The sequence below is a fragment of the Cupressus sempervirens genome, chromosome 7 (genome assembly GCF_028749045.1).
Source record: "Cupressus sempervirens isolate cs-2001-9-10 chromosome 7, ASM2874904v1, whole genome shotgun sequence".
NCBI classification, from domain to species: domain Eukaryota; kingdom Viridiplantae; phylum Streptophyta; class Pinopsida; order Cupressales; family Cupressaceae; genus Cupressus; species Cupressus sempervirens.
Genome location: NC_143124.1, coordinates 200,208,578 through 200,352,756, shown reverse-complemented (window position 1 = coordinate 200,352,756; position 144,179 = coordinate 200,208,578). Strand labels below are relative to the sequence as shown.

At 34.3% G+C, this 144,179-nt stretch overlaps 1 protein-coding gene across 1 annotated transcript; it reads left to right on the top strand.

The window, feature by feature from the left end:
- Window positions 1–40,532: 40,532 nt before the first annotated feature.
- Window positions 40,533–90,074, top strand: LOC149546182 (putative UPF0481 protein At3g02645). The gene is made up of 3 exons (XM_089791045.1): window positions 40,533–40,852; window positions 40,935–41,028; window positions 88,392–90,074. The coding sequence occupies exons 1-3, from the start codon at window positions 40,700–40,702 to the stop codon at window positions 89,903–89,905; spliced, it is 1,761 nt and encodes a 586-aa protein (XP_089647171.1). The 5' UTR covers window positions 40,533–40,699; the 3' UTR covers window positions 89,906–90,074.
- Window positions 90,075–144,179: the final 54,105 nt, after the last annotated feature.

The window sequence follows — 144,179 nt, the reverse complement described above, 5'->3', positions numbered from 1 at the left end:
CATAAAATAACCTAATTTCTACATTGGCACGTATCCAAGGTGTTGAAAAACTCTAACCCAGAAAACCAATAGTGGAACTTTGAGAGTTGGAATCTCTATTTGACCTAAATGGGTATCTAGAAATAAAAACACATTAAATAGAAACTAAAACTAAGCATATTTTTGGGTGATGCAAGATTTCCTTTACACCATTGGATGCTCCTACATCAGACACCTAGGGTAGATTGAAAAGTGACCCTGCCACTTTATAGCTAGTAGAGGAAAACTCGAATGGGAAACCTCTGTTGTGGATATCCAAGTTGAATCTTCCAATAGTCCTCCTTTCCACTTCACCAGGTATTCTTTATACTGCTTGTTCTGGTACTCTAACCCACATGACTATCCAAAATTTCATCAATCTCTTCCTTCTCAGAAGTAGGAATTGGACATGGCTCCAACATCAACTCTTCCTCTGCACCATCATCATGCTATTTTGTTAAGTCTGCAATTTTGAAAATGGAAGAAATGTGAACCCCATCTGGAAACTCCACCTCATATGTATTTCCTGAATCATGTTTCTTCAAAATTTTGTAGGGACCAAATTTCTTCATCTTCATCTTGTTGTAGGTGCTCACTGGAAATCATTCCTTCCTCAAGTATACCATAACTAGATCCCCAACTTGGAACTCCTTATATCTCCCCTTTTGATCTACTCTAGCCTTATACTATAGGTTCATCTTAGTAATATGTACTTGCAACTCCTCATGTAGGTTCCTGACATGTTCAACAAAGTCTTCTGCCTTAGCACTTGTCCTCTCCCCTTGCTTCATCTTCCTCACCTCAAGTGCAGTCCTGGGACTACTCCCATACACAATTTGGAATGGAGATCTACTAGTACTCCTATTCACAAAATTGTTGTAAGAAAATTTTGTTTGTGGTAGAATCAAATTCAAACCCTTAGGCTTATCTCCTACTAAACACCTCAACAAATTGCCCGAACTTCTATTCATTACTTCTGTTTCTCCATTAGTCTGCGGATGATGTGCAGAACTAAATTTCAATTATGTCTTCAACTTCTTCTATAAAGTTCTCCAAAAATACCCAACAAATTTAGTATCTCTCATAGAAACAATACTTTTTGGGAGACCATGTAGCCTCACCACTTCTCTAAAAATGAAATCTGCAATATTCACTGCATCATGAGTCTTGTGGCATGGAATGAAATGTGCAATCTTAGAGAACCTATCAACCACCACAAATACTAAGTCATTATCCCTTTGTGTCATCAGTAATCCAAGAACAAAATCCATACTTATGTCCTCCCAAGGCTTCGATGGAATAGGAAATGACTGATAGAGTCCAATATTTTGATTAAATCCTTTGGATGTTTGACATAATTGACAATTCTACATAAACTTCTTCACATCTTATTACAATTGAGGCCAAAAATAATGTTCATTAATAATGACAATGGTCTTATCTCGACCAAAGTTTCCTACCATCCCTCCACTATGTTTCTCCTTGATCAAGTTCTCCCTCATGGCACTCCTTGGAATATACAATTGATTGCCCTTAAAAAACATACCATCCTCAATCATGTAATCTATCCACCTGTTCCTGTCTAGAGTAACAAGTTTTTTACAAGCCTTCCAAGCTTCTACAAAGTCAATATCCTTAGGGTACAGATTCTTGAGTTCATCAAACCCAACCACTTCAACCTACATTACTATCAGAGACAACTGTCTCCTACTTAATGCATTTGTAACCCTATTAGAGATTTTGCTTCTATGCTTCAATAAAAATGTATAGCTTTGCATGAACTCTACCCATTTCAAATGTCTCTAATTCAATTTTCCTTGGCTATTTAGGTACTGCAATGCCTAATGATCAGTTTACAAAATAAATTCTTTTGGCAACAAATAATGCCTCCATTTCTTTAAGGCCTAAACTATTCCATAGAACTCCTTATCATAAACATAATACTTCTTATTTGCATCATTCAATTTTTCATTAAAATAGGCAATAGGTTTACCTTCTTGGCTCAATACAACCCCAATAGCACTACCACTAGCATCACAATCCACCTGGAACACTTTGTTGAAATTAGGAAGTGCCAACATATGTTGCTCTGTCACCCTCTTCTTCAGCAATTCAAAACTTTTTGCAGTTCATGTAGTCCACTTGAACTCTTTTATGTCCCCCCTCATTGTTTCAGTTAGGGGTGCACATATATTATTGAAATTCCTAATGAACTTTTTATAAAAACTAGCTAGACCATGGAATGACCTCACCTCAGTGGAAGACCTTGGATTAGGCCATTCCAAGATGACCTTCACCTTCTCTAGGTCCATTTTGAGACCTTCAACTGATACAACAAACCCCAAATAGACTAACTACCTTTTGAGAAAGCTACACTTCTTCAAATTAATCAATAATTTCTCTTCCCTCAACCTTTCAAGGATACTATGAATGTGCAATAAATGTTCATCCAAAGACTTGTTGAAAATCAAAATATCATCCAGATAGACAATTACAAATTTTCCCAAAATTTTCTTTAGTACCTCATTCATAAGCTACATCAAGGTGCTTGGCGCATTGGTCAGTCCAAAGGGTATGACTAACCACTCATATAGACTCTCCTTGGTCTTGAATGTAGTCTTCCACTCATCTCCCTCTTGTATCTATATTTGGTGATAGCCACTCTTAAGATTTATCTTTGTGAAGTACTAAGCTCCACTCAAGTAGTCCATAAGATCATCCATCCTTAGCAAAGGGAATTGGTACTTGATGGTTATTTTATTTATAGCTTGAGAGTTTGTACACATTCTCCACTCTCCATCCTTCTTTGGTGCCAACATTGTAGGTACTACACATGGACTCAAGCTCTCTTGAATTAAACCTTTCCTCAATAGCTCTTGAACTTGTAAATTTAGCTCTTTAGCCTCAGTAGGAGTCATCCTATGAGAAGCCTTGTTAGGCAAACTAGCTCTAGGGACCAAATCTATTTGATGATTAATTTTCCTTATTTGTGGCAACCCTTGTGGAACATTATCAGAAATGACATCTCCATACTCACTTAATATATCCGAAACTTGAAGTGGAACTTCACTACTACCTTCCTTATCCTTTCTAGGAATTAAAGCATAACACATATGTTGACATTTCATGCCATCCAGAAATTATCTTCGATTGACAAGACATACCCTAGCACTACTGCATATCTTTTCACCCTTCTTTATTAAGGGCTTCAATTTGTGGTAAACTCCATCCTTTGTTAGAGAGTATGTATTTGCATGACCATCATGTATAGAATGCTTATCAAACTGTCATGGCCTTCCCAACAATAAATGACAGACATCCATTGGGATGATGTCACAAAGAGCCTTATCATGGTAACTCCCAATCTTGAACTTTATCAAACATTGCTCACTAACCAGGACCTTATGGTCATCCTACACCCAAGCAAATCTGATAGGGATGGGGGTGTTTTTCCCTCTTGAGCTTTACCATTGAGACCATCTCCTCTAACACCAAGTTGTTAGTGCTCCCACAATCAACAATCACATCATAACATTTACCCTCACACTTGCACCTAGTATGAAACAAACTCCTCCTTTGTCCAGGTTCAGTCTCACTGCTTAGTAAGACCCTTTCATTAACCAAAACCTCTCCTCTTTCTGCATCCTTTGAATGTGGTGATTGTGCATCATCATCCACATGAGAAATCCTTGCTTGATCATCAGCTCTCCTATCTGTCCTTCCTTGGCATTGAGGGCATTCGTAGGCATGATGACCTTCTTCATTGCAATGAAAATAAGTACCACAAAAGCCTCCTCTTCATGAACCTTGTCCACACCCTCTACCTCTTCCTCTCTGATCTCCAAAGTTTTGATCATGGGAGTGGTTGAAACCCTCGTTCCCCTAGTTTTGGCTAGTACCCACATCTTCATTTTTCTTCTGGTTCTCATTTCAACCTCCAAATGACTTGCCACTGCTCCTTCCTCCTTGACTACGCCCTCTTTTCCTTACATAAAAGTTTTTGTTTAACTTCTCCTCAACTCACAAGGAAAACTAGTATGCCTCTTCAATGCTAGTCATTATAACCAGACTTAACTCCTCCTAAATGCTAGGTCTTAACCCATTAAGGTAACATGCAACCTTCTCCTTGTTTTCTTCCACATTCCCCTCCTTAATAAGGACTCGGTAAAACTCCTCTATGTATTCCTAGACAATTTTTCCCACTTGATTTAACCCTTGCATCTTCTTGAACAAATCAAGCTCATAATCAATAGGAATACACTTCTTCTTTAGTTTGTCCACCATGTGATCCCATCTTGTGATTTTCTCCTTTCCTCTTCTATTTCTTTCCAACTGAATCTCTTGCCACCATATTTTGGCAGCTCTTTTCATTTTGGCCTTCACAAACTTAACCCTATCAAGGTCCCCAATATCCTCATACTCATAATATTCCTCTAGCTCATTGATCCAGTCGATCAACTCATCTGGGTTTAGATTTCTCAAAAACATGCTGACATCAATTTTGGGTGTTTTTTCCAGCTTGGCAATGGCCCTAAAAATATTCTCCTCTACTTGGTTTAGGACTTCTATGTATCCTTCCCCTTCCTACACAATATTTCCTTCCTCTTCATTTTCCTCCTCACTTTTGTCACCTATGGCAATATTCATCCCTCTATAGATCTCCTCTTGCAATGCCTGAATTTGTCTTTGGAGGACTCTAACCTCAGGAGGAACAACTTTGGGCCTTCCACCATGCTCCCTTGTGGAGGCATCTTCTCACTATATCAAAACCCACAACCACACAGTCCTAGTGCAAACTGCCTCATAGTCAGCGCTTTGTCTACAAACTTAGGAAAACCCGCTCTGATACCACTTGATGGGGGCACAACCCAAGACAAAATGAACACAACAAGAAAAGGGGAATAGTATTATTAGAAGTGATATGCTATTACATTATGTACAATTAAAATAGACTCAATGACATTCCCTATGGGCTTACAATGTTGTCTAATTCTAGAGAAAAACCCTCCTCATAGTACCTTCTCCCAAACTCCACCAAAAGTTGCATTCACAATGCCAAAAATGACCTTAAGTAACCAAAATTAGGTTTAGGGTTAGGAATAAATTCTAGAATATGTCATTGGCATCCACTAACAAAATAGAAGGTTCTAAAAAATAAGTCAGAAGTCGGTATAAAATGAGAAGAATCCAGAAATGGTAGTCCAACTTTTGGGAGGCATAACTTCTAATCTAGGACTCCGATTGACAAACTGTTTACATTTTTTAAAAGCTCTCCAAGAACTCTATAGCCCTATGGACCAGCCCATCTTATTGGTATATCATTTTCATTGGGAGATAGAGGCAGGTGGGAGAGAAACACTATACCTAAGCCTACCTATCTAGATATTGATCAATGTAAAAACTATGTGCTTGTAGCGGGCTGTTGCCTGCAGGAGCTCACAGGAACAAGCATTGAGGAGCTCAAATTATATCAAATAAGAGAGGGATAATTGAAAGTCTCTACTCATTATGGCAACAAGAACATACATATCGGTAAGTTAGGATAGACTTTTGAGAAGCGATCGCACCTAACCCTATAGCCACCTACCCCTACATAGCCTACCTTAGGTCTTTCCAACTTAGGCCATCCTTCATTCCAAAATTGGATAATGTGCCATGTCATTAACAACACTTGGAAACCCTACCAGTCACCCATTTTTCAAGTTCGTACAAGACCGTTTAGTGCCTCAAATCTGACTTTTAAGCACTCTTAGGGAGGGGGGTCTCCAGGCAACTTAAAACTATAATAACTTACAAACCGTAAAGCCTTTTGATGTGATTCTTTTTCTAGAGTGCTTTAAATTACAATTATAATCATCCCTCCAACTTACACCCTCTAACTCATCATTATTATGACTCAATCACAAAATAACCTATTTTCTACATTGGCATGTATCCCAAGGTGTTGAAAAACTCTAACCCAGAAAGCCAATAGTGGAACTTTAAGAGTTGGAATCTCTATTTGACCCAAATGGGTATCTAGAAATAAAGACACATTAAATAAAAACTAACACTAACCATATTTTTGGGTGATATAGGATTGCCCTTATACCATTGGATGCTCCTGCATTAGTGGTGGCTGAGCATCAGAGCCTTTGGATGTTGAGTGAAAAGTTTGTCACATAGTTGTTTGTAATGGCACAAACTACCATGTATAACATTTTTGGGTAGACATATAAATTGTTTTACGATTATAAAAGATAAGGATCAAGTAATATTGATAATCCCTATGTAGTACATGTAGCCAATCATATTAAGGGATGTTTTAGGTGGCAACATGGATCAACTACAATCATTGATTCTAACCTAATCCTAGTCCATCTATGTTTACATAAGGAGGAAAACTCTAAAGAGTTTGTATGATGTGTGGGAGATGAATGCTAAGTGCAAAGAGAACATTCATGGTGGCTATGGAGGTTATGACAGTGTCATGAATTGCAAAATCAATTAGAGAGAACAAAACATAGTAGAGAAAGGATAGAGGAGACATATTTGATAAGAAGGATCAAGGATTCATCAGGAAAGAGAAGATCTGACATCTAGTAGTGAGGTGCTAACCGAAGGATCATGGTGTTGAATCATTTTAATAGGTGATACAAAGAAAATCTCCTAACAGAGTAGCCTTAACAGGTTTTGTAGTCTTAACAGGCTCTTGTAAATCTCTTAACTGAGTGCTTACTTAATTGTGATTGCAAATCCTTTAACAAGGTGAGACCTAATAGTCTTTTTAGCCTTTGACAAGACAGATCCCTCATAGGCTAGATCATAGTTTATGATCAAACTCATTGTAACCATAATTGGCTACACTTTACAACTATAGTAATGAAGATTTGTAGGTGTCATCCCCACTCCATGTTTTACCTTCTCCTTGGAGGATTTATGGGTAACTAAATTTATCGTGTCATGTGTTAAAAAAATTTTATGCTATAGATGCAATGTGTAGTTAGCTATTTTAGTTTACATGCTAATTATGAGATATATGTGTGGTGAATGTTTTATGGTTAAAGTTTTGAAGTATTGATTCACCCTTCTGCTCTTAGAGTTTACTTTCCCATTGTTATTCCAATAGTATGTGTGTATGCTTGTGTGTATATGTATGCATGTATGTATGTATATCTTGCAAAGCCTAAAAATAGATAAAAGAGATTTTTAAAAGAAAAAGATTCAATGAAAAAATATTTTACATGACTCTAACCCAAGAAAGGAAGAAGACAAATAAGGGAGAGTATCAAAATGGATCTAAATCATAAATATAATGAAATAGATAAAATAAAGAGTATTGCATTAGGAAATGAAAAGAGAAGGTTTAATAAGTGTTTGTGAGAGCACCAATATTTTTACTCTATATTCTCGCATGAATTATGTGTATGGGGACCACCTTTTTCCCCTAACCATGGATTATATTAGCAAGAGCAATGTATTTTCTATCAATCTATTATGATAGTTGATGATGAACCCAACCCTTAAACCTTGCATTTTTGTAAAACCAAGGTCATCATTTACCTCCTTCCAAGGACATTTTTGGCATTATTTTCTCCCATCGGGTCTTTCTTTGGCTTTAAATTTGTGCATAAAATGAATACAACATTCCTTTTTATGAAATTAGCATGCCTTATCCATTTCACACTCAACTCCTGGTTCAAATATTTTCCTTTCAAACTTTTATCATCATATTAACTTGGAAAGACTTACAAATATTTGATTTGTTTTGTGAATTACAAGTCTATTAGAGCACTAGATTGTTAGAATAAGGAATGGGTTGATAATATATTCCATAACTTTCTACCCAATAATCAACATTAGAAATAAATATTATACTTGCATAAATTGATGTGCTCAATGGTAACAACAAGAAAACCACAAAGAAACTTATAACATCATATTTTGTTAACTAGGGAAACCCTGGCCAACAAAAAACTCCAGTAGGGATGGTACCCATAGGATGATTCACTAAACAAATGTACCTCGTAAAAGGTATTGACCCTGTTACGAGTTGATTACATACATATAGTGTATCAATCCTTGTGAAAGGACTTGACCTTATTAGAGGTCTCAACCTTGTTAGTACTTGTGTTACAAATGATGATCTCACCACTCTTAAAACAATGTGCAGCTTCTACAAGTAGTATAGAGATATACCAAAACTTGGTGATGATGATATCTTCAGTATCTGATTATTCCTTTTCTTTTCCTTGCATTTGACCATGCATATATATCTTTTCTCTGCTCTAACCATCAAAATACCATCTAAGTATCATTAACAAAGTGTGCATATCATTGCATTATCATTTTCATCTTTGCTTAACCAATTGTCCTTCATTTATACCATTTTCTTTGTTCTATCAACCTTCCACTTTATCACACATTACCTAAAACATTATTTTATCTTTCGCTACTTGAGGGTTAACATATAGAATGTCATCCCCACCTTATCAAGTTCTTGAATTGATAAATCAACTCAACACCTTAACCCAAATTATCATACTTCACCATATGCTTTCTCTTCTGCGATATTGAATTGTTGATGGATTACCTTCCCAAAATATATGTTGAACATAAAATTACCTCAACGGTCTTCAACATAGAAATTATACTGTCCATGCTAACTTCTCTCAAATTTACATCCTTGTACCTACTTCTAGTGAAGTTTTCCAAAACAATCAATTTGTGTGTGCATTATTTTCCTAAATTATAATTATATAATTTCCTTTAAGTTCACATACCAAACCCACTGTATACGTTGAGTGATCTTAACTAAGCATAATGTTTCCATTAATGACAATGTCTACTAACTTACCTCATCTTACTTATTAACATAAATCATTAAGGAATCAATATAGGGAATGGATTCAACTATATTTTTTGACAAATTTGAATGTTTCATTTGCTGCTACATTGTAAAGTTAAAAATATTCTATGCAAAAAAAAAATTGATCATATTGGAATTTTTGCAGACATCTTGATTGAAATTTTAGAGTACCAATAAAGAGAAAAAAAAATATTAAGAGTGTAGTAGGAACTTGTGACACCTTAGAACCTTGCTAATGCACAAAGTTTGACATAGTTTAATATGTGTTTTCTAATGTAATTTTTTAATTGATTAAAATTGATACAAGTTTCTTTATTGTTTTCAATTCCTTGAAACTAATGTGGTACTAGGTATTGATGGTTGTAGTTTTTGTTGTAACAATTAGTTGTTGCTCCATCTTTTAGTGCAATTTTGGATAAGTTATACATCAAATAGCTCATTGAAAAACTTGATCTTTTTATTATTTGTGAAATGTGCATTAAATCAAGAGCTCTTAGTGACTTGGAGTCCATGCCTTTCAATTTCAAATGTGAAAATGTTTTATTTTTTTGAAAGGTAGTTTCTTATTGTGCTATTAACTGTAAGCTAGTGAGTATTCAATTAAGTTGCAAATCCAAAAAGACAATCATAATCAACAAATGTTTTTATTTACAATAAATCTAAACATGTATAGTAGTGAATCATAATGATTAGTAACAAAATTAGACAACGAGCTACTTTGAGAATGGATCCACATTGATGTAGTGAATCCACAAGCATGTTTTAAATACTAAACTTAATATCTAAACTGATATAAAGCTTAATGAAACTTGGAAACAAAGGGGGAGTTGAAACATGAGATATAGTGAATAGTGGTTCTATTTAGTGAAATTAGGAAAATAATGTTGAAGGAATGTTATGATTAAGAAATATAAGGTTTCCATTCATAACTAGAAAATTATGTATTTAAAAGGCAATATTGAAATGTATATAATTGTGTGGGATGAATTTATTGATTCTATGTCTTTGACATCATCATCTAACAACATTACTTTTCATTTCACCATTAATATTAATTTCTCAATTTTGTGGATTTACACTTGGAACTTAATTAAGCTCCTATTTTATTATGTAGAGTAATATTAAATAGGTTAATTTCTTTTGAGAATTTTTTAAATAGGGGAAATAACTTAAAATAAGGGGCACAATATATTATGATATCAACAAACCTAGATTCTCTTTTGCATAATGGTGATCAGACTTCAACAGAAAGAACTTTAAAATTAAATCAACTTCAAACTTACAACTCCCTTAGCATGGTCTAGCTTTCACTAGTGGAACATGATAAATTTGCATGCATATTGAAATTCTATTTTTAACCTTCATATGTTGTGTGGGTGACTTATTTATTTCTACATTTTGTTTGTGCGTGCAACTTAGAGAACTCTTTTGTATCTTTAGCTTCTGTAATCTTCTCCAGAAGTTGAGTCGCAATGTTGCCATAGCTAATTACATGAGATATGATGTTTATGATTTGGAGCTCAAATAAGTGAATGGAAATAATACAAAATAGAGCTTTTTGTACTTCTCACACAAATGAAAGAGATATCTGAAAGAAACTCTAGAGTGTTGAATAATATATTTTTCTTATCCACTAAGAAATAATCATGATCACAACCTTGTTATAATAATAAATTATTTTAAAATAGAAAGAAGGGGGTAACCTGTGTTAGGATAAAACCATGGACAGAAATAAAAACTACATGCAAATATAACCAATAATAGAAAAAATAATAGATCACACAAAAATGAACACAAGGCACCAAGATTTAACATGGTTCACCCAATCCATGGGCTACGTCCACCAAACAGCAAGTCCGATCTTATTACAATCCAGTGATTACAACTTGATTACAATTTGTAATCCCTTACAGCTCAATATCGATGCAAGAAGCAATTTTGCATCACAACATAATGAAAAATACCTAACCCTAAACCCTTTTATACATGTATTTTATGCCATTTTAGGGTTACAACATGTCGACCATATGTTGACTACAACATCGGCCACCATAATCTAACAATCTCCCACTTAAGGACTGATTAGGCTCCACACTAAACAACAATCTCCCACTTTGAGACTGATCCTGTAGCAATACTACTACCACATGGGGCTCCCACTGGATCAAACCACCTTGGACTTTGTTGTTATTTTATTCATGTTCAGTCTAGAAGACCAACCAAAACCAAAGAGGAGTTCAGCTTCTCCCTTGTTACAACCTTTATCAACATATCAGCTAGATTGTCATTTGTATGTATCTTCTCCAGCTTTAACTGGCCATCCTCCAAAACTGACCGAATGAAATGGTACCGTAACTGTATGTGTTTAGTTTTACAATGTAGAGCTGAATTCTTGGAAAGATGAATGTCACTCTTACTATCTGTGAAAAAATAATTATCCTTTTGAGCATGTCCCAATTCTTCCAAGAAGAACTAAAGCCATATCATCTCCTTGGCTGCCTCTATAGCAGCAACATACTCTACCTCTGTAGTGGATAGAGCATTAATCTTCTGTAACCTAGAAACCTAGCTCACGGTTGCCCCACCAATAGTAAAGACATAACTTGTAGTACTCCACCTGGTATCAATATCCCCTACCAAATCTAAGTCAACATAGCCCTATAAATTAGTAGTAGAGCCCCCAAAGTGTAAACACTTATTGGATGTGCCTCTCAAATATCTGAGAATCCATTCGACTGCATTCCAATGCTCAATTCTTGGATGACTCATATACCTACTAACGACTCCACTGCATGTGCAATATCTGGCCTAGTGCATACCATAGCATACATCAAGCTTCCTATAGCTAAAGCATAGGGTACCTTGGACATCTTATCCTCCTCTTCTTGTGTCTTGGGACACATCTCCTTAGTCAACTTCAAATGACCAGGTAAAGGTATGCTGACAGCTTTAGCATTCTCCGTAGAGAAACATTGCAACACCTTCTCAACATAATCAGCTTAAGATAGCATCAATGTTCTATTCTTCCTAGCTCTACAAATCTTCATACCAAGGATTTTTTTTGCTGCCCCCAAATCCTTCATTGAAAATGCACATGCCAACTAGCGTTTTAGCCCCTTAATATGATCCATGTTAGACCCAGCTACAAGCATATCATCAACATATAAACATAAAATAATGTAGCTATCATCATCCAACCTCTTAAAATAAACAAAATAATATGAATGACACCTATTAAAGCCATGCTCATGCATAAACCTATCAAATTTCAAATACCATTGCCGAGGTGCTTGCTTCAAGCCATATAAACTTTTCTTCAATTTGCACACTAAGTTCTCCTTACCTTTGACCTCAAAACCCCGTGGCTGAGCCATACATATTTCTTCATCCAAATCACCATGAAGAAAGGTTGTTTTAACATCCAACTGCTCTAAATGCAAATCTTCAATAGCCACAAGACTTAAAATAGTACAACTAGAAGTCATTTTAACAACAGGAGAAAATATCTCATCAAAGTCAATTCCCTTTTTCTGTACAAATCATTTTACAACTAACTTGGTCTTAAATCTTTTCTGACCTCCTTCCTCTTCTTTCAACCTATAAACCCACTTATTCTGTAAAGCCTTTTTACCTGCAGGCAACTTGCACAAATCCCATGTCTTATTCTTGAGCAAAGAGTCCATTCCATCTTTCATTGCAGACTCCCACAGAATCTTAGTATCCACCTACACAGCTTCATCATAACTTTCAGGTTCACCAACATCAGTAAGTAAAATATAATACAAAGAGGGAGAAAATCTTTGTGGAGGTCTAATTTGCCTCATGGATCATCTAACATTCACTGGTGTGTGTGGTATTTGTTGTTGCAGTTGTTGTACATCATTAGGAATGGTTGGAACATCAACTTTTGGAGTATCATCCAACACTACATAATCATCTTCTTTCTTCTTATGTTGCTGCAACAGATCTTTGTACAACACTTTCTCATTGAATATGACATCCCAACTTCTAACAATTTTATGATTTTCAAAATCCCAAAGCCTATAACCAAATTCATTGATGCCATATCCAACAAAGACACATTTCTTTGATTTAGCTTCTAGCTTGGTTCTATTTTCAGAGTCTATATGAACAAAAGCTTCACAATCGAAGGTCTTGAGAAAAGAATAACTCACCTTCTTACTAGTCCATGCCTCCTCTAGAATACCATAGCCCAAAGGAGTAGAGGGACCTCTATTAATCAAATATACTACAGTATTGACAGCCTCCACCCACATGTGTAAGGGCAACCCAACATGCAACCTCATGCTCCTTGTGTGCTCCATTATACTCTTGTTCATGCGTTCAACCACTCCATTTTCCTATGGAGTCCTTGGAAAAGTTTTTTTTCTATGAATACCATTAGTGGAGCAATAATCTTCAAATTCATGACTGCAATACTCACCACCATTATCAGATCTGAGATATTTTAATTTCTTAGTAGTCTCATTTTCAACCAAGCATTTCCATTTCTTAAAAGTTTGAAATACATCATATTTTTGTCGAAGGAAATAAACCCATACTTTTCTAGTTGTGTCATCAATAAATGTAACATAATAACGAGAGCCACCAAGGGAAGATACCTGAGCTGGTCCCCATACATCTGTATGCACAAGCTCTAATTTCTTCTTTTTGTTTTCCTTCCCAGTCTTTACAAAACTCACTCTCTTTTGTTTTCCATACACACAACTTTCACAGAAATCCATATTAACACATTTTAGACCTGGTAAAACTTTCTTTGAATGAAGTACTTTCATACCTTTCTCACTCATGTGCCCAAGTCTGTTGTGCCACAGCGCTATATCAGAATCTAGAGTAGCTATTTGTTCTCCCTACTCAACTGCAGCAATTGTTCCTGAACATTTATTTTTCTCTGAAACAATCAAATTAGAAGGAACAATATGACCTGTACAAAGATATAAGGTGCCTAATTTCACACCTTTTGCTACTATAAGGGAACCTTTTGAAACCTTCCAATTTTTATCATTAAAAGTAACTACACAACCCTCATCACCAAGTTGCCCTACTGAAATTAAATTCCTACTCAACCTTAGAACATGTCTTACCTCATGTAGTAGCCAATGATTCCCATTTTGCAACTAAATCTTAATTTTTCCCTTTCCAACAATCTGACAGGGTTCATTATCCCCCAAATAAACAAGCCCAAAATCCTCTTGGACATAATCAATGAAATAACCTCTATGAGGTGTAGCATGAAATGAAGCACCAGAATCTAAAACCCATGAATCATCAACACTTTCTAAAGATAGAAGCAAAGCATCCTCTTTAGATTTGTTACTTACCACATTTGCCTCCTTGTCTCCATCTAATTTATCTCCTTCATTTTTCTTTCGATTCCAGCAATCTTTCTTTTTATGACCTGGTTTCCCATAGTACCAACAGTCATTTGGTCCTCTTGATTGAGACCTCTTCCCCTTTGACTTTCCCCTTGATTTCCCACGATTTCCAAAGTTATTTCCTCTCTCAGTTGTTCTGCCCCTACTTTGTCCATTCAAAGCACTTCCTAATGTAGATCCACCTAAGGATTTCCTACGAGTTTCCTCACTCAAAACAACACCGATCACATCATCATATTTTAGGGTACTAGATCCAAGAATAGAATTACTCACTGCCATTACCAAGCCATTCCAACTTTCAGGCAAAGAACACAAAATCAAGAGAGCCCTAATTTCTTCATCAAAATTGATACCCACAGAAGATAACTGACTAGTAATAGTATTAAACTCATTTAAATGATCTACAATAGATCCACCTTCTACCATTTTCATATTAAATAAATGCTTCATGAGAAATACCTTGTTTGAAGTGGAGGGCTTTTCATACAGTGTTGTTAGGGTTTTCATCAACTCTTCTGTTCTCTTTGCTTTTGTAATATTAAATTCCACTGATGTTGCCAGGCATAACTAAATGCTTCCAAGTTCCTTTCTATCCAAAAGATCCCATTCAGCATCTGACATAGATCCCTGAATCTTGGCTTTGCCTTCCAACGACTTCCATAAATCCTTTTAATAAAGATAATCTTCCATTTGCATCTTCCATAACTGGAAGCTCTGCCCATTAAACCTATAAACCCTCAGCTTACCCTCATCTACCATCGCTCCCACTCAACCGTGAGACTCTCACTTAACTGTGAGACTTTCCTACAAAGGATAATTGAAAGACAACCTTGCTATGATACCACTTGTTAGGATAAAACCATGGATAGAAATAAAAACTACATGCAAATATAACCAATAATAGAAAAAATAATAGATCACATAGAAATGAACACAAGGCACCAAGATTTAACGTGGTTCACCCAATCCCTGGGCTACGTCCACCAAATAGCAAGTCCAATCTTATTACAATCCAGTGATTACAACCTGATTACAATCTGTAATCCCTTACAGCTCAATACTGCCGCAAGAAGCAATTTCGCATCACAACATAATGAAAAATACCTAACCCTAAACCCTTTTATACTTGTATTTTATGCCATTTTAGGGTTACAACATGTCGGCCATATGTCGGCTATATGTCAGGTACAATGTCGGCCACGGCCCAAAAAAAATTTCCCCACTAATTATGGAGTAGGTACAGTACTTTCCTGATCAGTCACCATAATCTAACAACCTGGATCCCATCAAAGTACAAAAAAGGTGCTTATTGAATGACATGCTCTAGATAGGAATACGACATGACAATTCAATTATGAATTTTCATATTTTCATATGAAAACCTAATATAAGAGCAATCCAATAATGTCGATCTATCATGCCAGCCTTTGACAGAAGACTTCCTATGCTAGTTCAATTGTTGATAGAGTGTAAAAGGTGTTGATGTGGAAGTACATGATGATCAAAGTCTTCTCACCAAGGGTTTCAAGGAGAACGAAGAGCCGAAGCCAAGCACCAGTGGACTTATTGACCAGAATGTCTCTCGTGTAAATGTCATTGAAGAGATTTATATTTTCTAACACATTGTGCTCCAGCCATTAAGCACTGACATATGTATAGTACTTGAACATAACATCTATTTCAATGAGGAAGATGTCTATATGCTCCCCCAACAATTTTGTGTTGAAATCTACAAACAAATTTCCTCTATTTCTTCATAGCAAATCCAAATTACCTTTTCCAATCTATATCCAACTTTATATAAGGAATAGCCAAATTTAAGGTTCATTGGATTGAGTTCACACTACTGTAAAGGTAGAAGATTGCACCAACAATAAGAGATTAAAAAAATCTTGTCCATTGCTCCACAAAAATAGGAAGGAAAAAATATCTAAAATAACATATAGGCATTAAATTCAATGAATCTAGAAGAGGATGTTGAAAAGTTTAGGAAGGGTGAGATGTTGAGAGGGCGAGGTGAATCGGTATCTCTTAAAACTTTTATCCCTTAATACCCTTTTGATTACTAAACTCGTTTTGCATGCATATTTATGATAACATCTGTTGAATAACATTAAAAAAATATAAGAACTATAACAATAAACACATAACAAGTATTAATGAACACATTTAACATATTTGACATACTAATTTGGTCACGCAAAAACCCTTGGTTAGAGGGAAATCTATAGTGGGGATGACACCCACAAATCCTTCACTACTACAGTAAAATGGTTGCCTATTAGAGCATGCAAAAATGTCACTTCTAGTGACTTACCCTATTATAATTAATTCAATGAGACTTGTCAAAGTCTGCCTTGTTAGAGGATTTATCAACACTCTTCAAGTGTGCACTTGGTTAAGATATTTTACAATAAGACTGTTAAGTCCACTCTATTAGGAGATTTTCTACTATAATGGTAAGAAAGTAACTGTAAAGTGATCTAACAATATGCAACTTAATTTTCTTGATTAATATCTAATATGCCTTGTATTGATATCACCTTCTTATGATAAATTTAAACCAATCTATTCTTGTTCACTACTCGGTATCTCTATTCACCATTAACTTAGCTTGATCTTCAAACTATCATTCCTTCCTCTAAATCTGATCTCAATCCTTCCTTATGTAGTAATATCATGGCTTCCATTATATGTGACCTAATTAGGGTTTGAAAACATATGGAATTCTCGATCAATTAGATCAATGATCCTCATTCATTTATTGTTACCAACATTCCTTGCTTTATTTTTATTGGTCATTACTTACTTCTAGGGATCCATAAAATCAAACATAGATCCCAATAAATCTTACCTATTATTCATCTTGATCTATGTAAACCATTTCCTAGCTGGGTAGGAATCAAACACATAAAATTATGTGCAATTACAAACATTCATGATTATCTTATGTTGCTCCGTAAGCACTGACTAATTTGCACTATGAACTTTATGTCCTTCAGTTATAAACATGAGTCATAACTTCACTCAATATCCATATACTGCTCGATTATTATTGTGCTTGCTGCTCATTATGTTCACTGACTTAAACTTCACTCACTATCTACCTTTGTTCAGTGTCAAGGTTCATCGACCTCTCTAGTTTACAATAACTAACCTTCTCTTCATCATAATTTTGCACTACTAACAACAATCAAATGCATATAGGAGTAATATTCCCCCTTTGGCATTAGTGGCAAAAACTTGTTCATGTGCTCAAAACTGAACTTAGTAAAGATTTGGAGTGCTCCCCCTAAACTTGTGCTTCTCAATTTACTTGAGTTTTTCAAAATCTTTTTCAAAATTTATATCTCTATTCCCTTATAACTCCATATCAAAAAAAAAAAATTGTACTATCCCATTCTTCATACTATACTATCATCATTTTATTCACCATACTACATACTATCCCCCTTTTTGACAATAATGCCAAAAAAGTCATGCAAAAAATGAAAGTATGTACAAGGGGTACTTAAAATTTATCAAACAGATTTGTATGTGCACTTTTTGCACTATCCATGGTGGAGTTTCATGATTGCTTTAAAGCTTTCAATGATAGTTGTTGTGCATGTAGATGTGATGATAGCTCAAGCATGTGATCTATCACTAACATTTCTTGTGTTGTGATTAGATCTTTGGACTTCTTGATACTCATTTGCATTACTTCTAGCAATAAGATGACGAGTGTTAGTAGTTGTAAAATTCTAGCTCTTATTTTATCCTCCTTTCACCTAAGCTCTAACTATAAGCCCATAAAGTGCTTAACCTTTTGGTAATGAACTTGGAATGACCAAGGTTTCTCAGTTAGTTTGTTAGAACTTCCCTTCAATTCCTCATCAAGTTTCGTCAACTTATCTAAAAAAAATTGTGTGAATTGAGGTACATTACATATCTTTTAGTATAGTTGGATAAGATCTTTCAATATGGTTTCCAACTTGGTGATTAATGTATCAAGTTCAACTTGCTAAACTATAATGAATCACTCACCTTCTCCATTATTTTGTGCTCCATTTCCTTCTTAGATCTTTCCATCAGTTTATTTTGAGTATCTACATTAGGTGCATTGATTTTCTCAACAAGTGATGCAAGTTAATCAATGATCTATGCCTTCTCATCCTGTGTTGTGTCCAAAACAATATGCAGTGTTCTATCCTTGACATCTAACAACACAAGTTTGTTCTTTACTTCCAACTTTAGCTTTTCCTAAGAAACCTTCCTCTTAACATAGTTTACCATATATAATTACTTTATCAGGCTCAATCTTGGCTAGGTCACATTGAGGTATCTCAATGAATTCATCAAGTGTGACTCAAGTGATCTTTCTTGTTATTGTTCTCATTCTTCTTATCCTTTTCCTAAGATGTAATTGAGCTTATACTCAGGGATGTTATGTTAGGTGTTATTGGAGCATGTTGCTCGTCATTTTACTTTTGTTTCTCTGTGTTAAAGGTTCATCTTCCTTCCTCTTGCTCTCCTTTTCCTTTGTAGGGTCCTATGTTCTAGTAACTTTCTCGATACTACTTGCATACTAGACTGAGTCTCAATGGGTCATCCCACATTGTCTCTCTATTTTTTCTTCTCCTTCTCTATCTCTTTTCCTTCCTCTTTATTTTTCTCAAGGTCCTCTGTGACTAACCCTATACCATTAGTAGATGTGCTAACTTCACTCATGATAGCATCATCTTTTCTCGGCTTGGTCACAACATCACCCTCAGTTTGCTCAGTAGACTTAAGCTCTTCATCTTTATTTGTAGTACTTGATTGTTCGATGGCCTTTCTTATATTATATGTATCTAATAGAACATTAGTAACCAAATAACTAATAGGATCAAATGAAATATTTATAGTTTAGTATAACTAGGAGGGGTTGTATATGTTTGGACTTGTTCGAAAATTGGTGCTCTAGTGGTCAATTGTATAGTAGCTGACTTGATAACTGGAGTCTCTTCAACTAATTGTTCATTTCCCTCCATAACATCCCGATCTTTATTCGCTGACTCATCTAGATCATTTTCTATTATGTCAATAAGTTCTATCTAATCTTCGTTTGTGCCCTTCACCATTTGTGGAATGTTATCTATTATTTCATTTATTGTATTAGTGAGATCCACATTTGGATTGTCCAATTAGATATTTTCCTAGGGCTCAGTGACTGGAGCACTATCCCAATCTTTAACAAGTTCATATATTATTCTCTAAAGGTTCAAGCTTTTTTCCTTCACTTTTGGTGTTCTCCCGATCATTATCTTTAGTGCATGACCCCTCACTTTGAATTGTGGGGTGTATAGTTTTATAGTTTCATCAATTTCTTCCATAGCAAGGTTCAGTAATGTAACAACAAGTGTCCTCTATCTTATTTTCTTCTTGATTTCAGTTGGAACAAACTTATGTGTATAAATAGAATATATAGTGACTTCTTCAATTTTCATTTTTTCTTCATCATTCAGTGTGTGATATTTCAGAAGTCTTATGGAGCCTATTCCTCTAATTTATGTGATTGCTTCTACATATTCAACTATAGTCTTAGGAACTATATTACTCACCCCTTTGAATTGAATGATGTCATCTGATCCTATATTTTCTCTATCATCATCTTTGTTAACTTTCTTCTATTTCTTCAGTGGCTTTGTCACTAAATCTTGGACATTCTTTCTTTTTTGTTATGTTTTGTTCTTCTTCTTCTTGATTTGACTATCTTTTGTCTTTCCTCTCTTAGTTGGGGGTGTGGATGTAGTAACATTTCTAGTCCTAGCTCAGGTAGTCTATGGATTTTTTTGTTTGAACTTTCTTTCCCTTCTTTTCTCTAGGCTCCTCTAGCTCAATTTCCTCCTCCTTGGTTTCTTCTTCACCAACTTCTTCTTCATTTCCTTTAGTTATCATTTCAATAGACTCATCTCTTCCTTCATCTTCACCTTCACCAAATTTTCCTTCTAAGGTGTCAATCATTTTCTTCAACTTCTTTCTATCTTTGGCATCCATCTATCCATTTTATCCTTTTGTTAGCTTGTTTATATGTGACATATAGATTGGCCTTTCTATCAACAAGTTCATTCAATAAGGCTTCTATGGATTAGATTACTTGGTCAATGTTTAGCTCATACTCCATAGTTCAACCCACATTGTTCTCAGGTCTACTACCTTGATAAAAGTTGTATGTCTATCTACCAGGAAGTAGATTGTGTCTTTATATTTTTCTACTAACTAAGAAGATATCTTGAATCTCTTATGCATCCTATCCTTGAATTTTGTAAAGTATTCATCCATAACTCATTCAAAGTTATCATTGAGACTCTTAATGTAATTGTTATTTTGATAGAGAACTAGCCTATTTACATCCCAATCCACATTTCCAATCGTAGGGAAATACTTTTATAGATATAAAAATATACATACCAACATTGAGCCATATTTATACGTGTTGGTCTTTGCGACTTGCATTGTCTTCATATTCTCCTCAAATTGTTTTAACAACAACTTGACCAGGTCAAGCTTAAGACCCTTCTTCACAATCTTGTACACTAGGTATATTGCACCACAAGGGATGCTATTCAACCTACTTGATTGATATATATTGTAGGCAAAAACATATGTGCCAAACCTTATTTTAGGATCACTAGTAGTTGCCACTTTGAGACCTTTTCCATCCCAAACTACTTTGATATTTTCTTCAATGTCTTTCCTTAGTGATGCACAAATTGCTTTGGCCTTTTGTGGCTTTAAATTTGTGCATAAAATGAATACAACAATCCATTTTCTAAAAAAATTATGCCTTATCTATTTCACAATCAACTCATGGTTCAAATATTATCTTTTCACACTTTTAGCATCATATGAACTTGAAAAGACTTACAACATTTGACTTCTTTCGTGAATTAGAAATGTATAAGACCGCAAGATTATTAGAAATTGGGAATACTTGGGGGGGAAGGGGTGAAACAATATTCAACTACTTTTTTCCCAATAATGGATATCATAAATAAATATTATATTTGCATAAATTAATGTGCTAAATAGTAACAAAAAACAAACCATAAAGAAATTCATAATACCATATTTTGTTAGAAACTAGGGAAACCCTGACCAAGGGAGAACTAAGGTGGGGATGATGCCCACAATATGATCCAATAAAAAAGTGTACATCGTAAAAGGTATTGACCTTGTTAGGAGTCTATTACATACATATAGTCTATCAATCCTTGTTAGAGGACTTGACCTTGTTGGAGGTCTCAACCCTGTTAAGAGTTATGTTAGAAAAGGTGAGCTCACCGCTCTTACAACAATATACAACTTTTACTAGTAGTATAGGGATATACCAAAACTTGAATATGTTGATATCTTCAATATCTAATTAGTCCTTTATTGTTCCTTGCATCTGACCATCCATGTAAATATTTTCTCTGCTTTGACCATCAAAATACCATCTAAGTGTGCACATATCAAAATAATATCATTACATTAGCATTTTTATCTTCACTTAACGAAAAGTCCTTCATTTATATTATTTTATTTATTCTATTAGCCTTGCACTTTATCACATGTTACCCAAAGCATTATTTTATCTTTTGCTAACTGAGGATTAACATCTAGGATGTCATCCCTATCTTTTCAAGTTCTTGGATTGATAAATCAATTCAATTCCTTTACCAAAATGATCATACTTCACTATATGCCCTATCTTCTATGATGGTAAACATTTGATTGATTACCTTCCATAACATATAATGAACATAAAATTACCTTAACCGAACTTGGACATAGCAAGTAGACTGTCCATACTAACTTCCCTCAAAGCTATAGCCCATACCTACTTCTAGTAAAGTTCACCGAAACAATCAATCTACATGTGCACAATTTTCCTGAATAATACATAGGCAATTTTCTTCATGTTCACATACCAAACTCACTGTACACCTTGAGTGATCTTAACTGAGCATAATGTTGCCATTAATGACAAACCAACTTGTGAACAAAGATCACATAGGAATCAATATAGGGAAGGGATTCAACTGTGTTTATAAACAAATTTGAATGTTTCATTTGCCGTTGCATTGTAAATATGAAAATCTTCAATGCATGAAATATTCATCATATTAGAATTTTCATAGACATCTTGATTGAATTTTTAGAGTACCAATAAAGATAAAGCTCTTTAAATATATTGAGAGTGTAGTATGAACTTGTAACACCTTAGAACCTTGCCAATGTAGGAATTTGAACATAGTTTAATATGTATTTTCTAATGTATTTTTTTTTAATTGATTCAAATTGATGCAAGTTTCTTTTTCGTTTTTAATTCCTCGAAACCAATGTGGTGCTAGGTACTGATAGTTGTAGTTTTTGTCCTAATATTTAGCCGTCCTTCCTTCTTTTAGTACAATTTTAAACAAATTATACATCTAACAACTCATTGAAAAAATTATTATTTTTTGTTTTATTTTATTTGTGCCTACTCATCCACTGTATTTTTGGTAGCATTAAACTCTTCTTTATTTTTTAACAACACATTATTAAAAACAATCTTTAGACCATCGACCCTTTCTCATTTGTAAGGTTCTTTTAAGATGACACTAAAAGACAAATTAGTAAAACACAAATTGCAAAACCCAACTCTCCTTTTAATCGTGCTTTCAACGGATTCACGTGGAGTCTCTTTTTTAGCCAATAGGCTATTGTGGGAACTTTGTTCCATAAAATTGAAATTTTGATGGAAAAGTTGTCAGTTGGCCAAAAAAGTTGTGATTGGCTAGGAACTTTTTCAGTTTGACCGAAAAATTGTAAATCCTTCCCATTAAATATTTATCGATCAATTTTATCTCAAGCCACTTTTAACTCTTGTTTTGATATTTATTAGTTGTTATCTCCACTTTTAACTATTGCTTTTCCTTTTCTATTTATTTTTTTTTTTTTTAAAAAATTTACTTGTGATCTCCACAATGTTGTGATCTCTATTTATTTAACTTTTGATTTTTAAAATTGATTTGGATTTTAGTTTTTAAATTTTAATTTTTTTATAATAATATTAGTTTAATTTTCTCTTTAAACATTATTTTCTAGTTTCTATAATTTATTTAGTCAATAGAATATTTGTTAGAGACGTTAATATTTTTTCATATTATTAATTTTTATTTCAGTTATTAATTTTTTATAATAGATTTTTTGATGGAGTTTTTTAAGTCATTTTTTTCATATTTGATAAATTGAATTTAAATAAATAATATTTATTAGTCTATTTAAAAGATTTTAGTAAATATTATGTTATTTAAATTAAAAATTATTAATAATCTAATTTGTTCACATAAGATTATATTTTAAATTTCCACTTTTAAATATTATTTTTCTTTTCCTATTTATTTTTAAAAAATTACTTGTGATCTCCACATTAGTTCATGTTGTGATCTCTATTTATTTAACTTTTGACATTGTTTAGTTTTTCTTTAAATATTATTTTTTATTTTTTTATAATTTATTTAGTCAAGAAAATATTGGTAAGAGATGTGGTTAATTTGTCATATTATTTTTTTGTATTTCTCTTATTAATTTTTCATAACAATTTTTTTTTAAAAAAATTAAATAATTGATAAATTGAGTATAAATAAATAATATTTATTAATCTATTTAAAAGATTTTTATAAATATTATATTAATAAAATTAAAATTATTAATAATCTAATTTGTTCACATAAGATTATATATATATATATATATATATATATATATTTTTATAAATTATTATCACAACCTATCTGCTTATCCTTGGAGGAGTTGGCTATGTAGTTGACCAATCTCCATGCCCTTACAACCATACATAGCCCATGCCATCCATTTGAACTCAAGTCCTCTCTGACATACTTTCAATCCACTATGAGAAATTATGGGCAGTTTCAAATGACATGTAGTTCATTTTATTTTTTATTTGATTTTATTTTTTTTAACTAGTTTTAAGTTATTAAATATTTATTATTTATTGACATTTATTTATTAAATTATTATTATCAAGCTCTCGTGTCAAAAAATAGAAAAGTAATATATTTTAAGAAAATAAATAAAATTTAACATAGAATAGGTTTATCAAATTAGTTTTAAGTTAATGATTTTTAGGGTTAAATTTGATTTATTAAGTTATTATCATCAAAAAAATTATTTAAAATTTAAATTGTTTGATATGTTTTGAGATTAAAATAGGTAAAATCTTTTATTCTTACACAATAATATTTTATTAACATAAAAACTAAAATTATTTTATAAATTATTTATTAATTAACAATTTACTAGTTACTTTATATATTATTTAATAGTTGTTCAAGTTCAAAATTATTTATAACGATATTATTATTTTTAATATCATTCATTATTTTAACACGTTAAATATTAAAAAATGAAGAATATTTTAAAAAAACCTATGTTAAATCATCTCAATATATCAAATAACAATTTAATTAGATATTTATTATATTTTAAAATTCTAATAAAATAATTAAAGATAATTTGATTCAAAATAATTGTATACCTATAAATATAACTCAAAAAATTATGACTAAATTGTTGACTAAAATAGAGTGGAATCTACATATATAAAAATATAAAAATAGTTAAAACCTATTAATTATATATTATTTGTATTTCATACAACTATACTTTCATTTAGTTATAAAGTTTCATAGATAAAAATGCTTAAATACAATTTGGTGATTTACATAAATATTGAATTACTTGCTAACATGTTGACATCCTCCTAGAGTAAAATTTTGACACTTTGAATAATTAGAAAAATCAATGAAATGTGAAGTAAATTATTAAAGATTTACTTTCTGTTGCCCAGATATCAAAATTACCCCAATCCTCACCTTTTTAAGTTATGGTTATTTTCAGAATATGCCTCATTTAAAGCATTAAAATGGTCTTTTCCCTCAAAGCTTTTAAGAAATTTCGCCCTTCAAATATCTTTGGCTTGTTGCCAGCTCCGTTCTACCTTTTGAATTTTTGAATTCTGATTCCCAAGTCTCAAATTATCAACAATTAATGAAAGACACCAAAATATGTATTTTTAACCAAATCATTAACCATTAACCTTTAAAAAGGTTAAACTTCGGGATCCAAAACACGTGCTTTAGTTTGAAATCTTGATCTCTCCATCTAAAAAGAGTTAAGAGTTAAGATAAATTTCCAAAACACGTACTTTGAATCATTAACCTTAACCTCTCATTCAAAAAAGTTAAGGTTAGAGATTCAAAACACGTATTTTGAATACGGTTATTAACCTTCTCCTCTGACCGATAAAAATGAGAATTGAAAACTAGATCATCTCAAAGGTAAGTGCCAAGATAGGGAAAGGATGGTTGTCTTAGTCAACTGTGGGAAAGTGAATGACATACTTAAATGTTTGGATCAAACACTCAAATATTCTAGATTATGAGATCATCATAAAACATCTTGCAAAGTGCCTCACAGAAAACGGGAACCTCAAATCTAATGAAATCCGCAGGTCAAAGCATGTCTCCTAATGGACTACAAGTATTGTTGGATAAGCATAAGATGATAGGTTCAACGTGATATCTATCAATGTGTAATGGATAGAAGAATGGATACAATTTACAAGTTAAAAAAATGCCCAACATAGTTTTAGGATTGAGGTCATCAAAGTGTCTGATGAAATGTATTGTGTGGATAACAATACTATAATCCGCCACCACAGGGATTGTACAGAGAAATTTTGGAGCTATAGTCACAGCTAGATCTAGACAGAGAATTAATTCTAGTGAATACAGGAATGTGATGGTATCAACTTGAGAAAATAATTACATGTCGTACAAATTGTTTGAACAAATGCCTATATTGAGCTCTTCCTCTCTCACGACATCCATGGAATATATATTTCATATCACCATTGCACTTTTGGTTTGAAGATTTGGTAATATGATTGGGTGAGTATTGGTGATATATATGCTTATTGTGGTAGCTCAGAATAGCTGGAGATGTTCCTGTAGGATCTGAAGAGCACGAATGGAGATGTAAGCTGTAGAGAGAAAAAGCTGCAAATAGAGGTGATTTTGTGTTTCTGAAGGTCAGCAAGATGTGTTGATGTTGATTGTATGCATGACATAGATGAAGAATGAGGAATGTGGACCCCATTCTGTGATGTCATTACTATCACATGGCTTTAAGACCATCAACCTACTAGCAGTGAATTATCAATCCTAATCTTTGAAGGTAGCTTCAAATAGTTGACAGAGTAGATATAATAATGCATGAAGACTTGCAAACTATTTAACACAATGCGTTAATCTCCAATCTGTAATATGAAGGAGATTTTGTGTATGGTTTGCGATAGAATACTCAAATGCAGCCTACGATATGATAATCTCCAATGATACATGCTATCATTCGTAATGGAAAGCATGACACTATGATTCAAACTTCACTCCAGATCTTAGGGAACTTATTATGGTGCTTGGCTCTTAATTTATATTTGATGGAATGCCCTCGGATATGTCATTTCATTGGAACCAATGGGCATGGTCATGAAATTAGGATGGACACACCAAGTCAAGTGATAATCTCCCCTTCTCATACAAATTGAGATGCATGCGCAAGATATTCCAAAAGAAGTGACAACATTGAAAAAGATGTAATTTTTTTATGACAAATTCAAATTCATCAACCTTTCCTGAGCCTATGCCCAAGCCTTGCACATCAAAGGAATGCGGTATCTATCATAACAACTCTATTTGAGTGAGCTTTGGTCACTTGACTATGGATGGGTAGAGTGGAATGAACAAAGGTTAGTTCGATGGAATATTTGGAGTGGAAAGAAGATATGATAAAACCATCCAACTATTTGACAAATTGTTTTGTGAAATTGCGTGGACATGCATAGAAAAATGTAAAATAATGTCTTGTGGTAGTTTTGTTCATATCAATGGAAATAGTGTCTACTTTCCCTATTCATGAAAATATGACTCGGAAGTTATTAGTGGGAATTGTGGGAATTATAATATCTATTGGAATGTGTGGGGTGCTGTACTTGTCACTATGAAATTGGTGATTACGAAAAAAGTTCGTTGGAATTGGTTCAATTAGGAATATATGCTACCAAGTTGCCTCAAGAGACAAAGAAATTATGGAAGCGATGGAGAGTGCATATTCATTTTCACAACTCTATAAATTAAAGACAAACATCATGGAAAAGTAACAAAGATGGAATTCTTTTCAATAAGATGGTGTCATAATCAAAATGGAGATGTCACAAAGAGCTTTAATTCAATAAATTTGAGATACTAGTCAAGTTCTTTCTTCAAAGATGTCAAGGATAACATTATCATTCTTTTTGTTGTACTTGGATAAGAATTTGTTAGTAGTGATTCTGTCACTTTTGGTCAAAGGTTAAGAGTTTTGTAATTTTGGGTTAATTTTGTAGAGGTTAATTAACCTCTCCCAAATCACGTATTTGGGAAGTAGTTATTAACCACGAAAGAGTAGTTATTAACCTTGATGCCTATGAAAGGGATCATTTTGGCTTTGTAAAAGAGGGACATTTTGGACTTTTGAATAGGAGAAGACTTAGGTTAGAATTTGGGTGATAAGATAATATTTGGAAAGTGTGTACAAATTTTATCTTTGTAATCGAAAATTCCTCTTAGGTTCTTCATGCAAGAAAATAAAGGAAAATGTTATGTTCTCTTCTTTCAAAATCTAAAATGTTAAGAATGTTGATTCTCTTTGCAGTGAGCATTATCATGGTATTGTGTAGATGTTTATGAATCTGTGGATCAACATTGTGCTAGTGGTAATTCTCAAGCGTAGATCTTGATTGTTGTTATTAGCGGTTTAAGTTAGTCTATGAAAGCTTTGAAGTTGTGTGGTACATTCATCGTCAATGACTTTCTATTGATCTTTTAAAAAGTATGATTTCATCTTTATTTGAAAAGCTTCAAGATTATATCATACGAGGGAGTTGCCCTGCTAAACGCAGAGGAAGATCGCATATCAAGGGCCTATCCAACTATTGTGAACAATTTGCCACATACACTCTGTTGAGCCATTTTCAAGTGACAAATCTGTTTACAACCACTTTGGTAAGTTAAATTAATGTCATCTTTTCATATGTAATAAAGTTAAAAATTATTAAAATGTGAATTACAACATAATCATATCTATTAAAAATTAAAAAATATAAATTATCATAAAATATTTATAATTTAATTTTATTATTATTCAAGAAAATAACATTTATATATTTTCTAGGCAAGAGCCTACTATTGGCTCTCGATTTAACAGAATTTAAATAACCAAGTCTGCAAGGCAAAATTGCATATATGGGCAGCTATCTCCAATAATGGACACAATTCACCAAGAACCTGGGCCAACTATAAGGCTACACTCCTACACTTCATGCTCTACAAAACCTAGGCGGGTGAACCTCTTAGGATCCAATTATGTGACCAGTGCAATGAGCATAATCAGAATCCAGAATAACAGATGAAACCCCTAAATCTTCTATACTTAACCAAGAAATCACAAGCATGAAATAGCTAAGAGCATAATTAATGAAAATGGTAAGCTAAGTGCGGGTTAAACTTTGAATTACTTTCAACATAAAAGGGAAAAGATGATTTAATATGTTGATAATAGCAAGACCCATATATGAGCAACCAAACTTAATGATCCTATCTCTGATCAGTGCCTTATTTATTGGGCAATTAAATGAATTACAACCATACATCTTCTGGAAATCTCAGACATATTGCTACATCAAGATCCCTGATCTATCTTTCACCTTGTGAATAGACAACTATATCAAAATGAATCCCATACTTAGACTATCCTTTCATGGAATCTGAAAAGCCTGTGATAAACATCAAACAATTACATGGTTCTTTATTCCATCAACAAGATAATTCAATCACATACACTTCTAAATGAAATGCAATCTAGTTTGTGCTCTTTCTTCACAAACTAGAAGAAATTACAAATCCACAAACAAGAGACGTGATTCAAACTGAATTTAAATCCTTTTGCTATTCTTTATTTGTTTTCCTTGAAACCAAATACATGAAAGATGTACATAAATGATTGAGAAATCACCTAACAAACATGAACTATCTGCATAAAACATAAATTGTTGTTCAATACAAGAGAAATGCTAGGTGTGTAGTTTTCACAGCCTGAGCAAAGCTCCTAGAACTGAAAATTGAAAATCAACCAACAACCTTTTTTAGAGGAAAAGAAAGAATATATATGAAGAGGGCAATTCCTGGATTGAATTTGCAATTGACATCTGTCCACATGAAATTCCCTCTCTTTCCCATGAAAAGACTCTCTCTAATCTCTTTCCTCAACTGCCAGAATCAAATCCTCATCATTTGATTTCAAAAAGAAGGAAATATCTAAGACATCTGATTCAACATCATAACTGATTTTGACACCAAATCTTAATCAAATTGAAGCCAAAACATCACAGAATCGAAACATACTGCATATAAGACCTTCTTAGTATGTTTTAAATGTTTTGTCATTGAATTCTACAACTAGATAATTAAAACACCCCTCAGAACACACAAATCAATCTAAAAGACAAAACCTCTTGTAGCATGTACCCGTGGCATTTTGTGCAAAAACAAACTTCATATTCAGATAGTGCATCTCTTCACGATTTCGGTGGTATATTGGAGTGCATATTTCGCCTACTAGAAACCTCCAGAAAGCCATTTCAAAAATCACCCCCTGGTATAGCTTCTCTGCAACCTTTTAAATTTAAAATTTTCAAAAAATTAAAATCATCTAAAGTTTTACTTTAGATAATACCCTTTCTGAATTTAAAAGATTGAACGTGCAATTCATTTTGAAAAAATAATTAAAAATTATTTTTTATATTCTTCAAATTTTTTCCTTCTTCCTCATCGGGCCCACTAGGCACCACCTGGGCTGCCATGTGGTGGCCCCTGATTTGTTGACCTATGCCACATACTCACCCCCGCAAGGTGCTACATCATCACCCCTGGCCCCAACTTTTTTGCCACCTCAGAATGCATCCCTAGCCCACTGCCACATGGCGCCCGAGCGCATTCTTGCATTGCTTATCCTTCGTGCAACTTATTAATGTTGGGAAGCACCAGCCACAAGATGTGCCATGTGGCACAATCCTGTGCCTCCGCCTCCACATCAGCACAACGTCACTTTGGTTCAAAATTTCTACAAGTCACCTCCAACTGTCTTCACGAGCCCTACGCACATGACCCTTGCCTTTTAAAAGTCAGTGCCTTAAGACAACCATTCAATTGTGTGGTGGAGTATTTAAAATATAAAAAATTCCCCATGAAAGCAATGTGGGATATTGCTTTTCAATATTTTCCTTCAGTCTGCATTCTTTGATCATGCGTGTGGAGTTTTTTTTTTAAACATGCCAGCTTTTGCTCCTGTTACTTACTTTCACCTGTGGCTTGCTCTTTGTGCAGATGCTTTGCCGCTTCATTGTGGGAAGCCTCAACTCTATGCATGTTGTCCTTCATTTAAAGGTGTGAGCTACTCTTGTTTGGCACAAGCTTCCTCATTTAAAATTTCTCGTGCGTGTTTCACTTTATGCTCAGTGCGCGACGTTGGAGCTCCCTTTGACTGATCTTGCCCTTGCGTTTTATATGGGTGGATTCCTTTATGAACTCTAACATTTTCTACATTTCTCCTTGACTTCTATCCTCTATTATTCATTCCACATTACATGGGCTTCCTCTTTTAACGATGACTATTCTTTGTTGTGGTGTACTATTTTCAGTAAATGTGAATTTTAATGCTCTACACCATACTCCATAAGCTAACTTGTTCATCAAACATGTTTAATGTAATAAACAAACTTCATCCATTAATCATTTCATAGCCTTTATAGTCAATGTTAACCTGATGGAATCAGCCAGGCCCCAAACTAGGTCTGGCTAAAAATAAATTCGTTTCCAAAAAATTGACACGGAAAACTAATCTATCAACCATCGAGCACTGATTTGAATCAAGTTTAATCACTGAACCATAAAAATAAAGCTCACTTTACCATTAATTTGCAAAATGTCAATTTAATGCTAGAGGGTCCTTTGCAACTAACCAGGGTCTGAAATCAGACACATTGATTCTCTATTCCACACACTTTCACCCTGTCAAATCTCGTCTCATGATGAATTCGAGGTCAAAAGATATTCACTATCAAAGTTGACCTTTTAGAACTTCCTACAAGAAAACATGTCAAAAAACACTAAATTAGGTTTAGAATCGGCTTCAAAAATTGGGTAAACTAACACTTGGGAAGACAAAAACTGGGATATTGGTTCACTGTCATGAGGTGAATATAAATTTGCGATTTGGGCTCATGATGAATAACAGGACACAAATGGTGATCAGTCAAAGTAGGCTTCTTAGATTTCACAAACTGGAAACAATGATAAAAAACATTTTTTGCGAATGGAATTGACCTGGAAAAGTGTGTAGACAGATTCGTCAAGACTTGAAAACTGGCACACTCAAAGTATTTTCAGAGGATAATGTAGTGGTAAATCCATTCAATCTCATCTATCATGGATTTCAAGATATGACATCACGAACAGGGGTTCCAAACAATCTGCGCTTTATGACACTAGTAAAAAGATAGAAATTCCATTTGGAGTCGCATTTGAAAACATATCAAATGGATTCTTCATGAGCTGAAACTTGAAACATAACAAGTCTCTGACATCTATAATGCAACGCAAAAGGAATTTTAGCATTTCGGTCAACTAGGTCAAAATTATAGCTCATCAAATAGGGCCTTCTAGAATTTTGAACATTTCATATCAGCATGACAGTGGTAACTAACCAACTTTGAGGGATTCAAAACCTAGGCAAATAGACTCGAAACAACTCGAAATCTAAAACATAGGCTCTCAAGTATAGACACTAAATACTCCCAAAGTAGAAAGTCATGAAATATTTTTGGTGCAAGATATTCAAATGCAAACACAGCCTCCTGTCGTTGTTTGACACTTAGGTGAAAATGCAGAAATGACACTAGCTCAAAACAAGACTTCACGAAATGGCTCAAAATGTCAATTGAACTTCATGGAACAGGTAGACGCACTAAATGAAAGGTGTTAGAAACATTAAACACCTTATGGGGCTCAAAGGTACAGTAGGGTACAAACTCATCAAAAAGCATTTAGAGGGCTCAAAGTGATTCAAAATTTGAAATAGATGCTCAAAATGGGAATGGAATTTTGAGCGGCAACAGTGGCTCTATCTGGGGATGCATGTCCCTTGCGGGCATGGAAAGATTTCAAATCTCTAGAAGAAGCAGACCACACACCTGACAACAAAAACTTCTCTTGAACAACTTTATTGAAAGCAGGAAACAACTACCAATACTATTATGTACAAACGATGACCCCGAGCCACCGAACTTCAACAAAATTGTTTACCTCTGTCATAAACCTGATTCTCATCTAAACTTTCATGAGGTAAACTAGAAAAATTACTCCTATCAATTTCACCAATCGGATCAACATTCTGAATCAACTCACTTGGCAAAATTGAATGCACGACTTCACTTTCATAATGAATATAACAACTTGCTTCATTCTCAACCACTTGCTCATTATGAAAGTATTGATCAGCATGCCCAAAAATATCAGATTGAAATTGAAGACCTTCTTCATTTAATGACTCATGCATGCTATCATTCTTGAATATGAAATCTTCATATTCAACATGGGGAAAGGGATCACACATACCTTGAAATTGTGTATCCTTATTCATAACTAGATGATACTCAAATGAGCAATCAGATTTGTACTCACAAATGTCATCAATATCAAAATCTGAAACTAATCCAAGATCTTCAAATGATTCTCTGAAATCAACAAGTGGATTAGTCATCACATTAGAATATTCATCATAAAATTCATGACAAGGTGCATGTTGATTTTCAATAACACCTTCATCAAATACCCTGTCATCCATTTCATAAGATGCAACATCATAATCATTTTCACTGTCATACTCAGAAGAAGAAAAATTTGACCTCTTACAGCAGTAAGGCAAAGTATCATCATTAAACTCATTCTCAACTAAATCTGAAACTTCCATGTGCTCTTCAAACAATGGATTGATAACTCCATGTAGTCATCCCTTTTGAACATTTTGACAAAAAATGGGCTAATCATCATCACAATCTTCATCATATAAAGCATTAGTGTATATTTTAAAACCATTACCCATTTCATCTTCATGGAGACTTTTAGCATGTGAAGAAAAATCAGAATCATCACCTGAAGACAAACCATTGACTCCATCAACAAAGCATGTAAAATATGAATCAATATTACTTGCATTATCTCCATTAAGGTGATTCAAATGTCTTGCAAACAAATCATCATTTATCTTACCAATAGGTGTAGATGCATTAGCCTTAGAATCATCTATCTGCTGATTATCACTGCATGTATCCTCAAGACATTTGTCTACACAACTAATCAATTCTTCTTTATATATAATCTTTTTATCCTCATATTGTGTAGACAACTCTTCTTCATAACTTTCAACCTCAAACTGATTTGCACAATTCTGAACTGGAAATTCACTTTCAACTTTAAGAAAAGAACTCATACCTCTATTAGCATAAGAGTTACAACTTTCGTCATTGCTTTCTTCTTCCCAATTTGCATCTGATTCACATGAAGACGAATATGCACTAACATTGTTCTCTTCTTGACTCAAGCAACAACCCTCGCTATTGTCTTCACATGATGCTTCTTCACAATATATTGGATCAACAAATTTACTATTGTCACTTGACACATCAGTTCTAGCCTCTTCATCCTCATACCGAGATGAATACCTTTCCTCTTCCTAATTCGTTATGTTTTCAACATAAAGCAAATCACCAATGGGACAATGAATGACTGAATTTAAATCTGGCATATATAACTTATCAAGTGAACTAACTTTGTCTTCTACTGCTATAATATTACAAACATATGCACTATTTTCAACAATAAAAGGATCAGATTCTCTTTGCAATAGAGAGTCTTCATCTACACATGTTTTTACTTTTGAACTTTCAACAAGATTACTTACAACAATAGGGGTACTTATTTGCTGATCTGAAATCAAACACTCCTTATGACATTGACTTGTGCTTTGTACCTCATCTTGTCAGCAAACATTCCTAGAGAAGTGACTCCTGGTTAAGCCATATTTTATGTTATTCTCAATCTCTATCACTGTCATGAATGCCTGATGCAAAGTCTTAGGTTCTTTATCCCTTAATAGGTAACTCATTTTCTTATTAAATGCGTCAAGATAAACCACTAAACACATTTGATCATGCGGCTTATAAATTTCAAGAATTTCATTTAAAACCTTTGCAAATCTTATATTAAATTTAGGAACTAACTCACCATTCCCAATCTGGATTTTCAAGAACTTATCAAAATAATCAGAAATGCTTACTCTTTCCCCGAATTGCTTCATGAAGGCTGAAAGTAATTCATCCCAAGATGAAATTGAGCATGCCGGAAGAAAAGAAAACCAATCCCTAGCATCCCCTTCCAAATTCTGAATAAACAACTTCATATGAATGTCTTCATGAGCAATTTCAAAATCACCAACCAAGTCACTAAACAACTGAACATGATGACTGGTTGAATTTTCATGGTTCCCACTAAACTTAGGTTAATACTTTCTGAGATCATAGGGCATAGTATTTGGGAAACCATGAATGCCATTGAAATTTAACAGTATATATCTCTTAGCAGAAATAGATCTATAATTCTTATCCATGGACTGCATACTCGATGAAGAAACATTTGACATTCTTCAAACTTAACACTCATTGATCACAAATGCTCTTAGAATTTATTAATTGCAGCAGATCTGGAGTTCTTTCTACCAATTCAAAATTTCAAACATACTTAAAAATGTAAACACACTTTTGCTGAATCTACTTTCCATGAAGTATGTTGAGATGTGTTAAACCATTCTCCTATATAGTGCTAAAATCACCACTTGATGGAGAAAATTTTGTGAAGCTTACTCTCATGGAAACAAAATCACATGAAAGTGTAAAATACCTCTAGTGTTGTTGAACGAAACTTTTGATCTGCTGATTGGTATAGGTGCTAGTCTCAATTCTTCACACCACTGATTGAATCCTTATAGAGTCGCCATCTCCTTGAGGAGAACTAAATGAAAATCACTATTGTGATTCATTTTACCTTTCAATTTTTTTATGATAGCAGATCACATACAACACTTCAAAACTTTTCAGTCAAGAATTTATAAATTCTCTCTTCTTGCTTACAACTTATCAAAACTTCCAGATCTGCACAACTCAGTTGAAAACTCTTGAAAACATTTATATAGAACCAATTTGCACTGGCACAAAGATCTTTGAGAGAGTTGCCACTCACAATTGTGAGAAAGATTTAAAACATGATTCATAAAATGACAGATTTGAACTAGATTTTCAATTTGTAGAACTTGCAAATCGTCAAACACTTAGAAGAGAGAAACCATTGTTAAACAATTCTGACTCTAAAATTACAATAGTACTTTGGAAATAACAACCGGCTGAATTGACTAAAGATGAACACCTTTTAGCAATACAATTTACATTCAATCTCAAAGTTATTGCTGCAAATGGATAAAACTTAACTGAGGAACATGAAACCTTACATACAAAACTTGAATAGGCATAATATATATCAGAGATTTCCAGCTCCTTATCAATGAATTCCTTCACAGATTCCCTAGCAGAGTCGCCATTTTGTTGGTGACTCAGATGGGCAAAAATCCAACTGAAAAAAGGACTAAAATATTTAATGAACACCAGAGATTCTTGTCCTTTTAACAATGAATTACTTCACAACTTCCCTAGCAGAGTCGCCATTTTGTTGGCTCCCGATTTAACAGAATTTGAATAGCCAAGTATGCAGGGCAAAATTGCATTTATGGGCAGCTATCTCTAATAATGAACATAATTCACCAAGAACTTGGGCCAACTATAAGGCTACACTCCTTCTACACTTTAGGCTTTGCAAAACCTAGGTGGGTGAACCTCTTAGGATCCAATTATGTGACCAGTGTAATGAGCATAATTAGAATCCAGAATAACAGATGAAACCCCTGAATCTTCTATACTTAACCAAGAAATCACAAGCATGAAATAACTAAGAACATAACTCATGAAAATGGTAAGCTAAGTGCGGGTTAAACTTTGAATTACTTTCAACATAAAAGGGAAAAGATGATTTAATATGTTGATAACAACAAGACCTAGATACGAGAAACCAAACTTAATGATCCTATCTTTGATCAATGCCTTATTTATTGGGCAATTAAATGAATTACAACCATACATCTTCTGGAAATCTCAGACATATTGCTACATCAAGATCCCTGATCTATCTTTCACCTTGTGAATAAACATCTGTATCAAAATGAATCCCATACTTAGACTATCCTTTCATGGGATTTGAAAAGCCTGTGATAAACATCAAGCAATTACATGGTTCCTTGTTCCATCAGCAAGATACTTCAATCACATACACTTCTAAACAAAATGCAACTAGTTTGTGCTCTTTGTTCACAAACTAGAAGAAATTACAGATCCACAAATAGGAGACATGATTCAAATTGAATTTAAATCCCTTTGTTGTTCTTTATTTGTTTTCCTTGAAACCAAATACATGAAAGATGTACATAAATGACTTAGAAATCACCTGACAGACAAGAACTATTTGCATAAAACATAAATTGTTGTTCAATACAAGAGAAATGCTAGGTGTGTAGTTTTCACAGCATGAGCAGAGCTCCTAGAACTGAAAATTGAAAACCAACCAACAATCTTTTTTAGAGGAAAAGAAAGAATATATATGAAGAGGGAAATTCCTGAATTGAATTTGCAATTGACATTTGTCCACATGAAATTCCCTCTCTTTGCCATGAAAAGACTCTCTCTAATCTCTTTCCTCAATTGCCAGAATCAAATCCTCATCATTTTATTTTAAAAAGAAAGAAATATCCGAGACATCTGATTCAACATCATAATTGATTATGATGCCAAATTTTAATCAAATTGAAGCCAAAACATCACAGAATCGAAACATACTACATATAAGACCTTCTGAGTATGTTTTAAATGTTTTGTCATTGAATTTTGCAACTGGATAATCAAAACACCCCTCAGAACACACAAATCAATCTGAAAGACAAAACCTCTTGTAGCATGTACCTGTGGCATTCTATGCAAAAATGAACTTCATATTTAGATAGTTCATCTCTTCTCGGTTTCGATGGTATATTGAAGTGCATATTTTGCCTACCAAAAACCTCCAGAAAGCCATTTCAAAAATCACCCCCTGGTATAGCTTCTCTGCAACCTTTTAAATTTTAAATTTTTCAAAAATTTAAAATCATTTAAAGTTTTACTTTAGATAATACCCTTTCTGAATTTAAAAGATTGAATGTGCAATTCATTTTGAAAAAATAATTAAAAATTATTTTTTATATTCTTCAAAATTTTTCCTTCTTCCTCACCAGGCCCATTAGGCGCCACCCATGCTACCATGTGGTGGCCCCTAATTTGTCGGCCTATGCCACATACTCACCCCTGTAAGGCGCTACATCATCACCCTTGGCCCCAACTTTTTTGCTACCTCAAAATGCGTCCCGGGCCCACTGCCACATGGCACTCGGGTGCATTCCCGCATTACTTATCCTTCGCACAACTTATTAATGTGGGGAAGCACCAACCACAAGATGCACCACGTGGCGCAATCTTGTGCCTCTGCCTCCACATCACCACGATGTCACTTTGTTTCAAAATTTCTACAAGTCGCCTCCAGCTGTCTTCACGGGCCCTACGCACATGACCCTTGCCTTTTAAAAGGCAGTGCCTTAAGACAACCATTCGATTGTGTGGTGGAGTATTTAAAATATAAAAACTTCCCCACGGAAGTAATGTGAGATATTGCTTTTCAATATTTTCCTATAGTTTGCATTCTTTGCTCATGCGTGTCGAGTTTCTTTTTAAAACATGCCAGCTTTTGCTCCTGTTAATTACTTTGACCTGCGGCTTGTTCTTTGTGCAAATGCTTTGCTGCTTCATTGTGGAAAGCCTCTACTCTATGCATGCCATCCTTCTTTTAAAGGTGTGAGCTAGTCTTGTTTGGCACAGGCTTCCTCATTTAAAATTTCTCGTGTGTTTCACTTTATGCTCAGTGCGCGGCTTTGGAGCTCCCTTTGACTGATCTTGCCCCTACGTTTTATATGGGTGGATTCCTTTATGAACTCTGACATCTGCTACATTTCTCCCTGACTTCTATCCTCTATTTTTTCTTTAACGCTTCTTCATGTTCATTCCACATTGCATGGGCTTCCTCTTTTAACGATGACTCTTCTTTGCTGTTGTGTACTATTTTCAGTAAATGTGAATTTTAATGCTCTACACCATACTCCATAAGCTAACTTGTTCATCAAACATGTTTAATGTAATAAAAAAACTTCATCCATTAATCATTTCATAGCCTTTATAGTCAATGTTAACCTGATGGAATCAGCCGGGCCCCAAATTGGGTCCGGCTAATTTTTTTTTGTTTCTGAACAACTGACATGGAAAACTAATCCATCAACCACCGGGAACTGATTTGAATCAAGTTCAATCACTGAACCATAAAAATAAAGCTCACTTTACCATTAATCTGCAAAATGTCAATTTAATGCCAGAGGGTCCTTTGATTGGCTTTAAAAACTGACCTAAACAATTGACCAGGGTCTGAAATAAGACACATTGATTCTCTATTCCACACACTTTCACCCTGTCGAATCTCGTCTCTTGACGAATTCGAGGTTAAAAGATATTCACTATCAAAGTTGACCTTTCAGAACTTCCTGCAAGAAAACATGTCAGACAACACTAAATTGGGTTCAGAATAAGCTTTAGAAATTGGTAAACTCACACTTGGGAAGACGAAAACTGGGGTATTGGTTCACTATCATGAGGTGAATATAAATCTACGATTTGGGCTCATGATGGATAATTGGATGCAAATGGCGATCAATCAAAGTAGGCTACTTGGATTTCGCAGACTGGAAATAATGGCAAAACATTTTTTGCGATATGGAATTGACTTGGAAAAGTGTGTAGACAGATTCATCAAGATTTGATAACTGGTAAACTCGAAGTATTTTTAGAGGACAATGCAGTGGTACAATCCATTCAATCTCATGTATCATGGATTTCAAGATAAGACATCACGAATAGGGGTTCCAAGCAATCTACGCTTTATGACACTAGTAAAAAGATAGAAATTCCATTTGGAACCGCGTTTGAAAACATATCAAATGGATTTGTCATGAGCTGAAACTTGAACCATAACAAGTCTTCGACGTCTATAATGCAACGCAAAATGAATTTTAGCATTTTGGTGAACTGGGTCAAAATTATAGCTCGTCAAATAGGGCCTTCCAGAATTCTGAACATTTCATATCAGCATGACACTGATAATTGACCAACTTTGAGGGATTGAAAACCTAGGCAAACAGACTCGAAACGATTCAAAATCTGAAACATAGGCTCTCAGGTATAGACACTAAATACTCCCAAAGTGGCAAGTCATGAAACATTTTTGGGTGCAAGATATTCAAATGCAAACATAGCCTCCTGTCGTTGTTTGACACTTAGGTGAAAATGCAGAAATGACACCAGCTCAAAACAAGACTTCACGAAATGGCTCTAAATGTCAATTGAACTTCATGGAACAGGTAGATGCACTAAATGAAAGGTGTTAGAAACATTAAACACCTTATGGGGCTCAAAGGTACAATCAGGTACAAACTCATCAAAAAGCATTTATAGGGCTTAAAGTGATTCAAAATTTGAAATAGATGCTAAAAATGGGAACGCAATTTTGAGCGCCAACACCTACAATGCATCAGTAAATTGCGAGCCTCTCATCGAAAAGGTCTTGGGTTCTAATCTACTCACAATTAACACATAATAATAATTAATCTTAATAATAATAAATAACATAGACTTTGACCGTTTACCTATAAAAAAAAAAAAATATTTATATATTTTCTTAAAATATATTTAATTTTTTATTTTTTTTAAACAAGAGAGCTTGATAATAACAATTTAATAAATAAATTTCAATCAGTTAATAAATATTTATTAACTTCAAACTGATTTATAAAAAAAATAAAAATCACAAAGGCTATTGTATCGACTAGAAGCGCGACTGCCAGTTTTTGCCCTTTCCTTTCCTTTTAATCGCGCTCTCAACGAATTCGCGCGGCGACTTCTTTTCAAGTTTTCCGTATGCTTTTTAAGGGTTTCGGAGGTGGATTCATCTGCGCAGTCTCCTGCTGCTGAATCATTAGTCTGAACATGTCTTCTACTGCTTCCCCATCTGCGTCTGCACTCACTCCTACCTGTCTCATTGATGAAATTTTAATGACAAAGGCAGATAAGCCAGGCTTTGATCTTAGCCGATTACTCACCCAAATAGATGCTTTTCTCGCTCTTTACCATACTCGCCTGGTACAGACCGTTCTCTGTGTTGATTTTACCTGACTTCTCCATATTTCTTACTAAACGACACCATTCGTATACTTATTTGCAGATACACAAGAGTGCCGTCGGCGAAAAGTTTGATGACGTCCACCCGGCTCTCACTTTAGAAGGCGTCTACAATTGTGGAACTAATTTCCAAAGAGGTACATACAGTGTCTTCCTTATCTATTGTTCTTGTCAGAATTTTTGACTAAAAGCTATAATATAATTTTTTAGTTATAATTTATTTATATTAGTTTATACCAATCGCACTATTCAGCGGGACCGTTTATTGATTTTATTTGTGCCATTTGAGATCTTTTTGTTTGTTCTTTGGCGACTCTGTTGCTGTTAATTTATTTTAGTCTTTTAGGTTTTAGATTAAAATTAATATGAAAAACTACTAAAGTGTACGGTCACTCGTGGATATAATTCTATTAATATTTTTATTTTTGTCCCCAAATCTGCAGCCTTCCAAACCCTTCAACGTCTTGAATTTGATTTCAGAGGCCCTGGTTCCCCTGTTGGTTTGATGCCAAGGTCTTTGAAGGTTAAGAGCAAGGCCTTCCACCCCGATTCCCGGAGCCCCATATAGCCTGCTTGAGAGAATCCCTCTATCATCTTGTCCACCCAAAATCTTGAATGGCTTGTTTGAAACGATTAAGTCCACAAGAACAAGTATGAAAGTTTTGTTCGAGCCTGTTTTTCTGACATAAATTAACTAGCTTATATATATTTTTATATATATAAAAAAGCTGAGAGTTATGAGTTATCCTTCTCTGGGTGCTTATTTTGATAATCTAACTCAGTAAAATAGGCGCCTTGAGAAAGATAACTCTCGGCTTTTTTATATATATAAAAATATATATAAGTTAGTAGCAGACGCAGCGCACAATTAATAATGTTATTTGTTTATTTTATTATTTTTAAAAACTATTATTTTTTATTTGTTAAGTTTAATTAATTATTAGAATAAATAATTTTAATTACCAATAAATATTAAAATAAAATTTGGCATAATGCATTTGAATAATTAATTTTGAACGATTTAATAAAAAAGTAAAATTTTTATAGGGTCAGTATCAATTTTATATTTATTGGTATTAAATTTGATGATTATGCATACAAATAGCTCAATTTTATGCATTTTATTATTAGTTTTGATGATTGTGCATAGATAATATAGCATCTAACATATCAATGAGAGCATAAATTTTATACATAATATACATATCAATGTTAGTATCAATTTTATAAATATTATTATGAGTGTTGATGATTATGCATAGAAATTGTAACATCAAATATCGTAAGTGTACCTTTAAACATCATTTCAAGAGTGGAATTTATTTATTTATTTTATTGTTCATAAAACTCACATAGATGAAATAAAAAATGTGTCCATGACTTGAATAGTGAAAATAACTTATTCATGTTGTTCATAAAAGTTACATAGATGAAATAGGAAATATAAGCCCAAGTAGAAGTATTTAGATGAAGTATAGGAAATATGAGAAGAAACTAAAAAAAGAACATTTCTCTATAATGATGTAGCTGCATCGCATATTCCTCAATGATAAGGATGGTGTTGCGATCCTTATTAGAGTAATGATCGCAGTAGACTTCTTTCATCATTTTTGGAAATGCATTTGTTTTTGCAGATGTATCTATTCGAGCTTGTTTTTCTGACATAAATTTTTTTTTTTTTTCTTCATTTAAATCAATTGGATTAACAACAAGATTAGGAAAATCTTGTAGTTTAATAATCCCAATGCCAAATGTTGGAGCTGTAAGTGGAAATGTAATGTCGTTCACAAGCACAGCTAGGAACCTCCCATGAGGAAGATATTGAAACAATTGAGCCATTGCAAAATTTGTAATTCTTTGTATGTTTTACTCGTGTGGCAAATTATATTCTAATTTTCATTGTTAACCATATTAAATTAGCCATACTTCAATTACAAGTTAATAGTGAGATTTTATGCATGGTTAGCATGATTATTATTATTAGTTCCTACCATAAACGCAAAGAACAACTTTTAATTAATAATTAAATTGTTTAATTTAAGTCAACTAATTTTTTTTTATAATATCAAATCATAATATTATATGAAGTAAAATGAATTATGTTTAGCTTATCTAATCGACAAAATAATTTTTCAGAGTGAAGTTAAAAGTGGGATAAGATGGTGACTTGGAAGGCGATGGAAATCGAAGAAGGCACCATTGCTATGCTAGGGTTTCATGCGAACTTTCAGTTTTCTTGCGTATGGCTCTCTGTCTGAGCTTTCCTATTGTTGTTTCCACTTGTCACATCGCATTTATTGCGGGAGCTTTTAGGCTAGGTTATAATGGCCCCGACCAGTGGTGACCCAGTTGTTACTGGTGTTCACGTTGCTGCCTTGGATAGCCATGGCACCTCATCAGAACAAACGCCCACACAAATTTGTTCCAAAGGTTTTTCACGAGGTAATCCTGATATTATCCTTCCTTTACAAGAATTTGATGTTGCTTGTGATTGGTTAGAACGACATACCTTAATAGGGTATTTTGTGAGTAGGACTCCTCTTGAAGCTATGCTCCGAGAATGGGTAAACAAGAGCTGGACTCCTCATGGAGTCTGCCTTGATGTTGTGCAAAACCTTACCAAAGGCTTTTTTTTTTTATTTCGCTTCGCCAAGCTGTCGCAAGCCAACATGGTTTTTAATAATGGCCCTTGGTCTGCGTGTTCTTCCTTGCTTGTTTTTAAAAAATGGTCGTAAGACTTCACTATCTTTGACGACAAAAAGCTTAGGGTTCCTGTGTGGGTCAAGTTCCCAGGTTTACCCTTGCCATGTTGGCCTTTTATTGAGTCCATTGCCAATACCCTTGGCAAAGTTATCACAAAGGAACATGAGAATTTTTTTAACGCTCGCCCTCATAGATGCGTTTGTGTCGAGGTTGATCTTTCCAAGGATCTTAAGGAAATCTGTGGAAATCCAGATTGGGGCTCAAACCTTCTCTCAGAAGGTGCTTTATTTGAATCTCCCCAACACCTGCTATAGGTGCCAGTTAGTGGAACACAAGATTAGTGATTGCCCTTTGGCTGTGCATAGGGTTAAACCCTCGCCTAAAGAAGCTCCTACCAAGCCAGCCGAAGGGAAAAAAGAAGAATGGATTACTGTTGGGCACAAGGGCAAGGTTCCCTTGACTCCCTTGGATCCTAAACAGTCATATGCGGCGGTCATTGTGGTTCCTCCTACTTCAATAGGAGTGCAAACCCCAACTAGCTTAGGGATGCAAGCGGTTTCTTTTGAACCCAATCTGGGTGTTTCACAGGTTTCAAACCCTGCTGGCTCTTAGGGGATTAAGGCGGCCGCTAGGGCCCACGCCTCGGTTGTGGTTCGAACACCTCTTGCTGCTTCTTCCATAGCACCACAAGCTGCGCGGCGTTCTCGCAATCCTCTCGGACGTGCTAAGAAACCAGAGGTGAAACATCAGGCCATTAGTCCAGAAGATTTTCCTTTTGACTTTAATAAGGTTTCTACCTTTTTGTAGAATAGCTACTCCTCTCTTGAGGACGAGGAAGATATGAAAGAATTTACATGAATTTTCTTTCATGGAATGTACGAGGTCTATCAGACCTCTCCAGAAAGTACTATGTCCGAGACACCTGTCATAAACTTGGTAATTTAGATTTTCTCTGCATGCAAGAAGTTAAGATTTCTGGTTTCATGCTTTCATCTGCATGTCGCATCATTTGGCTGGATGACATTATGTTTTCCTCTCAACACGAAGTTGGCAGAGGTGGTGTAGTTACTCTCCTATCACCTTGTCTTCATTCTGCTATTATTTTGCACGGTTCTGACCCCATGCATAGAATTATTTGGCTGTTGCTTTCTATTAACAATAATTCCTTTGGAGTTAATGTTTATGCTTCCAATGATGCGGTGGAAAGGTCTCAGATGTAGGGTTGGCTGGTTGACAACTTGCCTCCAGCTACTTGGGTTATGTGTGGTGACTTCAATATGGTTGAAGTGGCCTTTGACAGAGACGACATTTTGCCCTTTCGCTGGACAACAGGGGAAAGGGAAGCTTGGTACTACATGTGCAATAAATTGGGCCTTTTTGATCCCAATAATCACCGCCGCCAGCATAGTGGGGTTTGGCACACTTGGTCCAACTTTCGAGCTAGCTCTGAACACATTTTAAAGCATCTTGATCGTGCCATACAATCTTTTTTCCCCTTTTTTGAGGATCGTGATTTACCTGTCATTCCCCTGCCAGATGTGACGTTATTAGACCACTATCCCATTTATTTTGTCATTTCATGGCAAACAACTTTCTAGAAAGTTGTCAAGTCGCAATTCTTCCTCAACACGTTTGTGTTGATGCATGCTTCCACCATTGCTCGTATCCTGCATGTCTGGAATCTGGAGCCACGCCCACATTCTCAGACAGGGTGGATCCAATGGTGGAATGATGCCATTACCAGAACTGCTTGCTTTTTGCGCATCTATGGGCGGCAGTTGGCAGTTTTCAGAAAGCGGTCTTATGACTCCACTTCTTCTACACTAAAAAAAGCCTCTGAGGCTCTCACCCTTAATCCTTTGATGTGGATTTGCAAGTTCAGCTTGCCAAACTTCGTCATGATAAATAGGTTGCTAATAACTATGCCGCTCGAGGAGCCCAAAGCAAAGCTCGTCTCCACTAGTTGGAGGTTGGCAATAAGGCTTTTAAGGAGTTCTTCTAGGCTCTTTGAGCCCGTCATACCAATCATGGGATTAAAACAATCAAACAAGGCACTTCTGTTCTCTCCAGTCCCCTTAACATCCTGCAAGCATTTGTTCATCACTATGAGAACGTTTTTGCCTCGTAGGAAAATTCGGTTGCTCAGGAGGAAGCTCTCAGAAAGTGTATCTCTGTTACTTCTAACCACCTAGCAGTTGAGCAACGTGCTTTTTATGAGCAACTTCTTACCCTCCGAGACCTTAAGGAGGCAGTCTACTCCATGGCTGATGATAAATCCCCCAAGTGTGATGGGTTTCCTTATGAATTTTATAAGCACCTATGGGAGCATATTGGTTCTGATCTGCACAATGTTTATCTTGAAGCCTATCATGCTAAAAGCTTAGGAGCCATTATCAATAAAGGAAATATTAAATTCATACCTAAAGCTGGAGATCCTGAGGATATTTACAATTGGTGGCCCATTACCGTTCTGAACGTTTCTTATAAGATTATTGCCAAGGCAATTTCTCTTAAAATTTGCCACCTTCTGCGTTTAATTGTGCGGCTTGAGCAAACTGGCTTTATCAAGTCCAGATATATTCTTGACAACATTATTGCTGTCTGGGAAGAAATGGAGTGGGCCCGCAAGGCCAAACAACCGGCTATTTTTTTGAAGATTGATTTTGCTAAAGCTTATGATCGCATTGAATGGCCTTTTATCTTGGCTATGCTTCAAGCTCTTGGTTTTGGGTCCAATTTCTTGCAACCTGTGGAAATGCTCTTTGGTGATGGTAATGCTTGCATTACCATCAATAATTCCCAATCTGATGCCTTTGGGCTTTTTCGTTCCATCAGGCAAGGTTGCCCTCTGGCTTCGGCGCTTTATGTTCTTGTTGTTGAAGGGTTTGGCTATTTGCTAGCCCACTATGTGTCTTCAGGATTAGTTTGTGGCATTTGTTTGCCATAATCATCTTCCTAGTTGGTCAATGGTCATTTTGTTGATGATTCCTTTCTCACTCTTTTGGAGGATGAAGAAAACATAAAAAATGCCTTAATTTGCCTTGACACTTTTTGTCAAGCCTTTGGATCTGCTATTCAATGGCATAAAATGCTTTGCTACTGCCAGTCTTTCTAGCCAACGCCACCTTGCCTTGGCTAGTTTGAATGGAAATGGGTCACTCATGGGGAGATCTTTCATGGAAATGGGTCACTCATGGGGAGATCTTTCGCTTTCTTGGCGTTCCCTTTGCTTTTCAGGCTTCACTTGTTGATCTTTGGAATGCAGTGCTTGCTAAGACTACCAAGAAGCTTGATTATTGGCTTACAAAATTGCTTTCTCTTGCGGGCAAATTCTAGATTTGCTCGAAAGTTCTTGCGGCCACTCATTTCTATTATTCTTCTTGTTGTGCTCCTTCTAAAGCCTCCTATTAGAAATTGGAAAGATTGCTTCGTGATTTTCTTTGGGCTTCTAGTTCTGACCATCATGGATTTCACAGAGTGGCTTGGGATTTTTGTTGTCTCGCAAAGGAATCTGGAGGCCTTCGCCTGCTTTCCACACAGAAGCAGGGCCTTGCTCTATGTGCCAAATGGATTATTCGTGCCATCACTAGTGATGAAGCCTGGAAGATTTTGGTTTGGCATTGCATTTCTTTTGGATTTCCAGTTAATAGGCCTGTATGGAAAGGAATTGGCTTTCACACCCTCATCATGCGGGAGCCAGTGCTCATCCAGGGCTCTTTTGTCATTAAGAGCATATGGAAAGCTTGGGAAGCTATCAAGCCTTGGCTTCACTGGTCTGGTGATGAGTTCCACAATGGACTCTCTTTGAATCAGCAGAACATTTGGTGGTCTCCCTTGTTTGCTATCCAAGGTACCCCCCTTGCCAAGACTCAAGGTGCTAGTGCTCTGTGTTTTTTCAAACGTGGCATCAAGACTCCTAAAGATCTTTTCTCTAGGGTTTCCATGAGTTTTAGGTCTTGAGAAGATATGCAAGTCCAGTACTGTCTTGCCCATTCAGATCGACAGACTTTTGACTTATTGCTCTCTTCAATTCCAGTGCACTTAATTCATAAAATGGGTATTCAGTTAGTTAGACCTTGGTGGCATGATTGGAAGTGGTATCTTGCCACTCCTTTTAGTAATTACAAACCCAGTTTGGGTTATAGATGGCTTTCTTCCTATCTGCCGATGGTGGATATGCTCAACCAGAGATGGCATTTGCAATCTTCTCTTTCTCAATGGAAAAAGCATTTTGATACTATTTGGAGTGCTATTAGAGAACCCAAGATTGCCCATTTTGCTTGGTGCCTGGCTTTTCAAGGTCTTCCCTTGGGGCCTCGGCTCAAGCATATTGGGGTTCCAGATCCTAGATGCCCTTTCTATGGGCAACCAAAGTCTTTCTTGCACATTTTCTGGTTTTGTAGACATGCTCAAAATTACTAGCATTGGATTCATGACTTTTTCAAGCCATTCAGGCCTGAACCCTTTTCTTGGCACATGGCTATTTTGGGCGATTCCCCCAGAATCCTTTGGAAATTTACCTAGATTTGGCATACCTTCAGGATGGAGATTTTGTTCACTCTATGGAAAGATAGAGATGTTGTTCTTTTCACTCATAGTTTTCTTGATATTAATATTGCTATGTACACTAAGGCATGCATTTGTAATAATGTAACTATGCAGATTCAAGCTCAAGCAAACAAAGTGGCCTTGGAGGTGGCTCACCTGTAGGAGCTACTTAACCACTGGAGCAATGCCCCTTGCACTATTGCCAGAGTTCCTCAAGATGCCTCGGTTGATACCTTGATGCCTAGGGGCCGCTGCTAGTGGTGCCACTCCTTAGGCCACCATTCGCACACCCTGCACTCCCAGGCTTCTTGCCACCGCTCTCCCAGCTGTGGCAATGGTGGTTGGAGGCGCCATTCGGCTTCATCGCCCCATGGTGGCACTGGTTGGTCCCCAGCTCCTTCTCCTGGTGCTTGGTGGGCACTCTCTGGGAAATGGCCTTGCCTGGACCTGGCAATTTCGCCTTCGCGGCCAGAGTTAAAAGATGTTGACCAGGCCACTGATCCTGTTGCTGTTGCCGCCGATGGCGGCTGGATTGTTCCTAGCCCGCCCCCCAATCCCAAAGATGATTGGGGTTTTCATGATCGTGATGAGCCACCACCCTCAATAGGCACTGCTTTAGCTACTTGAGGTTGCTTTATATGTTTTTTTTGATGAATAGTTTATGATTTCGGCTTCGGCCGTGTGAACTCTCACGGGATGATCTTGTATCCCCCGGCCCTTTTTTGTGAATTGTAATCTTTCTTTATTAATTATTAATAGAAAAGGACTATTCATCAAAAAAAAGTGGGATAAAAATTTATACAAACACAAATTTTTTACAAAACAACAGAGAGCCTAGCACAAAGCTCTATAGATTCTTGTCCTTAACCATTAGTTGATTTGACATATGAAGCATTTCAGGAAGTAATTGCACCTTATCCACAATTTTACAATGCTGCATTTGATTCAAAGTCCATTTGACCAGACAATCTGCAACACTATTGCATGCTCAAGAAATGTGTGTCAAAGTAACAAATTCCAAGGAGTTGCATAAATGGAGAAATTCGAACCAACCCAAATAATCTGACTCAGCTAAACTTCTGAAACTTTTAGAGACAAAAAAAAAAAAAAAAAACATAAATTATCTGATCAATCTCAAAGCATTTATTTTTGATAGAACATCTTTCATGCAATTTGGTTGTGGAACTCTGTTTTCCCATAAACCATTACTGTGATGTCCCCTTGTTTGGGTCTATAGATTTAGGGTCTGAGTTAATCACAAGAGACTTCTTTCTATCAACTTAATGCCTTCGCTGAGTTTGGGTAGAACTAATAGACTTATTGGGAATGTAATGAAAGTTATCCTGAACTGCAATGATCTCTATATGTTGAGTTTGTCTGCACTTTAACAATACTTTTTGTACTATTTTAGGATACTAAGTAATGAGACGGTAGGGCTTCCAAATAAACTTATGAATAATGTTATGGTAAGTTCCTTATGTCAATCTTAAAGAGGGATTATTTGATACAATTTTTTTTCTGCTATATAAATTCTCTGAAATCAAGGTATGCAATTTGGACGTCTTAATGGAAAACTCTAGATAATGATCTTGTTTGTGCTTATGGTGCCTATCTGCCAATAATGATTGTAGATTTCTCAAACTGAATTTATCTCTTTTCCTTCCTGATATAAGGTGGTTGTTATGACAAGTTTTTCTTTCAGTTCCTCCTGTAGCTCTTGATTTATTGTGAGCTGGGAATCCTTTCTGGTATAACGCTACTTCTGCCTCTATCTCCAAATATCCGATTGCTTAATCTTATGTTAGTCTGTTGGTATGATTACAAGTTTCCAATGAGGCAAGATAGTGGCCAATGATGCTGAATGAAATATTGATCAGTCTTCCTTGACTGGAGTTGACAAATTGATTAGCATTCTTTGAATTATTGTGAGTGTCTTTTAATTGTTGCTGCCTCTGATGTTTGCTTACTTATATTTGGGAATGATAATATATATACTCTTTTTGTTCCTAATACCCTACATGGTTGTTGTTGACTTTTTTGTTTATTCATAATGCTTCCAAATCATGTTACTAGTCTCTCTATATGCATAACTCTAAGAGGCTCAGCTTTGGTTTTGTCTCATAGAGACGTAGTTTATGCTATTTATTACATAATGCTATTATTTAGTTTATATATAATTCTATTAAGTTTTTATATTATTTATGTTGTAATTTTCTTGCACATAACTATGACATTATATTTTTAAATTATAATATTATTATTTTCTTTATTTCATATTATTTTGCTATAATTTAAATACCAAGAAGTTATATAATTTATTTTCTATTGCTATTGTTTTAATAAATTTATTTATATTTAATTATTATGAAGTCTTATCTCAAAATAGGGATATTACAATTACCTCTATTTTTCATCTGTTCGAGAGAATTTAAGAAAAAAAGTGAAAAACAATCGACTTGAATTACTTGTTATATTTCTGAGCTATTTCATTATTTTAACACCTGCATTAAATGGTACAAAGTTACATCGCTTGACTGTTTGTAAAGTTGCAGAAGTCACTAACAAGCTGGTAGATGTGTAACTGTCAAGAACAGGCTGTCTTGAAGCATAATAACTACTAATCGTAGAGTTTCACCTGCAAGTTTATTATACAAAGACCAACAATGGAGCAGTATATGTAATAACATTTGGAGAGCAGTAGTTGCATCTCATTTCAACTACCAACATCAGACATCCATTCCCCTCACCCTACAAGGTTCATTAATTAAGTTACTGTGTGCAATAATATGAGGAGAATTGCAGCTTTTGTCATCGCTGCTATTATACAAAAGCTTCATCTTTTCTAGTCATTTTACAAGTTCCATTAATAAGGTTGTTGTTCATGATGATATTAAGAATAATGCTTGCCCCATTCTATCCAAATCCTAAGCATGCTCTCCATTCATGGTTTCCGAAAGAAATTTTTTACATAGTTCTATTTAGTAACATATTTCACTGAGACTTTCAAGAAAGGGATTGATTCCCCTAAAAACATGGTGTTTACAAGAAGAGAAAGGAGCAAAAGTAATTCCCTTAGCAAGGGGTAGAGCTCAATATTACCAGAGACTAAGGGTTCCCAAGAGTTGGTAACCCAACAATGTAGATCTCGCGGATAAGGCCACATACTTGTTAATCTACCAATAATATGTTAGTTTTAGGTAGCTTGGACATTTGTTCGTCCATATGTTATTAATTGGCAAATAATTGTTAGAGTTATGACAAATATTTGTTAATTAATTGACTCCTTTTAGAAGCCACTAGTAACCTATTGGTTGAGTTGTCTTGATCAAGAAGCAACTAGGAACCTCTTGGTTAAGTAGTATAAAAGGGGGTCAAGGGAGGCATTTGGAGAACAAAATAGAACAAAGAACAACAAGAGTTGTAGAAGCATTTGCAGTGTTAGAAAATGAGTTTACAGTGATAGCAGACAGTCTTGCAGTGTTAGCAAGGGCGCAGTGATAGCGTTGGGGATAACAGCGAAAGACTATCAGCGGGAGGAATTAGGAGGTTGTCTGAATTTTGCCAGTGAGGCAAGAAATTTTGTATCTCTTGATTTGCTGAAGTTAATATAATTCTTATTGGTAGAACTAGTTTTCCCTTAGGGGTTTTTCTAGGGATGATTTGTCCAAAAATATTGTGTTCTTTGTGTTCTGAATTTATTTCTGTATTTTATTGGTGAAGTTGCAGTTGTGTTATTTTTCAATATTAGCTGGGAATTTATTTTCAGCAGTTTAATAATCGTTTATGATAGGAGATTAATAATCAGTGACTACAATAGTGTTAATTTTCACATGGTATCAGAGCCTAGTTGAGGGTAGAAGAGTTTTGCCCTAGGGAAAAAATTGAGGGTTTATAAAACCTAGATTGATCTCTTTAGATTTATTATTTTTTTAATCCCTTGAGATGGCTTCAGCTAGTTTGAGAGATCAGGACAGATTGGATGGTGCCTCGAATTTTGGTGTCTGGAAGGCTAGAATTTCTTTATTGTTGGAAGAGAATGGTATCAAGGATTATGTTACTAGTTTTGTACCTGTACTAGTAGATGCGACACAACTTGTAGCATATAAGAAGGACGATGCCAAGGCGAGGAGGATTATCCTTGATGGTGTCAAGGATCATATTGTTCCACATATTTCAAAGCTAGATACAACGAATAAGATGTGGGACGCCATTCTGAATCTGCACTAGATTGCTACCACCAACAGGAAGATGATTCTTAGAGAGAAGCTAAAGAATACCTGGATGAACCAGGGAGAAGACATTATAAGCTACCTCACCAGGCTTAGACTTGTCAAGGACGAGTTAGCAACTGTTGGAGATAGTCCCAATGATGAAGAGCTAGTGAGAATAGCCCTAAATGGGTTTTCTAAACAGTGGGGTGTCTTTGTTCAAGTTGTCAGTGGACGAGATACCTTACCAAGTTGGGATCGACTATGGACTGATTTCACTCAGGAGGAGTTTAGACTAAGTCTTGTCAATGGGGCCAACAAGAGTTTGAAAAGTGAGTTGGAACAGAAAAACGTTGCCCTAGCGGGGAAAGGGAAAGCAAAGAAGGGTTCTAGCTCATAAAGTGAGAAGAAGAAGGACCTTTCTAAGGTCAAGTGTTTTGGATGTCACGAGTCTGGTCACTATGTCAGTGATTACCCAGAAAGGAAGAAGGCAAAGAAGTAGGCGACAACTTCAACAAGTGCAGAAGAACTCTCCAGTAGATTGGAAGATGAGTTTGCACTTATAACTTGTATGGTGAGCTCAACCTCACAGACTATCTAGTATATAGATAGTGGGGCGTCATTTCATATGATAGGAGTTAGAGAGTACTTCTCTAGTTATAAGGAGAACACCAATATCCAGATTTCTATAGGAAACTTGTCCAAACTCAACTCGGTTGGGAAAGGGACTGTTCAGTTTCAGAGGGAGAATGCAAAGGTAATTCTAGTGCATGATGTGTTGCATGTTCTAGGATTAGGTATGAATTTGATTTTTGTATCTGTTCTTCATGATAGGGGTATAATGTACACTTTAGTGGGACACGTGTTGAATAAGCACAAGGATTGGAAATCACCCATAACTATTGGAGCTAGGAGTGGTCGCCTTTATAGGTTGTAGTTTGATACTCCTAAGGCACTCATGAGCAGCAGTAATCCTAGAGATCTTGGAGAGCTATGGCATAGGAGGATGGGCCATATTCATCATGGAGCACTCAAATTGCTTCGTGAGATGGTGACAGGTATTCCAAAGGTGAGCATAGAGCATGATGATGTATGTAAGGGATGCGTGTTGGGGAAGTTTGCGAAAGCATCTATTCCAAGGAGTGACACCAAATTTGAAGGTGTTCTTGATCTAGTACATTCAGATGTATGTGGACCGATGTCAACAAAGTCTATCAGAGGATATGAGTACTATGTTACTTTTATCAATGATTTCTCTAGGAAGATCTAGATATACTTCTTGAAGACCAAGGATGAGGTTTTTAGTCGGTTCTAAGAGTTCAAGGCTCTAGCGGAGAGGTCGACAGGAAGATAAAGGTTCTTCGGTCAAACAATGGAGGTGAGTACAAAGGAAATAACTTCCAGGGAAGGAATCAAGAGAGAGTGGACTGTTCCTTACAATCCACAGTAGAATGGAGTTGCTAAGAGGAAGAACCGTTCTATATCGGAGGCGGCAAGAGCCATGTTACATGACCAGGACATGCCCTGCTACTTATGATAGAAGCGTGTAATACAACAGTCTACATTCAAAATAGGGTTCTGCACAAGGTACTAGGGAGGATGACACCAGAGGAAGCTTTCACAGGAAAGAAGCTTGATGTTAGCCATTTCAAAATATTTGGCAGTTTGGCATATTGTCATATTCCAGGTGATAGTGTACCAAGTTAGATCAGATTGCAGAGAGGGGATACTTTGTTGGGTACAGTAAAACCTCAAAGGCATATAGGATTTTTATCCCTGGGATCAGAAGAATTTTTTATCAGACATGATGTCAAGTTCATGGAGGACAAGGCATTTATAAGGTCCAGAGATTTGCCAGTAGATGATTAAAGTGAGCAGCCAACAGAAGCTCCAAGGCCTAGTCAAGGGCAGTAGAGCACAAGTATAGTTACCAGTACAAGTGTAGGCTCAGGTGGTGAGACTCACAGAGCATGGAGCAACAGGTGCAAAAGGAAATGCATCTAGAAGACTTAGAGGTTGATATCACATCCTCAACAGTTGGCAGTAGGAACTGTGAGGTTCAAGAGACACAGGGATACTCAGGAGTTTGTGGGAGCTCCTAGGAAGAGTACTAGATAGCGGAGACAACCAATCAAGTTCAATGACTATGTGGCATTAGTTAGTTAGTTGGTAGATAGTGAACCTTCCAGCTATCAGGAGGCTGTAGAGCATCAGGTATGGCAGGCTATGATTGAGGAGTATAACTCAATAATGCAGAATGATGTGTGGAAGGTAGTTCCTAAACCAACAGATAGAGCGGTAGTTGGATCACACTGGATCTATAAGATAAAGCACGGTGCAGATGATAGCATCAAGAAATACAAGGCAAAGTTCATGGCCAAGGGGTTCTCTCAAAAGGAGGGAATAGACTATGAGGAGACAGTTGCTCCAGTGACCAGGTATACTTCTATACGAGTTGTGATCTCATTTGTAGCACAGATGGGATGGCAGATCCATCAAATGAATGTCAAGACAACGTTCTTTAATGGTGAGTTAAAGGATGAGGTATACATAGAGCAACCAGAAGGCTTTGTAGCACACAACAAAGAGACCCATGTGTGCAGATTGATCAGATATATTTGAGGTGAAGGTATCAAGTTGATGGGCTATACTAATGCAGATTGGGCAGGAAGTACAATGGACAAAAGGAGCACTTCAGGGTGTTGTTTCAGTTTTGGATCAGGAGTTGTATCTTGGTTCAACAGGAAGCAAAAGTCAATGGCTCTAAGTTTAGCAGAAGCAGAATACATAGCAGCTAGCATGGCGACGTGTGAAGCTATATGGCTTCGGAAGTTGTTAGTAGCCTTTTTTGGTCAGAAGGTTGAGACTACTGTGATACACTATGATAATCAGAGTTGCATCAAGTTGTCTGAGAATCTAGTATTTCATGATAGGTCTAAACATATAGACATTAGATATCACCTCATCAGAGATTGTGTACAATGGGGGGTTGTTCAGCTATAGTACATACCTACATAGGAATAGGTAGCAGACATTCTCACAAAGGTATTGGGGAAGGCAAAATTCATCTTCTTTAGAGATAAGTTGGGTGTCATGCAAAACAGCTTCCTCGCTAAGAGAGAGTGTTAGTTTTAGGTAGCTTGGACAGTTGTTCGTCCATATGTGATTAATTGGCAAATAATTGATAGAGTTACGACAAATATTTGTTAATTAATTGACTGCTTCTAGAAGCCACTAGTAACCTATTGGTTGAGTTGTCTTGATCAAGAAGCAACTAGAAACCTCTTGGTTAAGTAGTATAAAAGGGGTCAAGGGAGGCATTTGGAGAATAGAACAGAACAAAGAACAACAAGAGTTGTAGAAGCATTTGTAGCATTAGCAAATGAGTTTGCAGTGATAGCAAATAGTCTTGCAGTGTTAGCAAGGGCGCAGTGATAGTGTTGGGGATAACAACGGAGGAATATCAACGAGAGGAATTAGGAGGTTGTCTGAATTTTGCTAGTGAGAGGCAAGGAATTTTGTATCTCTTGATTTGCTGAAGTTAATATAATTCCTCATCTGTAGAATTGGTTTTCCCTTAGGGGTTTTCCCAGGGACGATTTGTCCAAAAATATTGTGTTTTTTGTGTTTTGAATTTCTTACCGTATTTTATTGGCGAAGTTGGAGTTGTGTTATTTTTCGATATTAGCTGGGAATTTATTTTCAACAGTTTAATAATCGTTTACGATAGGAGATTAATAATCAGTGATTGCAATAGTGTTAATTTCCACATAATGGCTAGATAGTTGATAGAAGTAACATTCTCCACCACTTTTGGGCCACAAACAACCATAGGTAAAGCTTTCACACAAGAAATGGGATGAAGCTTCTCCTTAGAAGGGGCAATATCAAAGGATTTTTGCAACGTTAGTGTATTTCCTTCCACCATTGACATAAGATTTTTTGGGGGTAGGAAGGACAACCTTAGGCCCATGACCATTAGCATTAACCATAGGAGTGCCAACAGAAAGTGGGGGCAAAATGACCGACAAGAAGACAAAAATATAGGTCATTATCGCCACAAGAAGCAAGAGTTGGAGCCTCCAACTGGAAGAACACATTTAGCAGAAGACCCCCCAATAATAGTAATTTCAAAACATCCACATGCATTTGGCAAGTAGACGTGGCCTCGACATCAAAAGGATGTAAGACAACGAGACTCAACACAACCTTTGGAAACAACAAAGAAAACTTTAACCTAGCAAGGAAGTCAACACTTGAGCTAGACCTAGAACGACCAAGCCCTCCAATGGCAAGTAGTGGGGTGGCATACCCAACAACAAAGTTTGAAATTGGGGAGTGGGAAAGTTCGGTTGCAAGAGAAGTAGGAGTGGGAGTCATGATGTGCTTGCACTTACTATCATCTACCATTTGTTGTGAGTGCAATGGTTTAGATAAGATTCTCATTTGGGAGACATATTTAGTCTTTATGTGAAAATGAGACCAATAAAGGGGCAAATATCCTCTTAATTTGATTGTAAATCTTGAGAGAGGCATAGACAAGAGATGGGAGGAATGTTTATTAAGAAGTATTGTGATATTTGTACATGAATACAAAGTTAAGTGAAGGTTTCTTCTTCTTGCTGCTTGGTTTTTTTTTTCAATGAATTACGTGACCCCACTATCTAAAGGTTAATATCTTAATGTAAACAAGTTTGTAATTTATTCTGGCATGACTTTGGTGTTGGAAATAGAGTCAATTATGGAGTGTTGTGACAACTTTATCCGCTGTATTCTGAGTTATGAAGAAATGGGTAGGTTTCAGCTTATCTATCTCTTCCTTGGTATTTATGAATGCTACAACCCATGTCCTTGTCTTCCTTTAGATGGTTCTTTATCTTTTATGTGCTCGCATTCTGGAATAGACTCAATTGGTACCGAGCTCTCATGACCTTATAGGACTTTTGGCAATAAAGTTTTCCTACTCTCTGATGGGCAAGATATCCCATAAGTATATATATGTTGGTGACTTCTTGAGTTGTTCTAGTATATTATGCAATCTAGAGGGTTGGATTTTTGGTGTCTTCGTTTTGTTGGAGAACACTTTCTTTTACTTTTGGAATGTTTGTGCTACCACTTGCAAACTTGGGTTCTTTCGAAGAGTGTGCTTAGTTTGTAGCACCATTGATATTGACTCTCCAATTAGTTTCCACTTTAAGGAGGTATAATAATTTAATTTCTCTTGATGGGATTTTGATGTTGAAGGCATTTGTTCATCATCATATGCAAACACCTTGTTCTTATGTCATCAGTTAGGTTATTTTGGCCACCCACTAAATGTCATCTTTGGGTTGGCGATATGGTTTGGAGTGTTGTAGGAATTAGTACAAGCTGATTGAAGTTTGGGGTTGATTGCTTTGCCTTGCAGTCTTGTGATATTGATTACAAGGGAAGGTATAAAGTGAACAACATGATCAAAACTGTTAACACATGCAGAGCATGTAAAAACCCCAAAGATACTCTATCTAGGACTAGTAATATTTGCAAAAGGTTACTAGGAGCTAGATGAAAAACATAAAGCAAGACATGTAGGACTGTAAGATCCTTGCATATTCGCTAGATGTCATGTTACAAACACACAGTATGGCCTAAGACTAGTAATATCTTCATATGCTTGCCAAGAGTGTAACAAATGGTTTTTCATATAAAAAACAAAGACAGTTTAAACAAAGAATTTCCAACATTCATAAATAGACAACTGAAATCCTTTTTGAATGACATTAATTGTTTTTAACAATTAACTGAAATAACCATAACCGTATCAATGTTTATGTGAAAATAACTAGTTTAACTATTAACTAACATAATTATATTCATGATCAATTGAAATAACTAATTTAACGATCAATTGAAAATAACTGTATTTATGATCAACTGAAATAACTAGATTAACGATTAACTGAAAATAATTGTATTTATGATCAATTGAAATAACTAGATTAACGATCCACTGAAAATAACTATATTTAAGATCAACTATCATTTCTTCATACAAGTAAGTAAATGCTTAACAAGGAAAGAAGGAAAGAACATACAAGAATCATTCGGAGGGTCTTTCGCTAGTTGTGCATGCCTCTGTTTTGGTGAGAGGAGAAGCATTGACATAGGCTTAACCTCCCAACCTCGGACCATACTTATCCTCACACATTCTATTAAATTAAAAAGGCCCTCCCTACCTCCGGATTGGGCTTGGGACGTTCTTAGTCCACCCAAGCATCCCAAGAATCCTAGTGTTTAGAATGTCCGTACAATTATGAAATGGTCATGCTTGCATAATTAACGCCACTGACATTAAGTGTTCATTAGATGGCAACCATGCCTTAAACTACCTTGGCTAAGGATTTCAGATGGGTTCATTGATTTGATCACCACTGTTCAACTTGACAACATGTTTCATTATAGGGATGAACATGAGTAATTAAGTATATTTCATTTAAGTTATTCATGTCTGATTTCTCTTCTGCTTTCTTGCAGATTTGTTCCACCTTTTCACCTTACTTGGCTATACAGCCAGTGAGTCCTAGGTGTTTGGAATTTCCTGATCAATCTGCTCTATGCATAAATTTTAGAAGGATTTTCTGCTTAGTATGCTTATCACAAGCTGTGACTAGAAAGATTATGTTCTTGAGACTAATTGGGAATATTATTGGATATTATATTTCATTCCCGATTTTATTTCATTTGGAAAAAACACTTCCATAAGGGTTGTATCTAATTTATTATGAAAGTTTAACGAAGAGGACTGATAACAAAGGACATGGAGTATGCAGCAAAACTCATATTGTAACTTTGAAATATATCTAGAAAGAAAAGAGGCTTGTGAGCCTAACTGGTTGTTATGGAAAGCAATAAAATGATATTGAAATAACATTGCATGACCTGATGTATATTCTTAATATGTTTGAAGTCTTGCAATCAATTGGAAATCTGCTCTTCTTTAGATGTTGCAAACATATCCAAAGTGCAAAATACTTTATTCCTTAATGAGCTGAGCACATACGACATAGATGTTGCTTGAGAATGGAAGTATAGACTGGAATAAAAGAGGATTTCGACATATGAAGTTAGGAGTCTAGTGTGGCGGAAAGAGTAAAAGAAAATGTAGTTGGGTGTGCGAGATGTATGATGCCCGACTCCTCTCACGGCTTCCATTTTAAAGAACAAGCCATTACTTCTTGGCTTCTGTAATATAAAAGATTATTTGTCAATTCAAATTGCCAAGTGTTTAATCGGTTGAAAAGAAAGGAAAAATAAAAGGTTGGAAGACAGAGTTGGAAAAGTTATAATTCGGTTAATTTTTTATAATATATATTTACATATGTTCATGTAAATATATCAATGGGGCGACATCATTTTATTAAATTATTATAATATAATGGTGCCATTTCATTTTTATATTTATATGTACGTGTATATATATATATATATTATAATAATACGATGAAAGATCAACTAAACTCCTTTGAGGTATATTTTATATTTTAATTAGATTATTTTATGTGTTCTTAGATTATTTTCTTAATAGCTCATGCGGGCCCCACAAATGTATCTTGTGTTCAAGTTGTTGGGTCCTTACCAAAGAAGTTTAAGGTCATACTTGCCAATCCTGATGACTGAACTAAGTGAGCATCCCATTTCGATGATCCCGTTTAGCAATGCTTCCTCCCCCCCTTCATCTTCTCCTGCAATCACCCATGAAAACACTTCCACCGTAATAACAATTCTATAATAATTTCATATAAACATTTTTAAAAGACTTTAAATTATTAATCATAGTTTCAAAATCAAGCAACAGCTAACATCAAATAACAGTTAATGGTTAACGACCATCTTCATTAACAATTAATACAATGTATATAAATAACAACCTATTTCACATGATCATGAAAGAAATATCCGTTAAATCCAACGGTTATGAGCAAGTTTTAAAATTAGGTCAAAATTTTGGGATGTAACAAAGAGTCATGTGCAAAACGAGTTACAAGGATAACAAGTTGTGCTATGCTAAGTAGCTCATGAAGAAGTGAGGTTCTTGCAAGGGCTTGCAGGTCATGTTATGCTAGGTAACCTTCACGCCAATTGAGATTGCAAGGCTTAGAAAAATTCTATTTGGTAGGTAATCCTAATATAATGTGGCAAAATGTTACTGCAATAGTATGAACAATATTGTGATGTGTATTTAAAATGTACAAACCAATCTTGTAGTGTGTGCACAAAGTGAAGTGCATAAAGGAATATATACCCCCATGCTTGATTGCATATTCCAACCATGAGTAATTATTTTAAGGTAGTAAACATTCAAAGAACTTTATTACTATCATAAGCCTTTGTACTTGTTTTTAGAGGAGGGCAAAGTTTAACCCTCCGATTTCTCCAATTCTTAAGCCCTTGAGTCTCTTAGAATGGTAGACTTGATCCGACACAACAAGATGGAAATATTTTGTCTTTAGCTTCTGTCCAAAGGAGGGTTGTTCTAAATAGTCTCAATCTTGTATAAGAAAATCCTGAGAGTCGTAAACAAACTCATAGCATAGAAATGCAGATTTTGGAGTGTATATTTGATCAATTGGAGTTCACTAGCTTGGTTGAGCAGGACTTCTTTTTATCCAACAAGTGTGGACTGAAATCTATTGACATGAAGAAACCAATAGGAGTCGAGGATCTCGTTATTGTACAAAAGTAGACCTCGATAAGAAGAGGGCAACTTAGACAAAAGGCAATCAAAGATCCTAGCGATCCTTTCTATATTTTGGTCAAGGGTACTGAGTCAAAAATGGAGGTTTTCTAGAAAAAACAATTTTTCTAGCTTGTGGCAGATTTATACTTCAGTAAGATATCTTTTAGCTGCTTGGCTTCTCTACTTTTAGCTGCTTGGCTTCTCTAATTGGAGCTTAGCTCACGACAGTGTGTTGATGATAGCTAACTTGACAAGAAGAAGAATGAGATAACACCTTAAGAGATCCCTCACGAAAAGGCTTTTGAATAAACCTACAAAGATCCTCCAACATAATAATAAATAGAAAATGTGAGATAGGATCGTCTTTTCTCTCCCTACTAGAATTGCAAAATAACCTAGACAATAAACTATTGACAATAATAGAAAACTATGGATGAAAAATCAATCTTACAAAATGATTGGCAACAACCTATTGCAAATCCCATAAGCCAGAAGATCCTAGAGAAGAAATTGTTAAGTTTTACCCATAAATTAGGATAAGCAGCAACAAGGAAGATCAAAACAGGTACAAAATAACACAAGAAATTATCCTAGGAAATCCCTTCCACTTGAAGGGAAAAACCCAGCCACACCGGTAAAATATGGCTTTTATTGATATAAAAATGTTTGAGTACAAGGCTTTCCACTTGATTGCATTACAATGCATTGATCAATCTCATAAATAGATTGAAATTAGACTCTTGATCTTACACGAAGGTCTCTTCAAATTTCAAATAGAAAAGCCTTTATATTCCTAAATATTCAGCACTTCATATTTTCATACGCATGCCTCTTTATGTTAGATTATCTTAATTATTATCGGGAATGTCTCTTTCAGCTGAAGATGACCGTAACAGTCATAACAACCATGTTTTTAATTTATAAAATCAGAGATAAAGATCTCTACTGCAGCTACAATCTTTAACACTCCCTCTTAGCAAGAGAGAGATCTTTAGTGAGGCAGGCACACATAGCTGCAACCAAAGATGATAAATTCCCATAACACATGTTTTCTCAGCATAACGTAATCCACCATAGTTACTTCATAGGCACATAAAATGGGATCACATACGTGACTTTCACCATGCCTACTTACAGAGTGTGGTACGAAGGCTTTTACTTCAAAACTTCTCCCAGAGAAGAATACATTTCCCCCATGCGTACTTGCAGAGGGTGGAATGAAGGCTTTCACCTCAAACTTCTTCTAGAGAAGATTGCATTTCCACCATCCCTATTTGCAGAGGGTGGTCCACCATACCTACCCTTAGAGGGTGGAACAAGGGCTTTCACCTCAAACTTCTCCCAGAGACGAGTGCATTAATAACTGAGATTTTCTCTTAACAAAGACTCCCTCTCAGCAGGGACAGTTTTGATTGCCAAAATAAGATAGCTGATTCCAATTGTTTTCAATCACATTAGCTTGTAAAGGTTTAGACATCACCCTCTGTCACGTAACCTACCTCTGTAGCTGAGTATATTTCTTCTGAATCATCAATTCAGCCCATGGTTTCATGCAACATACTCATTTCATTGCTTCTTTTTGCATTCTTTAATCAAGAGAGAGATTAAAAACTCATCAACTTATAATAGATATCAATGCTAAAAGCATACAGTTGTTCCCACAAATATAACCAGAAAATTACTTATTTCTTTGTTGCAGTCAAATAGTACCTGAACCCCTCGAGTAACATAGCCTTCAATTGAATCACCTGAGCTTCTAGCTCCATAGTGAATGTCACAAAAAAATGAACTACGATAATGAGGAAAAAGCCAATACAAAATCTTCATATTAATAAAATTTTACACACCCATAGTGTAACTCTGCATGCATACAATGATGAAGATGCACAAAATATACACGAGTAATGTTTTGACACTGATCCACCAAAACTTACACAGTGATAGTCAATAGTCCATGCCCCTAAAAAGCACAACATGATTCTTATATGAATTCCTTTTGAATCATAATCACATACATAAAACATATCAAACTGAAAACAACAGAGCAGATCACTGAGAATAAAACAAGATTTGACCTATGAACAGAATAGGCATATAAGCAATCTTTACGTAATATATGTTAGCAGAATATCAATTGTTTGACACTGCTTGCACATCCCAAATTACAAGAACAATAATAATGCACACAATACTTTAGATGGATGATACCATGACAAATCCTGTCCAGCATCATTCACATAGTCTGATTTACTTGCTAAGCATATCTAAATTAAAAATAATCAACAGCAGTTCCAAACTCTGAACACTTGACAAATATTCTCCCTTTCGTGTATCACATAATAAGTTGAATCACTATTGAATAAAGTAGAATTTTCCTATCTTTATCAAAACTACAGTAGAGATAAAAATGGAATAAGCAACAACTCTACTTGACACCAAGCACATCAAATGCACCAATAAAAAAAATGTTAAACCTCAACATCGATTCGGTCCAAGATTGCAAGCAGTGTTCTCGTGTAGTCTGTATTGCCCTGCATCTTGCATCAAATATGGAGGTCAATGCTATACTCTATTCTCAGTAAGTTAACAAAATCAAGATCTATATTACAATATATAGTGCTTAAAAAAGTTGATACAGTAAAACTTATCTGATCAAATATGGAAGCTTGAATTAAACTACCTTCCATAGCTCTAAATTTTGCAAATGATGACAATCATCCCAGCTAGTCTGGAATATGCTTCAGAAGAAAGTCTCCTGGTTAAATGTCTCAGCCACATCTTTCTAATTGTATTTGTGCAGCTCTCAACTTCACAGGTTGACCCAGGAATTCCATCATGAGCAAGATCTCTGCAAAAAACATATATTACATAGACTTTCCTTATCTTACTGAGCTTGAAACGCCCTTCACTTGCCTTGAGCTTCATTGCCATTCTCACAATATTGTCATCAGTTGACCTTAAATCTATGTGTGGAATACTGGATGCGGCTCCTCCATGAGCATACAAAATTTATTCTTCATCAAATTCTCAATACGGGACCGATGCAAACCACAACTCCAAATATTTTCTCAGACCCAACTGCTATAACAATTGACACATAATAATACAAAAGATCTTGGATTCATGCTCGACGCTACAATAACATAGGCAGATGAAACAAATTATGACAGAAGGAAATGCAAAATGCTTGAAGACAACTTAGATAAAGACAACTTTGATGGTGAATGCTGACATCGATGCTGAATGTGCCTCCCTTAATTCCATTACTCTCCATTGGAGCACAAAATCTGAAGATATCCAGAGCCCATTCAAGTTCTCCCATGCTCTTCTTGCTACCGTCTTCAAAGCTCCCTCTCTCTCCTTCAAGAACATTTCCATCAACCATAGAACTCCGCACATATCTTCATGAGCCTGATAACATCCTCCATTGTACCCAATTCAAATGAATTTTTGCAATCTCTGATATAAATTATAATGAATAGATAACTCAAGAATGTATCACAGAGAAATGCTAAACTATTGTATACCAATCACACAACAACATATATCAGATTAACTTTTCTTCACGATAACACTCACACTACAAAAACCAACTCTAACTTCCCCAGGGAAGAGTTGTGCACGAGACAAGGCGATGCCACTTACACAAGACACAGGAAAGATGAAACGACATATGCAATAAGAGGCTGTTGATGAATAAGGAAAACCAACAAAGGTAAGGAATAACTGACGAATACGACGAAGCTGGCGAAAAAAATGCATACACACGATGTCAAAATAGAATCTCTAATCATTAATAATGCCAACAAGAATGATGACTCATGCATGGTGTCAGGTCAGAAAATACAAGGCGCCCATAGATAAAGGATAAAACATCACGCAACATGCAGATAAAACTGCTACCGCTTGAGAGACAGGAACAAAAGGAGACAATATAAAAACTGAATGCAAAGACAATCCGAACCGGGAATGTCTCCCCAAGGATATTCCAGAGGCGCATAGAATTTTTAGCCTGACGTCTCCATCATTGATGGTCAAATGATGTAAATACGCATAAAACAGATGGTAGACTGTGTCAATAAATTCCCCAGCAATAAACGAAAGCCATTCCTGTAAAAATTAATCCTGTCATAATGTGTAGAACCTTGCAACACATCTTAGAAATCAATCTCTGAGCATTGCAAATAAAGTTCTGGCAATCTCTGTGATGCCGAGGTTGCCACTGTACAGATAAATTCTGTAAATGACATCATTTCCCGAGCTTCCATTGAAGTACTTCGCTTTGGCTGGCTGGCTGGTTCACCAAAGCGTGCATGTCTTCTGTTACAACTACTCGACTGAGCTTTGCTTTGAATATTGGACAACTAATGTGTCTTACCAGTATGTGAAAGTCTCTCCAGCATATGGCCTCAACTAGGATCCAGTGGCTGAACCAGAAGATTTCCCATACTACAAATAACTGTCATAAAAATGGTATATCATCTTCTTGACCATGTATACAACAATAAATATGATGTTACCAAGATGCTTCCAGTGGAATGCCAAGAGGTGGCAGATACAAGCTTTTAGAATTTACAATACTACAATGATTTAATTCACAAAATGAATTCTTGAGCTGTTTTGAGTCAATTGTAATTATGCCAAATCATCATAAGTAAGATGCTTAGACATACTGTCTGCAATGCTACGAAGTATAGATGTATGAAAGGAACAACAGGATCACACCGCACAAATATGAAAGAAGGAAGACAAGAACAATACAACAATTGACTGCTTCTGCTGTATCCTTGGCCTGCAACTTTTTAATTTTGCCTTGACTCTTTTCTGCCTTAAATGCCCTCCAAGTACTTGAACATGTACTGCAACTTTGATCGATTGAGTTATCTGATGGCTACTGACATCCATAAATAGGTGGCAATTGTTTTCCGTCAAATCAAATTTGAAAATTTGACCCAGACTTTCTTTAGGAGAATCTTTACACAGAGCAGAATCTGGTTTCCCTTCCTGGTTTCCGATAACCATATTATTAGTCTCGGGCTATTCTTTTCTGTGCGCTCCTGATGGCTTTCCTTTTACAAGAGATTGAGAAGAAAGACCCAATATTGGAACATTCCAAATTTTGCATTGTTACGAGAATGTCCTCTAATAGCAATCAACAAACTGAGTCATATACAACATGAATTCACGACAGATAGTGAGAGAATCGATATCTGGGGATGACTGTTCAGAGAAAGCTGATGATGAAAAATGAAGCTCCCTCAAAGCTACCAGAGAAAAATAATACATATAAGTGGAAATTGAATTAAAAGAGATATTCATGAATTACTTTCATAGCTATCATAACAATCACATTTAGCTTTTTAGAATCTTTTTTTTATTGCTGTTATCAACCTGGCTCTTATACCATGTTAAATGTTGTCCAGAAATTAGGATAAACAGCAACAAGGAAGATCAAAACAGGTACGAAATCACACAATAAATTATCTTGGGAAAACCCTTCCACTTGAAAGGAAAAAAACCCGCCACACCAGCAAAATAGGACTTTCACTGATATAAGAATGTTCGAGCACAAGTCTTTCCACCTGATTGCATTACAATACATTGATCAATCTCGTACATGTTAATGTTTGGTAGCTTCAATTGAATAAACCTTAAGACAATACTATTGTACACACACACACACATACACACACATACACACACACATACCCACCCACAGCACACACAGCGAACTACAAAACTATAATTAAAACTTATTATTATATTTAATGAATAGACATGTCCTATGAAGGGACATGTCTTTTCTTGGATTATTCTCAATAAATAAATATAACTTGGGTTAATGCCTTTGGAAAACCCATAAAAAACAGATAGTGCTAATACATTTGCAGCAATCGTGATAAATCAACATGTATTAGAGCCAAACTGCAAATATATATCAACTTGTTTGTTCAAGAATCAATATAATACATTTTGGTAGCTATGCATGCAACAAAAAGAAGTATTTGGATTTACAATATCAAATTCCACCAAAGTGTTTAGAGGGCAAATGTTTAATAGAATATCCAAAGGTGCGCAAGACAGTCATAAAAGCAAAATGAATGTTGTTGGTAGATTAGAAGAATGGATTGAAAAGAATAAATACAATCCTTGTTGAGGATGATTGCAAGGTACCAAACAAATATTGAAACAAAGGAGGACTATTAGCAATTTAGCCTAACATGGTTGAATTCAACTCCACATTGCTATTACAGAGATCACCCTCGAGAATTTGCAGAGCATTTAAATTGTGTACTGTGGATTAGTTTCATTTCTTTTATCAACTTGCATTCACAGAGAGTTTGAAAGCACCACTGCATTTTCTGTGAACAGTGACATGTGGAATGAAGCACTGAATAAGTGACTTGGTACCAAAGGCCTGGATCTGATCGAAGTCATGATTGGAAGAGGAGAGCATGGCATAGGCTTTGATTGATTGCTGATTAGGATCACTGGCTTTTTAATGATGGTGTTAGCAGTAGTAATCTTTCCTTGGTTGTATTCATTTATTAAATAGGTTAAGCCAAGGTATCCTTCATATAGTTTGTGAGAATTAGTAATTTGTCCTCGGTTGTATTTATTTGTTTATTAAATGGGATAAACCAAAGTATCTCTTATGGAGTTTGTCCTCTAGTCTACATGGGAGGGCAAGTCATTTGCTTGTCCTCTTGTCCATGTGTGAGGACAACTCATTTATGTAATTCCTTTTATAAGGAAATTCGTTTATCCTCTTCACGAGGATCTTGGCACCTGTTATGCAAACACTTATGTATGTGGTAAGCGTTTACATGGGAGTTACTAAATGACTCCTCTTCTCATCTCTATATAAGAGATACTCCTCTCTCATTGTTCACAATACACAATCACTATGTAGCTCTTGTAATGAGCCTATGGCTCTAGTTTCCCTCTCCCTCCCTCTCTCTCTCTCTCTCTCTCTCTCTCTCTCTCTCCCCTCCCATTCTTTAGGCATTTGCCTCATTCATATAATTCACAAGGGGTTTCCTTTGCTTTCCCCTTTCAAAATCTCCTGTCACCATTTTTGATGATCCTTGGATGGCTCTATTGGTTTATGGTAAATCTTCTTCATATCGAGCTCTCTTGGATTATTTCATTAGATTTCGTTTAGATTGATTTCATACAGAGGTAAAGTTAGCTACACAGGTTGTATTTATTCTTGAAATGCATAAAGAGACAAGGTTAGTTGATGCTATGGCTAGTCCTATTCAAGTTACAGGGTTCATGATAAGTGATGCCCGCGTGCTCATAGTCTTCTTAAACAAGGAAAGGATCATGGTCATTGTCGTGCATCTACATTTTCGGCCTACAACTCAAAATCTAGCAATGAAGAACCAAAAGTGATCTTTGCAATTGCTGGGACAATCTTTTCACACAGGGAAACTCGGAAATGAGATTATAGACAATAATGATTAATCCCGATGATGTGGAGGAGATAAGTCTAGCCAACAAGTCATCGCACTGCATAGATTGAAGTTGTGCGAACACCACTCATGCCGACAATTCCTTACAAATAGATTAAATGCAATGAATGAATTTTTGAAGAGTTGCGTTTGGGAAAATGGAAGAGTCATGGCCTTATACATTGAAACTTATCACTCTGTCAAAGAGGAAACATCAACCACACAGAGACAATGACCATGAGTATTCGCAGTTAATTTGTATAAAACAAACACTGCCAAAGAGGGTGATGTGGGTGCCACCGAAGCACCAAGTCAATTAAAAGGTAAGAAAGTAGGTTTGTGGTATGAAAGGGACGTGCCTACTAAGGTAGGTTATTGTTATTTTGTTATTACGGTTATGGTATTTTAATGTTATGATTATTAGCAAATTAATATAAATATAAATGAATATATATAGATTACAATATATATATATATATATATATATATATATATATATATATATATATATATATATATATATATATATATATATATATAAAGAAGATGGATTATATGCTTATATGTTCAAAGTATATATATTTATCTATATTACATTGGAATGATCTTATATCATTATGCATAATTGTTTCTTATCCTTGAGTATTAGTCTTTCTCTTATTATTTTTTATTTTAATATGTATTATAAGAGCTATTTGCGTTGATCTTTTTCTCCAAGTATGTTCTTCTAGGAAAAGGGAGATTGATATCAAATTTAGAGGGAGTTTGACACTTCTTCAAAGGCAACTTTGGATGAGGAGTTTAGATTGATAGTCAGAGAGAGTTTGAAAATCCATGCATGTGACTGCATGATTATGATGGGCCTACCCCTGTGTACATCATGAGGAAGTGATGACTTCCAAATGATTATCACTTGTACTTGTAAAAGTTATTGGAAGGTGACGATCTTTCAATAATTTAATCTTCTATTATGATAGACATCTTATGATGGCTAAAATAGATCATGATAGATGATAATTTGCATGGTTGATTGAGTTCCTTAAACAGACCATGATTTTTCTTGTGATAAGTATCATTGAGGATATGTGTTCACATACCTTATGAACATTTTTTAAAGTACTTGGTGAATGTTATGCAAATTGATGTTCAGGAGGCCATTGCTCATAGTACTTGATGAATATCTTGCAACTTTGACTTTTAGGAGGCCACTAGTCAAAGAGTACTTGGTGAATGTCACGTGACGTGACATTTAGGAGGCCATTACTTGTAACATCATGAGATGATTTATATACCTGGTGGATGTCTTTTGATCAAAGATATCCTTAAAACTCGCCATTCCTAATTTTACATTGAAGCAATATTATATTTTGTGATTATCAGCCCTAGCTAAGAGGGAGTGTTAATGTTTGGTAGCTTTAGTCGAATAAATCTTGAGACAATACTATTGTCGATATATAGACATATATATTTGTTATATATATATATATATCTATATATATATATATATATATATATATATATATATATATGAGATACAAGTTTATACATATTTAAGTATTATTATGTGAGAGAAATTAATATAATATTAATTAATGGAAATTATATATAAATACAAAACTATAATTAAAACTTTTTATTATATTTAACCAAGGTTGCATAGGGATGTGGGTACTTGGGGTACTGGTGCAGGTACAAGACCAACTATTTTTCATAATAGGGGATGGAGGTAGTTGGGTATGTCAAACATAATTTTTAATTATACTTTTATATTTATAGAAAATCTGAAATTATGAGTCATAACAATGGTTTTTCAAAACAAGAATAGTGATAAAGTTTGCAAATGTAATGTATTGTTTTCAGTTTCAGATTTGCCATATGTTTGTATTATTAATACATGATAAATGTTTAGATGAATAATAGAGAAGGCAGACTTTAAACATGAACAAGAAGATCATAAATCATTTGACAATGACATAAGGCAAATGATAAACTCCTAACTTGAATAGCGACTAAGTTTATTGTTAATCAATGTTGTATCAAAGCTTCAAACTGAGTAGGTATTGAATTAAGCTTGATAAACGACAAGCTGATATGCAAACAAACAACCAATTTGTTTTTTCAGAAATCTTAAGCAAGGTCCTTAACTATGATGCTCTCCACCGAGTACTCGGTACTTGGATATGAGTACCACGGGTGTGGGTACGAGTACCCATGCAACCTTGCTTTTAACGAGTAGACATGGCCCATGAAGGGACATGCCTCTTCTTGGATAGGCAGTGTTAATACATTTGCAGCAATCTTGATAAATCAACAATAAATAGATTGAAATTAGACTCTTCATCTTACACCCTTCATATTCCTAAATATTCAACACTTCATATTTCCATACCAGTGCCTCTTTGCACGACATATGACACATGTCTCTTTATATAATACTATATTAATTATTATCACAAATGTCTCTTTCAGCTGAAGATGACCATAATGGTCATAAGATCCATAATTCTATTTTATAAAATCAGAGATAAAGATTTCTATCGCAGCTACAATCTTCAATAGAAATTGCCAATTTAGTCCATCAAAGGTCTTTGTAAGGTTCAATTCCAATGCAAAACTAACTTTTGTATTCATTGAGAGGGCGGAAATCTTCATGAACAATAACAATAAAATTAAGGACTTGGTGCTCTAAAAGAAAACCATGTTTTTTCTTAGAAATAATAAGATGTGGAATATCCTTTAGGTTAATCAACCAAGATTCTAGAGAAAAACTTGTAAATTGTTTCCAAAAAGGTAATGGATCAGAATTCCCCAAAAGACTAAGGTATAACTTTATTAGTTAAAGTAGTGTTCAATTCCATGAGAAAACTGATTCTCCTTGTTATAGAGATACACTCCGAACATTGGAATTATACTTCCCACTCTAGGAGATTGTTAAGCACAAGTGTTTGCATTGGGCATATGTCTTGCTATCTTCTATTGAATATGTCACTTGGGGGTTTGCAAAACGTGTGTAACATTGCATTGGAAGTACTATGTCTTTGTGTCATTTGCTAGGTTTTTTGGGCATAATAGTAGCTCTCTTCTTTGGTTTGTGATATGGTCTAGAGCCAGGTGGGAATCATTGTAAGTTGTTTTGAAGACTGGGGTTGATTGCTCATGCTTGGCTTCCCTTGGTATTGATTATGATGAAGCTTTTTGGAAGGCTAATTTATGGCCTGAGACAACCACATAATTGAAAAAGGTAGCTTTTAGTTGCTTAGCTTCTCTACTACGAGCTTGGTTCACCATTGTAGTGTCATCGACAAACTGCTAATGAGAGAACTTGACCAAAACAAAGAGTTATGGAAGAAGCCAAATGACAAACAATGAGAGTAATTGAAATTTACAAAGTAGAAATAAACTTCAAAATGATTGTAAACCTAGAATTCATAAGATCCTTGAGGAGAAACTAGTAATTGATTCTATCATAAACCTTCCCAAAATCCAGCTTCAATGGAAAACCAAACTTTTTATCCTCAAGAGAGAGTCAATATTTTCATGAACAATAAGAATGGAATCAAGGAATTAGCGCTCTTGAAAAAATCAATTACAAAATGATACCACTCTAGGAGATTGCTATGCACAAGTGTTTGCATTGGGCATATTTCTTGCTATCTTCTATTGAGTATGTCACCTGGGGGATTGCAAAACATGTGTAACATTGCATTGGAAGCACCATGTTTTTGTGTTATATGCCAGGTTATTTTTATTATGAAGTAATCGGTAAAATACTTGCTTGTTATTAATAGAGACCGAGAAGTCATTATATCCAAAAGAATGGAACGATGTTTCCTTAGGAAACGATTGTAAAGAATAGAAACATTCTATTCTAGCCGAAAGAAAGCTAAAAAAGCTACAGCTAAATAAAACTCACTAAATACATACTTTAGATTACCATTAACTAATAGTAGATGATTATCTATTATCGTAATACCCTCCCTTAATGGTTAATTTATCTATAACACCAAGCTTTCCTTTGAATTCAACAAACTTATTAGGACCAAGATGCTTGGTGAGAATGTCTGCAATCTGATTTGTGGTAGGAACATACTGCAAATCTATTGTCCCGTTTTCAACCAGCTATTGTATGTAGTGACAGTGAATATCCACATGCTTGGTTTGTTCGTGAAGACTGGATTTCGGGTTAAATTGATAACGCTTTTGTTATCAACAAACAAAGTAGTTGGTCCTGTTGGTGACATTTGCATATCCCTAGCATTTGACAAAGCCAAACAACTTCACATCTTGCTTTAACAGTCCCTCTGTATTCGGCCTCTATAGAGGAGAAAGAAACTGCATGCTGCTTCTTACTGGTCCATGTCACTGCACTAGATCCCAAATTGAACACATCCAGAAGTTGATTTTTTATCATCAATAGAGTTTGCCCAATCTGAATTTGTGAACCCACTGAGTTTAGGATTAGAACTTCGAGAGTACAGAAGTCCATAATCTGAAGCGCCCTTCACATAACGAAGCACACGCTTTGCTACCATCCAATGATTAGCCTTAGGAGCTGTAATAAAGCGAGAGATGTAGTTGATTGCGAAGCTGATGTCAGGCCTAGTAATAGAGAGGTAGATGAGGCTGCCTACTAGTTGCCTGTATGTAGTATCATCATCAGGAGGAGAGTTAGACTTTGCTGATAACTTGAGAGTTTTCTCCATAGGTGTAGATGCAGGCTTGCAATCCTGTATACAAAATTTTTCTAAGAGGGCCTTGGCATATTTGGACTGAGAGATGAATATACTAGAAGATTGTTGCCAAACCTCAACACCTAGGCAATAATGCATGACCCCAAGGTCAGTCATATTAAAAGATTGGCATAAATTATGTTTGATTTCTTGAATCAAAGATGCCGAATTGCCAGTGATGATCAAATCATCTACATAAATGACCAGAAGGATGATGTCATTGTCAGTAGTCTTGATGTACAAATTTGAGTATGAAGAACTACTCTGGAAGCCTTGATCACTGAGGTACTTATCAACTTTTATGTACCATGCTTGAGGGGCTTGCTTCAAGCCTTAGAGAGCTTATACCAATTTGAGAACCTAATGGTCTTTACCAACAACCTTGAAACCAGGAGGCTGCGTCATGTGGACCTCTTCATGGAGATCACCATTCAGGAAAGCACTCTTGACATCCATCTAATGGATCTTCCAGCCAAATTGTGCTGCCATGGCTAGGACTAATCTGATGGTGCTCATATTTTTAGTAGGAGCAAAGGTCTCCTCATAAGCAATGCACTGACGCTGAGAAAAGCCCTTCGCAACTAAATGAGCTTCGTACTTATGCACAATACCATCCGAAATGTATTTGATTTTGTAAACCCATTTGTAACCAATGGGTTTCTTCCTTGGTGGAAGATCATAAAGGACCCAAGTGTTATTCTTCAGCAGGCTTTTTGGTGTTCAGATGTCATGGCTTATTCCCACTCTGAAATTCCTTTAGCCTCGAAGTATGTTTGAGGTTCAAACACACTGTGAATGTTGGCCATGACAATAAAGTTAACAAACTTTGTAGGTTTTCTCTTTTTTCGAGCAATTCTCCCATCAATGTGCTCATCATCACAAAGATCAGAAAGTGTCTTTAGCCCTATCACTTAGGCCGGAGAGGAGAACAACCAACATTAGTATCAGGAGATGCTTGGTGATCAGGTTCCTCATCAGAAGAGTCAGGATCAAACTTAGGTGAAGTATCAACAAAGCGAGGCGATCCTGTAGGAGAAGCTGGAGGTGTCTGTACAGGGATCATTGGTATAATTGGAGTTGTAGGAGCTATTGGAGCCCTCCCATCAGGTGGACCTAATGGAAGCCTAACTCCCAAATCATGAGCCTTCATAGGTTGGTCTACTGGATCAAGAACAGGAGAAACATGCATGAAAGGTCCTCGTTGCTCATTAAAGATTACATCACGACTGTAGATGAGACGAGATGTCTCAACATCGATCAGGCAGTAGGCTTTGTGAAGACTACTATATCCAACAAGCATGAGTTTTTGACTCTTGGCATCCAACTTGGTGCGTGATGCATCAGGGATCCAAACAAAAGCAAAGGAGCCAAAAACCTTCAGGTGACTAATTTTGGGCTTGCGACTTACCAGGCCTCTTCCAGAGTTTTACCTTTGACCGCCACTGTGGATGATTGGTTCAAAAGATAAACTGCAGTGTTGACTGCTTCTGCCCAAAAATTCTTCGGAACATGTCTATGTTTGAGCATGAATTGAGCTATCTCGGTGAATTAATGTACCAAGAAAACGACTTTGCATGATCTGCAAGTCTTTTAGCAATGAAGGTGTAAAAGGCAGATTTCGTCTGCTTAGTGTGCTTTGGACTATTCGCTTTGGGCTATGAACCTGATTGCTTAGATTGTGTAACTAAGCGTTTGCGATATTCAACCTTAATGTGCCCAAACTTGTGGCAATAGTTGCCTTGAGTGTTTTTTTGGGAACCATATGATGTTGGAGTAAAAGACTTCTGTTGAGATGGCTACTAAAACTTGCCTTTATCCTTTTGAAAGGATTTAGCAACGAAGGATTGCTTTGTGGAGTTAGAGGTGGAGCTGCTACCGAACTGTTGTTTCCACTGATCTTGCTGAAGCAAAAGTGTGCAGAGATCAGTGAACTTTAGATCAACACCAGAATATGTGATGTTGAGTGTCTCGATAAAAGGCTTATAGGACTTTGGAAACTTCAAAGAGTGATAACCACAATATCCTCTTCCTCCATCATGCAATTGATGGCAGGCAACTGATCATGGATTTCTTGAATCCTATTTAGGTCTGCCTAGAGTGAGGTTCGCTTGTCTATGACAATAGAAAATAGAGTGTTCTTAAAAAAGAAAGCTCTGCTTTTGTTAGAAGTCTCATGAAGACCTTTGAGATGTGTCCAGAGCTCAGCAGCTGTCTTGTCGGATGGAATTTGAGAAAGCTGATTATCAGCCACATATAATTCGAGAAGCATCACTGCCTCTCGATTATTCAAATCCCATGCATTTTGATTAGGACTAGGAGTAGTTGGATGCTTTGTAACACCTAGAATAGGTTGATCAATATTCCAGTATTCAAAAATTGCGATGATCCGCTGCTTCCAAGTGCCATAATTTCGACCATTGAATTTTGAGTTGCACTCGAGCAAAATGTTTGTCAGAGATGCCATGACACTTTTTCCAATGAAAAAATGTGAAAATCTATGAAGGCACGTTCTTTGAGGCAAAAAACAAAAGACCTAAAAAATTGGAGTGGCCCAAAAGAGCGCGAAAAACCCAAAAGGAATATATTATCGATTTCTAGATTCGTTGGCTTGAATATCGAGGCACAAAAATTGAGGCACTCAGAAAAATTGATGACAACCTAGTTGAGCTCTCAAAATACGCACTAAGAATTTGAAATCAAAATAAACCTGAGATCAAAATTTAGGGTTTCAAGCAAAACCCTAGGTGAGGGCCATGAATGGTCAAAGTTGCAAAAAAATGCTGTTTGCAGGCCAAAAAAATGCGATCTGTGGTTGCGAAATGGAGTTTCGGAGACGTGAGCTGATTTGCAGACCAAAGAGTGCTGCCAAGAAGCAAAATTATCAAGAAAAAATGCTAGATTTGAGCCAAACAAAAATGCGATTTGTAGACGAGTTTTGCAGATCTGCAAAAAAAAGCGTCACAGAAAAAATGACCCTTGTTCGGAGGTGCTTGTAGACGTTGGCAAAGCTTGAAATCGCATTAAAAAATGACGACATAAGTCATTTTTATTGCAAGACTGAACACTAAAGAAAAAAACGCACAAGAAATCACTAATTTGCAATTTTTAGAAAAAACTCCTAAGAAAATATGCCATTTTTCCAGATGAATTCGCAAATCTTTGTCTTTGAAACCCTAGCCATGACCAGGTATTAGGAAGTAGGTAAATCCAAGTAAGGATTAATTACAAAAATAAAAAATCAAAACTTGAATAAGAAATTGTTTTTTTGAAAAAGAATCCAACTATGCTCTAATACCATATTACAAAGTAATTGGTAAAATACTTGCTTCTTATTAATAGAGACCGAGAGGTCATTATATACAAAAGAATGGAACGATGTTTCCTTAGGAAACGATCGTAAAGAATAGAAACATTCTATTCTACCTAAAAGAAAGCTAAAAAAGCTATAGCTAACTAAATCTCACTAAATATATAAAATAGATTACCATTAATTAATAATAGACGATTATCTATTATCGTAATAAAATAGTAGCTCTCTTCTTTGGTTTGTGATATGGTTTAGAGCCAAGTGGGAATCATTGTAATGGAACAATGTTTCCTTAGGAAACAATCGTAAAGAATAGAAACATTCTATTCTACCTAAAAGAAAGCTAAAAAAGCTACAGCTAACTAAATCTCACTAAATATAAAAAATAGATTACCATTAATTAATAATAGACGATTATCTATTATCATAATAAAATAGTAGCTCTCTTCTTTGGTTTGTGATATGGTTTAGAGCCAAGTGGGAATCATTGTAAGTTGTTTTGAAGACTGGGGTTGATTGTTAACGCTTGACTCCCCTTGGTATTGATTATGATGAAGCTTTTTGGAAGGCTAATTTCTGGTCCAAGACAACCACATAAGTGAAAAAGATAGCTTTCAGCTGCTTAGCTTCTCTACTACAAGCTTAGTTCACCATGGTAGTGTCATCAACAAACTATTAATCAGATGACTTGACCAAAATAAGAATTATGGAAGAAGCCAAATGACAAACAATGACAATAATAGAAATTTACGAAGTAGAGATAAACTACAAAATGATTGTAAACCTAGATTTCATAAGAACCTTGAGGAGAAACTGGTAATTGATTTTATCATAGATCTTCCCAAAATCTAACTTCAACAGAAAACCATATTTTTTATCATAAAAAGTGTCCATATTTTTATGAATAATAAGAATGGAATCAATGATCTAGCACTCTTGAAAAATAGCCACTTTTTATTCAAAAGAATAAGAGGTCGAATATTGGTAAGTCCATGAACCAGGATTGAATCTTGTAAATAAGAGTTACAAAGGGTAATAGGGTGTAAATCGCCCAATGATTGCGGGCCAGCATTTTTGAAAATAAGAAAACTGGAAGTATAGTTTAATTCCGTGATCAAATTTATGCTCTTGAAAAACTCTTTAGTAGCATTTGAAATATCTCTAGCTACAACCTCCCAAAGGTTTTAAGGAAAAGCATTGGGAAACCATCAAGCTTGAGAGCTCGATTAACTTCAAAAGAGAAGAAACCTTTACAATCTTACATCGGTTGAAGAAATAAATGAAAGAATTCTGTATCGTAATCTCCACTAAGAAGCCAACTTGCCCTGAACCCCCTGCTTCCAAAACTCTTAATCTTTTGAAATGATGTTGTACAAGGGGGAATGAAGGGAGGTCTCTTGATCAATAAAATTAGTCATACAATTCAATTGAATCAGCATTCGAAACCTCATGAGGCTCCTTTATTTGTGTCTTGACTTAGAAGACATGGCCAAATGTAGCTTTGTTCCAATGTTAGACATTAGATTTGACAATAGCAAGCTCTTTGGCCCCATGAGACATGTCAAGTCATCAGCCAAAAAATGTCCCACTTATCACAAATTTTGTTTGAGAAATCTATAAGATGTTGCATCCATGTGTTTTCAGATTTTTAAGATAAACTCTTTACTGCAATCTATGACATCTATAGTGGTCAGGGTGTCAACCTAGTTAGAGAAGATAAAGAATACGAGTACGAGAATAACCAAAGACATTTTGGAGTGGCTTTTGGATTATACCAGGGCAATTCTTAGACAAATGACCCGCCTCCTTTAAAAAAATAATAAAAATCAACAGTGATGGACTCAAAAGTCCATACACCTACTTTAGAATTGATATTCATCTCAAAAGGGAGATTGGTGGGTTGTTCTACACCAAACATACACACCACCCACCAGAAACCATCATCATCAAATTTGAAAACATTCCCCAACCTCCCAAAAATCTCTGTTGTGAAAGACAAGATTTGGCCCTCCATTTTCAAAGAGAAATTCTCCTCCATCACCGAAACATCGTATTTCAAACAAACTTAGCACTAGAATACCTCTGGACTGAAACAGTTCCCATCTTAAAAGAGCATAAGAACTCTCCAAAAAGGCTTCGAAATTTATACAAGATCACACATCATGAATTCACATGGCAAAAAAAAGGCCCACATGCCAACCTCCATGGTAATGGTAAATGCCATCTCTGCCACCAATGCAATCACTACAACCTCAAAAAGGCACACAACTAATAATTTCAACAGTACTCAATCAGATAAAGCTAAGTCTGCTTCACTAAGGGATCTGGAATCTTCAAGAAGCACATATTTGTCTTCAAATGATCCTGCCACTCCAACTTTGGACAATTTGTCCGCCACCTCGTTAGCCTCTCCGAAAATGTGAGTAATTCGTAGATCATCCACTTCCTCAAGTAAATTCCTTTTTTCTTTAATGTATTTATTTAAATACCACACTTCCAATTCTCCCTTCACAATGCCATTGACCACAACCTGCATGTCACTTTCCGGATGGATCTTCTGACAACCCAGTTGAATCCTCATTAATATAGCTTCAACTGCCACTTGACATTCTGCCAAGTTATTGGTGCCATTCTCTACATGCTTTGCCCCTATTGCCCAAATATTCCCCACCTCATCTCTTGCTACCATCCCAATACCCGATGGTCTTAGATTCTCTTTTGAAGCACCATCGAGGTTGATCTTCACCTAACCTGACTCAGGGGGGCACCACTTGATATTTTTCTAGTTTTAGAGTGTCTTTTTTGTGACACTTGCATGCATAATCTAAGTTAGCGTTAGCATATGTATATACATATATATACCTCTTTTCTTGTGACACTTGTATTTCTAATCTAAGCCACCGTTAGCATATTTTGGTTATTTTTCTTTTCTTCTTACTACTTAGAGATGCTTTATCTAATTTCTACACTTATTAAAAACTTATCTTTTATGTTTTTATTTTGGGAGATGTATGTAGATATAAACAATAATTTAAATTTCATGTTTAATATGGAACAATTTTCATTAATTTAATATTTCAATATAATTTGCTTTTAACAAAAAATGCTATTTTGATTACTAAGTACAGAAATTTAAATGGAGATGGTGGTTTTGTACATTGCTATTATTCTGATTATATTGTTTTTGCAGATAAAAGATTACTCTGAATATAATGAAACGATCATAAGAGTGTTAAATGCTTTTCAGAATGTTCATTGGGTTGCAGTGACTTTGTTAGTAACCTGTGCAGCATTACAAATTACAGACACTATTGCCATTAATAAGGAGTGTTTCACACTTTTCAAATTTATGCGCAATCTGTCTAATATAGTCCTCCAATTTCAAGATATTCCGATTGTAAAGATAGATTTACGTGCTAAATTAAATAAGTCTATACAATTAATCGTGGAAGGAGCCATCCTAGGATATAACAGGTACATAATGATCCCTACTCTATAAAGGTACTTTTCAATTTTTAATAAATATTTATAATGACCTTGATTCTTGGTTACTTGAAATGAGGATTAGCTCATTAACTGAACTTGTTTAGCATTGGAAATTTTAGAGAGATTAATTATGTTTGTCTTTGTTCACTGAATATTGGAAACTTTTTTCCATTTGATTGCCTCATAAAAAGACGAGATGACAAACAAGAGCTCCAACAACTTATGAAGAGTATCAATGATATGTGCAATACACTTCTTTTAGAGGCCTCTACCAAGATAGTTGGATCGCTGCCTATGACGGTTTTCAACCAAGATGCAAGTAAAACATCAGCAGGTAGTTTCTAGTCTTCTTAAGAAATACACATATTCTAAGTGTGTTAAGAAATTCATTTATGTAGTTTCCCATGTTTGAAGAACTAATAGTTGCAGTATAAGAGAAAATTGAAATGAATTGTTCTATTGGATTAAATATTATAAATATAACATAGCTGTGAAATAAAGCCAGTAATTTTACATTATTTCTGAACTAAAAAAAATTGATAGAAAAAAATCTAATTTATTTTTAATAGTAATTTTAGGTCTTATAGTTTGGATGATTAGATAAATAAGTTACTAAAATTTGATTATGAAATTTTTTTGTTAAAGAAAAAGTGAAGTTTGCAATTTTATAAAAGTTAATTGACTCATTGATCATATACAAGTTATCATCAACAAGTTTTAATATCAACCTTTAGATAAATAGGTTGAGTCACAATTAGTATCACAAAGCTATCAAGAGGTTGCACGAAATCAGGTCTGGCAGGATGCTATGGTTGAGGAGCATAACTCAATTATGCAGAATGATGTGTCGGATGTAGTGCCTAGACCAACAGATAGACTAGTAGTTGGATCATGTTGGATCTATAAGATAAAGCACGATGTGGATGGTAGCATTGAGAAATACAAGGCAAGGTTCGTGGCCAAGGGGTTCTCTTAGGAGGAGGGAATAGACTATGAGTAGACATTTGCCCTAGTGGCCAGGTATACTTCTATATGAGCTGTGATGTCATTTGCAGCATAGATGGGATGGAAAATCCATCAAATGGATGTCAAGACAACATTCCTTAATGGTGAGTTGAAGGAGGAGGTATACATAGAGCAATTAGAAGGCTTTGTAACACACAACAAAGAGACATACGTGTGCAGATTGAAAAGAGTCTTGTACGGACTCGTGCAGGCTCCCAGAGGGTGGTATGAGTGCATTGATATATACTTGATATATGGGCTTTGTGAAGAGTGAGGCAAATGCTAACCTCTACTACTTGGTGGTTGGGGGTGAGGTTCTCATTCTTGTTCTTTATGTGGACGACTTGTTTCTAATTGGTGCGCTAGGGCTCATAGAGGATTGCAAGAGGGACCTTGCAGAAGAGTTCGAGATGAAGAGTTTAGGACCTATGCACTACTTTCTAAGCATGGAGGTGTGGCAGACAGATGGAGAGATTTTCCTTGGTCAAGGGAAATATTGCATTGAGATCTTGTAGAGATTCAGGATGGAGAATTGCAAAGCCATGTCTACACCCATGATAACAAATTGGAGGAAGGTAGATACCTTTAAGGAGAAGGATGTAGATCCCACCTTATATAGGCAATTGATTGGTTTGCTTATGTATTTGGTCAACATCAGGTCAGGTATAGCATTTGCAGTAAACTCTCTTAGTCAGTTCATGGTTGAACCAAAGACAGTGCATTGGACAGCGACCAAGCATGTACTGCGTTACTTGCGTGGTCCAGTTGAGTATGGGATCAAATATGTTCGAGGTGAAGGTATCAGATTGATAGGCTATACTAACGAGGTTGGGCAGGCAATACACTAGACAAAAGAAGCACTTCAGGGTTTTGTTTCAGTTTGGGATCAGGATTTATATCTTGGTTCAATAAGAAGCAGAAGTCTGTGGGTCTGAGTTTAGCAAAAACATAATACATAGCAGCTAGCACGACAACATGTGAAGCTATATGGCTTCAGAAGTTGTTAGTAGACTTCTTTGGTCAGAAGGTTGAGACTACTACGATAATCAGAGTTGCATCAAGTTGTCTAAGAATGTAGTGTTTCATGATAGGTCTAAACATATAGGTCTACATCAGATATCATTTCATTAGAGATTGTGTACAACGAGGAGTTGTTGAGCTATACTACATACCTATAGAGGAGTAGGTAGCAGACATTCTGACTAAGGCATTAGGGAAGGTGAGATTCATCTTCTTCGGAGATAAGTTAGGTGTCATGCAGAACAACTTCCTCACTAAGAGAGAGTGTTAGTTAAGGTAGCTTTGGACAATTGTTTGTCCATACGTTATTTTTTAGCAAGTAATTATTTTACTAACTAATTAGTTAAAGCTGAGACAAATATTTGTTAATTAATTGGCCACTTCTAGAAGCAACTAGTAATCGAGTTGGTTAGGGTTTTTAAGTTGTTTTAATCTTGGACCGTCGATTGAGAATCAGTCTCGGCCGTTGGTTTTCCAATAGGAGTAGTATAAAAGGGGGTCAGGGGGCATTTGGAGAACAAGTTTGTAGAAGCATTTGCAGTGTTAGCAAATGAGTTTGCAGTGATAGAAAATTGTCTTGTAGTGCTAACAAGGGCGTAGTGATAGCGTTGGGGATAACATTGAGGAATATCAGCAGGAGAAATTAGGAGGTTGTCAGAATTTTGCCAGTGAGAGGTAAGGAACGTTGTATCTCTTGCTTTGCTAAAGTTAATATAATTCCTCATCTATAGAACTGGTTTTCCTTTAGGGGTTTTTTCAGGGATGATTTATCTGAAAATATTGTGTTCATTATGTTGCTTATTTCTTTTCGTATTTTTATAAGTGAAGTTGTAGTTGTATTATTTTTCGATATTAGCCGTGAATTAATTTTTCAGTAGTTTAATATTTGTTTATGATAGGGGATTAATAATCAGTGACTGCAATAGGATTTTCACAGGAATTCAAATGGAGATCACGGCATGCCCACTATGAGCAATGCAAAATTGGTTACTAGAACATGCGTGTGATCATTGTCTACTACGTAAATCCTCTGTGTGGACTCGTGCACCAAACGACATGCTGATCACTCAAGGGATTAAAGCCTCCATTACATGAGAGTGACAAGAGACTCAAAGAATCATTGTCTCATAAAATTAAGCTCCCTAGGCACGACATCCACAAGGTGCTTTCACTCAACAAATAAATCAGAATGCATTGAAGTGAATACAATCAGCAAGTATAGTCAGATGTTTGCGAATGAGAATGATAGAAGAGGTGTGAATCTTTTCATAAAATGCCACAAGGAAATACCCCAACCTAAACAAAATAAAGACACCCAGAATGGGAAATGCACGAATTGTTATGACAAAATGCCTAGTCTTATCACTGCGTGTATGCACAAAGTTGATGTCAAATCAATGACTCTATCAAGGTTGCAGTCATATGCCTATACAAACAAAATATTAACACACACCTAGAAGGAGAGGATACTAGTACAAATACAATGGATATCGTTGTGATCAAGCATACTCTTCATAATGTGAGGTTACCATAGAGGCGACGAGCCATGGTGATCATTGATGTATTGTTTGGCACAAATACTCCAATACGCAACAAGTATGTCTTTCCATTCCCTCTCTTATAAAGATGTGTAAGGAGACATCCTTAGTCAAAGGCCCATGCCAAGACAAAGATATTGATAAATATATATATAAAGAAAAGATGGATTGCGAATCATTTGGCTAAATGTGAGAAAATACGTTAAAGACCATATGACCAAACCCGATACCTTTTGGACTCAAAAACTAAAGGTGCAATACATGGCAGTATACAGAGGCATCTAAATGTTTGATACAATTGCACAAGGATTTATCCATGTTTAATAAAATTTGATCGCATCTATATGGATAAGTGAAAAGGGTGGTAGTCTCACAATTCTTGGGAAATTAATCCAGTGTGGTTGAAATGGAAAAGGATGATTTTGGTATGTCCCATGACGTGAAAAGAATATTTTGACAACATGGAATTAAAGGGACACCATAACATATCCATTTCCAACAGCTCGAAGTCGAATTACTATTACAACTGTATCCGGTATTTCAATAGAAATGGATAAATGTATTCAACTTGATCAAATTTTAGCAAATGGGTACATGGAAATTGAAAGAATTAGTGATCCAAACGATGCAAATTATGATTGTATACAAATTCACTTGCTCTCTTCGAGATGGATGCAAAGCATATTTCCATCTCTCCAGATATAGGTGGTATATATTTTGGTCATTCTGCAAAATGTTTTTAGTTGTTCTCGTAGTTCTGCAAACTAACATAGATCTCTATGATTTTTGAAATGTTTCTACATATCAAGCTTAAATGATCTCGAGAATCATGAAATGGAATGATCTCTATAAGATTCCAAATGTTTGAGTTTGTGCCTAATTAATTGATGGCCTTGTAAATCTTTGTCAAGTAATATCGACAATTCGGATGGAGTGAAGTGGTAAGAGGTTGAATGCTAATAAAAAAACAGGATCGATGGATTGCCACATTATGCTATGATGTGTATGCTTAACTCCAAAGGAGGTGTTGACTTATATGAGACAATTATACAATGGAAATGTTTGGCTTGTGTAATAAATTTCATATTGTGTTAACAATATTTCAGGAATGTATAAGCAACTTTTAGAAAAAAAATGAAAAGGTGTTAGATGTCAAAGAAAGATATTAAGTCGGAGTTGAATTATATTTTTTTAAAGTGACAAATCTGTTTACCAACAAATCTAACCCTACCTATCCACTTTTGCATACATGTTCAAGAGAATAACAATAAGTCACAACATTTTTAGGATCCAATTTAAAAAGAAAGGGCACTTGGAAAACCCATCCACAAAACCACCACAGGTTTTAGCAGTCATCTTAATGACAAAGGTTATCATCAAGATACCTAACACCAGAAAGAAGTTAAGCCATGCACATATAATGATCATGTGTAGGTGCAATGCAATAGGAACTAGTTCTATGAGATTAAAGTACGTACATCCCTCATTCTCTAATTCTGCATGATTGGCATGCACATAGAATGCAGACAAATCTTATAATGTCATGATATGTTCCAGAGTACATTAGTTTAAAGATTTCAAGAGCATCCTTGAAAACTCCATGTTTTGTGTATCTTGCAAGCATTGCATCCCAAAAGTTCTTATGCTTTGTCTATGCTACTATTAGAAAAATAGAACAACAAATTCAAAAACAAAGAAACTAAACTTCAGGTAAAACTAAATACTAATTACAAATATACAGAGTCATATGACTTCATTAAGATTCAATAATTATGCTAATACACATGACTAATAACTAATACAATAGACAACAAACTATTTGTGACTAACAACTAACTGGAACTTATTGACAGCTAACTCAAACACATCTACAATCTTCTTTTATTCCTTCTCTAACATTAAATTCAAACACCCCCTTCTTAATGCTACAACACGAAATTGACATACAATAGGAAATACATTATGCATATTCTTTTCTTTGAAAAAATAGTTCTTAGATGAGTAAGGCTTCTTCAAGTCGCTCCCAAGTGCTGGTGTAGTCATGCAACTACCATCTAAGCTTCCAACACCATTGGACACCATTCACACATGAAATGCCTTATAACCCTCGTAAAGGTATAATGTTAAGCTTCCAGATGTTTAGATCTCCCTCAACTATTGGACACCGATCCCCACATGTGTCTCATAACCTCAATATTATATAGTTTCTTTGATTCGTTAGCACCTTAGACTATTTAGCATCCCTCTAGCCTCTACTACATCCTTTCCCATTTTCAAAGCATCGGCTTGTTCAAAATATGACAAGACCTTCATCTTCAATGAAATCATCATCACCATCAAGATCTGGTGGTTCTTCACCAGACTTAATCTCCTTAATAGCTTCTTCTCTAACTTCTTCCAGCAGCACAAATGTCTTCTTTAACACACAATTTAATAGAAAGATGGCTATGACACTATTATTAGAAAAATAGAATAGAAAATTCAAAAATAAAGAAACTAAACTTACATCTTATTATTCATTATTGGCAAATACTAATTACAAATACAGTCACATGGCTTCATCAGGATCATATAATTATGCTAATACAAATGACAATAAACTAATCAATTGACAACAAACTAGATGTGACTGACAGCTAATTGGAACTTATTGACAACTAACTCAAAACATATCTACAATCTTCTTTTATTCCTTCTCTAACTCTCTAATTGATGGAGCATTAAATTCCAACAGCATCCAGAATTTTGCATTGCAATTACAAACTCTGACAAATTTCTTGTATAATTTATGCTTCAACAGATGTCCATACCATGTTGCAAAGCTCCCACTTTGGACATAGTTAAGGTCGAGGAGTCTGGTTTAATGCTTGCCAATTATATTCTTTTGAAATTTTCTAAAGCTTTTTCATGAAATCCATTTTCTGCATATCCAAGATCTCCAAGATCATTGCTGTCTATGAGACCACATATCTTTTAAGTATTCTGTTAAACACTTAACGTGCCTTGTCTATGCTTCTACATTTTGAGTACATGTTTAAATGGGGTGTCATAGCTACAATATATGACAAAAGCCCTCTATCTAATATGCGTCGATGGAGGCCCATAGCTTGATTTCCTATTTTGACACAGGAAGCAAGCATACCTACAATGGTTGTGGAATTTGGCTTTACACCTAATAATTGCATTTGCTTGAAAGCTTAAAACACATTTTTATCAAATCTTTTGTGTGCATATCCTATGAACATTGAAGCCCTTGAGAACACTTCTCTTTAAAGCATCGTGTCAAACAATTCATATGCCTTGTGTGTCCACATTTTGCATACAAGTATACCAGGGCAGTTGCAACTGCAACATTTGACATCATTCCTCTCTCCATTACACTTTGATGAAAATGCTACCCTATTCCAAAGCTCCCATTTTGGCACATGCAAGGAGGATGCTGCCATAGGCTGTAAGATACGCTTTATGCCTTCCAATTGTATTTGCATATAGACGTGACTATCCTCCCTACAAACTGTACAGTTGACCAAAGTTCAAAAAATCGAAAACGTCATGGATTTTTTTGAAAATTTCAACATTTGATCTTCATGATCTGCATAGTTTGTAGTAAAAAACAACAAAAACTTTGGAAAAAAAAATCACTACATTTTCGTGAATCTGGAAAAAAAAAGTTTACTTTGTTTTGTCTTTAGTGCATTTTGTCTTGAGATTAGAGAGTACTTTTGCACATATCCTACAATCATTGTGTTCTTAATCCATTTTGTACATATTCTACAATCATTGCATTCATTCCATAAGATGATATCTTTTGAAAGCACTTTGGAAGAATGTCTACCAAAGCAGCTGCAACAACATCTGACAAGATCCTTTTATCCTTTATGATCCCCTAGTCCAAAGCTCCCATGTTGGCACAGGGAAGGGTGGATGTGGGAAAGGTTGTGGAACCTGGCTTTACACCTACCGGTTGCATTTGCTTGAATCTTTCTGAAGCCTTTTCATTGAATCCATTTTATGTGCACTCATGCAATCATTGCAATCCACAACAGTGCACCTCTTTTCAACATTTTGTTAAACAATTCTATGTGCTGTTTCCACATTTTGAATACATGTCTACCAGGGAAGTTGCAACCGTGAAAATCCCCTGCCCTCTATTGGATGTCTCTATATAATTAGCCTGCAGGCTAATTATGCTTTTTGGTATCTTTTCAAAAGTCGGCAAAGGTTATTTAAAAATAGAAACGTTCAGTAGTTCGAATTAGAGAAGCATGAATGCCCTTTATTTGCTGCTGTTCTGTTACCGTTTTCTGATTTGTATTATTTTTGTTCTTTTCTTATTCTAATAAAATATTTATAGTGTTGATTTTAGAACAACTCTCCAGACAAAAGATTGCTTAATGCACATGCTTTATGTCACGCGTTTTTTTAAGTGTCATTCCTTTTAAACACCTAGATATTTGCTGGATAAGGCTGTATGTATTATTAGATTTTCCAAGTTTATTTTAAAATGTTTTTTAACTCTTTAAAATTATTCTCCTTGCTTCAGGGAAAGTATGTAATGAAATAGAAGAATGGGAAAGTCAGTATGATTTTTCAATTATTAAGTGCACGTATATTTACCCTATTGAATAATAATTCTCAACAGCAACAATTTTGGCCTTCCCATTAGATAATTTACTATTTTTTCTCTCCTGTCGGGAGTGGTATCTTTCTCTTTTCATCGACAATTCTAGTGGAAAATTGTGCCAGTTTACTGATTGATGTTTTTATTTATTTTTAATTCAGTGGAAAATTCTTCCTCTTATACGGATCAGCAGAGTCAGATAGAGCTTGCAAATTCATCCACTTACAGACGTCAGGAGCAACAGATTCAAAGGGATCCAGAAACCTCAAGCTTTAGTAGAGTTCGTCCGGCGGAGCTGCCATTATATTCATCTATAACCATTAGGAGAGTTCGTGAAGACATAAGGCGTTTCCGACCGAAATCATATGATCCTGAGAGAGTTGGATTCGGACTTGATCATGAGCTGAATCCGTACTCGACAGAAATTGGGGAGAAAAAAGTGCTGGCATTATGCACCACTATCAAAAGATTAAAAGGTATGACTATTGATAATTTGTTGGGAGAGATTCAAAACTCCATAATCAGACATTGGCATATAGACATTACAGCTAGTTTCCCTCAAGAAAGATGGGTACGGAATATTGTCCTAGACGCATGTTTTATTTTGGAATTTTTAAGAGCTTCATATCGGTTTTTAGACCCTGATGTTGAGAAAGAGATAATGATTGACATTTTCAAGCTGGAAAATCAGATCCCTCTATTTGTTTTGAGTAAGATTCTTGAATTAGAGTTTCAAACTCCTGAACAAGCAATTACCGAATTGGCCCGCATCCTGTGTATGCAACCTCAATTTGCAATCCTTCCTTTCTATTTGAAGCCGATGGAGTTGGAAATTCTTCAAGCAGAAATTGAAGAAAATATCAAAGAACACCCCCGTCATTTGTTGCATTTATTTAGCGGAGTTGTTGAGGCTTTCCTAAAACCCTCTAATATCCCTATGAATGATATGGATGCAGATGTTGTAAACAACTGTATGAATTTCATGTCTTCGCTTGTGTGGAGAAATGTGAGTATATTACAGAAGTTTGTAATCAGATTCAAAGCGAGCAAAAACGGAGAAGTTCAATTTAAAAAGAGATGGTTTGGAAGTGTAGTATATCTTCCTCAAATCTTTATTTTTAAAGATACAAGATCACTGCTCTGGAACTTGATAGCTTTCGAAGATGAATATGGTGAAAGCAAAATAATCAGCAAATTTATAATATTTTTGAACAGTATAATCCAATCCAACGATGAAAATATTGCGCTTCTTAGACAAGCGCAAATTATCGTCAGTGAATATGACGATGAAGAACTCGCTTCGATGTTCCACGACCTCGCGAATGCAATATGTGGAAGTCGTAGTCCATTTGAGAATGTGCCGAACTGTGGTCCATTTGAGAATGTGCTGAGGCATATTAGTGAAGAATACTGGAAGCTCTACTCATTCAACAAGCCCAAGCACCTGCCCTGGATTATCTCATTCAGCAGGCACGTGCTCTGGATTAGCTGGCTACTAGTAGTGTTTGCCTTACTAATTTCATTCAACAAGTACGGGCTCTCGGTTATCTCGGTCTCGATTATCTTGCTACTACTAGTGTTTGCCTTACTAATTTCATTCCACATGCACAGGCTCCGGATGGCTCTCCGGATGCACACTGCGCACACTGCAATATTGAATATTTCAAAGTCCTAGTCAATAGCATTTATAGCATTTTGATTTATCTTTAGAGAATAGACTGTTCATGTATCAGCAAACTATATGAAAATAAGTTTCATTCAAGGATTTACTGCAATGAGCCAATGTCTATGCTGACATCGGCATTTTACTGCTTTTAAAAATTAAATTAAAAATCATTTTAAAACTGTTTTATAAATTTAAATTTAATTAAAAATTGCCGTTTTGATGCTGGCATTGACATCGCCCTGCAATGAGTTGTTAAATTCAAACTCTACTAAATAATTTCTATTTTTATTTGGAGGTTCTGTGAGGAAATATTTTCAAATATATGTTTGCTCAACTTTATTAGTTGATTTTGTATTTTGATATAACATTTAAATTAATTATAGTATATGATATTGTAGAAAATGAAAAGATTGTGTTGAGAACAACTTATTTAAAAATGTACTTTCTTAGTATAAGTATTTATTAGTTATAAGATTAGAACTTTATTTGAATTTGTTAATATGAGTTAAATTGTAGACATAATTATAATATTTTTGTATTTAATATTAAAGATATATAATTAGCTATATTGATATATAAAACACTCATTATCATGCTAGTATAATTTTAACTAATTAATTGACTATCTTATGACATTTTGAAGAATCAACAAGTGCCATGTAGAAAGTTATAGACAGTAGAAATTATTATAGTAATTATAAACTAGTTATAAGATAAATAAAAATAATATTATTTTTAAAATAAATTAATAAATTGGGTGTGATTTAAAATTAAAAATTATTAATGAATCTATTATATATAATATGTAATCGTTGTAGTGGCTTGTACTTGTGTGATAATTATACCTATAGTTAATAGAAATTGTTATCACATGATATAAAAAATATAAACTAGTTACAATTAAGGAATAAATAAATTTTGACATTAGTTTGAAAATTAATAATTAAGTTGTGCATTTAAAATGTAATATCATCTATGAATTTGTTTTATATAACAAGTAATTTTTCATATTTATTTTTCAAAATGGTAAAGAGCAATTGTTGGATGCATTTAAAATGTTAACTAGCTTAATTATATGGTCAAGCTTATGTAATCTTAGAAAAATTGTCTTAAAAAATGCAATATAGACTCCGTAAAAAAGGGCTCCTATAACACGAAATGAATTGAACCAATTGTAATGGAGATAAATCATCTTAAGTAATATATTAATTGCTAAAATAATGTAAAGTTTAGAAATACTAAAACAAGTGCCATGAAGTGGCTAGTATTTGCCTAATAGTTTATTGTAGTTCTATTATAAATTAATTTAGTAAAAAATAATAGAATAAATTTACAAAAATTAAAAATTAATTTAAATTTAAGTAAATTAATTTATATATTTATTTTTAAAAATAGCATATTTTATAAAGAGTGATTATTTAACATAATTAAGGCAGAGGCTTTCTATAGTGGTAGCAATCTTCAATGTAAACATTTTCCATTTTGAAACAAAATTGATGTTCATTTACATATTAGAAAAACAAGATAGAAATATTCATTTTTTTATTGCTATGATTTTTTTAAAAATTTGTACATGGTGAAATAAATCATTGTCTAAATTTGATTTGCTGAATTTTCCAATCTCATAAATTTTAATCTTAATATTAAGTTTGAAGTTAATTTTAGTATTGTTTCAATATAACTTAAAATGTTCAAAATAATTTTAGACTAGGTAAAAGAACTAAATAAATTATATTTATTAAATGATTTAAGAAAAATATAAAATGCATTTGTGTAAATAACATGCATTCTTAATATTTTTAAAAATGATACGTTATAAAAATGCAGGATATTGGCTCATTCCATGAAATTCATGTATATGATAAATCTATTAGCCAATCTTTGCTAAGATAAATAATTTTGATCATTTAATAATTTGGAAATTTAGCATGTTAACTTTAGACTATACTTCAAAAAAATAGAAAAGAAAAAATTCTAATAGTAATTGGTGGAAATAAAGTTTTTTATTAAGAGTTACAATAGAGGAAATTTAAAAAATAAATGCAAATAAAATATAAATCTTTATTAAAATGTCAACTACATATATATATAGATAGATAGTGTTTGTTATAATTTTAAAATATAAAATAATAAACATAAAAATAAAAATAGTAAAACATAAGGTGTTATATTTAAATATCTAAAAAGATTAGAAAAATTATATGTATGTCCAAAGAAAAGTAAGAAGGATTCTAAATATATCTATAATTTAGATCTATACATTTGAATTGATTTACATGCATGTTTCTTACATATGTAGATATTTTCTATACTTTAATTTCACAAATAAAATATAATTTATTTATTCAAAAATCTACATTGATTTCAATGCAAATAGGAAAATGAAATATATTATTTTTTATACATAGATTTTTTTTTAGTTTTATAGTTAAACTAGTAATTTATCAATTGAAAGTCATTAAGTTTTTACTAGTGTGAACAATGTAAATATAATTGTAAAATGATATCAAATCTATGAAATTATTTGCAAAGATCTCCCTAAGTGTAGTGGTAGGTTAAATCACCATCGTTAGTTTTATGATTGAAAAAAATAATCATTTTAAAATTGCGTGCACAAGGATCACCAAATTATCTTTATGTGCTCTAACTATTATAAGGATAGGAGAAATGAAGTTAAAAGGAAAAATATCTCCATATATTCTTACAAATTTCATATGTTAATAAAGATAATCCCACAACACAATTTATCTTTGTAATGCTTTTATATTTGATTATGTTCTCTATCTACATTTAAAAATCTCAGGTATAAGAAATTGTTAGCTTAAAATTTTTAATCAATATAATATCTCAAAAGAGGGATAATGAAAACCTACAATATTTTTACCAATAAACAATAAATAAGAAAGAATGGATAGAAGTAAAATTATTTAAAAAAGGTCAATATACTAAAGACTAGAAAAATATCATTTTACACAGTGGATTGTTCTTTGCAAAAGTCTGTAGAAGGGTTAAAAAACCTACAAAAATACATCACAAAATGTAAATAACTAATAAATACCCTTACACTATCATCAAAGCTTTGGCTAAATTGTGCAAATAGTAGTTTGAAAGTAGTCTTCACATTAGAATTTTAAAGAGAACTTATAGTGAATTATGATGCACACAATTGTTATAGACAAAGCAAAGGTTTGTAACAAAAATCATTGTTATCCATAAGAAATATTTGAATTTTCTATAAATAAAATTTTATATAAAAAGGCAAAATCAAGAATTACATAATTTAGCTTTTATAGAACTATGTTTATTTTAAAAACAATTATAATGAATTGTTCAGATTGGCCAATACTAATTATCTAATAGAGCACAAATAAATGGAATAGTATTGCCTTATGGAAAGTACTAATAAGATACCAAGAATACTTGCGCAAACTTTGCTCTAGCAATAATGGAAGTGCAAATAAAACAAATACATGTGTACCCTTCCAACCTTCCACCCTAATATTTCTTACCCCAAGCAACAGACAAGCAAGGAAATCCAAACCCTAGTCTACCATGCATGAACAACTTTGAAATACTATCAACACTCCATGAAAATAGAACAAAATAGCTTAGAGAGGAAGTGACTCAGCCGTGAAACAAACCATGGATGAACAATTACAACAAATCCATACCAAAAATGAAATCCCTACTAAGAGAAACTCTAAAGCCACCATCTACAATGGTAATCGAAGGATGGAAGATGGTTCACAAAAGAAAGAGACCACAAAAGTGCCAAGATAAAAACCCAGACATAAATAATAAATACATGCAAATATAAACAATATCAGAAAATAATAGATCACATAGAAGAGAACACAAGATAGCAAGATTTAACGTGGTTGACCCAATCCCTGGGCTACATCCACCAAACATCAAATCCAATATTATTATGATCAAGTGATTACAACCTGATTATAGTCTGTAATCCCTTACAGCTCAATACTGTTGCAAAAAGTAATTTTTGCATCACACCTTATGAAACAATCCCTAACCCTAAGCCCTTTTATACAAGTATTTTTGCCACTTTAGGGTTAAAATTAGTTACAACATGTCGACCATAAAATAGCTCCAAAAAAAAATTCCTTGAGGGCTTTGCCCCTGAAACCCCTAACAATCATGGCCTAGCGGCCCCAGCTATATTGGGGGCTGCCACCCCCAAATGCCAATTCAAGGCTTGCCTCGGCCTTGAACCTCATTGAGGAATTATGGAGTATGTATATTACTTCCCTGATCAATCACCACAATTTAACAATCTCCCACTTGGGGATTGATTGGGCTCCACACTAATTAACAATCTCCCACCCGGAGAATGATCATCTAGCTACGTCGCTACTCCATGAGGCTCTTGTTGGATCAAACCACCTTGGACTTTGTTGTTCCTTTTATTCTGTTCAGTCTAGAAGAGCAACCACAGTTGAAGAGGAGTTCAGCTTCTCCCTTGTCACTACCTTTGTAAACATATTTCATAGATTGTCATATGTATGTATCTTGTCTAGCTTTAACTGTTCATCATCCAATACTGATTGAATAAAATGGTACCACAACTGTATGTGTTTTGTCTTTGAATGTAGAGAAAAATTCTTCGCAAGATGAATGACACTCTGACTATCTATAAACAAATAATTATCCCTCTGAGGATGTCCCAATTCTTCCAAGAAGAACTAAAGCTATATTATTTGCTTGGTTTCCTCTATAGCAACAACATACTTTGCCTCTGTAGTGGATAAAGCATTAACCTTCTAAAACCTAGAAACCCAGCTCAATGTTGCCCCAACAACAGTAAATACATAACCTATAGTACTTCTCCTAGTATCAATATCCCTTGCCAAATCCGAGTCAACATAGCCTTGTAAATTAGTAGTATAGCTTCCAAAGAGTAAACACTTACTGGATGTTCCTCTCAAATATTTGAGAATCCATTTGACTGCATTTCAATGCTCAATTCCTAGATGACTCATATACTTGCTAACAACTCTCACTGCATGTGCAATATCTAGCCTTGTACATACCATAGCATACATCAAGCTTCCTATAGCTAAATCATAGGGTACCTTGGACATTTTATCATCCTATTCTTGTGTATTTCGACACATCTCCTTAGTCAACTTCAAATGACCAAGTAAAGGTGTGCTGATAGCTTTAGCATTCTCTATAGACAAATGTTGCAACACCTTCTCAATATAATTAGTTTGAGATAAAGTCAATTTTTTGTTCTTCCTATCTCTGCAAATTTTCATACCAAGGATTTGTTTTGCAGCCCCCAAATCCTTCATAGTAAATGAATGTGCTAATTGGCATTTCAACCCCTTAATATGATCCATGTTAGACCCAGCTACAAACATATCATTGACATATAAACATAAAATAATGTAGCTATCATCATCCATCCTTTTAAAATAAACACAATGATCTGAATGACACCAACTGTATCCATGATCATGCATAAAACTGTCAAATTTCAGATACCATTACTGAGGTGCTTGTTTTAAGCCATATAGGCTTTTCTTCAATTTGCACACTAAATTCTCCTTATCTTTGACCTCAAATCCCTATGGCTATGCCATATATATCTCTTCATCCAAATCCCCATGAAAGAAGACAATTTTAATATCAAACTGCTCCGAATGCACATCTTCAGTAGCCATAATACTTAAAACAATATAGATAGAAGTCATTTTAACAATGAGAGAGAGTATCCATGATCATGCATACAACTGTCAAATTTTAGATACCATTACCGAGGTGCTTGTTTTAAGCCATATAGGCGTTTCTTCAATTTGCACACTAAATTCTCCTTATCTTTGACCTCAAATCCCTATGACTATGCCATATATATCTCTTCATCCAAATCACCATGAAAGAAGGCTATTTTAACATCAAACTGCTTCGAATGCACATCTTCAGTAGCCACAATACTTAAAACAATATAGATAGAAGTCATTTTAACAATGAGAGAGAATATCTCATCAAAATCAATGCGCATTTTTTGTGCAAATCCTTTTACAACTAACCTGACTTTAAATCGTTTCTTACCTTCATCCTCTTCTTTCAACCTGTAAACCCATTTATTATGTAAAGACCTTTTACCTTTAGGAAGCTTGCATAAATTCTATTTCTTATTTTTTAGAAAAGAGTCCATTTTGTCTTTCATTGAAGACTCCCATTGAATCTTAGTGTCCACTTGTATAGCTTCATCATAACATTCAGGTTCATTAGCATCTGTTAGTAAAATATAGTACAAAGAAGGAGAAAATATTTTTGGAGGTCTACTTAGCCTTGTTGACCATCTAACATTCATTGGGGTGTGTGTTATTTATTGTTGTTGTTATTGCACATCATGAAGAACTATTGTGTCATGCCCAAAATATAAGAGCAAAAACGCACACAATTTTTTTATTTTAATTTTAAGAACTATGATTCAATAAGATAATATGGTCGAAAAGGTTTAGATGTTTAACTACAATGGAGTTAATTTTCGAAGGGGTTTAAGGTTCAGATAACCATAGGTACAATGAAGCTAGATGCAAGTTCACCATTGATGATAAAAAGGTTACAACTTGTTTTAAACATTTCGTAAAAAGGATTAATTGAGTGAACAGAAAGTTTCTTAGAAATCAATTAGTTAAATAAAACGACTAATTCCATTTAACTAAAATCCTAATCCATTGATTACATAATCTTTTGGAGTATCATCCAACACTACATAGTCATCTTCTTTCTTCTCATGTTGTTGCAATAGATCTTTGTACAATACTTTCTCATCGAATATGACATCCCTGCTTCTTACAATTTTACGATTTTCAAAATCCAAAAGCCTATAACCAAATTCATTGATGCCATATCCAACAAATAGACATTTCTTTGACTTAGCTTCTGACTTGGTTCTATTTTCAAAATCTATATGAGAAAATGTTTCACAACCGAAGGTTTTGAGAAAAGAATAACTCACCTTCTTACCACTTCATGCTTCCTCTGGAATACCACAGTCCAAAGGAGTAGAGGGACCTTTATTAATCAAATATATAGCAGTATTGACAACTTCTTCCCACATGTTGAAGAGAAAACCAACTTATAACCTCATGCTTCTTGCACGCTCTATTATAGTCTTGTTCATGCATTCAACCACTCCATTTTCCTGTGGAGTCCTTGGAATAGTTGTTTGTCCACAAATACCATTAGTGGAGTAATAATCTTCAAATTCATGACTACAATACTTATCAACATTATTAGATCTGAGAGATTTTAATTTCTTACTAGTTTCATTTTCAACCAAGCATTTCCATTTCTTAAAAGTTTGAAATAAATTATAATTTTGTCTAAGGAAATAAACCCATACTTTTCTAGTTGCATCATCAATAAATATAACATATAATAATGAGAGCCACCAAGGGAAGATACTTGAGCTGGTCCCCATACATCTGTATGCAGAAGCTCTAATTTCTTATTTTTCTTTTCCTTCCCAGTCTTCACAAAACTCACTCTCTTTTGCTTTCCATACACACAACTTAAACAAAAATCCATATTGACACATTTCAGACTTGGTAAAACTTTCTTTGAATGAAGTAATTTCATAATTTTCTCACTCATATGCCAAATTTTTTTGTGCCACAATGTTGTATCAGAATCTACAACAGTTATTTGTTCTCCCTGCTCAACTGCAACAAGTATTCCTAAACATTCATTTTTCTCTGAAACAATTAAAGCAGAAGGAACAATATGACTTGTACAAAGATACAAGGTGCCTACTTTCACAACTAGCAAAAGGGAACCTTTTGAAACATTCCAATTGTTATCATTAAAAGTAACTATACAAACCTAATCACTGAGTTGCCTTGCTGAGATTAAATTCTTGCTCAGCCTTGGAACATGTCTTACCTCATGTAGTAGCCAATGATTCCCATTCTGCAACTTAATTTCTTAAATTTTCCCTTTCCAACAATCTGAGAGGGTTCATTATCCCCCAAATAAACAAGCCCAAAATCTCCTTGGACATAATGAATAAAATAACCTCTATGGGGTGTGGCATGAAATGAAGCACCAGAATCTAAAACCCATGAATCATCAATACTTTCGAAAGACAAAAGCAAAGCATCCTCTTTGGATTTGTTACTTACAACATTTTCCTCCTTTTGCCCATATGGTTTATCTCCTTCATCGTTCTTTTTAGTCCAACAATCTTCCTTCTTATTCCCCGGTTTCCCATAGTACCAGCAATCTCTCGGTCCTCCAGATTGAGACCTCTTCCCCTTTGACTTTCTTTTTGATTTCCCATGATTTATGGAATTATTTCCTCTCTTAATCATTCTGCCTTTTCTTTGTGCATTCAAAGCACTTCTTGATGTAGATCCACCTGAAGTATTCCTACGAGTTTCCTCAATTAAAATAACATTGATCACATCATCATATTTTAGGGTATTAGATCCAGAAATAAAATTACTAACAACCATTACCAAGCCGCTCCAACTTTTAGGAAAAGAACACAAAATCAAGAGATCCCTAATTTATTCATCAAAATTAATATGCACAGAAGATAACTGACAAGTAACAATATTAAACTCATTTAAATGATCCGCAACAGATCCACCTTCTGCCATCTTCATATTAAATAAATGCTTCATGAGAAATACCTTATTTGAAGTAGAGGGCTTTTCATACAATTTTGTTACGGTTTCCATCAACTCTTCCGTTGTCTTTGCTTTTGTAATGTTAAATGTCACTGATGGTGTCAGACATAGTCGAATGCTTCCAAGTGCCTTTCTGTCTAAAATATTCCAGTCCTCATTTGTCATAGTTCGTTGGTTCTTAGTTTTTCCTTCCATTGGCTTCCATAAATCATTTTGATAGAGATAGTCCTCCATTTGCATTTTCCATAACTGGAAGTTCTTCCCATTAAACTTGTCAACCTTCAGTTTACACTCATTTGTCATCACTCACACTCAACTGTGAGACTTTCTTGCAAAGGATAACTGAAAAACAACAAATTCACTCTAATACCACTTGTTAGGATTAAAACATGGACATAAATAACAATTACATGCATATATAGACAATATTAGAAAATAATAGATGGCACATAAGAGAACACAAGACACCAAGATTTAATGTGGTTCACCCAATCCCTGGGCTACATCCACCAAACAATAACTCCAATGTTATTATGATCGAGTGATTACAACTTGATTACAACTCGTAACCTATTACAATTCAATACTACCACAAGAAGAAATTTTCACATTAGACCTGATGAAATAGTCCCTAACCCTAACCCTTTTTATACAAGTATTTTTTTTGCTTGAGGGTTAAAGTTAGTTACAACATGTCAGCCATACAAATCCCAATAAACTAGCCCCAAAATAAATTTTCTTGGGGGCTCTACCCTCAAATTCCTGACAACCATGGTCTAGCGGCCTCGGTTGTATTGGGGGCTACCACCCCCAAACCCCAGTTCAAGGCCCGACTTAACCCTGAACCTCGTCTATGAATTATGGAGTATGTACAATACTTCCTTGATCAGTCATCATAATCTAATAGAAAGTTGATACTAGGGAAAAATCCTCAAGGGAAAAAAATGTAACCCTAACCAAAATCTATAACAAGCTAGACATACCCACCAATTCTCCTTAGAAAAAGGCCAACTTGATAGATACCCGACTACTAGAGCAATAAAGAATCTTCTGCAGAACCCTATATTCACTAGATTTGAAGGAAAAATGGGAAAGAGTAGCCTAGATATAATCATTTTTTAACCTAATAATATTCCAATAGGAGGATACAATCCCATCACTAAAGCCCTACCCTTCATCTCATGTTTGCCTCTTTCATCCACAAATAGGGACCAGAGAAATGCAAATGTATGCAACTCTTCACAACATCAAATGGACAACATAAAATCACCCATCTCCAATCCGTTTAGATACATTCCAACCCAAGAAAACCCCTTCCATGGCTTATATCCCCCCATAGATGCTCACCTTATGATCCAATCATTAGAGCAATTATGGAACTAATCCATCAAAGTGCTCACTACAGGGTCCATACACCACAAAGATAGATGTTGGATAACGAAGCCAGAATGTTGACCATTAGTAATCCTCAGAGTGAAAACTGATGGAGAGAATGTCAAGATCAAGGTATATGTGCATACTAGGATGGCCCTAAGGAGAAAAGCCCCAAATTAATTAGTTGGCTAGAAGTATTTTGGAGTGATGAGGTAAGTATTTCTCCATTCCTTGAGCATTTGACATACATTCACTATCAGAATAGTCAAATTAGAAATAAATTTTAGCTCAACATGTTTCCTATAAAGGTCACTCGTTAACCTTTCTTAAATGGGAACCAATTTTTAATGAAGCCAAGATAAAAAAAAGCTTGATACCAACTTGAGTTATCATCAAATCTCTACCCTTAGAACTTATAGAAATTCAAACTTTAAACTATATAGGAGCAGCTTTAGGAGACATGATAGGCATTGAACCTAATTATGAAGATTCAAATAATGTCAAGTTTTTTATTGACCTAAAATTAGAAAATTAGGAGATCAAACCCCTCAAGATGATCACCAATAAATCAATTTACGAAATCCATATTTCAAGGTTTGAAGGGAAGATTAATAGGATTCTTAAATCCAATAAAATCAACAATTCTCAAACACCAAAAGAACCTCAGAGCTGAAAGAAGTATTTCCGTAGACTCACATCAAGATCAATGAAAGAATTGGACTGAGATCAATTATAATCAAGGACCTACCCCCTGAGGGGAAAGAGTACCACGTAGGCATGGATGAGGAGGGGGAGATATTACCCATTAAGGAGCCTTCCATTACATTAAAAAAGTTGCAGATTAACTAGGATAAGGAGGAACCAATAGTAGGAAAAGATGAATTTCAGACTCAAATTGAGACCATTTCCAATGACAAAATCAATATAGAAGGAGAATAGAAAAACTTTAGTGTTTTTCCCAGTGTACACAACAATTCTAATTTGATGAAGACATAAAAATAAATATTATCAACATTAACAAATTAGCACACACCATGATTCACTAGACTATGCTTCCTCTTATACATTAGTCATATATCCATCTTCCTCCACCTTCCTTTCTCAGTCTCCACCATTCTAGAACAATTCTAGTAGCTACATCCCTAGTCTAAATCCACCATCCCAATATCCTCAACAATACTGTCCAAATCCTCCAACCAATCCTAGTCATACAATGCATCACCCTAATCCACTTCCTCTTCCCAGTCCAACACACATATCTCCAAGGAATTTTACAAGAAAACACAAAGAAAATCTATCTCCCACACCCATCATTCCTCTTACATCATCCTATCACTATCATCCCTATTTCATCCACCCCACTTATCAACCCCCTTCCATCTCCTACCCCCCACCCATCAAATCCCTCCAAAACTCATCTACATCTCATCCTCCCAGTGTTACCCAAATCCCATGTAATAAACCTAACAAGTCCATCCCTCATCAACCCCTTCCCATTGAAGAATCTCCCACCCATCCATCTACCTCAATTAAAGAAACCATCCATGCATCTCCTATCTTACCATCCACTCACATTCATTCCTGTCAAGATCTTGTCCAAAAGCATGTTGAGATATCCCACGAAACAAAAGCAGAACCCACCCTCCCACTTCTTCCCCTACATGATCCATTTTTACCATTCACTCCATCCAATGAGAGGTCACCATCCCCTCCATATCTGAATCCTACCATCTTATCTACTCCATCTCAAGATCCCTTTCCATTAACCCATCCAAATCAAGATCCTATCCTTCCATACCCTCTGCTTCATGCTCATACATCTCCCATAATCTATAATAATAGATCCATAGAAGAGGATTTAACTATCATATTTGAAGCTTCGACTCCTTCAGCTAATAATGGACTCACATCTTGTGTTCCAAATAATGAACATCATATTGAAGAAATAAAGAAAAGTGTATCTCTAGATGATGGTATCCCTCCTACCCCTTCATGGTCACAAGTCCTTCCATCTTTACCCCAAAGTTCCCATCCCTCTTGTTCTACATCTATTTTGGGCCCTTATCCTACTACTTCTTTTGAGAACGTGCTAAGGCATATTAGTGAAGAATACTGGAAGCTCTACTCATTCAACAAGCTCGAGCACGTGCCTTGGATTATCTCATTCAGCAGGCATGTGCTTTGGATTAGCTGGCTACTAGTAGTGTTTGCCTTACTAATAATTACATTTAACAAGCACGCACTTTGGATTATCTCGCTACTACTAGGGCTTGCCTTACTAAATTCACTCCACAAGCACGTGCTCTAGATGGCTCAGTGTAACCAGAGCCTTCTATGCAGCCGACGAATTCTCCCAGCATCCATATGCATATACCATGGCATATATACCATGTCGTTCAGAACTGTCAGAGAACTGAAATACTCATTACAAATAGATTGACTAATTGACTAATGTTTTTTAATAGAAATAATACAGCTTCAAGATATTTTCTTTTTATATTGTTTAAAACAATACCATTGTTATACTCATTATTTTTTAAAAATAAGTTTAAGATTCTAGATTTTATTGAGAAATCAATATTTTTACTATTCTAATTTGAAATACAAAATAGTTATTATGTTTTTATTAATAAAAAATATATAATCATTTTTACTAAAAACTATCTTTATTTAGTTAAAGTTATTTAAATAAATTTTCATTAGTTTTATTTAAAAAAATAAAATTATATTTATAATTTTAATAAGCTTACAATCATTTAGTTTTTTTATTTTTTATTTTGTTATTTAAATAAAAATTTGAATAATAATGAAGATAAAATAAAGGAAAAACATTTATAGGTTTGTAATATTTGTAAGAAAATCATTATTCATAACGAACATGAACATTACATAGATATTTTTTAAATTAAATATATATTTGACTAAAAAATATAATAGTTTAGTTTTAAAAAAATAATTATGTTATATTTTAAAAGAATTTTAGAATTCTTTTAATAAGTTAAATTTTATTATTTTAATGGTATTTTAAATGTAGGAATAGTTATTTAGGAAAATATTAATTTAATTTAAAATAAGAGTACAATTGTGAATAATATATTTTAAAGTTAAATGATGTAGAAAATGAATTTAAAATATTAAAATATTACTAATTAGTAAAATAAATAAATAAAATATTATTAATAAATATAAAATTTAATAATAATATTATGAATTTTGAAGATATATTATAATCTATCATATACACTAAATTTAAATTTATAAAAATAATAAAAAATATCAAACCATAATTAATTTATATCATAATATTCAACAAAAATACTATGTCCCCATACTTCTTTAAAATATAAATATACAAAGTATGAATGAGCACACTATCTATTATTTATGCCGAGAGGCGTTCTATACAATCACAACACAAATCCCCAGCACAGGAATATGCCAAAATAGATTCTCCGTTAATAAAAAAGAAATGGGAGCGGTTACACACTAATTTAATAAAAAATGATTTTATAAATGCATTTTCAATTTGCATTTGCTTTTCGTTTCAATATTTCTTCCTTTTCATTTTTCTTTTTCCAACTGATGGAATGCAAATCGATTGGCAATCTTGTAACGAAAGGAAGCTGTAAAGTCATTCCAAAACTTTAAATATGTTGGCCTTGTCGTATTTGAACATACACAGAGATATCCAACTTCTACTTTTCTTTACAATTTCTCTTGATTCCCTTGCTCGGATACGATGTCCTTAACACCCGAAATTATACATATTTGCATGCCATAATTCACTGTTTTCCATGGAGATCTGAAGAAGGCATTTGAAGTTCAGGTTATAGCCAATTCGACTGTATAGCATTGAGTCAAGTAAGGAGACCTTTCTATAATTATTTCCTTATTCTTTTCTCTCAACTCCTTAAGCTAAGTTGGCAGCTGAGTATTGTTCATGTATTCCAGTCAGTAATCAACTGTATGAATAATGTTGGCTAAAGGCTAAATTTCATCTTCAAAGTTTGAATACAAGTCAGTTGATTGAACTTCACATTTGATGACTATGAGAGAGTGGTTGAATAAGTTTTTGTTTCTAAATGAAAATTAAACACGTTGTTATTGTTTTCACATTTGCAGCCTATTGTTTCCTGGGACCGCAAATGCTAACATTTCTATCTGAATTGCGTTACAAAATCTAACATTATTCTTGTTTGCATGCTTTTGTCTTAGAACAGATTCCCCTAACTAAAAAAAAATTTCCACTTCATAGTCTTCTTCATGTGAATGGACCACAATATAAATGTGTGCATTTGGGGTGAATTTGGCCATTCTCTATATTCATTGCAACATTAGAGAAAGACTACTTTGCCTTTTGGCTTCAAAACTAGAAAGCTTTTTCATTGTTTACCTTGTTGACTCGAATTATATTCTTGATGTTCAATATTCAACCCGCTCTTCCTCGCATATCACTTTCCATTGTTGGGGCATTCTTGGATGGGGCATCAATTTTACAAAATGGGAGGAACTGAAATGCTTTGTAAGCATAGAACATTATGGAGTTCAGTGCCTTATGCTGAACCATACAATGAAATGCTAAATTACTTCTTTGCTCAACATTGATCTTAGGATTTCATCAAACACCCTTGCCATCATTGACGAGCCTAATGCCAACATTTTGTCGAACATATGGCACACCTCCTTCATACATCTTTGACAAGCCTAATGCAAAGTTGGAATTCACAAGCCTTTCGTGTTCTCAAAGTAGCCATTTGGAGGTCACTGCCATTGAATTATATTCAAGCTGACTTGTCATCGATGTTTTGTCAAACATATGGTGCACCTCCTTCATACGCCTTTAATCATGATCTTAATGGATTATTGTCATGTTCTTGGAGCTTTATGATTTTATTGATATATTTGTAGTTTTTATAAGTTAGATATGTCAAAGGTATACTTTGTTATTTAATTTATTTATATTAAGTAGATCATATACTAAAACATCTATGAAAATAGATTTCAAGAACGAGAATATAAGCTAATAGCTTGAGTCATATGGGTTTGTGTTAACTTTTAAAAAGTTAATGTTTGGTCTAATTCTTAAAAATGATTTTTTATGGGTGAAATTTGCATGGTCATGTTATTTTTCATTTGTTTTGGCATCTATTTCATGAATGGTAAAACAATCTAATTAGTATGAGTATAGAAGAAAGAAATTAAAGTAAAGATAATCCCTCTAGCAATTATTTTTCCCAACATTTCAAACAAGGAAACTATTGCATTTGGAAAAAGGCACAACATGGTTAATTTATTTCTATAAAAAATATTATACGTGATCATTTATGAATGGTTCAATTATACAATTTATTGGCATTAGAGATGAGAGTTATAATGAATTATTATTTGAGATATATTTAAAATATTTAATTAAATTTAAGAAATTATAAAATAAAGAATTAAAGAAATAAATTTTAGAGAATTGTAATGAAAAAAATCTTAAATAAAATAATAATTAGGATTGAGGAAGATATGTATAAGGAGTTAGGTCAAATTAGTTGATGATGATAGTACTATTAACAATAAAAATGTTTTAATTGGTTCGTCCTACAATATAGTTTATACAATTTGATAAATATAGTATACATTCCATTTGAATAAAATATAAAGACCTTGTTCGATTGAAATAAATCAAAATGATTATGCTTCATGACTTTCAACCAATACATTGCTACTCAATATTTGAAAAGTATGTTTGTATATTCTTCACTATCCTTCAAAGGTCATAATATTACCATGTTTCCATACCCAAAATTTCATTACCAATTCTAATACAATTAGGTTTTTATATTCATTTTCTCCACAGTTGATTATACTAAGTGACTTATTATTTTTTTCAAAATCATTATTGATTTAAAATTTATGTCCCTCTCATTAACTATGCATTTATTCTTCTTTTTTATTGGTGCTAATTCTTTCTAATTTTTTTTCCATGATTTCTTTTAGGCATGGAAGCCTCTGATAGACAGTCAATCATTGTTAACATGAGCCCAACTTCTTCTGTAGGATCAAATCATTTTTTCGAGACAGAGTTTGAGAAGTGTGCACAAATAATTAAACAATGTTGTGCAACTATGGTAAAAGCACTTGAGAATGCAACTTTATCAATTGATCATGTACAAGAGATAGAGATAATGGAGATGGAATATATTGACAAATATGTACGCAACACTTCTGCAAAAGTAGATACATTTCCACCAATGATGAAAGAGGTCTATGATGATCATATTACGAACAAAGGTTGTAATATGATTTTAATCTTTGAAGAATATGTGATGTACTTACATCATTATGGAGAACTCTACACATGGTCCATATGATGATTTCTCATCTTTCATTTTTTGGGTTATTACTTCATCTAAATAATTGTATTAGGAGATATAGTTCTCCTTTCATCTATGTATCGGAATAATAAATAAATGATTTAACTTTTTAGCTCAAATTCTTCTCGACTATACTTGCAAATATTTGAAACGTTTTTCCTTGACCTTTGTGTTTGTAGCTACACTATTCATGCTAAGCATAATTAACATTAACCAATGGTCTATTTATAAATGTAACTAATAAAATTATAAAAACTACTTAAGGAACATTGTAATCCTTATATTGCTCTTTAATTCTAAGAGGCGTGTCTAACGACAACAAGCTACCCTCCTAGATATAATTGCAAACACAACATTAATTGTAACTCTAACCATGGTCCTACTTTATCCTCTAACCCTAACCCTAACCATAATTCTAATGCTTTGTCTAGCTCTAACTCAAACTATAACCCTAATTGTAACTTAAATTCTAACCTAACTTATATTCTAACACTAAACCTAACCCTGACCCTTACCCTAACCATAATCGTAACCCTAATCGTAACCCTTTATTTACCCCTATCTCTAACCCTAACCTTAAGCCTAACCTTAACTCTAATCCTAACCTAATCGTAACTGTAATCCTATTACTAACCCTAACCTCAACCCTACTCCTACCCCTTACTTTAACCCTAAATATAACTCTAACTCTAAAAAAGAATATTCATTTTATACTCATTTAAAGTGTAATCATTCCATCAATAACATTTACTAGCCCTTCGTTGTACACTATTCACGCTAAGCATAATTAACATTAACCAATGGTCTATTTATAAACCTAATTGATAAAATTATAAAACTACTTAAGGAACATTGTAATTCTTATATTGCTCCATTAGGTTAAGAGGCTGTCTAACGAGAACAAGATTCCTTCCTAAATGTAACTCTACATAGAACACTAACTGTAACTCTAACCATGGTCCTGCTTTATCCCCTAACCCTAAACCTAACCATAATTCTAAGTCTTTTTCTACTCCTAATGCAAACTATAACCCTAATTATAACTTAAACTGTAACCCTAACTTATATTCTAATACTAAACCTAACCATGACCTTGACCCTAACCCTAACCCTAACCCTTTCTCTACCCCTATCTCTAACCATAACTGTGATCCTAATCTTAACCCTAACCCTAACCCTAACTCTAACTGTAATCCTCATCCTAACCATTTCTTTACCCCTATCTCTAACCCTAACCCTAACCCTAACCTTAACCCTACCCCTACCCCTAAATCTAACCCTAAATCTAACTCTAGACCATAATTAGACTCTAACCCTAGCCCTAACTATCATCCTAACCTTAACCCTAACCCTAACCCTTATCCTAACCATTTCTTTACCCCTATCTCTAACCCTAACCCTAATCTTAACTCTAATCCTAACCTAACCCTAACTCTAATCCTAGCACTAACCGTAACCTTAACCCTACCCCTAACCCTAACTCTAACCCTAAATCTAACTCTAACTCTAAATCTAACTCTACCATAATTAGATTCTAACCCTAGCCCTAACCCTAAATTTAATGTTGACTAAAACCCTAACCCTAGCCTTAACTCTAACCTTAACCCTGACTCAAACTCGTACCCTAACCTTAACTTGATGTAGCTCTATATATAACCCTACCCCTAACTCTAATCGTTAATCTAACTCTACCATAATTAGACTTTAATATTATACCCAACTCTATATATAAACACAATATATATATATATATATATATATATATATAGGTAACATAAATAATAGAGCAAGAGTTAAAGGCTAATATGGTGGTAGTCACTATATATATAGATTAACTCTAAGTGGATATATATAGATTAACTCTAAGTCGTTATCTAGATTAACTCTAACCGTTAATCTAACTCTACCATAATTGGACTTTAATATTATACCCAACTCTATATATAAACGTTATATATATATATATATATATATATATATATATATATATATATATATATATATACATATATATATATATAGGTAACATAAATTTTATATATATAGGTAACATAAATTATATATATATATACCTATACCTATATATATATATATATATATATATATATATATATATATATATATATATATATATATATATATATATATATATATATATATATATATATATATACATACATATATATATACATACATATATATATATACATACATATATATATACATACATATATATATATATATATATACCTATATATATATATATATATACTTTTTCATATAATTTAGTATTAATCTAAATTTATGTTAACTATATATATATACTAAATTATATGAAAATATATATATATATATATATAGGTATATAGATTACTCTAGCTCTAATTGTAACCTTGACCCTAACAATAACCCTAAATCTAATCCTAACTCTAATTCAAACCCTATCCCTCACCCTAATTTTAATACTAAATCTAACTCTAACCCAAACCCTAACCATAACCTTTACACTATCCCTAACCCTAATTGTAACCTTAACCCTAACCTTAACTCAAACTTTAACCCTAACCCTAACCCTAACCTTAACTATAAACATAACTCTATCCCTAACTCTAACCCTAAATCTAATTCTACCATTATTAGACTCTAACCATAACCCTAACCCTAACACTAATCGTAACTTTAACCTTAACCCTGACTCAAAACCCTAACCCTAACCTAGCCCTATCCCCACTATAACCCTAACCATAACCATAACGATAATTCTAACCCTAACCTTAACCATGAGCATTACTCTAACCCTAACCTTGACCATAAACATAACTCTACCCCTAACTCTAACCCTAATTCTAACTGTACCATAATTGGACTCTAATCCTAACCCTAACTATAAGCATAAATCTAACCCTAACCTTAACCATGAGCATAACTCTAACCCTAGATCTGACTCTACCATAATTGGAATCTAACCCTATCCCTAACCTTAATTTTAATCATGAATCAAACCATAACCCTAACTCTAACCTTAACCTTGATTTTAAACCCTAACCCTAACCCTAGCCTTACTATAACCCTAACCCTAACCCTAATCATAACCATAACCATAACTCTAACCCTAACCTTAACCATGACCATAACTCTAACCCTAATCTTAACCATAAACATAACTCTAATATGAACCTTAGCCATAACTCTAACAACCATACCCATAACTCTATCCCTAACCTTAACCATAGCTTAAACCCTAACCCTAACTCCAACCATAACCCTAATGCTAACCCTAACCCTAATTCTATCCCTAAGGTTAACATTAACTGTAATGGTAACTTTGTCCTTAACAATATATCTACGTATGACTATAACATTTTACATTACAATATCCCAAAAATTAAATATATTTTTTTATATCTAAATTAAACTCCTTATATTAAATTTAAAAAAATATTTGACTCAAACCCTAATCCTATCCCCACTACAACCCTAACCATAACCATAATGATAACTCTAACCCTAACCTTAACCATGAGCATTACTCTAACCCTAACCTTAACCATAAGCATAACTCTACCCCTAACTCTAACCCTAATTCTAACTCTACCATAATTAGAGTCTAACCCTAACCCTAACCCGAACCTTAACCCTAACTATAAGCATAATTCTAACCCTAAACCTAACCCTAACCCTAACCATGAGCATAAATCTAACCCTAGATCCGACTCTACCATAATTGGACTCTAACCCTAACCGTAACCTTAATTTTAATCTTAACTCAAACCCTAACCCTAACTCTAACCTTAACCTTGACTCAAACCCTAACCCTAACCCTAATACAAAAAATAACTAAATATTTGATAAGGTTATAAAACTAATTCTAACCGTAACCGTAACCCTAACCCTAACATAACTCTACCCCTAACTATAACATAACTCTACCCCTAACTATAACATAACTCTACCCCTAACTATAACATAACTCTATCCCTAAATATAACTCTAACCCTAAATATAACATAACTCTACCCCTAACTCTAACCCTAATTCTAATCCTACAATAATTGGACTCTAACCCTAACCCTAACTAAAAGCATAAATCTAACCCTAACCTTAACCATGAGCATAACTCTAACCCTAGATCTGACTCTGCCATAATTGGACTCTAACCCTATCCCTAACCTTAATTTTAATCCTAAATCAAACCCTAACCACAACTCTAACCTTAAATATAACTCTAACCTTAACCCTAACTCTAAACCTAAATATAACTCTAACTGTAAATCTAACTCTACCATAATTAGACTCTAATCCCAACCCTAATCCTTACTTTAACCTTGATTAAAACCATAACCTAACCCTAACTCTAACCTTAACCTTGACTCAAAACTCTAACCCTAACCTTAACCCTTACTTTAATCTAGATGAAAACCATAGCCCTAACCCTAACCTTAACCCTGACTCAAACCCTTACCCTAACCTTAACCCTGATGTAACTCTATATACAACCCTAATTCTAAATATAAACCTAACCTTAACTATCACCCTAAAATTAACCCTTTCTCTAACTCTAACTGTAAATCTAATTTTAACCCTAACTCTAATCCTAATTTTAACCCTAATTATAACCCTAATTTTAACTCTAACTCTAGCCCTTATTTGAGCTCCAATTCTAATTCTACCTCTAACTCAAACCCTAACTCTAATTCTAATCCTAACCCTAACTATATTTGTAACCTAAACCCTTATTCTTACCCTTGCCCTTACCCTAACCCTAACCCTAACTCAAATTCTAACCCTAACTATATTTGTAACCTAAATTCTAACCCTAATCCTAAAATTAACTCTAACTCTAATTCTAAACCCAACCCTAACTATAACCCTAACAAGATTTGTAATCCTAAAAATAGCCCTAGCTCTAACCCTAATGCTAACCCTGACTCTAACTATAACTCTATTCCTGACCCTAACTCTAATCCTATCCATACCTCAAACCCTAACAATAGCGCTAACCCTAACACCAACCCTAATTTAAATCTTAATGCCAACCCTAACTCTAATTCTAACCCTAATCCTAACCATAACTCTACTCTTCAATATAACATTTTATGTAACAATATGCTTAAAATAAAATTGAATGAAAGTGATGCAAATAAACACCATATATAGAATTTAAAAAAAATGATTAAGAATAATTTTATAGTAAGTTTACACTATTACAATTTTATAGAAAGTTTATACAAATGTATTTAAAAAGAAATAAATAATTCAGTACTAACCTTAAAAAAAAAAAAAAAAACTTTTCTTGTTGCGCTACGATTGCCACTAGCTTATATATATATATATATATATATATATATATAAAATGCTGAGAGTAATCGTTCTCAAGGCGCCTATTTTCATTTTCATAAATCTCAACTGTGATTAAAATAACCTTGGGATTAAATGAAAATAGGTGCCTCGAGAATGATTACTCTCAGCGTAATATATATAGGTATATATAAGCTAGTATATATATTTTAGGGGAAAAGAGATATGTTAGAGAGAATCATAGAATGGGTTAAGTCTAAGAGAAATGAGGTCTAAGAGAGAGAATGGAGATGGGAATATTAATATAAGATATGTGAGTTGAAAAGTAATTGAATCAATCTGAGCTAAATATCTATCTAACATAAGATGATTTGAAATATATAATTAGCTATATTGATACATAAAACAATCATAATCATACTAACATAATTTTAACTAATTAATTGACTATCTTGTAACATTTTGAAGAATCAACAAGTGCCATGTAGTAAGTTATAGATAGTAAAAATTATTATAGTAATTATAAACTAGTTATAAGAGATAAATAAAAATAATATTATTTTTAAAATAAATTAATAAGTTGGGTGTGATTTATTTTAAAAATTATTAATGAATCTATTATATATAATATGTAATTTTTGTAGTGGCTTGTACTTGTGTGATAACTATAACTATAGTTAATAGAAATTGTTATCACATGATATAAATAAAAATAAACTAGTTATAACTAAGGAATAAATAAATTTTGACATTAGTTTGAAAATTAATAATTAAGTTGAGTGTGCATTTAAAATGTAATATCATCTATGATTTTTTTTATAGAACATGAAATTTTCCATATTTATTTTCCAAAATGGTAAAGAGCAATTGTTGGATGCATTTAAAAAATTAATTAGCTTCATTATATAGTCGAGCTTATGTAATCTTAGAAAAATTGTCCTTAAAATTGTAATATGGACTCCGAAGTGAATGCAATAGTAGTAGCCTAAAGAGAAATGTAGCTAATATGATAATATTAGAAGGACTAATTGCTAGAAGAAACAAAAAAAGAAAATTCAAATAAAATATATATCTTTATTAAAATGTCAACAATCTATATATATAGGGTTTGTTATAATTTTAAAATATAAAATAATGAGCATAAAAATAAAAATAATTAAATATAAATGTTATTTTTAAATATCTAAAAAGATTAGAAAGATTATATGTATGCAAAAAGAAAAAGAAAAAGTAAGAAGGATTCTAAATATATCTATAATTTAGATCTACATATTTGAATTGATTTACATTACATATGTAGATTAATTTCTATTCTTTAATTTCACAACTAAAATATAATCTATTTATTCAAAAATTTACATTGATTTCAATGCAAATAGGAAAATGAAATAAATTATTGTTTATACATAGAATATTTTATACATAGATTTTTTAAAGTTTTATAGTTAAACTAGTAATTTATCAATTGAAAGTCATTAAGTTTTTACTAGTGTGAACAATGTAAACATAATTGAAATATAATTGTGAAACGATATCAAATCTATGAAATTATTTGCAAAGATCTCCCTAAGTGTAGTGGTAGGTTAAATCACCATTGTTAGTTTTATGATTGAATAAAAAATCATTTTAAAATTGCATGCACAAGGATCACCAAATTATCTTTATGCGCTCTAACTATTATAAGGATAGGAGGAATGAGGTTAAAAGGAAAAATATCTCTATGTATTCTTACAAATTTCATATGTTAATAAAGATAATCCCACAACACAATTTATCTTTGTAATGCTTTTATATTTGATTATGTACTCTATCTACATTTAAAAATATCAGGTAGAAGAAATTGCTAGCTTAAAAATTTCAATCAATATAATATCTCAAGAGAGAGATAATGAAAACCTACAATATTTTTACAAATATACAATAAATAAGAAAGAATGGATAGAATAAAATTATTTTAAAAAGGACAATATACTAAAGACTAGAAAAATAACATTTTACACAGTGGATTCACTAAGTGGGCAAAACTTTGTTCTTTGCAAAAGTCTATAGAAGAGTTAAAAAACCTACAAAAAGACATCACAAAATGTAAATAACTAATAAATATCCTTATACTATCATCAAAGCTTTGGCTAAATTTCTATAATTCAAAAACAAATAACCCTAACCTATACAAGATACAAATTGTGCAAATAGTAGTTTGCAACACTAGTACATCTGAGACCATTTTTCAACCATTATTGGTCAAAATTTCAACCCACTTTTTGACCAAAATTCGACCAAAGTTGATCGAAAATTTTTTGGACAAAATTTTGACCAATACTTTGGTCAAAAAACTTCCATAGCCATTGTGCAAGTTTTGTCAGGAATTGGTCAAAATTTTGACCAAACAAGGAAGAAATTTTCGACCAATAAAGGTAGAAATTTTGACCAAAGAAGGTAGAAAATCTTGACCAAGAAAGGTAGAAATTTCGACCAATGAAGGTAAAAAATTTTGACCATTGAAGGTGGAAATTTTGACCAATGAAGGTCAAAAATTTTGACCATTGAAGGTAGAAATTCAAAAATTTTGTGGCCATTGAAGGTAGAAATTTTGACCAATAAAGGTCAAAAAATTTGACCATTGAAGGTAGAAATTTTGACCAATGAAGGTAGAAATTTCTACCAACGCTTGGGTGTAAATGTTTTTTTAGGCATTCTATAAAACAATTCACATGCCTTGCGTATGATATGAGATTTTGCATGCATCCTGCACTCTCTCATTCGGCTAATGATGGATTACAAAGAGTGATCTGAAACAATGACGCTAAAAAACACACAATCAAATCCAAAATGAACTTGCATTACAAATGGATTGTGGAAATCTGATATTGTTGATTTTGCATGCATGTCTACCAGGACAATCACAACTTAAACATATATTTTTATATATGTTTAAGTTGTGATTGTCCTGGTAGACATGCATGCAAAATCAACAATATCAGATTTCCACAATCCATTTGTAATGCAAGTTCATTTATATATGTTTAAGTTGTGATTGTCCTAGTAGACATGCATGCAAAATCAACAATATCAGATTTCCACAATCCATTTGTAATGCAAGTTCATTTTGGATTTGATTGTGTGTTTTTTAGCGTCATCGTTTCAGATCACTCTCCGTAATCCATCATTAGCTGGATGAGAGAGTGCAGGATGCATGCAAAATCTCATATCATACGCAAGGCATGTGAACTGTTTTATAGAATGCTTGAAAAATATTGACAGTAACTAATATGCTTCTTCATTAATATGCCCGATACAATAAGAAAACTTGGCAACTATGCACAACAAGTTATACACTAAAAGGAAATCATTTAGGAGATATAAAATTTGAATAACCATATGTTAAGATTCTACAATTTGTATCACTTGCCTGAGTCTGACAGTTGAGAATAAGTTCATCATCCTCCCTACGGTATGTTCCAATGGCCTGCACATCCACAAAGGTTCTAGCGTCTCAAATTTGTAGAATATGAATTGTTTGGTAGAAAATGGACATGATTGACAATAAATTATCATATAAAAAGACTCCCATGTGAAGCATGAATAGCAAAGGAAATGAATATGGGTGATAGGGAAGAGAATTCAATAATAGAGGCTCTTAACTTTAGTCAGTCTCCAGGTCAGCTTGCCAAGTCACTCCCACCCAATCACCTCAGTGAGTTGACTCTTTCAGTCAACTCACCAAGTCTACTATTCAAGTACGCACGCCAGGTCAGCTCGCCAAACAAGCCCACCAAGTCATGTCACCAAGTTGACTATTTGAGTACGCTCACAAAGTTGACTCTTTAAGTTTGCTCAACAAGTCACCCCACCAAAGTGCCTCATCAAGGTTAGTCTTTAAGTCTGCTCACCAAGTCAGCTCGCCAAGTCGCCGCACCAAGTCGACTCACCATCTCGCCTCACCAAGTGGACTTGCTAAGTCAGCTTGCCAACTTGCCTCACCTAGTCAATTGTTCAAGTATACTCGCCAAGTTGACTCTTTGAGTTTGATCATCAAGTCACCCCACCAAAGTGCCTCATCAAGGTTAGTCTTTAGGTCCACTCATCAAGCTTACTCACCAAGTTAGCTTGCCATGTCGCATCTCTAAGTGGCCTCGCTAAGTCGAATCACCAACTTGCCCCACCAAGTTGCCACTTTAAGCCCACTCACCATGTTAGATCGTCATGCTGGTTCCCTAAGTCAGCTCGCCAAGTTGCCAATTGAAGTACGCTTACCAAGTCAACTCTCTAAGTTTTCTCACCAAGTTCACCCCCTAGGCCAACTCTCTAGGTTAGCTCACCAAGTCACCCACACTTGCCCCACCAACTCGCCACTTTAAGTTGACTTGCCATGTCAACTTGCTAGGTCGACTCCCCTAGTCAGCTCGCCAAGCTGACAATTCAAGTATGCTCACCAAGTCAACTCTTTATGTTCGCTCACCAAGTCTTCCCCCTAGATCAACTCATCAAGTCACCCCCATCCAATCACCTCAATGAGTCGACTCTTTAAGTCGACTCACCAAGTCCGCTCACCCAGTGGTTTTACCACCTTGCCTCAGCAAGTTGGCTCGTTATGTGTGCTTTCCTAGTTGCCCCATTAAGTTGCTTCTCTAAGCCCACTCACCATGTCAACTCACTTGGTTGGCTCACCAAGTCGACTATTCAATTTGACTTTTAGCCATAAAATGTGCCAAATCTTTCAGTAAATCATGTTCCAGATGTGAAGCTTCTTGTTTCTCTGATCCATTCTGCACAAGCTCTTCCTCGTGTACTTTCTTTACAAAAAGCTCTAAAAGCAGTTCTATCACCATTCTTTCTTTCTAGATAAATGCCAACAAAAAGATACTTTTCAATTTTAGGATTTGAATGCATCTCCCTAACATTATAATAGAATATGTTTCATCCATTTGTTCTGTACATTTTTCTAATTGAAAAGCACCTTTTTTTTCTTGTTTAGTGTCTTATATAAATCCTTCTAAAAGGGCTCTTAGAGTCTGTGAGGCCAACTTATCCTAAAAATAAATTGTAAACAAACACTACCATATTTTTTTTTGGTTTATCAGCAAATTTCTAAATGATAAGGGAAGATTTCTACTACTCAGAAACTACAATGTTAGCAAAGAAGTCGAGCCTAAGGTGCCAACAATAGCCACATATGTTACTTCCCCAATATCAAAAGTAAACAAAACTCACGAACAAAAGAAGAATGTCCACAGCTTAAACTCATGTAGAAAAATATACAAAGACAAATAAATAATTTAAGTTTTCATAGTAATTGGACAAAGCATCATCTCGCTACTATTCATATTATCTTATATTGAACAAGAAGAATAGGTCTTAATATAATATCTATGACCTCTGAGATCACTATTAAATGTCAAAAGTCAGTCATTTCTTGTGGTAGCGAGTATAGTAAAATTTTAGGTATTGAGAGAATGTGAAGAATGGATCTTGCATAACTATCAAGAGGATGCAATTTTTAATCACTTTGGAAGAAGCCTAAGTCAATGACTAAGACATCTAGATACTCGCTACAAAATGATTGATCTATACTTAAAAAGAATTAAAGCAAATAAAGTTCAAAATAAATAAGGTTTAGAGGACAACCATAAAGAAACATACTTCTACAAACTTATCTTATCTTGTGTAAACATGGTTGTTAAGTTTTGTTTTGCCAAGTCTTGTACTTGTGCTTATCTAGCATTGTAGGAGATGTTCATGCTCTTGAATAACTTATTTGGGCCTAGAATGACCAAACAAAACAATTCCAAACTCCTTTTTCCAATCGCTTTCCAAACTAGCTATATACTTCTTTGTAGCCTTTTTTGTAATTAGCCCTCCTATGTAGGTTTTTGATCATTATCTTGCAAAATTTCTTAACAACCTACAAGAAAAACAACAATTTAGGATACCCATTTGGACTTTGCAAAGGGTTTTGGTGGTTTGGGCCTTTGATACTGCGTGTACAACACATTTCCCAAAAATAAGGGTTTTGTTTCTTTACAAAGATCTTTGTTGTATCCTGCAATGCTTTTGACCACTAATGTTATTAAGTCATAATATAAGTAACAATTATGAAGCTATCTATTACTGATACTAGCTCAAATAAAAACCAATGCACCAGAGAAGACCTATGAAGTATACTTAAGAGTGCCCTCAGCTATTTTTAATACATTTAAGGACACAGAGGAACAGAAAAGAAGCATAAATTATATATCTTCCTTGCTACTCATAATAAACATAAGACATACTTAGCCATGGCTGCATGATATAATCACAATGTTACACCAATTAATAAATAGTATGAAATGCTTGCAATAATCAATATAGTCTTAATAAAAAACAATAATTAATGTTGCCTCAAAATAACCAATATTTAAGAGAATTATATGAGAGCTTCTAAAAGCAGAATGACTTTTCACCACCCACACCGCCCAATTGTAGACAATACATCGTCTGTTCTATCTTTATAAAATAATCCTTTAGCAAAAGGAAATTCAATGTAATAATGTGATCAAATGTATATAGAATGGAAATCTCTCTAGACTAAAGGCAGGCTTATGGGTTACAACAAAAAGAACCTAATGCCTACACTTATTCTCAATATGGTAGAATGAGTTGCAATCAACTCTGTCGCTCTGATAATAAAACTTCCTAGAATAGACTAAATTACTCAGAAGTTTCACAGACATCAGATTCGGTAGCTATATAACTATTATTTACAAGGGAGAGCTTATAATGCTCCAACAACAAAATTTACAATATCTTCATATTGATTGGTATCCATGTACATTTAAATGAAGCACAAAAAATGAAATTGGTACATATAAGAACTTCTGAAGCTGAAATGTATACATCGAGCACCAATATAATTCTAACAGCCAATTCCAATGGCACACCCCCAACATCACTTGAGGAAAGGCAACAAAAAATTAAGTACGCATACATCACAGACTTAGGAAATAAATTACAATACAATAGTCCCATAGAAGAACAACCATGCACTGAGTCATGTCAACGAACCTAGAAATTCCTTGTGGCAGTGGCAACACAACAGATACAACATTCGGTTGATTTGAGAATCCATTTGCTGAAGGGTTCACTGGTTGGCCTTGACTCTGATTTGTTTGATATTGTGGTACATGTTGTGACCTTTACTGCTACTGATTCTTGGGCTTGTCACCTGAAGTTGAACTTCCTAGCAGTCTTTGAGAAGCACTAGGTGAAGGCTGAGCCTTTTTTGCTTGATGATAATAATTGTTTTGCCTGTGCTGAGGATATCTGTCTGGGTAGGAACCATTTGTCATTATCGCCCACTGCTGAAGTTTTTGGAAAACTTCTTCTACAGGAGGAGGTGGACGAGGCATCTTTTGGTGCCTATATTGACAATCAGCTCCATTCAGACAAATACCATGTTTATACCTATTAAATAGTAAAATTAAACATTCATTTAGTACTATTACCATTTAGGTTCCAAATATATGACAGAAAAGTCTTAATCACTAGCATGAATGTAAGAAATATTCTTGATCAATGATTGGAATCATAGCACAATCAAAGACCAAAATGGTAATTCAATATAGTGTACACAATTATTTCTTAATCAGTCTTTTCTTGTAATTATCTCTAAGAAAATAGGATAAGCCATATTCTTCAACAAGACACTAGCAGAAAACTGATATAAAATTTAACGAAATACTCAAAATAAATTATCAGCACATCTAATGATCTGCTGGTAAAAGCTATGAGTGCTAATCAGAAAACGTGCTACCACATAGCCAGTTTATTGAGTACAGAAAAAAAGTTTAGATTAGAAGCTAAGATTGTTTGAACAGAGCTATATCAATTTAGGTCCATAGTTTACAAACACATAAAGTTCTTGCTGGAGGTGTGATTTTTCCTACCAGAGACTCATGGATCAAATCAGTGGAAGAAATTCACAGTTTTCTCAGTGGGAATCAACAAATTTTGCCAATTTATCTCATGGTAAATAGCACCACAAATCTGCAAAAAAAACAATTTTCTAGTTCTTTTCATATTTTCCAGATGTAAATGGAACAGGTCAAATTCATTGATGATTTTTTGGAGATGTAGTTTGAAAACTTAATCAATGGTTGGTGTGCATTTGTATTTAAGTTTCCTCTCATTTACATTGTTTAGATATCAGACCCTAAAAGTTGAAAATGTTGCTGTTAAACCGCTAAAAAATTCTTTTCTTTCCAACCATCTTATATTGTTGAGCATTTTTTTAGCTTTATTGTGCAAGATTTTCTCAAATATTCAATATTCAAATGAATGAAAAATGTACTTGTGTGCTTCTGGGGAAAAAGGTAATGTCTAGATTCTATAGCATAGCAATGCAAGATGGTGCAGAAAGGACTCTATACGGAAACCTACCATACCAAGTGCAATCCAGGGCACATTAACCTATAGTTAAATCAAGATCCTTATGAGAGAAGGTATCATCGATTCAATTATAACCTTGACCAAATTATTGGTGAGATCTAATGTATCCAAGTGTATGGTTATAGATGGTAAAAAATTACCAAATTTATCTACAAAAATAATTGGATCCTTATTTAATATTAGAAAACACATCATGCAAATAGTGTGTGCAATAAAATGTGATGGAATCATAGATGAGAGGAAACTCCATCTTCTGTACCTACAATTTCTAATGATTTCATTTACAAATAAAATAGTTGTCTCCTTAATATTTCACGATGGTTTCATTTATAAATAAAATAGTTGTCTCATTAATACTAAAATAAATGGTTTGAAGATGGACACGATAGATATTTCAAATTGTATCTTTAAGTCTTCAAGTAATAATTTTCTACTAAGAAAGTTTATTTCTTAGAAAAAAAACTACAACATGCAAAAATAGAAGGATGATCTTACCTCTTTAATACTCTAAAGCCTACTCCCTTTGTATCTTCATCTCTACACTTGTAACACAATTTTAGGCATCCTTCTAACCAGTAAAAATTAGGAGACTCTAGGCATTATATGGACACCCATCAAAACATAATGGAAAAGATTTTTTAATAGACTTTACCAATAAATTGAAATCTATGGAAAAAAATTAAGTATTGAAAAATACCTTTCAAAACATGAAAGTTCCATTTTAGAATCAGACAAGAGAAGAAACCCATTACTGTGAGTTTAGAAAATGTACTTTAATCTAAGCCTTGTATTGCTAACAATAGACCCAGTTTAGAAAATGTATTTTAAGTAATATAAAAATAATAATTGCATAAACTGAGCACAATGAGACTGATGGTCAAGTTTAATATATTTTCTAGTATGTTACTATTGCTAGTTCGCCCAGGTAGGTCAATAATGCAGGTGTATTGAAGTTGCACCCTTGTTAGGATGACTCAATGCTTGCTGATCTAGACCATGATCACTAGTAGGTAATTTGGAGTATCTTGATGCCCTCCCTGCAAGATCTGAAAGTGAGTGTTCTGCTGGATGGCTCTTGTAATGATACAAACCTGCCATCTCCTTAATTTTTGTGTAAAGAAGGTTTGATGATGACAAGGCACAGGTGATGTGGTTGGAATCTGTTATGATCACCCAGGTAATATATTGGCTGCTATAAGTTCTCAGAGTATGATGTGATTTTTTCCAATTTAATTAAGCTTTCCACCTGTATTTGTGACTGTTGATGGAAACTCTCACACACTGGGTCTGATAAGATATAGTCAAATCTCTAATCCCCCTGATTTACATGGAATTAGTGTAGATGGGGATTCTAGGATAAGTAATTTGACCATTAAGATTCTACTAGTAGGATAGACATTAGCCCTTCAAGATGCTGATTCTAAATTGCAATTTGAAATAAGTGAGTTCTATAGTGCTGATTTACTAGCCCCTTGCAAACAAAGAGTTGTCAAGATACTTACCAGTTGCCATGAAGCTAGTTAAGTTTGAGTCCTAAGATGTGAACATCTCTTTCTCTTCCCTTAGATTAGAGTTGAAGAGGAAATTTTTTAATTTCCTTTAACTGATATGTTGTCTTGAAGCTAGGTAATCTTTTTTGAGGGCTGCCTTTATTACCTTTGCTTCTCCTTTACTTGCAAACATACATAATATTACATTGTTAGTGAATTGCTAAAGTGGGTCTGCATTGACATTGGCTAATAAATTGCAACCCTAATTGAAATTGTATTATCAGTGAATCGCTAATGTGTGTGACTGCATTAACATTTGGCTAATTGTTAGTGAATTGCTAATGTATTCTACAACTCCTCTTCTACTTTATTAAGAGCGTTCAACATTACCTTGTTAGAAGAAGCTAACACTTGAGATAAGAGAGGGTCGTTACCTCCTTTGGATTGTAAATCTCTGAAGCCTCATTATCGAGGTAATAGAGTATCCTTACCTCCCTTGGATTGTCCATCTCTGAAGCAACCTTCTGCTTTGCTTGTCCCTGCATGATGTCTTTCGAGCTCCACTTTGAACCTAGCTTCTTCTGGCAGCATTTGTGGATCCTCCTGCAAAAATTATTTGAATATTTTAGGGTTTCCATCTTTCCCTTTTCTATTAGCATCTTCTCCACAACTCTCCACCCTTGTATCAACTTGCAAGCTACCGTCCATATGCAAGCACACAGACACACAGGAGAAATCAGATATGTGTGAGTGAATCCTCAATCAACATACAGGGACTCTCAAAACAAGAAGGAAGAAAACCATACCACACAAATAAAACTACCTGGACAAGGCAGGCACAAAGACAAAGAAAAAGAAGGGCAACCCACACATGCCAACGCACCAGAGCATGTGGTGGGCGACAGTAGTCGTGTCAAAAAATTCTTTCCTTGATTGCATTTAACTTGATTATAAGTTAACTTGCAACCATAGATGTTAAGTTCAAAGATGATGATAAGTGAATCTTATTTTCTTCTAAAAATGTTATCATTGCCATTTGTATTAGCGATGCACAAAAAAAAGATGGACAACATTTTTTGAATGCTTCTCTCAGAAGAAACCAGAAAGTTTTAATATGCACCCTTTTTTCTTTTTCATTTTTGTTTGTATTTTTTCTTATTTGAGTGTGTCTTGGAATGCAGGAAAGAGGTACAAAAATAGATGTTGCAATAAACTATTTGCTGCAATGATTAAAATCAAATAGCTATTCAAATCCCAATATTCAGAAATACCCACAAATATAAATAGTTTGACATTTGATGTTAGAATTTCGATACAATACATCATCAAAATGAATACTAACTGGATAGGGAAAATGCTTCAATTACACAATACAAACTTATTGTTTAATTAAAATTCTTCAATTACTCAATACAAACTTATTCATTAATTCTAGAAATGCTTAGGCCTCATTTTACATTTAATTGACAAATAGTCATCAATGAACTTGGATACTACTTGGAAAATAGTCATCACGTTTGATAGGTTTATCTTCACACTTCTCCACTATGCCACATTGGTGGAATCTCTTCAAAGTTGGCCATTGTACTGGCAGGAGGATGCCATATCTTTATACCCAAGTTTGAAGCAACTTTTTCTCTATTTGCAATACAAAGATACTATGTATCAGCGATGATCATTGTACCAACTATGCTTGCTGATATAGTTACATATTGCATCAATTCGAGGTATGCTAATAATTACTTTTACTTGTGTAACTAAATTCTCTTACTAAAAACATAAAAATTAAAATGTTTTATTCAAACCATTCCAGTGTTCAAACTCTCTTGGAAAAACATGGTTTCTTTTGTTTGTCAAAACCTAGTAGAAATAAGAGGTTTTATCAATATGTAGTAAAGCTATAGTAAGAAGAGATGTAGTCATGATAATCTTTTGGAAAACATGGCTGCACACAAGTTAGAACCAAACCCAAGTGTTGAGCAAGAAGAACATTTGTCGAGCAAAGATTTTCCATGGAACAAAAATCTCAGCTATATTGTCAACAGTAAGATCAAATACTAACCACATATATCACTATAATGTTTTACTTGAAAAATTTATTTGTATGTTTGTTGCTTTTGTAAAACTATAATGTTTGTAAAGGCTAAAAATGAACTTGCAGGAATAAATCTAATTTGGACACTGCTAATTGTCTATCCCTCATGCTTCTACAATAGAAGAAAGAAAGGAGAATCAACACTATGCTTTTCAAGTCTTGAGAAGATACTTAATAGAGCTAGAAGCCTGTCACCACAACTTATCAAGAAAGTCACTGAAATTTTTCCAAGAGCTCAGATCTTTTCGGCTTATGGTTAGTTTATAGTCTGCTTTAATAATAGGAAAGGGAGATGACAGAATCATTGAAAACTCTCCCATTTAATGATTTCTATTAACCTTTATGTCATGTTATTTTCTTTCATGTAGTTGCATTCATTTACCTATTTCATATTACTTCCTAAAGAGACTAATTCTACTTCTTTTTCTAAACTCTTGTTTGTTATTATTTTAGAAAAGGTATGACAGATGCCTGTTCCTCAATGACTTTCACTCTTGCCCACGATCTGATCATTCGACCAAGCAGTTTTACCAAAATACAAGATTATTCCATGGATCCAGTCGATTAGAACAATTTTCAAGATCGTCGAATAAGAGTTTTTGTGGGAAAGCCTGCTCCTCATGTGGAAATATAGATAGAACATAGTGATGAATGTCTTGAAACTAATAACTTATACAATGTGGGGGCTATAATGAAAAGAGGCTCACATGTGATACTGAAGTATTGGGGCTAAAATGATTCAACCATAGCAGCATTGAATGAAAATGGATGGCTAAATACAAAGGATCTTGGATGGATTGATGAAGAGGGAAAATTATGGCTTCTTGGCCAATCTAAAGACATGATAAAAGTGGTGGAGAAAATTTTTATCCTTTCGAGGTGAGTGTTTCTCTTCTAGCTCAATGTCAACTTATAATAACATCATCTGTTGTAAAATTGCACCCATAAAATCATCTTGTTCTATTGTGGTAGTTTATTTTGTTATTGGTCTGGATATGTTCACCACTGCTCAATTACTTTTGGCACTTTTTGGTTCTTTTTAAATTCTCCCATCTACAAAAACTTAAGTTGTTTCAAACAAAATCACTTCAACTTTAGTTGCTGAGCATAATTTTCATTGATGGTTAAGATGATACTCATCTATTTCATATATGCCAGTAAATAATTTTCTACCATCACAGGTGGAGAAGATCCTATTATAGCATCTAAGGATTTTGGCAGCTATCATTATCAGAATCCTAGATCCAAGGTTACCATCCTCACGACATTATTAGTTGCTTTGTCTTGGTTACCATTCCTGGCTAATGCCTAGAAATGAAATATTGTAACATGTTTTTTCTTCCCATAATGGAAAGATCTATCTTGTGCTTGCAAGTCTTTTGATGGGTTCCAGTTTGGATCAAATATAACCACTCGATTTGCACTAACAAGATTTAATCCTAGCCCACCAGCACAAGTGGATATAAGGAAAATATGGGAACAAGAAAATATGACCAATTAATAATCTTAAGTCCCTTACATGTGCTCCATACTCTGACAAAAATATAACTTTAAGAGTCACCATTATGAGTTCCTTATATGTGCACAATACTTGAGACCAAAAAAATACCAAGAGAGTCACCTGCTTGCTTGGGCTGTTGTTAAAATTGTCAACAAGAAACTGGAAAGCACTCATGGGAGTTGAACCATCAAGGCAAGAAAAGCAATATCTTTTATGAATTAGAAACTTCTCTAGGATATCTAACATCCTGCATGGTGAAAATCATGTCAGTGATACCACCCAAAAGAAAGTACTTTTAATAGTCCATACTTTTCAGACTAAATTCAACAGATTAAAAACTTTAAATGCTAATAATTCATCCAAAGATGCTTATGTACATAAAGGTAGATAACAAGATGATGAAAATGTATGCCGATGGGAAGACAACAACAAAAACAAAATGTTTCTCTTAAGATACAACTTAATTTTTATATGTTTTTTGTATGGACAAATCCAAATCCCAATTTTTTGGCTGAAATCCCTGTACTTAACCCTAACACCCATGCCCAAACTGGTAAATATTGGTTCATAGTAAATACTGTAAGGAAACTAAGGTGCGGAAACAACTTCCTACACTAATCTCATAAGGAAAGTATGATGCAAATCCTATTAAAATCTTCTACACTTATAGATTCAATATCATGTAAACAACAATATTGCAGCCAACCATGCATACAAAAAATAGACAGATAAAGGAACACATAACACAAGGATTTTCCGGTGGGGAAAAACCTTTTGGTAAAACAACCCCACCCCTTCAGAACCTGCACAATGTATTATCTTCAACACGAGGTTACAATACACTTGCAATGCAAGTTCAACATCAACAACAAAAGACTCCAGTAGCTACTCGCAGTACCAACAATACACCCTTTTTGCATTGCATCTCTTCACAACCCTAAAAATGCTTATAACATGCACTTCACTTTAGGGCTACTCCCAAAGGTAAACTGTATTAGGGTTTTACCATTCTCTGAGAAAATAGGAACCCCAAAAATAGGTACTCAAATATCTTAGTTGCCACATGTCTTCACCTATCATTGAATCTTCCTAACATAGCTCTTACGTGTCATAGGAATCCGTCATAACCATTTTAGTCATGATCTCCTTACACACAATTCAAGATGTCGACACATCAACATTATTTGCAAGAAATACATTTTACAAAACAAATAATAAGAATAGGAATTATACAAGGTTGAGACACCTTATTCCTAACAAATACCTATTTTCTTGAAAGGGGGTCATAACACCTAATTTGAAATAATTTGGTAATGTTCTTCATGGTATGCTTAAATAGAATTACAAAATTCATCATCTCACTCTTAACAATAGCAGTAAAAATCCATTAACTAAAAATCTGCTAATTCTGCGTGTATGTGGAAGGAGTATTGATTCAATTTCAACTTAGATGCACACAAACTAGCAACCTAGTGAGTCGAGGCCAAAGCCCAAAAATAAATTAAACACTCACTAGCCTGCCTCAGATTTAAAAACTAGTGCTAGTTTACCTAAATTTGTCCACAATTCACTAGGAATTGTCTAGGAAAAACATGTAGGTAGAAAAGAGAAACCTGGATATATCTTTGGGCAAATCAACTCAGAACTAGTACCCTATTCAAATCATACCCGGACCCAGGGCCTCGAAGGAGAAAATTGGAAATACTGATTTAAACTCTGTAAGTTTACATATTAAGTAATTTCATAGTCAGTGCAAGGATAGAAAAACCGGACAATGCATTACCAGGATATTATTATATTTATAAGAAAAGTATAATTTTACTGAGCTCATTTGGTAAGTCACTTTCTTTTATAGAATACTTTCTTTAGCCAATACCTAGCCTTATTTTCTAGCCAAGAATAACTGATGTAGAGGGAGCTATGATCATAGCTTCTTCCATGACTACTAGATTAGAGCCTAGGGATACAAGAGCACCATGCCTTCTCCCACCATCTCCAATTCTACAGAGAAGACCCACAGTTTAATAATCAAATTTAAGAGGCATGTGTCATCATCAACCTTGTATGTGTGCCAAATAAAAATTACATAAAAAATATAAAGACTTATTGTATCCATTTGGATCATGTTGGTCTTCATTCATGAATTGACTAGAATTGCTAGATAAGCAGGCACCAACACATTGGAACATCTAGAAGATGAATCTCTTCATCATCTCAAGACATTGTCCTCTCCTATAATAGACAACAATATAGCAAAGAAATCATCAGTACAAGTTAGGGACCTTTGGATCTTTGAAAAAATGTTCATCAGTTTTTAAAGAAAGAAATTGGTGAAGTTTGACAAGATTGCAAGGAAATGACTGCTTCTTGCGAGTGTCTAATAAAGAAATGTCTAAAAGTCAACCTAGGTATCAAGAGTGTCTAAAAAACTAGAGTATATCTATTTCTTCCAAATTTGTTGATATGACAAAGTTTTGAGTTATTATTGAATTTTGGAGTTGGGTGCATTTTCTCTTAACTAGTTAGAGGTGTCTATATTTCACCAAAATGAAAAATCTATAAGAAAATTCAATATTAACTTTTTTAATGTGAAATTTTACTTCACTATTATAATTGTGTATATGCAATCTAAACCAATTGAGCACTTGATGATTGTCCATTTGAACCTCAATTGAGCCATCAAGATTCATGACAAAAGAGAATAGTAAAAGCATTGACACATTAGAAGAGCCATAGAACAAATAACCTATCTAAAGATGATATGTAATCAATGTGATATAGGAAAAATGGCAAAAAAAACTCACCATTTCCCAGTGTACACCTCTAACTCTATCATCAATCACCATGTACCCAACCCATATATTAAAGAGAGTATTGTTGGGACTCCACATATCAAAATGTCTCCATGATGAACCACAACCTGGATGGCACAAAACCTTGTTTTCACAAACACCTCAAAACAAGGTTCAAATGCCAACCAAGGTTGGTAATAGAACTAAAAATTAGCAGCTTAAATAATGTTTTCTAAGTAGTTGAATACAAATGATTATGTGAAAGTGCTATTTAAATACTTTATTGTAAAAGTATCCATCTTGAAGTTTTCCTATACATCATATACAGATATACAAATGTAAAAAATAAATAGATTGCATTGTCTAATAAAATGGTTATCAAATTATCAATGATACCATTAATTTTAAAATGATCAATAAGAACAAATACATTATTTCAAATTCACTCAAGCATAAATTGCTCTCTTAACATTAAATGGCAAGTGTTAACCATTCTGTTAGCTCAAACTCTAACTCAATTACCTGACAGAGTAACTAAAAAGTAGCACTTTATTACCCTGTAGAATCCAAGATGTCATTAACTTTTCTAAAGTCTGCATTTTTCCACAATATTGTGCATCACTAAGGCCCATGAAACTCTCATTTGGAGCACTACCACCAATCAATTCAACATCCTTAGCAAATTTGGATCATAGAGATTTTAAAAAAAGTGTATTTTCCATTAGAATGAGCCAAACTAACTATGCCCGCATATTTTTGGTAATATTAAATTTTAGGGATGTCAGAGATGACGCTTATTAAATTGAATGCTGAGAACATGAAAATCTGGACATAAAGCTTTTGAACTACCAAGTCAACTTACAAATAAATATAAATATGTGTGAACAATTGAACAGAGGAATTCATCACAGGATTATGAACATGGCTGCAAAGAGAAATATCACTCACACTGATCTTTCGCAGAAGAAATTAGTCATTCGAATCATTGATTCACTCTTTGTAGAGATTGACACAACCCACTTTAAAAGCATTGTACAAAGCTTTACTAGGCAAAAATGTTCCAACTCTAATATTGTTCCTCTATTGGATTCATCAACATCCAAAAATGAGGTTTTCCTAGCAAAGCTGCCCATAAAAGAAATCCAAGATGAAAAAAATGAATTAGATTTTCTTGAGTTGGATCATGAGCCCATTTTGGCGAGAGAGGAAAAGGAATTGAGTGTTACTGATTTCCCAGTTGAATGTATGGGATTCGAAACAGAGACCATTTCTGATCATGACTTTTGCTTCATTCAAAAGAACAACATTAAGAGTCGTAAGGCAATGGATCAGCTTCATCCAGATCAAGATTATATGTTGTATGATTTCTTGTTATGGCTAGAGAAGGGCAACCAATATTTGTGATTCATGATTGTATTTCATTGTGGTAATCAAATATTCATCTTTTGAATCATTTTTATCCATTTATTTTTTCCATACTAATCCATTAGATCATACAATCCATTAGATTCAAATCAAGGGTTGCGAATGCAGAATACAAAATAAAAATGGAAAATAAATACATGCATACCAACATTGAAATCCAAAGAGCACAAACCCCAGAATCAAACATGGGCTACCAATTCATATCTACTGCTCTAAATAAAAAAGAACAAATCACGAAAAGAGAATTCCCCAACTTTTCACTTTTTGTACTGCCATAATCAAATGCTTGCAATCAACGTGTGCATCTTCAAATGAACCTGGGCATATGAAAACCATACAAGTAATAAGAAGTGTTTCTTTTTCAAAATGTAAGCCCCGTGTTGGTTGGAATTTCGACAAACATGGGGCTACATTTAAAAAAAAGAAATTTTTGCCTCAACATTCCGACCAACCTAAACTTATTTAGTTGATGGTCAAAAATTTTGGTCGAAAAAAGAGATTAAATGTAGTAGTGTTTGGTTGGCTTGGGCTTGGGTGTTCTTCTAGTGTTTAGGTTTTCTATTTGTTTGATACACACACACACACACACACACACACACACACACACACATACACACACACACACACACACACACACACACACACACACACACACACACACACACACACACACACACACACACACACACACACACACACACACACACACACACACACACACACACACACACACATAAACAAGCATGTATTTATCATCTTTGTCCATTTCACATCTTTTGCCTATGTATATATGATATATTCTATTATATTCTTGTTATATTTCATCAATATTTAATTTAAGGAATACTCTTAGTTGTTATCATATTTTATATGTTCTTATATAATATTGATATCATCACATGTTAATATACAAAAATTCAACACTTTATTCAATTGGTGCTTTTTAGTTTCTAATTCTTTTCTGGTTTGTCCTTGGAATGTGTTCCTTTTGGGCCTACGTCCTTCTCTCTACTCTATTATTGTTTCTTTTTTTCATTCTTCAATCTCGAGGTGTGTGCAATATATTTTTCTTTGGTCCCTTTATCTTTTGGGTCAATCATTATCTGCAACCTACTTTGTTTTGTGTCTCTTGCTCTTCATCCTGATGATGGATCATGTAGTGTGATTCAAAAAATTGATGGTAAAAATCTTAACACAATCAAATCGAGAAACATATCAATACAATACAATGGATTGTGGAAATTTGATCTCTTTAATTTCCAGTCTATAAAGTGGATTTTCCATGAAATTGAGGAGATAAAGATCAAGATGCAGGGGCAAGAAAGGAAGGGGGAGACAGGACTGTCAAAATAAGCACGTTGGATGCGAGGGTTACATAGATAAAAAAAAGAGTGGAAAGGATGGAGAGCTCTCTCCATAGCTTTGCTAACCGAAGCCTCAACATTATAAAAGGATTAAATGATAATATAATTCAATTGCACTCGATGTTGGAGGAAAGCAATAGGGGGAAGGAGGAAAAGGATGAAGAGGAAATCAAGGTCACAGATAAAGGTGACTTCCTGCAGGATGAGAGCCCTAGCAAAAGAAGGAGATCAGACAAGAGGAATAGGGAAAAGGAGGAGTCTCTAGATGATATTCATTTGAAGATTATCATGGTAGAGACCATAGGAGAGCTGGAGCTCAAGACTAAAAAGTTGGTCAAACATATGGTGCTCCTGGTTTTTTGTCTATCCCCTAGCTTTTGGTGGTTTTTGTCTCCCTGTTCCTCTTTGTGGTTATTTTTTAAATTTTGTTTAGTTCTGGAGGCCTGGTTTGGCCTATTGTTTTATGTTGCTTTGGTGCTAGCGTTGGACTTTAAGTAATATTTTGTTGTTAATTGGTGGGTTTTAGGCACCCCTGTAAAAAAATTATTTTACTTAATCAAAAACATTCACCCTGCAATATCAAACAGTTAATCTTTTTAGTTTTCCTATTGTTGAACTGACATTTGAAGTTTCAATATTTAATATTTAATACTTATCTCTGACTGAAATTATCACCAATGTTAATTACTAGTGATATGCTATGAGTAATATCAGTGTCAACAAGTTCTTTCCTATAGGCATCAGGCTTGCAAGTTCTTGGTCATTCTAATCTAGAACTTTTATAAATGAGTTATGCACCTTGAATGGTGTAAGTAGCTGGTGAACTTAAAGTTTGACCTGCCATTATTGAAGAGCAGTTACATTTTCTGCCATGGGACAAAAGCAATTATTACTATTGTTATTTCAAAAAAGAACTAGGCTATCCACAGCTGTGAAGAAAATTAGCGTCAGAAATATTTTTAAAATATCCTAATATATTTCAATGCATCTTTTCTAGGTAGGGTTCTCAATATTTTCTTGAAAATATTATTACTTTTTCAATATTTATTTGACTAAATTTTTTTCCAATATAAATTATTGATGACATGTCATTAGTAATATCAGAATAAATAAGTTTATTTTATGTAGAGGAAATAGTGTTTCTAACAAGTTTCTCTTATGAGGTTAAATTAGATCATAATGGAGTACATGAAAAGTGAAGTTACAACATGTTTGATATAGAAAAGAAAATGCATACATAACAAATTGTTTACACTTTAACAAACAAAGAAAGTCAATAGAGAACTCAACATTCAAAAGCAAAAAGATCATTCAATATAAAGAACACTCCTGGCATTAAAACCAATTATCCCTGGAAACTTGAAGTATAAGAGTGTTAGACTTTGTTTTATCCCAAGGTTAAAGACATCAGTTTATGCATAAGATAGAAGGTATACAGAGAAAGTAGATTAAAAAGATGGTCATATAAATGGAATGCTACGAAGAGGACAAAATTTAAGGTAAACAGGGAAGCCATTTGTCTATGAATTTGTTGACGAAAACAAAGAAAAGTGACAATAAGAATGAATTTGATGAACAAGAAACCATTGAGAGATAAATTAAATATGGCATACACTTTGATTCTTTTATAGGTGGTTAGGAGGTTTTATGAATTGATTATGAAGCAAAGATAAAAGAGCAAAGTTCTTGTAGCAGAAAGAAACCATGCACGAGATCTACAAGAATATTGGATAGTGCTCAATGATCATGACTATAATGATAGCAAAATGAAAGGGTAATCAGACAAAATAGTGAGGTTGGATATCCTGAAAAGATGAAAGTGTGAAGATGAGAGAAAGAACAAACACAATTCATGAAAGGAATGACAGTATGTCAGTCAAGAATGTGAGAATAAGGGAGAAGGAATACATTTTTTTTCTTCAAAGGATAGATACCCTTGTATGACTGTCTTGGTTCATAGTGGTGAAACTGCTTATTGCATTTTCTTGATCTCACAATGATGTATGAACATGATAGCATCAAGAGATATGTGGCAAGCTCCAAAAGAAGAAGGAACTTATAAATGGTCTCAATGCACGAGATCTGATCAAAATGTTCAAAGGCTTTGTGAGGACATTGTGATTTTCAAGTGTATCAGTAAGGCAAAGAACCCATCAAAAGACTGTTTAATAGAACACAGTCAAGAAAAGACAATCATTAATAGAGAAAATCACAGTCACGAATGGAAGCATAGGACAACTCACAAGTTTCAAAAATCTTATGACTATTGATTATTGGGAGTCCATAAAGAAAAGGGCAAGTTCACGAAGGGACAACTAAATATTAATAAGGAAGAGAAATAAGACAGTGAAGTCTACTATGGAAGCCATGATAGCACCTTGTCTATGAAAAGCAAAAGGAAGCATCAAATATGGCATGGTTGTCTACAGTGTTATTATTTGTTAATATGTCTGAATATAATGAATTTCAACATCACATCACAATGAAAACAGATCCAAGGAGACAGTAGAATGCATGGTGGCAGTCTACTAAAGCCACTATTCACTAAGAGGTGAAAAAAACAATGGGAAAATCTGATGTCCTAGACACAATACCAACACACAAGTTAAACAGGTTTTGAAGATTATTAACATGCATGATAGAACATGTAATGATAGAGAAAGATGATGAAATGCTAAATCATTTGTCATCAAGATACATGCATGAATAACCCACAATTATTATATCAAATTTCCTAAAGATTTCAACTTCAGATTCAAATAAACTAGTGCACTACAGCTTGTGCAGAAGATTTAGGTGACCATTACAACACTGTAATCTTATGGCCATGTCTATGGAAGCCATTCAAGAGGTTGTTACAACATATGAATAATAATTTGTTACTATCAATGTACAAATGAATACCAAGAAAATATGATATATGGAGATATAGTTGTTGTGAATCATTATATTCATGGATAATTATTGGACCATGCTTGCATGCTAGCAACTCCGAGCTGGGCATTGGGACCGGGGGTTCAGCAGTTGGCAGGATCTGAGCCAATGTTAACAGGTGGGTAACTGATTGCCATAGAATTTTATGCCAATCAAAGGGAGCAGCCTCTATGTTGGCAATCCCACTGTATGAAACATATTCTCAGAGTAAAGCATAATTATGTTGTACCATGGAAAAAATTAAGGTCAGTGATTTAGTTATTAGTGCAATCTACTTCAGAAAAAACAATTCATCTCTTTCAGAAAAAAATTGTAAGGAAAACCTAAATAAGATATGTTTCTTCACCTAAAAAGAAAAGACCTTTAAAATTGGCATAATAGGTAGGTTTCTCTATAAAAAATAGTGTAACATGGGGATGCATTCCTCAATAACTGGGCCATCTCGGAGACAGGGACGTCCCTGGGACAGGGGGATAACATCTTGACCTTTCAGGAAACACCACTTAGAGTGCCACCTTTGCCAGAGATGGCGAGACGTCTCCAAGACGAAAAAATGTCTCCTTTATTGTGGGTGTGGGGGGATGCAACAAAGTCTCCTTTATTGCAAGGGGATGCAATGGAGTCTCCTTTATTGTGGGTGTGGGGAGACTTGTAGTTTTTGTTTGCATTATAATATTATCTACTTATTTTGATATCATGATTCATGGCACATTATACTTATTGCAATCAAAACACATGCTTTATAGGCATGACATGATGCCAATAGCACAAAAAATAAAATGCTAACCATCAATTTCTGGGTGTAAAAATCAACAATAGGACAAGTCTAAATCACAAATTCTAGAAAATAGTCTGACGAACATTTTAAGGACTAAACTAAAGGCTTGCTAGGCATGGATTGATGCTCATAGCACTCCCTAAAAAACAATAAGGAGGTCATCAAATTGTGGGCCTTAAGGCCACAAAAAAAAGCCTAGAGCACAAAAAAATGACTATAAACCATTAATTCTTGAGCCCAAAATGAGAACAGATAATGTAATGATTTCTAGTGGCTTGATTGGATGCTCATACTATACAGTACACATGACATAATATTCAAGCTCTCTACTTCGGAGATATTTTATAGAAAAAAATTCAATTGTTTTATGAAAAGAAAAATAAATATCTAGCTGAAGTTCAAAAATTAAAAAATTTAGTCATTTTATTAAAGGAAAAGCAAACATTTAGGTGACATTCAAAATTAACATATGGGTCTTTAAGTTTCAAGAGAATCAAAAGATGTGCCTTTACTCATCAGGGAACCCATATTGCAAGTGTTTTCCTTCGGAGCATTTTCAAAATCCAATTTGAGCCTTCAGGACATATTTTTTAAAGGCTCAATTGGTAGCTCTTGATGTGTATTCTTGCAGCTCAACTAGCACTAATAGTAATGATCCCACTTTCAGTTGGCATGGATAATCTCACAATTTGAATGTCTATTCTATATTTGGATGGGGTTGAGGATTTGTATTATTGAATGCTTGCCAAGAAGTTACAACACTTTAGTAACTTAGTGTTTCTTACCCTTCTCTGGAGTTTCAACGCACACAAGACAACTATGAAATACCATTTGAGCCCCATCAAGGTTTTGCAAATATTTTCTAGCATGCTTTCATGGATATCTGGGCCCTGTCCATGTTTTGCATACATGTTTATCAAGCCACTAGGAACAATAAAATTTGGCAAAAAATCCAATCCACTCTTTGGCAGGAACATCACTGCATTGCAACCCCTACTATGCAAGCATATGTTATAGTTTAATTCACTTTAAGTCAACAATAATCTCCATAGGAACATTTTCCATGCTTGAAATGTGGAAATGGTCTGTGCACATACCAATAATTTCTTTCTCAACAACTTTCGAAATATACCTAGTTGCAGTGTGGCAATCACCACATACTTGAAGGTTTTTGATAATTCTAACCATTGTTCCATCATCCATGTAACAACCCATTGCCAACTCTTCTGTATGATGGGAAAGAAGAAATTTCTTCTCCCGCTTCACATCCATTCATTACAGGTCTTGTGTCTGGAATGTACGTTGCTACTTTCATCTTCCGAGACTATTTTCTCTAACTTTGTGTAGATATCTAGTGTTTTTGGCTGTGATCCATTTCCCACACAAAAAACACGTATCATTTCCTGGAGCTCAATCCAACATCTGGGTATCTTTTGTATCCCTCTATCTTTCATCGATTTTGTTACCTTCTGAACCTTGGCCCACCTGCCTACTTTAGCTTAGATATTTGAGAAAAGTATGTATGGCATGCCATTAGTAGGATCCAACTCAAAAAGGAGTGTCTCCATAAATTCTCCTAGCTGTATGTTCACATTTGATTTATAAGAGCCAAGCAAACTCATCCACACAATTGAATAGGGCTTCACTCGCATTTCATGAAGTTTAATATACCTGATATACCTGTAGTTCAGGGTAGGTAGGGTAGGTGACTCATAAGTAGCTATAGGAAGAAAGAATGCCTTTGGCGACCATGGCGGAGGAATGATTTGCTGCAACCGTTCGTAGTAGGCCTGCACTCCATTTCTTTTTGCGTGTCTTGTTGCGTGTCTGGTCTCGGTATCACAAATTAAAACTTAAACCCATAACCATTCTCCCACTCCTTCGTGTGCTTGGCTAAATGATTTTTCATTTTAAAGTGAAAGCCCGTGTTGGTCAAAATTTCGACCAACACGGGTTAGATTTTTAAAAAAGAGAAAAAATTCCTTCTACAATCCGACCAACCTAAACCTTTTTAATTGATGGTTGAAAATTTTGGTCGAAAATTGGGGTCAAATGTAGTAGTGCAAATAGTCTTCACATTAGAATTGTAAAGAGAACTTATATTGGATTATGATGCACACAATTGTTATAGAGAAAGTAAAGGTTTGTAACAAAAAATCATTGTTATCCATAAGAAATATTTGAAGTTACTATAAAAAAATATTTTTATAAAAAGGAAAAATTAAGAATTGCATAATTTAACTTTTGTAGAACTATGTTTATTTTAAAATGATTATAATGAATTGTTCGGATTGGCCAATACTAATTATCTAATAGAGCACAAATAAATGCAATAGTATTGCCTTATGGAAAGTACTAATAAGATACCAAGAATCAAGATCTAATGCTCCATGGCAAACTCATCTCATACTTGCACAAACTCTGCTCTAGCAAATAATGGAAGTGCAAATAAAACAAACAAACATGTGTACCCTTCCAACCTCCCACCCTGATATTTCTCACCCTAGGTAGCAGGCAAGCAAGGAAATCCAAACCCTAGTCTGCCATGCAAGAATAGCTTTGAAATACTATCAACACTCCATGAAAATAGAACAAAATAGGTTAGAGAGGAAGTGACAATGACAACATATCCATACCATGGATGAACAATGACAACAGATCCATACCAAAAATTGAATCCCTACTAAAAGAAGATCTAAAGCCACCATCTATAATAGTAATCGAAGGATGGAAGATGGTTCACAGAAGAAAGAGACCACAAAAGTGTTAGGATTAAAAAAAAAACATAAATAATAATTACATGCAAATATTAAAAAAATTAGAAAATAATAGATCACATAGAAGAGAGCACAAGACACCAAGATTTAACGTGGTTCACCCAATCCCTGGGCTACATCCACCAAACATCAAGTCCAATATTATTATGATCCAGTGATTACAACCTAATTATAGTCTGTAATCCCTTACAACAAATACTGCTGCAAGAAGTAATTTTTGCATCACAACTTATGAAATAATCCCTAACCTTAAGCCCTTTTATACAAGTATTTTTTTTCACTTTAGGGTTTAAATTAGTTACAACATGTTAGCCATAAAATAGCCCCAATTTTTTTTTCCTTGGGGGCTTTGACCCAAAATCCCTGACAACCATGGCCTAGTGGCCCCAGTTGTATTGGGGGTTGCCAACCCCAAATGCCCACTCAAGACCTACCCCAACCCCAAACCTCATTGAGGATTATGGAGTATGCACAGCACTTCCTTGATCAATAATTGCAATCTAACAATCTCCCACTTGGTGACTGATCAACCTCCACACTAAACAACAATTTCCCACTTGGAGAATGATCTTGTAGCTATATCACTACTCCATGAGGCTCTCACTGGATAAAACCACCTTGGAATTTGTTGTTCTTTTATTCTATTTAGTTTAGAAGACAAACCAAAGTTGAAGAGGAGTTCAACTTCTCCCTTTTCACTACCTTTATAAACATATTTTTTGGATTTTCATACGTATGTATCTTGTCTAGCTTTAACTGTCCATCATCCAATATTGACTGAATAAAATAGTACCACAACTATATGTGTTTTGTCTTTGAATGCAAAGAAAAATTCTTCGCAAAATGAATGACACTCTGACTATCTATAAAAAAATAATTATGCCTCTGAGGATGTCCCAATTCTTCCAAGAAGAACTGAAGCCATATTATCTCCTTGATTTCCTCTATAGCAGCAACATACTCTGCCTCTGTAGTGGATAAAGCATTAACCTTCTGAAACCTAGAAACCCAGCTCAATGTTGCCCCACCAATAGTAAATACATAACCTATAGTACTCCGCATAGTATCAATATCCCCTACCAAATCTGAGTTAACATAGCATTGTAAATTAGTAGTAGAGCTCCCAAAGTGTAAACACTTACTGGATGTTCCTCTCAAATATCTGAGAATCCATTTGACTGCATTCCAATGCTCAATTCCTAGATGAATCATATACTTGCTAACAACTCTAACTGCATTTGCAATAATCTAGCCTTGTACATAGCATAGCATACGTCAAGCTTCCTATAGCTGAAGCATAGGGTACCTTGGACATCTTATCCTCCTCTTCTTGTGTCTTTGGACACATCTCCTTAGTCAACTTCAAATGACCAAGTGAAGGTGTGTTGATAGCTTTAGTATTCTTCATAGAGAAACGTTGCAACACCTTCTCAATATAATCAACCTGAGATAAAGTCAATGTTTTGTTCTTCCTATCTCTACAAATTTTCATATCAAGGATTTGTTTTGCTGCCCCCAAATCCTTCATAGCAAATGAATGTGCTAACTGGCATTTCAGCCCCTTAATATGATCCATGTTAGACCCAGCTACAAGCATATTGTCGACATATAAATATAAAATAGTGTAGCTATCATCATCCAACCTTTTAAAATAAACACAATGATTTGAATGACACCTACTGTATCCATGATCATGCATCAAATTTTAGACACCATTGCTGACGTGCTTGCTTAAGCCATATAGGCTTTTCTTCAATTTGCACACTAAGTTCTCCTTATCTTTGACCTCAAATCCCTATGGTTGTGCCATATATATATCTTCATCCAATCACCATGAAGGAAGGCTATTTTAACATCAAACTACTCCAAATGCACATCTTCAATAGCCACAATACTTAAAATAGTACGGATAGAAGTCATTTTAACAACAAGAAAGAATATCTCATCAAAATCAATGCCCTTTTTCTATGCAAATCCTTTTACAACTAACCTAACTTTAAATAATTTCTTACCTCCATCCTCTTCTTTCAATTTGTAAACTCATTTATTCTGTAAAGACCTTTTACCTGTAGGAAACTTGGATAAATTCCATTTCATATTTTTCAACAAAGATTCCATTTCATCTTTCAGTGTAGACTCCCATTGAATCTTAGTATCCACCTGTACAACTTCATAATAAAATTTAGGTTCATTAGCATCAGTTAGTAAAATAGAGTACAAAGAGGGAGAAAATATTTGGAGGTCTACTTAGTCTTGTTGACTATCTAACATTCACTGGGGTGTGTGTTATTTATTGTTGTGACTATTGCACATCATGAAGAATTGCTAGAACATCATTTTTTGGAGTATCATCCAACACTACAAAATCATCTTCTTTCTTCTCATGTTGCTACAATAGATCTTTGTACAACACTTTCTCATCGAATATGACATCCCTGCTTCTTATAATTTTATGATTTTCAAAATTCCAAAGCCTATAACCAAATTCATCAATACCATATCCAAAAAATACACATTTCTTTGACTTAGCTTCTAGCTTGGTTCTATTTTCAGAATCTATATGAGAAAATGCTTCACAACCAAAGGTTTTGAGAAAAGAATAACTCACCTTCTTAGCACTTCATGCTTCCTCTAGAATACCATTGTCCAAAGGAGTAAAGGCACCTCTATTAATCAAATATATAGCAATATTGACAACCTCTTCCCACATGTTGAAGGGCAACCCAACATGTAACCTCATGCTCCTTGAACACTCCATTATAGTCTTGTTCATGCATCACCCCACTCCATTTTCCTATAGTCCTTGGAGTAGTTGTTTGTCCATGAATACCATTAGTGGAGAAATAATCTTCAAATTCATGACTACAATACTTACCACCATTATTAGATCCGAGACATTTTAATTTCTTACTAGTCTCATTTTCAACCAAGCATTTCCATTTCTTAAAAGTTTGAAACACATTAGATTTCTGTCTAAGGAAATAAACCCATACTTTTCTTGTTGCATCATCAATAAATGTAACATAATAATGAGAGCCATCGAGGGAAGATACCCAAGCTGGTTCCCATACATCTGTATGCACAAGCTTTAATTTCTCAATTTTCTTTTCTTTCCCAGTCTTCATAAAACTCACTCTTTTTTTTCCCCATACACACAATTTTCACAAAAATCCATATTGACACATCTTGGAGTTGGTAAAACTTTCTTTGGATGAAATAATTTCATAATTTTCTCACTCATGTGCCCTCATTTTTTGTGCCACAATGTAGTATCAAAATCTACAACAGTTATCTGTTCTCCCTACTCAATTGCAACAACTATTCTTGAACATTCATTTTTCTCTAAAACAATTAAAGTAGAAGGAACAATATGACTTGTACAAAGATATAAGGTGCCTACTTTCACACCTTTTTCTACTACAAGGGAACCTTTTGAAACCTTCCAATTTTTATCATTAAAAGTAACTACACAACCCTCATCACTAGGTTGCCCTACTAAGATTAAATTACTGCTCAGCCTTGGAAAATGTCTTACCTCATGTAGTAGCCAATGATTCCCATTCTACAACTTAATTTCTTAAATTTTCCCTTTCCAAAAATCTAACAAGGTTCATTATCTCCCAAATAAACAAGCCCAAAATCTCCTTGGACATAATCAATAAAATAACCTCTATCAAGTGTAGCATGAACTGAAGCACTAGAATCTAAAACCCATGAATCATCAATACTTTCTAAAGATAGAAGAAAAGCATCCTCTTTGAATTTGTTACTTACCACATTTGCATCCTTGTTCCCATCTAGTTTATCTCCTTCATTGTTCTTTCGAGTCCAACAATCTTTCTTCTTATTCCCTTGTTTCCCACAATGCCAACAATCTCTTGGTCCTCTAGATTGAGACCTCTTCCCCTTTGACTTTCCTCTTGATTTTCCACAATTTCTGGAATTACTTCCTCTCTTAATTGTTCTAGCTCTACTTTGTGCATTCTAAGCACTTCCTGATGTAGATCCACTTGAGGTATTCCTACAAGTTTCCTCACTTAAAGTAACACCGATCACATCATCATATTTTAGGGTATTAGATCCAGAAAAAATTTGCTGACAACCATTACGAAGCCATTCCAGCTTTCAGGAAAAAAGTACAAAATCAAGAGAGCCCTAATTTCTTCATGAAAATTAATACTCACAGAAGATAACTAAGTAGTAATAGTATTAAAATCATTTAAATGATCTTTAATAGATCCACCTTTTTCCATCTTCATATTAAATAAATGTTTCATGAGGAATACATTATTTGAAGCAGAGGGCTTTTCATACAATTTTGTTACGGTTTCCATCAACTCTTCTATTGTTTTTGCTTTTGTAATGTTAAATGTCACCAATGGTGCTAGGCATAGTCGAATGCTTCCAAGTGCCTTCCTTTATAAAAAATCCCAGTCTTCATTTGTCATAGTTCTTCGGTTCTTGGTTTTTCCTTCCAATGGCTTCCATAAATCCTTCTGATAGAGATAGTCCTCCATTTGCATTTTTCATAACTGGAGGTTCTTCCCATTAAACTTTTCAATCTTCAGTTTACCCTCATCTACCATTGCTCCCACTCAACCTTGAGACTTTCCTATAGAGCATAATTGAAAAAACAAAAACTTTGCTCTAATATCAGTTGTTAGGATTAAAACATGGACATAAATAACAATTATGTGCAAATATAAACAATATCAAAAAAAAATAGATGGCACAAAAGAGAACACAAGACACCAAGATTTAATGTGGCTCACCCAATCCCTGGGCTACATCCACCAAACAAGAAGTCCAATATTATTATGATCTAGTGATTACAATCTGATTACAATTCATAATCCCTTATAGCTCAATACTACCACAAGAAGCAATTTTTGCATCACAGCTTATGAAAAAATCCCTAACCCTAAACTCTTTTATACGAGTATTATTTTTGATTGAGGGTTAAAATTAGTTACAACATGTTAGCCATAAAATGCCAATAAAGTAGCCCCAAAAGAAATTTTCTCAGGGGCTCTACCCTCAAATCTCTGATAGCTATGGCCTAGCAGCCCTGGTTGTACTAGAGGCTACCACCCCCAAACCCCAATTCAAGGCCCAAACTGACCTGGAACCCCGTCGAGGAATTATGGATTATGTACAATACTTCCTTGATCAATCATCATAATCTAATAGAAAGTCGATACCAGGAAAAAATCATAAAGGGAAAAAAAGGTAACTCTAACCAAAACCTATAACAAACTAGACAAACCCACCAATTCTCCCTAGAAAAAGACCAACTCGACAGATACCCAACTATTAGAGCAATAAAGAATCTTCTCCAAAATCCTATATGCACTAGCTTTGAAGAAAAAATGGGAAAGATTAGCCCAAATAAAATCATTTTTTAACCTAATAATATTCCAATAGGAGGATACAATCCCACCACTAAAGCCCTACCCTTCATCTCATGTCTACCTCTTTCATCCACAAATAGGGACCGGAGCAATGCAGATCCATGAAACCCTTCACAACATCAAATGGAAAACATAAAATCATTAATCTCTAGCCCATTTAGACATCATCCTAAAACATAATTTAAAACAATTTCATTCTAAACTTATAATGTTACAAGAAACAAAACTAAATAAGGAAACGAAATTAAGCTAGAAAAGATACTAGGTAGTTCGAAATTAAGTTACATGAATCAAGAGGAGTCTTAGGGGGATTAGGAATGATTTGGAATCCTAGGAAAATAATTCTAAATAGACTAAATTAAAATAATTCATGGATGAGTAGTAGAATTAAAAACATAAAGACTAACTTGTAGCTAATTTTAATAAACATATATGGACCAACCCATAACATAGATAAAAAAACTTCTATGGGAAGAAATAAGTTTATTTGTTAAAAACCATAGTAATGAACACATTATTATAGGTGGAGACTTTAATACTATCATGAATATAGATGAAAATTTTGAAGGCATCCAACAAAGTTCCCAAGCATCTATGGAATTTAAAAAATGGATAGATCTTAACAACCTAATTGATATTCCTATTAACAATGGTAAATACACTTGGAATAATAGAAGGAAAGATTTTTCATTTATAGCTGAGAAGCTAGACAGATTCTTGTTCCAAGGAGAACTAAGTGAATTAGATTTAGATTTACAAGCCTCAATTTTACCTATAGCAGGATCTAGTCACTATCCCGTTAAAATTAAATTTATTGACTGTACTAAACCTATCAAAAATACTTTTAGATGTGAAAAATGTGGGTTTTAGAATTTTTTTTTATAGAACTCATAAGAGAGTGGTGGAATCAAGGCAAGTTTAAGGGCTCCAAAATGTACATATTTGTATCTAGGATGAAAATGATTAAAGAAAATATACTTAAGCGGAATAAAGAACAATTCAAAAACATATTTAAAGAAAAAATAGATATCAAAGAAAGCCTAAAAAATTAAATGCAAAATTAATTAAAAATTTATGAATAACGCGACCTTTTTTTTAGAAAATGAACTACTTGCCAGGCAAGAAGATATTCTAGTAAAGGAAGAAGTATTTTGGAGGAAAAAATGAAGAGAAATATGGCTAGAAGAAGGAGACTGTAATACAAAATATTTTCATAATAGCACTATGTAAAACAGAGCTAAAAGAAAAATTATAAAAATTAAAAATGTGTTAGGTTCTATCATTGAAAATCCTAAGAATATAGCAAAGATTTGTTATATCATTTCAATAAACTATTAAATAATTTTGATAGTTCAAATATGATAGCACAAGTAAAGAAGCTTGAAAGCATACCGTAAGTGGTTTCTATAGAAGCAAATAAAGCACTAAATTCACCCATATTGTTGGAAGAAGTCAGATTTGTGCAATTCAACATGACTCTTGATAGTTCTCCAGGTCTAGATGGATTCTAGGCTCTCTTTTTTCCAAAAATGTTTGGATATTACTGGAATTGATCTCTAGAGAGCCATTGGAGCATCAAGAAATGGTGGATCATT

Bases quoted from the DNA above. Each gene is read 5' to 3' on its own strand.
- LOC149546182 (XM_089791045.1), top strand. From the start codon at position 40,700: ATGTCTTCTACTGCTTCCCCATCTGCGTCTGCACTCACTCCTACCTGT. The intron at 40,853-40,934 runs GTACAGACCGTT...ACTTATTTGCAG, and splicing joins CTCTTTACCATACTCGCCTG to ATACACAAGAGTGCCGTCGG. The intron at 41,029-88,391 runs GTACATACAGTG...TTTTTAATTCAG, and splicing joins TGGAACTAATTTCCAAAGAG to TGGAAAATTCTTCCTCTTAT.